Raw genomic sequence first — 140,974 nt, forward strand, 5'->3', positions numbered from 1 at the left:
CTCTGCAGTGTGTTTGTGCACCTGTCTCTTTAAATGGAAAGCAGCGGCTCTCTGAAGGGAGGGCAGGAGGAGTGATGTCATGGTCCAGCAGTTCTCTCACACAATGCAAATAGTTTAAATGCAGGCTTGTTTCAGGATAGAGATTTATTTCACAGTAGGGGTGAAATAACACTGAAGGAAGAGTTACCCTTCCTTCACAGTGTTGACCCTTCAGAGTGTTGATCACACGCTGTCAGGATGCTGACATGCAAGGTGTTTGATTGCATACTTGGAAAAACTTGGAGGTTTAGGAAATTGTTCAAGAGCACCATGAAGAAATCGTGAGTTGAATCTCTGTTGTGTGTTTGTTACAGATACATCTTGTTTGTATGAGGTTGTGGAGTATGTGGATGTGCGTCCCATTGCCTAACACACACACAAACTTGTCTCGCCTTAGTAACTCGGAAATGATCTATAATCTCTTACCTGATGCCTGCGTGTTGCCACTAAAAGGTGGCGATTGAATCGATAGATGGGTCCCTCCTCTCCCCTTAACTAGCGCGTTAACTCAAAAACAGGAAGTATTATTGTCTTGTAACTCCAATTTTGAAGTGCAGATAATCACTGCCTTTTTTACAGGGTACATGCCTAGGCTTTGGAAAAGCCTAGGTAACATGCGCCAGCATGCGTTTGGAGACTGAGGATCCAGTGTTAAATAGTTGGGCAAATCATTATTCTCTATGAACAAGATGCAATAAAAATCAGTTTCCGTGAACTTCTTATGCCAAGACATCATCTCTTTCTCATGAGAAATGTCATGTCCGCTGCAACACTCCCTACTGGTGGAAATAGGCTTCCATGCTGACACCTGCAGTATGTTGGTAGCTCACATTTTACTTGTTTTGTCCTTGTACATCGTGTCTTTGTGGTTTGTGTTGTTTTTTTTCCTTTTGCTTGTAGGCAGGCGGACGGGGCATCCAGTTGAGAGAATATTGTCAGGGGTCGTCACTACTGTACGACGGTGTTTTAGGGCCACATCGTTTTGTTTTTTTGTTTGTTTTTGTTTTTTGAGAATAAAGTAATCTTACATGATAAGTCATAATTTTACGAGAAAAAAAACTCAGAATATTATGACTTTATTCTTGAAGTCTAAAAAAAAAAATCCCTCAGTGTGGCCCTAAAAGGCCGTCGTACTCCTGTACCTCAGTCTTGAGCTTTTGTTAATGCTCATAAATGTCCCTTTCAGCATTGAAATATTTCCGGTCGCTTACTTCTGTGAAGCAAACCGAGCGTTGTGGGTAATGAATTTATGTAGATGGTTATGTGTGATCATTTGTCATGTTGATCTTGACTAATGTGACAAAATTTAGACTTTTACCTTATTCTTGGCTTTTAGTCCACCAGAGGGTGCTCTCACTGCCTGTTCATCAACATTGCAGGAAATGGAAATAACTTGAGTCCCTCAGTGAAGAACACCTCTGCAACTTGCACAACTGTGCCTCAGTTGGCTGCACATGTAAAGGTCACAGCAACGAGATGCAGTTGAACCGATGGGCGTGTTTACAGATTGTAGCCCAGCTGTGAGCAGGTTTACTGACTTGATCTTTAGACCAGAACAGGTTGCTCCTGCTAACGTGGTCTATCAACGAAGAGTTAAAATTTAACAGTATATTATTATCAGTATAATATTTTAACACCTTCAGTCCTTCTTAACAAAAGCTGCCTTTTGTGTGTTTTGGTCAGACAGGTCAACATTAGAATAACAAGGTGGGCTTTTCTTCCACTAAAAACATTGAAACTCTTAATTTTAGTTGCTTTTATTACGTTGCCTATTTCTCGCGGGCCGGTGGTGAACGTGTTAGATGTCAGCCAGAATTTACAGATCTGCATACGAAATTAGTCTGTTTAATACACAGATGCCCAAAATGTTGCATTTTAGAAACAGTGTTCCACAGTTAGGAGGGGAATGTGTGGTTTCTTTTTGGGAGGGTTGTTAAAGAAGGACGGAGAGGTGCGTAAACGCTACAATTGTTTATGCACTCAACAGGCTCTGCTCTGATTTTGTGAAGCAGACATTAGTCTGTATCTGGGTGTGATTGCTCGTCCTTTGGCGGCAGAGCCGGCACAGGATGTGGCACCCCCCCATTGGCGATGAACCCCTGTAAATATGTGTACAAAGTGACTGTGAATTTTGCATTGTATTAAAAAAAAATATTAAAAATACAATCACGCTGTTCTTAACGCCGTTTGACAGTTTACAGCAGAGAATCCAGTTTAATTATGGTATTAAGTGGTGAGTCCTAGTGCAGTTTCTGCCGTTTGTTAGTGATGCAGTAATTATGGGCTGTATGCAGTATGACGGGGGCTTAAAGTCACGTATCTGATTAAAGGTACGCTGTGTGTAGGCTTGTTTTATTTTTGTTTCTCCCCCTGTAACTTCCATCAAAGTGTTTAAAGTATGCTAAATGATGTTTTTTGCACTATGTAAATACATTACTTGTAAAAAAAAATAATAATAATAATTAAAAAAAAAAAAAATTTGGCACTAATGTGAACAAAAACTGGTTCAATGAAGTACTTTTCCAGCGTTTGTCTTTATATGAACATTTGTCTCCTTCACACTGTGCATCACTACCAACATTGTAAGAGGCTGTTTGTCATAATCTTATTTACCCTGTATGGACTGATGGAGTAACATTATTAAAATGTTTCCGTAAACCAGTCGACTCCGACTGTTTTGTGCGTATTTTACTCCAGAGGAAGCAACGAAGCTCTGCTGGCTCAAACTGTGTTCAGTGTCTCATACTGAGATCGGAGCCGATCCCACAGCTACAGAACCTTAAAATGTTTGTTGTTGGTTCGTTCCCCTGATTTTGAGGCTTGGAATAGGTGTCTTGATGGGGAAAATACATCTTTCAAGTAAATTTGTCAGCTTTTTGCTTCAGGATTTCTCAAAGTTGTTGGATTTTCAGATGGTTCCAAACTATATGTGTGTGCATATTAAAGTGGTGCTTAAAGGCTTCTTAAATTGTTACAGCTGGTAGCTTCTGTGCAAACGAAGGTTTGACAGTACACAGTGGGCTGACCCTCAGTAAAATGGGGAAAGTCTTCAGAGCAGATCTGATAAAGGATCACAGGTTTACATAAACCAGGAATATCTCCTGGAGACATTTATAAAAAAAAAAAAAAAAAAAAGCAAAACTATAGATTACAATATTATAAAGCAGGTTATTAGGAAAGTTTTTAGGAAATTCTTTGTGTTAAGTACAGATTTAGATGTTAAATTATTTGAATTTAGCTATTTCTAGATTGCAGGGATGCTGATCTGCTTTCTGCTGTAGAACCACACCACTCAGCAGTCAGGTCAAGTCTGGGAACATACGATGATGCCGCACAATGCCTTGGGTCCTGGATGGTAACCAATCAGGTAAATACCTGGTCCATCCCCACCTCAAATGCCAGTCAGATGAAAAGTAGTCATCCCCTCAGCCTTTTCCACCCTGAAGCACCTGCACGCTGACCCATGCAGAAAGACACATAACATGTCAAAAGTGTCACAGCTGACGTTCCCTCACAATTCAAGCGTTTCTCCTTATGCGAGTCTTCCTAAATCACTTCATTTGCAAAGTCACTCTAGCCGTAGTCAAAGACAATTCGTAAGAAAGACACCTACTTTTAAGTCAATGGTGAGTGTCCAAGTCTCACAACTGTACAATAAAGACAAGCAGCAGACCCAAAAGTTCCTGGTGCTGCTTGTCTATTGTACAGCTTGGACTTTTTGTTTTCCTGCAAAGATGTCAGCAAACACCTGTCTGTTGACCTCCAGAAGATCTTCCCAGGTGTCTCTTCATCACAAAGCGTGAGGACCCAGAGACACAACTGTCACATGAATGTTCAACACTTTCATCATATACAGACACTCTTCTCATGGCTGAGTCCAGGAAGTCATCAAAAGCCTGTCAATCCAAACACTGATCAGTGTGTTGCTGTTTTTTTTTTTCTTGTTTTTTTTTTTTTAAACAATATACTGAAAAAATGCTCATCTTTCTTTCTGCAATGAGAAAAAAAGTTTCTCTTTATTAAACCTCAGTTAAACAGTAACATTTAGTAAAAAATAAAAACATGTTTATTCTCTACAATTTTCTACATATTTTGCATTTGTCCTACAACTTAAATCTGCTAATGTGTTAAAGTTTAAAAAAACACATAGAAATCCTCAGCGTTTCTTATTTCTGATTTCATCAGTGAGCTATAAAAGTAAGTGTGTAGTTGATCTTTTTCTACACTGGGCATAATTCTTCTCTCTGGACATAATGCACAAGCCCTGCTTCAATACTCAGAATAAAGTCAAAATTCACGTTTTGGCTGCAGAGCTTCAAAAAGCAGCCATTTTGCTCCCTTGTGTGGGACTGTAAAGGCAGCGCAAGAAAGACAGAATTATCACATATGACGAAACAAGCACGTTATCAGCTTTACTCACGAAATTACATAGAAACTACTCAAATTAAAAACATATGCTCAATAGAGGGCGCTATTCTCTCTTTTAAAAAACAAAATTTCACATACGTAAAATCGTAACTACACAGAAAGTGCTGTAATTTTCTGTCCCATCTGTTGGGCCGACGGGACCTTTAGATGAGTGAAACAGAGCCCCAAATAGACGCTGTGAATGTGGAGCGAGCAGCTGGAGCCGCTGATACTCGGTGGGTTTCTAGTCGTCGCAGCCCAGGAGCTCCATGCGCAGGGTGATGCGTTCGTGCCACTCCCAGGGGACGACACGGACAAAGCGGGCGTAGAACGGCGGTTCAAACACGTTCTTCTTGTGAGTGTTGTTGTCACTGTTGCCTTGGAAGAGCTGCAAGTAAAATGTTAGTTATAAATTATAACTAACCGAGGAGAACAATTGTTTAAAAAAAAAAAAAGAGGCTAATGCTGTATCATCCCTGAGCTGCTACATACAGTAGTGTTCAGAATAATAGTAGTGCTATGTGACTAAAAAGATTAATCCAGGTTTTGAGTATATTTCTTATTGTTACATGGGAAACAAGGTACCAGTAGATTCAGTAGATTCTCACAAATCCAACAAGATCAAGCATTCATGATATGCACACTCTTAAGGCTATGAAATTGGGCTATTAGTAAAAAAAAAAAAGTAGTACAACCCCTGGCAAAAATTATGGAATCACTGGCCTCAGAGGATGTTCATTCAGTTGTTTAATTTTGTAGAAAAAAAAGCAGATCACAGACATGACACAAAACTAAAGTCATTTCAAATGGCAACTTTCTGGCTTTAAGAAACACTATAAGAAATCAAGAAAAAAAGATTGTGGCAGTCAGTAACGGTTACTTTTTTAGACCAAGCAGAGGAAAAAAATATGGAATCACTCAATTCTGAGGAAAAAATTATGGAATCACCCTGTAAATTTTCATCCCCCAAATTAACACCTGCATCAAATCAGATCTGCTCATTGACATTGACCCTATGTGTCTTTTTGCAAGGAATGTTTTTGCAGTTTTTGCTCTATCTTGAAAAATGATTTCATCATCCCCAAACATCCTTTCAATTGTCCAAAATATCAACATAAACTTGTGCATTTATTGATGATGTAATGACAGCCATCTCCCCAGTGCCTTTACCTGACATGCAGCCCCATATCATCAATGACTGTGGAAATTTACATGTTCTCTTCAGGCAGTCATCTTTATAAATCTCATTGGAAAGGCACCAAACAAAAGTTCCAACATCATCACCTTGCCCAATGCAGATTCGAGATTCATCACTGAATATGACTTTCATCCAGTCATCCACAGTCCACAATTGCTTTTCCTTAGCCCATTGTAACCTTGTTTTTTTCTGTTTAGGTGTTAACGATGCCTTTCGTTTAGCTTTTCTGTATGTAAATCCCATTTCCTTTAGGCGGTTTCTTACAGTTCGGTCACAGACGTTGACTCCAGTTTCCTCCCATTCGTTCCTCATTTGTTTTGTTGTACATTTTTCGATTTTTGAGACATATTGCTTTAAGTTTTCTGTCTTGATGCTTTGATGTCTTCCTTGGTCTACCAGTATGTTTGCCTTTAACAACCTTTCCAATGTTGTTTGTATTTGGTCCAGAGTTTAGACACAGCTGACTGTGAACAACCAACATCTTTTGCAACATTGCGTGATGATTTACTCTCTTTTAAGAGTTTGATAATCCTCTCCTTTGTTTCAATTGACATCTCTCATGTTGGAGCCATGATTCATGTCAGTCCACTTGGTGCAACAGCTCTCCAAGGTGTGTTCACTCCTTTTTAGATGCAGACTAACGAGCAGATCTGATATGATGCAGGTGTTAGTTTTGGGGATGAAAATTTACAGGGTGATTCCATAATTTTTTCCTCAGAATTGAGTGATTCCATATTTTTTTCCTCTGCTTGGTCTAAAAAAGTAACCGTTACTGACTGCCACAATCTTTTTTTCTTGATTTCTTATAGTGTTTCTTAAAGCCAGAAAGTTGCCATTTGAAATGACTTTAGTTTTGTGTCATGTCTGTGATCTGCTTTTTTTCTGCAAAATTAAACAACTGAATGAACGTCCTCCGAGGCCGGTGATTCCATAATTTTTGCCAGGGGTTGTAGTGTGGCATTCAGTCAGTGAGTTCATCACTTTTGTGGAACAAACAGGCGTGAATCAGGTGTCCCCTATTTAAGGATGAAACCAGCACCTGTTAAACATGCTTTTCTCTTTGAAAGCCTGAGGAAAATGGGACATTCAAGACATTGTTCAGAAGAACAGCGTAATTTGATTAAAAAGTTGATTGGAGAGGGGAAAACCTATACGCAGGTGCAAAAAAGTATAGGCTGTTCATCTACAATGATCTCCAATGCTTTAAAATGGACAAAAAAACAGAGACGCATGGAAGAAAATGGAAAACAACCATCAAAAAGGATAGAAGAACCAGAATGGCAAAGGCTCACCCATTGATCAGCTCCAGGATGATCAAAGACAGTCTGGAGTTACCTGTAAGTGCTGTGACAGTTAGAAGACGCCTGTGTGAAGCTAATTTTTTTTTTTTGCAAGAATCCCCCGCAAAGTCCCTCTGTTAAATAAAAGACGTGCAGAAGAGGTTACAATTTGCCAAAGAACACATCAACTGGCCTAAAGAGAAATGGAGGAATATTTTGTGGACTGATGAGAGTAAAATTGTTCTTTTTGGGTCCAAGGGCCGCAAACAGTTTGTGAGACGACCCCCAAACTCTAAATTCAAGCCACAGTTCACAGTGAAGACAGTGAAGCACGGTGGTGCAAGCATCATGATATGGGCATGTTTCTCCTACTATGGTGTTGGGCCTATATATCGCATACCAGGTATCATGGGTCAGTTTGGATATGTCAAAATACTTGAAGAGGTCATGTTGCCTTATGCTGAAGAGGACATGCCTTTGAAATGGGTGTTTCAACAAGACAATGACCCCAAGCACACTAGTAAACGAGCAAAATCTTGGTTCCAAACCAACAAAATTAATGCCTCCCAGATGTGAAGAAATCATGAAAAACTGTGGCTATACAACAAAATACTAGTGTAGTGATTCACTGGATTGCTAAAAAAGCAGTCTGAACATAATAGTTTTGAGTTTGTAGGCGTTCCCAAGCCAGCTGAGAGACGTAGTCCCTCCAGCGTGTCCTGGGTCTTCGCTGGGGCCTCCTCCCGATGGAACGTGCCCGGAACACCTCTCCAGCGAGGCGTCCAGGGGGCATCTGGAAAAGATGCCAGAGCCACCTCAACTGGCTCCTTTCGACGTGGAGGAGCAGCGGCTCGACTCAGAGCTCCTCCCGAGTGACCGAGCTCCTCACCCTATCTCTAAGGGAGCGCCCAGCCACCCTGCGGAGGAAACTCATCTCGGCCGCTTGTACTCGCGATCTCATTCTTTCGGTCATGAGCCAAATCTCATGACCATAGGTGAGGATCAGAACGTAGATCGATCAGTAAATCGAGAGCTTTGCCCCCCTACTCAGCTCTCGCTTCACCACGACAGTCCGATACAGCGTCTGCATCACTGCAGATGCTGCACCGATCCGTCTATCGATCTCACGCTCCATCCGTCCCTCACTCATGAACAAGACCCCGAGATACTTAAACTCCTCCACTTGAGGCAAGGACACTCCACCGACCTGAAGAGGGCAAAGCACCTTTTTCCGGTCGAGAACCATGGCCTCGGATTTGGAGGTGCTGATTTTCATCCCGGACGCTTTTTAGAGTGTGCATATCATGAAAGCTTGGTCTTATTGGATTTGTGAGAATCTACTGGTACCTTGTTTCTCATGTAACAATAAGAAATATACTCAAAACCTGGATTAATCTTTTTAGTCACATAGCACTACTATTATTCTGAACACTACTGTATGCATGTTATGTTACGCCAAAGCTTACATCTCTCTCTCTCTTCTTTACTGAAAAGCAATCTTGAGGAATGCTGGTTACACAATAAATTACTTCACCCTGTGTAACATAGAACCATACGGACCAAACAACTGCAAGATTTACACCTGCAGAACAGAAAATGTTTTATGGAAAATTTAAATAAAAAAAACCCTGCAGTGATTCTTACATTTACTTTAACTTTTATTTCATTCATTCATCTTCTACTGCTTAGTCCAATTAAGGGTCGCAGGGGCTGGAGCCTATCCCAGCAGTCAGAGCACGAGGTGGGGTACACCCAGGACAGGACGCCAGTCTGTCGCAGGGCCACAAACAGACAGACACACCCACACACACACCTACGGACAATTTTAAAGATTACAATCCACCTAACCCGCATGTCTTTGCATGTGGGAGGAAACCAGAGCACCTGGAGGAAACCCACGCAAACACGGGGAGAACATGCAAACTCCACACAGAAAGGCCACGGGAATTTAACCCACGACCTTCTCGCTGTAAGGCAACAGTGCTAATCACTAAGCCACCGTGCTGCCCGACTTTTGTTTGATTGGAGAAAATTCATTTTTTTTATAAAAATTCTACTCACAACACCCCATAATGACAACATGAAAATGTTTTGTTTGTTTATTTCTCAAATTTACTAAAAATAAAAAAACTAAGAAATCACATATACACTCAGCTGTAAATGGGTACCAGCTTTGGCTGGGAAACGTAACCTGTGTCAGACTGTCCCATCCAGAGTGAGTGGTACACTATCCTCTGCTACATGCTATGTATGATGTGTACATTTCTGCATTCATCTTTCCCTCAATCCTGACTAGTCTCCCAGTTCCTGCCACTGAAAAACATCCCCACAGCATGATAATGTCACCACGATGCTTCACTGTAGGGATGGTGCCTGGTTTCTTCCAATCACGATGCCTTCCATTCACGCCAAGGAGTTCAATCTTTGTCTCATTAGACCAGAGAATTTTGTTTCTCATGGTGTGAGAGTCCTTCAGATACCTTTAGACAAACTCCAGGTGGGCTGCCATGTGCCTTTTACAAAGGAGTGTCTTCCATCTGGCAACTCTACCATACAGGCCTTATTGGTGGATTGCTGCAGAGATGGTTGTCCTTCTGGAAGGTTCTCCTCTCTTCAGAGAGGAATGCTGGAGCTATGACAGAGTGACCATCGGTTTCTTGGTCACCTCCCTGATTAAGACCCTTCTTCTTCAAGTGCTCAGTTTCAATGGGCAGCCAGATCTAGGAAGAGTCCTGGTGGATCTGAACAATTTCCATTTACAGATGATGGAGGCCACTGTGCTCATTGGGACCTTCAAAGCAGCAGAAATGTTTCTGTATCTGTCCCCAGATATGTGCCTCAAGACAATCCTGTCTCGGAGGTCCTCAGACAGTTCCTTTGACTTCATGCTTGGTTTATGCTCTGCCATACCATGTCAACTGTGGGACCTTATATGTAGACAGGTGTGTACATTTACAAATCATGTCCAATCAACTGAATTTACCTCAGGTGGACTCCAATTAAGCTGTAGAAACATCTCAAGGATGATCAGTAGAAACAAGATGCACCTGAGCTCAGTTTTGAGCTTCATGGCAAAAGCTGTGAATTTCTTAGTTTTTATTCTTTATAAATTTGCAAAAATCTTTTCAGTGTCATTATGGGGTACTGTGTGTAGAATTTTGAGGAAAACATTCCATCCATTTTGGAATATACAAATGATATACATGTTATAATATACAATGATATACAATATGTAGCTACACAAATGAGTGCAGGAGTGAACAGCCAGATCACAACAAAATTCTAAAATTCTCTGATGACAATCATTTTGAGTTTACTGACAACAGGTGAGAGTCCATCCATATACTTGGATGAAATAGACTCCTTTTATTCATGGTGTGTGAGGCACCACTTAACTCTTAACGTAAAAACTAAAGAGATGGGCTTCAACCCAAAAGGACTGCTGTCCATGACCCGGTCATCATTGGAGGCAGTGAGATAGAATAGGTATCCATCCACCCATCCATTTTCTTCCGCTGTATCTGGAGTCGGGTCGCGGAGGCAGCAGCTCGAGCAAAGTCGCCCAGACCTCCCGATCCACACACACCTCCCCCAGCTCCTCCGGGGGAACCCCAAGGCGTTCCCAAGCCAGCTGAGAGACGTAGTCCCTCCAGCGTGTCCTGGGTCTTCCCCGGGGCCTCCTCCCAATGGGACGTGCTCGGAACACCTCTCCAGCGAGGCGTCCAGGGGGCATCCGGAAAAGATGCCTGAGCCACCTCAACTGACTCCTTTCGACATGGAGGAGCAGCAGCTCGACTCCGAGCTCCTCCCGAGTGACCGAGCTCCTCACCCTATCTCTAAGGGAGCGCCCAGCCACCCTGCGGAGGAAACTCATCTCGGCCGCTTGTACACGTGATCTCGTTCTTTCAGTCATGAGCCAAATCTCATGACCATAGGTGAGGATCGGAACGTAGATCGATCAGTAAATTGAGAGCTTTGCCCCCCTACTCAGCTCTCTCTTCACCACGACGGTCCGATACAGCGACCGCATCACTGCAGATGCTGCACCGAACCATCTATCGATCTCACGCTCCATCCGTCCCTCACTCGTGAACAAGACCCCGAGATACTTAAACTCCTTGTTGTGAAAGTGTAGTGACATGGACCCACAACAAGGGGCGCAAATGAACGGGCAATAGATGAGCCAAAAGGTAACAATTTAATGTTGTGAAATGTGCACAACGAACATACAGACAATCTCAGAATATAATTACAGTCAATCCACAAAGGTGACATGTGGGCAGGCTCGAGGATAGAAGACATCTGTCCTGAGAAGAGCCAGAACCACACGATTTCCGCCGCCACAGAACCTGGTGAATACTGGAGCCGCCAAGTCCCGAATTCCCAGGTGATCACCGTCCCCGACTGTCGGATCTGGTACTGCTGGCGAGAACAAAGACAGTCAAGTGTGGGTGTGTGTACACCCAGTAACAACAGCGGTGGGAATGCCACCTCCACCTCTCACTCAATAACTGCAGAGTACTGTAGATTCCTCAGGGGAAAAGAGTGCCTTCAACGCTCTCTCAGCTTTCACCGACGGAGGTACCAGTACTCCTGCAAACACTCACAATATACAAATATTGGAATCACAAATGGCTGAGGATATTACCTCCAATGAAGTATGATATCTCGGCAACGAGGTGGAGATGACGTCTGGTCTTTATGGAGTGAGAGGACGTTGAGTAGATGGGTGACAGCTGTCAAGAGGTAATGAGTGACAGCTGTCACCCCCGGCTGTGTCCATGGCGGCAGCGCCCTCTCGTGCCTGAAGCCCGCACTTCAGGCAGGGCGCCCTCTGATGGTGGGCCAGCAGTACCTCCTCTTCTGGCGGCCCACACACAACAGGACCCCCCCCCTCAACGGGTGCCTCCTGGCGCCCGACCCGGCTTGTTGGGGTGTCGACGGTAGAAGTCGGCCAGGAGGGCCGGATCCAGGATGAAGCTCCTCTTCACCCAGGAGCGTTCTTCGGGTCCATACCCCTCCCAGTCCACCAAGTACTGGAACCCCCGGCCCATCCGACGGACGTCCAGGAGCCGGCGCACCGTCCAAGCCGGCTCCCCGTCGATGATCCGAGCAGGAGGTGGTGCCGGTCCGGGAGCACAGAGGGGTGAGGTGTGGTGAGGTTAGATGCGTGACACGTGGAAAACCGGATGGATCCGCAGTGAAGCCGGGAGTTGGAGCTTCACTGCGGCAGGACTGAGGACTTTGAGGATCTTGAAGGGGCCAATGTACCTGTCCTGAAGTTTCGGGGAGTCCACCTGGAGGGGGATGTCCTTCGTGGAAAGCCACACCTCCTGCCCGGGCTGGTAAGCAGGGGCCGGGGATCGCCGGCGGTCTGCATGGGTCTTCGCCCTCGTCCGGGCCTTCAACAAGGCAGAACGGGCGGAGCGCCACACCCGACGGCACTTCCGCAGGTGGGCCTGGACCGAGGGCACACCGACCTCTCCCTCCACCACGGGAAACAATGGGGGCTGATACCCCAAACACACCTCAAATGGGGAGAGGCCGGTGGCAGAAGACACCTGGCTGTTATGCGCATACTCGATCCAGGCCAGATGGTTACTCCAGGCCGTCGGGTGCGCAGATGTGACGCAGCGGAGGGTCTGTTCCAGTTCCTGGTTGGCCCGCTCTGCCTGTCCGTTCGTCTGTGGATGGTACCCGGATGAGAGGCTCACGGTGGCCCCCAGTTCCCTGCAGAAGCTCCTCCAGACGTGTGAGGAGAACTGGGGACCACGATCAGAGACGATGTCGGAGGGTACCCCATGCAGACGGACGACGTGGTGGACCAGGAGGTCTGCTGTCTCCTGGGCTGTTGGGAGCTTCGGGAGGGCCACGAAGTGGGCCGCCTTGGAGAATCGGTCCACTATTGTGAAGATGGTGGTGTTGCCCTGGGACGGCGGGAGGCCCGTGACGAAATCCAGGCCGATGTGGGACCAGGGGCGATGAGGCACCGGCAGCGGCTGGAGGAGTCCTTGGGCCTTCTTATGTACTGCCTTGCCCCTGGCACAGGTGGTGCAGGCCTGGATATATTCCCGGACGTCGGCCTCCATAGACGCCCACCAGAAGCGCTGCCGGACAACTGCCACGGTCCTTCGCACCCCTGGATGACAGGAGAGCTTGGAACCATGACAGAAGTCCAAGACTGCAGCTCTGGCCTCTGGTGGGACGTACAGACGGTTCTTCGGACCGGTTCCGGGGTCCGGGCTCCGTGCCAGGGCCTCCCGGACGGTCTTCTCCACGTCGCAGGTGAGGGTGGCCACGATAGTGGACTCCGGAATGATGGGCACCGGTGGATCCGACAGCACCGTTTTGACTTCGTCTTCGTGTACCCGGGACAAGGCATCCGATCTCTGGTTCTTGGTCCCGGGGCGATAGGTGATCCGGAAGTCAAAACGTCCGAAGAACAGTGACCAGCGGGCTTGCCTGGGGTTCAGCCGCTTGGCGGTCCTGATATACTCCAGGTTCCGATGGTCAGTGAAAACCGTGAATGGCACAGACGCTCCCTCCAACAGGTGTCTCCACTCCTCAAGAGCCTCTTTCATCGCAAGGAGTTCTCGATTGCCGACGTCATAGTTCCGTTCAGCTGGGGTCAACCTGCGTGAAAAGTAGGCACACGGGTGAAGAACCTTATCGGTCTCTCCGCTCTGGGATAGCACGGCTCCTATCCCTGAGTCAGAGGCATCCACTTCAACCACGAACTGGCGGCTAGGGTCGGGCTGCACCAAAACTGGCGCAGTAGAGAACCGTCGTTTCAACTCCTTGAACGCGGCTTTGCACCGATCCGACCAGGTGAAGGGGACTTTTGGAGAGGTCAGGGCTGTCAGGGGGCTAACTACCTGACTGTAGCCCTTAATGAACCTCCTATAGAAATTAGCAAAGCCGAGGAACTGTTGCAGCTTCCTACGGCTTGTTGGTTGGCGCCAATCTGTCACCGCCGCAACGTTGGCCGGATCAGGGGCGACGGAGTTAGAGGAGATGATAAACCCCAGGAAGGACAAAGACGTGCGGTGAAACTCGCACTTCTCGCCCTTCACAAACAGTCGGTTCTCTAATAACCGCTGCAGGACCTGATGTACATGCTGGACATGGGTCTCAGGATCCGGAGAAAAGATGAGAATATCGTCCAGATATACGAAGACGAATCGGTGCAGGAAGTCCCGCAAGACGTCGTTAACTAAGGCTTGGAATGTCGCGGGGGCGTTGGTGAGGCCGAACGGCATGACCAGGTACTCAAAGTGACCTAACGGGGTGTTAAATGCCGTCTTCCATTCGTCTCCCTTCCGGATCCGAACCAGGTGATACGCATTTCTAAGATCCAGCTTAGTAAAGATTTTGGCTCCATGCAGGGGGGTGAACACGGAATCCAACAATGGCAACGGGTATCGGTTGCGAACCGTAATCTCATTCAGCCCCCTGTAATCAATGCATGAACGGAGTCCGCCATCTTTCTTGCCCACAAAAAAGAAACCTGCCCCCATCGGGGAGGTGGAGTTCCGGATCAGCCCGGCAGCTAATGAGTCCCGGATGTAGGTCTCCATTGATTCGCGCTCAGGTCGTGAGAGGTTGTACAGCCTGCTGGACGGGAACTCAGCGCCTGGATCTAAATCAATGGCACAATCGTACAGACGGTGCGGGGGAAGGGTGAGTGCCAGATCCTTGCTGAAGACGTCAGCAAGATCGTGGTACTCAACTGGCACTGCCGTCAGATTGGGAGGGACTTTGACCTCCTCCTTAGCCTGTAAACCGGGAGGAACCGAGGATCCTAAACACACCCGATGGCAGGTCTCGCTCCACTGAACTACCACCCCAGATGGCCAGTCAATCCGGGGATTGTGCTTCAACATCCATGGGAAGCCCAAAATCACACGGGAGGTAGAAGGAATTACAAAAAACTCAGTCTCCTCCCGATGGTTTCCAGACACCACCAGAGTTACTGGTTGTGTCTTGTGTGTGATTAAAGGGAGGAGGGTGCCATCTAGTGCCCGCACCTGCAATGGCAAAGGAAGCGCCACCAGAGGGAGCCCTACCTCCCTTGCCCATCTGCTGTCTAGCAGATTCCCTTCTGACCCCGTGTCCACCAGTGCTGGGGCTTGAAGGGTTAAATCCCCGCTCAGGATTGTAACTGGGAGTCGTGTGGCAATCTGTGTGTGTCTCACGTGAATGTTCTGACCCCCCCTTAGCCCAGTCTCTGAGGGCGGTTGTTGTTTTGCCGTTTGGGGCAGTTTTTCTGTGTGTGCTCCTTTGAGCTGCAGAGAAAACACTCCCCGCGGATCAGCCTCCTCATTTTGGCCCTGTGCGTTTCCCTAACAACGTCAGCAGGGGGAGCTGTTGCCCCACAGAGTGCTGCGGCTGTGGAGCGTGGGGAGGGCAGCCCCTTTTCGAACCCGGAAAGGGTTAGGGTTAGGGTTAGGGTTAGGGTCACGTCCTTCACCTCGCTCCCGACGGCGTTCCTCCAACCGATTGTCTAACCGTATAACGAGATCGATAAGCCCATCTAAATCCCGCGGTTCCTCCTTAGCTACCAGCTGCTCCTTCAGGACCAACGACAGTCCATTTATGAAGGCGGCGCGGAGCGCAACGTTATTCCAGCCGGACCTCGCAGCCGCGATGCGGAAGTTGACTGCATAAGCGGCTGCGGTCTCGCGTCCCTGTCTCATTGACAGCTGCACAGTTGAAGCGGTCTCTTCTCTGTTAGGGTGATCAAACACTGTTCTGAACTCCCCCACAAACCCAGTGTATGCTGATAACAACCGTGAGTTCTGTTCCCAGAGCGCCGTAGCCCAGGCGCGTGCCTTACCCCGAAGCAGAGCAATCACATAAGCTATTTTACTAGCATCTGATGCGTACATGACGGGACGTTGTGCGAAGACGAGCGAACACTGCATGAGAAAGTCCGCGCACGTCTCCACACAACCTCCGTATGGCTCAGGAGGGCTTATGTATGCTTCAGGGGATGGTGGGAGGGGTTGTTGAACCACCACTGGAACGTTCATATCCTGCACAGGGTCGGCAGGAGGAGGAGCTGCAGCAGCGCCCTGAGCGCTCGCCGCCATCTGTGTGGAGAGAGCCTCCACCCTGCGGTTCAGGAGGATGTTTTGCTCGGTCATCTGATCCAACCGAGCCGTAAAGGCGGTGAGAATGTGCTGCAGCTCACCAATCATGCCTCCTGCAGACGCCTGCGCTCCCTGCTCTCCCATTGGTCATTCAACAGCCGGGTGACGCCCCTCGGAGTCCATGACGCTGGCCGAGATATCCTGTTGTGAAAGTGTAGTGACACGGACCCACAACAGGGGGCGCAAATGAACGGCCAATAGATAAGCCAAAAGGTAACAATTGCACAACAAACATACAGACAATCTCAGAATATAATTACAGTCAATCCACAAAGGTGACGTGTGGGCAGGCTCGAGGATAGAAGACGTCTGTCCTGAGAAGAGCCGGAACCACACGATTTCCACCGCCACAGAACCTGGTGAATACAGGAGCCGCCAAGTCCCGAATTCCCAGGTGATCACCGTCCCCGACTGTCGGATCTGGTACTGCTGGCGAGAACAAAGACAGTCAAGTGTGAGTGTGTGTACACCCAGTAACAACAGCGGTGGGAATGCCACCTCCACCTCTCACTCAATAACTGCAGAGTACTGTAGATTCCTCAGGGGAAAAGAGTGCCTTCAACGCTCTCTCAGCTTTCACCGACGGAGGTACCAGTACTCCTGCAAACACACACAATATACAAATATTGCAATCACAAATGGCTGAGGATATTACCTCCAATGAAGTATGATATCTCGGCAACGAGGTGGAGATGACGTCTGGTCTTTATGGAGTGAGAGGACGTTGAGTAGATGGGTGACAGCTGTCAAGAGGTAATGAGTGACAGCTGTCACCCCCGGCTGTGTCCATGGCAGCAGCGCCCTCTCGTGCCTGAAGCCCGCACTTCAGGCAGGGCGCCCTCTGATGGTGGGCCAGCAGTACCTCCTCTTCTGGCGGCCCACACACAACACTCCTCCACTTGAGGCAAGGACACTCCACCGACCTGAAGAGGGCAAAGCACCTTTTTCCAGTCGAGAACCATGGCCTCGGATTTAGAGGTGCTGATTTTCATCCCGGACGATTCACACTCGGCTGTAAACTGCCCCAGTCCACGCTGAAGGTCCTGATTTGACGAAGCCAACAGAACCACATCGTCCACAAACAGCAGAGACGAGATTCTGTGGTTCCCAAACCAGACCCCCTCTACACCCTGGCTGCGCCTAGAAATTCTGTCCATAAAAATAATGAACAGAACCAGTGACACAAAGGGCAGCCCTGGCGGAGGCCAACGTGCACTGGAAACAGGTTTGACTTACTACCGGCAATGCGAACCAAGCTCCTGCTGCGGTCGTACAAGGACCGGATAGCCCTTAGCAAAGCACCCCGGACCCCGTACTCCCGGAGCACTCCACACAGGGTGCCCCGAGGGACACGGTCAAACGCTTTCTCCAGATCCATAAAACACATGTGGACTGGTTGGGTGAACTCCCATGAACCCTTGAGCACCCGATGGAGAGTGTAGAGCTGGTCCAGTGTGCCGCGACCAGGACAAAAACCACACTGCTCCTCCTGAATCCAAGGTTCGACCATCGGCCGAATTCTCCTCTCCAGTACTCTGGAATAGACCTTACCGGGGAGGCTAAGTAGTGTGATCCCCTATAGTTGGAACATACCCTCCGGTCCCCCTTCTTAAACAGAGTGACCACCACCCCAGTCTGCCAATCCAGAGGCACTGTCCACGATCGCCACGCGATGTTGCAGAGGCGTGTCAGCCAAGACAGTCCCACAACATCCAGAGACTTAAGGTACTCAGGACAGATTTCATCCACCCCAGGAGCCTTGCCACCGAGGAGCTTTCTAACCACCTCGGTGGTTCTAGGTGATGGGTCAGACTAAGGGCAGTTCAGAACCTCTATGACCAGTAAAAAAATCAAGGACCGAGACGTCGCCTGGTATGGCGGAGCCGGGGCCCCACCCTGGAGCCAGGCCTGGGGTTGGGGCTCGCGCGAGAGCGCCTGGTGGTCAGGCCTTAGCCCATTGGGCCCGGCCGGGCTCAGCCCGAAAGAGCAACGTGGGCCCGCCCTCCTGTGGGTTCACCACCTGCAGAGGGGGCCATGGGGGTCGGGTGCAGAGAGGATTGGGTGGCGGTCGAGGGCGGGTGGCCCGGCGGCCTGGTCCATGCTCACAGCCCCTGGCTGTTGGGACGTGGAATGTCACCTCGCTAGGGGGGAAGGAGCCTGAGCTTGTGCGGGAGGTTGAGAGATACCGACTAGAGATAGTCGGGCTCACCTCCACGCACAGCTTGGGCTCTGGTACCCAACTCCTGGATAGGGGCTGGGTGGTGGATAGAAGAGGTAGAGTCTTTCAAATATCTTGGTGTCTAGGTAGACTGTCTTCTCTAGTGGAGTGTGCATGTGGATTTCTTCTGCCACAAATGAGGCTTCATTTGTTTTAAGAAGACTCAGACTGTTTGGTGTGAGCTCAACAATAATGGCTTCTTTCTAAAGTGCTGTGCTGGAAAGCCTAATAAGATATGGCATGGTAGCCTGGTTTGGCTCTCTTACTGTCCAGAGCAAATCCAAAATTGAGAAACTAGTTTGATACAATTCGTTTCAAAAGTTCACACACATTCTCTGCTCACACACACACACACACACACACACACACACACACACACACACACACACACACACACACACACACACACACAGAAAGAAATATCTTGGGTTCATATCATCTTCAATGAAGTAGAAGTCTAAGTAAATGTCAGAAACAGCAAATCACACAACACAACAGCAAATAACACAACACAACAGCAAATCACACAGCACAACAGCAAATCACACAGCACAACAGCAAATCACACAACACAACAGCAAATAACACAACACAACAGCAAATCACACAGCACAACAGCAAATCACACAGCACAACAGCAAATCACACAACACAACAGCAAATCACACAGCACAACAGCAAATCATACAGCCCAACAGCAAATCACACAGCACAACAGCAAATCACACAACACAACAGCAAATCACACAGCACAACAGCAAATCACACAGCACAACAGCAAATCACACAGCACAACAAATCACACAACACAACAGCAAATCACACAACACAACAGCAAATCACACAGCACAACAGCAAATCACACAGCACAACAGCAAATCACACAACACAACAGCAAATAACACAACACAATAGCAAATCACACAGCACAACAGCAAATCACACAGCACAACAGCAAATCACACAAAACAACAGCAAATCACACAACACAACAGCAAATCACATTACACAACAGCAAATCACACAAAACAACAGCAAATCACACAACACAACAGCAAATCACATAACACAACAGCAAATCACACAACATAACAGCAAATCACACAAAACAGCAGCAAATCACACAAAACAACAGCAAATCACACAACATAACAGCAAATCACACAAAACAGCAAATCACACAAAACAACAGCAAATCACACAGCACAACAGCAAATCACACAACACAACAGCAAATCACACAACACAACAGCAAATCACAAAAACAGCAAATCACACAACACAACAGCAAATCACACAACACAACAGCAAATCACACAACATAACAGCAAATCACATAGGACAACAGCAAATCACACAACACAACAGCAAATCACACAACATAACAGCAAATCACACAACATAACAGCAAATCACACAAAACAACAGCAAATCACACAAAACAACAGCAAATCACACAACACAACAGCAAATCACACAACATAACAGCAAATCACACAACATAACAGCAAATCACACAACACAACAGCAAATCACACAACACAACAGCAAATCACACAAAACAACAGCAAATCAAATCACACAAAACAACAGCAAATCACATAACACAACAGCAAATCACACAAAACAACAGCAAATCACACAACACAACAGCAAATCACACAAAACAACAGCAAATCACATAACACAACAGCAAATCACACAAAACAACAGCAAATCACACAACACAACAGCAAATCACACAAAACAACAGCAAATCAAATCACACAACACAACAGCAAATCACACAAAACAACAGCAAATCAAATCACACAACACAACAGCAAATCACACAAAACAACAGCAAATCAAATCACACAACATAACAGCAAATCACATAGGACAACAGCAAATCACACAACACAACAGCAAATCACACAACATAACAGCAAATCACACAACATAACAGCAAATCACACAAAACAGCAAATCACACAAAACAACAGCAAATCACACAACACAACAGCAAATCACACAACATAACAGCAAATCACACAACACAACAGCAAATCACACAACACAACAGCAAATCACACAAAACAACAGCAAATCAAATCACACAAAACAACAGCAAATCACATAACACAACAGCAAATCACACAAAACAACAGCAAATCACACAACACAACAGCAAATCACACAAAACAACAGCAAATCACATAACACAACAGCAAATCACACAAAACAACAGCAAATCACACAACACAACAGCAAATCACACAAAACAACAGCAAATCAAATCACACAACACAACAGCAAATCACACAAAACAACAGCAAATCAAATCACACAACACAACAGCAAATCACACACGAATCGTCGCTGATTGGACAGTTGTGCTGTGTGATTTGCTGTTGTGTTGTGTGATTTGCTGTTGTGTTGTGTGATTTGCTGTTGTTTTGTGTGATTTGCTGTTGTTTTGTGTGATTTGCTGTTGTTTTGTGTGATTTGCTGTTATGTTGTGTGATTTGCTGTTATGTTGTGTGATTTGCTGTTGTGTTGTGTGATTTGCTGTTGTGTTTTCCACTTCAGTGCCACCGTAGTAACCCAAAAATGTATTTGTAATTTCCTGAGGCTCCAAAGGTCTGACCTTATCACTGCCAGAGCTCTCATCCTTCACCACACTCCATGACTGTCCATCGTTACTGAAAGCAACTTTAAAGACGGACACAAACTGCACCACTCCAAAGTCTTTGGCTCCTTGAGTGATGATTCCTGTGAGGAGCTTTGTCTTCTCCAGATCCACCTGGAGATGGAGCAAAGAGGACAGTACAGACTGTCGAGTATTTTCAGAAGGAGGATACAGAGAGTCTGAATGACACAGTGTGAAATCACCTCTATCTCACAATCTGACAGTTGCTCAGAGGCAGGAGGAGCTCAGTGAGGCTGAGCACCATGTTTCTCCAAAGAAGGAGGTGAAACTGAATTGTGAAAAGAATCTGGCACAAATACTTTTCCATGTGGCGAGACACTGCTTCTCACTCACTGCATGTGGGAAAGGAATCAAGCTAAACTTGATGTTTCTCAAGTCTGGTTCTCAGCAGTAATACAGACTCTGTATTATAGTTTATTCTAATGACTGCAGCAAGCAGATTCAGTTCGAAAATGTCACGTTTGATGCACCGTGTTTCGGCCAATCTCACTGGAATGTTTTGTCGCCTTCTCAATGAAAAGAGTGGAACATCTGTTTACCATCAGCCACCGGCATGTAATCGCAGTATCAGAATATTCGTGGAGTATAATACAGTCTGAATCAGCTATCAAGCCGTAATGATGATGTTGAGCAGGATGGATGTGGAGCCGGATGACAGATTGTCCTAAATTCATGTGCCACCTACTGAGGATTTTTAAACAATTTATTTATTTTGTTTTTAGTCATCAGGTATTGTGAATACTTTGCGTCTGTCTGTCTGTCTGTGCTCAGCATAACTCCAGTCCTATTACTGCCAGGGTCTTCAAATTCACTGGGAGCATTCTTGGGACACAGACCTTGGATAAGTTCAAAGATGGCTAACCTTGACCTATTTTAAGAGGTCAAAATTTCACATTCAGTTTCCTATTTTTATGCTCATATGGCCGAGGGTATTTTAGCATTGCATTATATTCTAAATCTCCAATTGAACCCACCAGAAGGATCCCAGAAGAGCTTAATTATGAGAACGGATGGACAAAACTAATTTTCTGTGCATTACCTCAAATTTGATGATGAACTAAGCTGAGTGAGTGCTATGATATTTTAACGCTTAGCCAATGTGTCTACATGATGCCTGCAGCTGGTAGTGAGCTACACAGTGTATCCGTAAATTATACCAACAGGATTAAAAGACAAATTCACATACCAAAGGTATGATCAGAAATCTGACTGGATTATTATGTAATAACTGCAGCAGGTGTGTAATTTGTATGTACTATGCATGACCACGAAAAAGGAGCCTAGCCACTGTGGCTTAAAGCAGCCAAATTCTTTCAACCACATGACATTTGTCTTAGCATTTAGGTATGTGGATAATAGGTAGTGCAAGCCAAACAAAAGGAATAAAAATATAACACAATGCTAAAATACCCTCAACCGTATGAGCATGCAATCAGTGAAAGAGTGTGTTTATAGAGTGTGTCCTTTAGACCCCTTAAAATAGGTCAAGGTTAGCCATCTTTGAACTTGCCCAAGGTCTGTGTCCCAAGAATATTTCCTTTGAATTTGAAGACCCTGGTCGTAATAGGACTGGACTTATGCTGATCACAGACAGACGGATGGAGGACACAAAGTCTTTGCAATACCCGATGGCCATATCTTGGCCTTGGGTTAAAAATCAGTCTGGAAAGTGTGTTTCATAAACAAAAGGTTATTAGTTTGTTTATTATTACTCATTCATAAACTGGGCCTTACAAAATTTATTTAACTGATCATCAGGATCTGGTTGAAGATGAGTGTGTGTGTAATTGTCAGGATCAAGATTCTACAATTACTGTAGAATCTTTGAAAAAAAAATCTACAGTCTTCATCTGGACTCTGAAATGGGCGATCTCGTGAATTTTCAAGAGAGTCAGACTCATAACTGGAGACAGTATGGAATTAAATCTGTGTCATCTGAGTTTGAATTTGAATTTTTAAGGTTGAATGTTTTGGCAGGGGGTTAGGGTTAGGGTTAGGGTTAGGGTTAAAAAAAAAATTCAACCGAGGCTGAATTTTTTTTAGGTTGAAATTTTTTTTGTTTTTAGGTTGAAGTTTTTAGGCTGACTACTTTGATGCTAAACAAATTCAACCTTAGAAATTAAATTTCAAACTCTGATTTTGATGCTAAAAAATTCAACCTTAAAAATTCAAATTCAAACTCAGATGACACAGATTTAATTCCATAAGACAGAGGCTGACATGTGAAAATTCACCTGAATTCATGTGTGAAAATTCACCCATACCCTTCTGTAACCCTGCTGCGGGTCAGGGTTCAGGTCATGTTAAGCACTCGTGGCTCACTCACCTGGATCCACTCTGAGCGGTTATTGCTGGTGGGAGACCAGGCGTTGGTCTTTCCCTGTTTGTCCAGTCGGGCAAACTGAGGGTGCCAGGTGAAGGTGTCGATGCCCCACGTACGAAAAGCGCTGGAAGCAGAAAGCTGGTCATCTGAGATAAGGCGAGACTTCATTCCCAGCGGCTCAGAACAACCTGTGGCGTTTGAATGAACTGTAAATAAAAAAGGACGAGGGGGGGTGGAAAGCCACAGAAAGAGAAAGAGCAAAGACCAGTGAATACCCCCAAAGAAGAGAAGAATCAAAGTCACCCATCAATTGGAGGAAAGTAAGAACAGCACAGAAATGCATACGAGGGCTGTCCGTAAAGTATAGGTCCTTTTTATTTTTTTCAAAAACTATATGGATTTCATTCATATGTTTTTACGTCAGACATGCTTGAACCCTCGTGCGCATGCATGAGTTTTTCCACGCCTGTCGGTGACGTCATTCGCCTGTGAGCACTCCTTGTGGGAGGAGTCGTCCAGCCCCTCGTCGGAATTCCTTTGTCTGAGAAGTTGCTGAGAGACTGGCGCTTTGTTTGATCAAAATTTTTTCTAAACCTGTGAGACACATCGAAGTGGACATGGTTCGAAAAATTAAGCTGGTTTTCAGTGAAAATTTTAACAGCTGATGAGAGATTTTGAGGTGATTCTGTCGCTTTAAGGACTTTTCACGGAGCGAGACGTCGCGCAGCGCTCTCAGGCAGCGTCATCAGCCTGTTTCAAGCTTAAAACCTCCACATTTCAGGCTCTGTTGATCCAGGACGTCGTGAGAGAACAGAGAAGTTTCAGAAGAAGTCGGTTTCAGCATTTTATCCGGATATTCCACTGTTAAAGGAGATTTTTTTAATGAAAGACGTGCAGGCGGATTGCAGCGTCGGCTCGCAGCCGCCGCGACGCTCCGTCACAGGAAAAACACCTCTGTTGGAAGCCTTAAGGACAAGTTGGAACATCTCCAGCTGATAAACAATTTCTCATATACTCACTCCACTGAAAGCCATCAAAAGCCAACTGGATTTTAACAAATGGTTATCAACACGGAGGTGTTTTTCCTGTGCCGCCGCGCTGCGTCGGCTGCGTCCCGACGCGCGGACCCGTCCGCACGTCTTTCATTAAAAAAATCTCCTTTAACAGTGGAATATCCGGATAAAATGCTGAAACCGACTTCTTCTGAAACGTCTCTGTTCTCTCACGACGTCCTGGATCAATAGAGCCTGAAATGTGGAGGTTTTAAGCTTGAAACAGGCTGACGACGCTGCCTGAGAGCGCTGCGCGACGTCTCGCACCGTGAAAAGTCCTTAAAGCGACAGAATCACCTCAAAATCTCTCATCAGCTGTTAAAATTTTCACTGAAAACCAGCTTAATTTTTTAAACCATGTCCACTTCGATGTGTCTCACAGGTTTAGAAAAAATTTTGATCAAACAAAGCGCCAGTCTCTCAGCAACTTCTCAGACAAAGGAATTCCGACGAGGGGCTGGACGACTCCTCCCACAAGGAGTGCTCACAGGCGAATGACGTCACTGACAGGCGTGGAAAAACTCACGCATGCGCACGAGGGTTCAAGCATGTCTGACGTAAAAACATATGAATGAAATCCATATAGTTTTTGAAAAAAATAAAAAGGAGCTATACTTTACGGACAGCCCTCGTATTTTAGAAGAATCATTAAATGATACAAGCACCAAAATGGTATGAGTTCTCCTCTGGTGTTCAACTGGGTTACCATTAAATTCAAGATGGCTGCCATTCTCGGTCAAATCATAATTAAAAATAACTTCGAGAATTTAATATAAAAATCCAATTACAACCACTTTGGAATGAAATGATTCATTTTTTAATCATAGGCATGGCATTTTTTTTATTCAGCCATTAATAAGTCCTTATACTTATTGAAGTACTGCTCTTGACATCTGAGTGGCAGAGGACTGTGCACACCACTGTTGATGTTTATATCACAGGTGGAAGGATTTTTAATTTAGGTGCCAAGATAAAGAAGGAACACAGAGAAATCATTGAACTGATTACAAAGCATTCAAAAGGAAAAGACAAGGTTTTCGCGATAGACAGAAGTAGAATGCAAGAAATAAAGTGTTATACTAGTTACTGCATGCTGTGTACACACAATGATTCTCTTTAAAAGTCCACCCCACCCAAAAAAAAAATCAATTAACACTGGCCTTAGTGGCCACCAGGACCCTGTGACGAGCAACAAGGCTTCAAGAATCACAGGTCAACAAAAATCCTACTTTGTATGTGCCTTCCTGAACGCATCCAGACATGTCCCACTGTGCCACCGTTCTTATGGTGCATCCAGAAAGTATTCAGAGTGCTGCACTTTTTCCACATTTTTTTTATGTTCCAGTCGTATTCAAAAATGGATTCTACACACAATACCCCATAATGACAATGTGAAAAAAAGTTGTTTTTTTTCTGAGATTTTTGCTAATTTATTTGAAATAAAGAAAAGAAATCATATGTACGTACGTATTCACAGCCTTTGTCTTGAAGCTCAAAACTGAGGTCAAGTGCATCCTGTTTCCACTGATCATCCTTGAGATGTTTCTACAGCTTAACTGGAGTCCACCTGGGGTACATTCAGTTGATTGGACATAATTTGGAAAGGCACACACCTGTCTACACATAAGGTCCCACAGTCAGTGCATGTCAGAGCACAAACCAAGCATGAAGTCAAAGGAATTGTCTGCAGACCTCCGAGACAGGATTGTCTTGAGGCACAAATCTGGGGAAGAGTACAGACATATTTCTGCTGCTTTGAAGGTCCCAATGAGCACAGTGGCCTCCATCATCCATAAATGGAAGAGCTTTGGATCCACCAGGACTCTTCCTAGATCTGGCCGCCCATCTAAACTGAGCGATCAGGGGAGAAGGGCTTTAGTCAGGGAGGTGACCAAGAACCAAGCCCGGCGCCAGAAAAAAAATATTAAGGGTGCGATGAGTTTATCACAGGGAGCGGGGTCACCCCCCCCCCCCCCCCCCCCCCCCGCACCGGAGGGTACCTGCCTCTGAGCGTGCATAATGAATTGGGTGCGCTCCTGGAAAGCTCATGTATTTAGGCTACACCGTTGTAAGAGACTGACTGAGTAAGAGTAAAGAGTGATGACAGTATTTTTTTAATTATTATTTGAACGTATAGACCCTCGGTCAAGTGATCTCCTGCATACCACAAAACCAAACCAACAACTGATCTGAGAAATGACACAAAACAGTAGATTAACCCCACATACAGCCGTCCATCACAAGCGCAAACACAGCGCAATTGGGCATGTGCACCACTCCATGGCACAGAGCCCAACTATGCATGCAGTCACAAAGTTCTTCTGAAAAACTGGAGCGATCTGAATTCGGTTGGATGAATACAGGTGTGTGTGTGGAGACAATTCACCTCGTTCACAACGTGACAGAACTTAACGATGCGCTGTTACGCGCAATAGCGCGCAACAACACGGAACACTATTCTTGACCATGCGTAATGGTTCCTGATAATTCTACAGCAACATATGCCATTAATCGTAACGTGTGGTAACAGGTTGCAGCAGTTCCTGAGGACACCTGACCTCTCTGCCCCGAATCATCACATTCGTGATCAGCGGCCAAGAATGTGTACTTCGTGGCATTCGAGACTTGTCGTCGTTATGTGTAAACGCAGCATTAACACCCTCCCCAAGTGAGTCGTGCTGCATGATCTGCCTTCTGCTGGGTGGACTTGACGAATCCCAGGAACTCCAGCTCTGACACTGCTTGAATAAATCGAGCATGCTTTAGTTCATCCACCTTGCCATAATCGCTGGACTCAGGATCCTTGCCCTCTGCCGCACTGACAAGCGCAACCCTCAACCTATCAAATCGCTTGAACACAGACACGCCATATCTGTTTGTTTTAAAATTAATTACTTTAGTTAATTAATTTGGTTTATTTGTTAAATACATGATATTATTGAATAACTAATATTTTGCTATATTTTCCAGTATTTCTTTTTCTTTCTTTTTTCTTTTTATTTTTTGATAACTCTCACATCCGAGGGGGCGGGGTTGATGACGTGAGGGGGCGTCGCCCCCAAACGCCCCCTCGTGGCGCCGGGTCTGCCAAGAACCCAATGGTCACTCTGTCAGAGTTCCAGCATTCCTCTGTGGAGAGAAGAGAACCTTCCAGAAGGACAACCATCTCTGTAGCAATCCACCAATCAGGCCTGTATGGTAGAGTGGACAGATGGAAGCCACTCCTCAGTAAAAGGCACATGGCAGCCCACCTGGAGTTTGCCAAAAGGCACCTGAAGGACTCTCAGACCACGAGAAACAAAACTCTCTGGTCTGATGAGACAAAGTGTCAGAAAAATAATAATAATAATATCAATAATAATAATAATAATAACCACCCCGACTCACAGCGGAGGAAGAGGAAGACAAACATCTTGCTTCAAGTTGAAGTCTTTATTACCGCAGGACTGTCATCACTGAAGAACATTTACAAAACCTCAGAATATATCCAGCCTTGGATCAGATGGGGGTGGGGTGGGGGTTTCCTAGCAACAATTTCCCCAGTCAAGTTTGAAACTGCCCCCCGACTGTAAGAATGTCAGTTATCTGGCTAAAACCTTGAGGAGAGACGGAGAGATGTCTGGCCTTATCTTATTCCCTGATGAGAGCTTCCTGGGTTTGATCCCCGGTCATGCTACATTTCTGTGTCCTTGGACACTTCAGCTGCATTGTCCCAGTGCACCCAGCTGTAAATGAGTACCAGCCTTGGCTGCGGAAAGTAACCTGTGTCAGACTGGCACCCCATCCAGAGTGAGTGGTACGCTCTCCTCTGCTTCATGCTATGAAAGCTGGAGATATGTACTGGTACCAGTGGTCCTCATTGACTATATAGGCCTTAGTTATTACTTACCTGGTCCTTTCTGTGTGGAGTTTGCATGTTCTTCCCGTGTTTGCTGGGTGCCCTCTGGGTGCTTCGGCTTCCTTCCACTTCCAAAGACATGCAAATTTTCCGGAACACATTTTCCAGTCTCACATGTGGAAAACTTGTATTTTTGTTGTGTGTATTATTGATTGTGTTCCACACTGTAAAAGATGTTTTTACCATTGAGCTCACAGCCGACCAGCTCCATGCGCAGGGTACACGCCCTATGGCAAATCACAGGAATGATGCGGATGTACTGGGCCACAATAGGTGGGTCAAAAAGGTTGGTCTTCGTACTGCCGTTATCACTGTTTCCTATGAAAACCTGGAGCGTGTAAACGTGTAAAATTAGAAGAAGAGGCTGCTGGTGGAACTTTATGGTAAGATGATCTAAACGTGAACATGTCACACTGAGTAAATGCAGTGACTAAGTAAGGTGTGATGTTTCTGACCTTGTCACGCCGCTGACCATCTGCTCTGTAGGTTGTGTACAGGTTCCCATCGAAGCTGCTCGCCACCTTGAATGCTTTGATATACTCAGCCGTTCCCATGCGACTGGCACCCTGAGTGATGATTCCTGTTAGACGCATCTTTGTCTGCATATTGATCTGGTGTAGAGAAGCAGTGTGAGAGTTGCTCAAGCCCTTACTGGTCAATCATGCGTTTGATTCTTCATGCGTTTAATTCTGTCACCTCAATCCAGGGGTTCCTGTCATGGACAGCTGACGTCCAGGCGTTCACAATGCCTTGGTTGTTGAGCCGAGCCAACTCGGGGCCCCAGCGCTGAAGACCCAGAATGCCATAGTGCACCGAAGAGGCTGAAATCTGGGATTCAACTATTTCACCGCCCTCCATCCCCAGCAAAGAAATGCAACCTGGGACACAGCATTTGGAATATTACATGTTTTCTTTACACTGTTCATTATTACATTTAATACAAGGTTTTCTTTTCTCCATTTTCATAAACACATTTCTGAAGCATTTTTATATGTTTTGAATGACTAGTAAGAACAGTTAAGATATAGAGTGTAAGTCATGTTTTTTTTTACTAGTGTGGGAGGTCCGGCGCCTTATACTCCAGTGAGACTTATATGCTAAAAAAATACATGTTCATTCACAATAATAATAATAATAATAATACAACCCCAATTCCAATGAAGTTGGGACGTTGTGTAAAATGTAAATAAAAACAGAATACCATGATTTGCAAATCCTCTTCAACCTATATTCAATTGAATACACCACAAAGACAAGATATTTAATGTTCAAACTGATAAACTTTATTGTTGTGCAAATATCTGCTCATTTTGAAATGGATGCCTGCAACACGTTTCAAAAAAGCTGGGACAGTGGTATGTTTACCACTGTGTTACATCACCTTTCCTTCTAACAACACTCAATAAACGTTTGGGAACTGAGGACACTAATTGTTGAAGTTTTGTAGGTGGAATTCTTTCGTACATCAAAGTCGTACATCAATTATGGAATTCTTTCCCATTCTTGCTTGATGTACGACTTCAGTTGTTCAACAGTCCGGGGTCTCCGTTGTCATATTTTGCGCTTCATAATGCGCTACACATTTTCAATGGGCAACAGGTCTGGACTGCAGGCAGGCCAGTCTAGTACCTGCACTCTTTTACTATGAAGCCATGCTGTTGTAACACGTGCAGAATGTGGTCTGGCATTGTCTTGCTGAAATAAGCAGGGACGTCCCTGAAAAAGACGTTGCTTGGATGGCAGCATGTGTTGCTCCAAAACCTGGATGTACCTTTCATCATTGATGGTGCCATCACAGAGGTGTAAGGTGCCCATGCTATGGGCACTAACACACCCACATACCATCACAGATGCTGGCTTTTGAACTTTGCACTGGTAACAATCTGGATGGTCTTTTTCATCTTTTGTCCAGAGGACACGACATCCATGATTTCCATAAACAATTTGACTCATCAGACCACAGCACAATTTTCTACTTTGCGTCTGTCCATTTCAAATGAGCTCGGGCCCAGAGAAGGTGGCAGTTTTTCTGGATGTTGTTGATGTATGGCTTTCACTTTGTAGAGTTTTAACTTGCACTTGTAGATGTAGCAACGAACTGTGTTAACTGACAATGGTTTTCTGAAGTGTTCCTGAGTTCACGCGGTAAGATCCTTTACACAATGATGTCAGTTTTTAATGCAATGCCGCCTGAGAGATCAAAGGTCACGGACATTTGATGTTGGTTTTCGGCCTTGCCGCTTACATGCAGAAAGTTCTCCAGATTCTCTGAATCTTCTGATTATACTGTAGACTGTAGATGATGGAATCCCTAAATTCCTTGCCATTGAACATTAAGCAACATTGTTCTTAAACTGTTGGACTATTTTTTCCTGCAGTTGTTCACAAAGTGGTGATCCTCGCCCCATCTTTGCTTGTGAATGGCTGAGCCCTTTGGGGATGTTCCTGTTAAACCCAATCATGACACTCACCTGTTTCCAATTAGGTGTTCTTTGAGCATTCATGAACTTTCGGTCTTTTGTTGCCCCGTCCCAACTTCTTTGAAACGTGTTGCAGGCATCCATTTCAAAATAAGCAAATATTTGCAGAAAATAAAGTTTATCAGTTTGAACATTAAATATCTTGTCTTTGTAGTGTATTCAATTGAATATAGGTTAAAGAGGATTTCAAAATCATTGTATTCTGTTTTTATTTACATTTTACACATCCCAACTTCACTGGAACTGGGGTTGAAATAATAATAATGGTGTGAATGTGTTTGTCTGTCTATATGTGGCTCTCCAACAGACTAGCTTCCTGTCCAGAGTGTACCCTGCCTCAGGCCCTATGACTGCTGGGCATAACTCTTAATTTGAGTAAGCAGATATAGAAAATGAATGGAATAATAATAATAATAATAAAACAACAATTTACATGGGGCTTTTCCAGGAATCAAAGCACTAAACAAAATAAACTCCACTAATAAAAGAATAAATACCAATTACTGTATAAAAAGTACTCTACAACAACAGACATGAATCCCAAATTAAAGAGCTAATAATACAGAAAAAAAGGTGCGACTTATACTCCTGAAAAAACAGCATACTTGAGTAAACTGTGCCTTTCTAAATGACCCAACTGGTGGCACCACCAGCATAGTGAATATGAGATAAGTATTAATGTACATAACCCCACACTGGTCCAATACAGATGAAAGGTAAATGAAACGATTTTGGTGAACATACGTAGCTGGCACTGTTTTCCGACATAGGGTGAGGGACATTGGCAGGTGTAGTCTCCATCAAGATCTTTGCATGTCCCTCCATTGTGACAAGGCTCCTCTGCACAGTCGTTGACATCTGCAAAAACAAGAAGACTACTTCCTAAAGCTGACACTGACCAGAGGTAAGAACAGACTGGCAGAGACTGAACCATAAAAAGGTAACATCCAGTAAACATGGTGCACACCTGTCAACAGAGAGACCTGAGGGGTCTGCAGGCACGTGACAAACCCACAATCACATCGCAGTGCTGCCAACATACACACACTAACAACCCTTTTCTCATTATTCTCACACACTGACAGAAATACCCTGAAGACGTCCAACACACTTGAGAACTAATAATTAGGTCACAGCAGGGGCAGAGGTCAAAGGTCCCAGATGATTATTGTAATTTGTGTGATGGATTGATGCATTTGAACAGATCCAGGATATTTAAATCATCAACAGCGGCCTCAGTGATCACAAGGACCCTGGGATTACCATTAATGATCCTCAAGCAACCTGACAGGCCTATTTGTCTTTACTTTATACTGTGGTTATAGAAAAACCCATCAGATCCAGGCTGAGGTTTCCCACGTGCCTTCTGGCAAACTGTAGGTGAAACATCACAGAGTTGTCTGAGTGTCTTGGTGGCTTCCCTCACCACTCTCCTTCTTGCACAGTCACTGTCTTGACAACTGCTTACTTGACAGATTTATTGTACAGTACCATATTGTTTTCATTTCTTTACTGGTTAATGTAAAAGAAGTCCAAGACATATTCAGTGACTTGAAAATGTTCATGTAACCATCCTCTGATTTGCCTCAAAAGAACTGACTGTAAAAGTGATGATTTGTATTAAAAACAATCCTTATATTAGAGACAGTGTATAAAACTGGCTGTGATTCCAATTACTTATTAAACCCCTTCAATTAAAGCTGAAAGTCGTCACTACAATCACATCTTCTTTGTTTCATTTCAACCTGAGGTGTAGAGGAAAAATGCCACTAAATTGTGCCACTGTCCAAATAGTTATGGACCTTGCTATAAGTTCTCTTTGTGTCTGTTTAGCAGAAATTAGCACCAAAACAACAAAATAAACTTAGAACACTTTGAAACGTCTATGAGGTGTTATGATTCATATCTGTGTCTGTTCTTGTCTTCTGTGTCTTTCTTGTGACTGCTCTTGGTTTGGGTTCTCAGTGTTGTCACTGTTCTGTCCTTCCTGTGCACTTCCTGTTTTATTCTGTGATCACTTGTTGCTAGTGTGTTTCTGTAGCTTTCTTCCTGTGTCTCTCCTCGGCTGTTTCCCCATTAGGGATTACCCTCACCAGTCTCCAATTTGTGTGATCACCTCCCTTTGTATTTAAACCTCTGTGTTCTTCTGCGAATGCTGTGCTTTTATCCTCTTCTTGCTGGTGTTTTCTAATGTTTCTTCATGCTTGAGTTCTTGCTGCTGACCCTTATTTCCCCTTGTGAGCTTTTAACTTTGCCAAGCATTATTTATTGGACACTGTTGTCAGTTATTCTAATCGCTCACTGGGTTTTGACCTTTAAGTTCTGTTTTTAGGGTCATACACCTGATAATCCCCTCACAGACACTGTTGTTTGTATGGTGAATTTTTGTGTACTGACCTCTGCACCACCCCTGGCTTTGACGAACTGTTTTTTTTTAACCCAATCCATTTCTATCTCTGTAACGGAGTCTTAAACCATCCTTCTACCCAGGACATGAGGGGCTTTTGACAGCATAATTCATACTATGTAAATGGCTACCATTTTGTTTGTACATACTGTATGTTGCTCTGTCCTTTGTTTTTGCAATTTAAAAACTAAAATTTTTCTTACTAGAAGATGCCTTCTTGAATAATCACATGATGGTAACTAATGTCCACAAGAGCAGTACCTTTGCACCATGACAGAGCATTGGCTGTTCAGCTTTAATTTTGCCCTTTAATTTTTACCCTTTATGTTTATATTGCCCATGACCTGATCCCAGATAAGCAGTTGAAAATGAGTGAGTGTTGTTGATATTGAAAACATTATATTCAAACATTATTCAGATTGAAGCTCAAACATAAAGCTGAGCTGCGACAGTTTGCGAATGGCATTTGCGAGTGAATTCACGTGATATTCACTGGGTGTTGCTATCCCTTCACTTGAATCGCAGGGTGTCGCTAGTGTCATGATCCCTCTGAATGGAGCCTCCACGACTCGTGTGAGAACTTTGTGAGTGTTTCACAATAGATGAAACTACATTGTGAGTGATTGGAGACAAAAATGCCGCTTTGACATTCCTCATGGGAGACACTGCCATGGGAGCATACCAGAGTAGCGGAGATGAACAGCGCTTTTGGAAGTGGATGAGTGAATTCGGCGGCTCCGGCTCTAATGCTGGGCTTCAGGATTCCCATTCACATGATCTGGACTTATGCATTTTATGTGGTGGTGTTTTAAATTCAGGAGCACAATGGAAGGTATATGCTGCCTCTGGGCTCCAACCCGCCATGCACACAGGAAGACGTCGCACATGATTCATGTCAAATCAACATGCAGATTCACCTCAGATCTTCTGTAGCGACCCCCAGTGGAAAAAACAAAAAACAAGGAAACACCCATGTGAGCTCTGTTCCACATGACGTGGAACAGAGCTAACATGGGTGACGTAACAGTCAGATCACCTGCTGCATGTTATGATGTGATGGTCCGTTTCAACCTGGGGGCAGCCTGTCCATCTGCGCGCCGTGCATGCGTGCTCGCTTGCTGCAGCCCGTCGCCACAGTGATACGTTTTATTTTTGTCCGCTTGATGACAGCAAACAGACAAAAGCATGTCACAGTGGACAGTTGTTAGTCCATGTCCATCCAAATGCAGTAGTGTCCAGCTGGGATGTCCAGAATGACAGAACTCCACGGCCGCTTCTTTTGGCGGCCACACCTCCTGTCAGTTTAGCGCACACACCAAAGCCACGCTCGTGGGACACTTAGACAAATTTCACTACGAGTACGACAGTGATTGTCTGCAGACTGTTGCTGTGCCAAGAGTGTGAATGGCTACACATTTTCTAAGTAAGTGAGCGGTGTTAGATGTTCATGCGTGTCACCTGGAATTTGACTGATACCTGCCGCGAGATGGTTTGATGGACTTGCACAGCGCACCCTCTGTCTTTCAGCCGCTGGTGTGCGCAAATAGTTGTAGCAACAGGTGTAAAAGGCGTTGGAAGCAGCTACGAAATTACACGGTTTGCATATGATTCCTGCTCCATGGGCACTTAATGCGCAATTTCACCAAATTCACATTATGTGTGAAGGGGCCCTAAGTATTGTGATCCCTTGAAAAGGCAACTACTGCATTTAAGAAATAACCTATTGCAGAAGAATCATAAATCATTCATGAACCATACAAATTGGAAACAGATATTGTTGGAGGAATTTGGAGAGATAGACTTATCTTCCATGTATTTTACAGGGTACATACGTTGGCCTTTCCAAAGTCTGAAATTATGACCCCCTTTAACCACATTTACATCATGTAGACCACATAAGGAGGCTCTCAGTATACATAAATAGGGTTAAGGTCACAGCAAAATTAAAAAAAATTGTTTTGTAGGTCCTTTAAAGCTGTATTTTGTACATATATCCTTCACAACTGTGTATCTGAATTTCTGCTGAAATCACTGTACCTCTGCTGGAACCTATTTGAAAACTGCTGCCTTTGGTTTCTACCTGTGTCACTAACCTGAGGACCCTGCTGGATTTCCAGTCCAAAGGTCTGACAATAACCCACGTGGGTCTGTTTAATTCCTGCACCTGATAACACTAAGAGGATTGGTCACAACTTTGAATCAACATCCTGTACGATAGTCACACCACTGGCACACACTACCAAAAGAGGCACTGCAGAGTGCAGCTCAGATCGACACGATGTATCTTAAGATTCATGTTTGCATTACCTGTCTGCCTGGTATTGCAGTAGATAACTGAATATTTACAGAGGAATACTACAAATGGTGACAGAAGCACCAAATTCAGCACAGATACTCCTTAAACATTAACTCTTTTGAAAAAACTGATTGGCCACTTGAATTTTCAATAGGCAGTCAGGTAGGGGTCAAAGAATAATTACACAGGGGTCAAAATTAAAAGATGCTCCAATCATATTGAAAATGACACCACATTATTTTCTTGATGACAAACATTGCAAAAAGGTATAGTTTGGACTATCTGTGACTGAATGTTATGGTGTAAAATCAGCAAGAATGTTGGAAACGGTTCATTTCAGTTTGCACAGGAGTTGTTTTACTTTAAGTTGCTTTACTTTTGGTAAGAACTGATGCAAATTCTAATACTATAGTTTTCAATATGATTGGAGCATCTTTTAATTTTGACCCTGTGCAATTCTTCATTTGATCCCTACCTGGCTGTTGTGTGGGCCGCCAGAAGAGGAGGTACTGCTGGCCCACCACCAGAGGGCGCCCTGCCTGAAGTGCGGGCTTCACGAGAGGGCGCTGCCGCCACAGACACAGCCGGGGGTGACAGCTGTCACTCATTATCTCATGACAGCTGTCACCCATCTACACTTCATCATACCACTCCATAAAAACCGGACATCATATCCACCTCGTTGCCGAGATATCATCGACCTGTGAAGGTAATATTCTCAGCCTTAAAACTAACTGTGTCTTAGTCTGAACTCGTTTTACAGCTGTTTTCCTGTGGAGTGCCTTATCTGGGAGATTGGCATAATCAGCAACGGCTTCGCTTCACACCCCAGCCAGATAAGTGTTTGAGACAGGAGCTGCACGAGTGTGTGTGAGAGGTGGAGGTGGACTCTCCACCATTGTTGCTACTGGGTGTGCACACACCCACATCTTATTGTTTCTGCTCCTCGCCAGCAGTACCAGATCCGACATTCGGAGACGGTGGCCACCTGGGGACTCTGGACTTGGCGGCTCCAGTATTCTCCAGGTTCGGTGGCGGAGGAAATCGTGTGGTTCCGGTTCTTCTCAGGACGGATGTCTTCTATCCTTGAGCCTGCCCACACGTCACCTTTGTGGATTGACTGTTTGCAAAATTCTGTATTCCTCTGTATTGTGGTTGTGCTCATTCACAACAGTAAAGTGTTCATATTCGACTCTTTCATTGTCCGTTCATTTATGCTCCCTGTTGTGGGTCCGTGTCACTACACTCTCCCAACAGGATATCTCGGCCAATGTCATGGATCCCGAGGGGTGTCACCCATCTGTTGGACAGCCAATGGAAGAGCAGGGTGCACAGGTGTCTGCAGGAGGCGTGATTGGTGAGTTGCAGCAAATCCTCACCGCCTTTACCGCTGGGTTGGATCTGATGACCGAGCAAAACGTCATCCTTAATCGCAGGATGGAGGCTCTCACCGCACAGGTGGAAGCGCGCGCACAGGGCGCTGCTGCAGCTCCTCCTCCTGCCGACCCAGTGCAGAATAAAGACGTTCCACTGGTCGTTCAACGACCCCCCCACCATCCCCTGAAGCATACATAAGTCCCCCAGAGCCGTACGGAGGTTGTGTGGAGACGTGCGCGGACTTCCTTATGCAGTGTTCGCTCATCTTTGCACAACGTCCCGTCATGTACGCGTCTGATGCCAGTAAGGTGGCTTATGTTATTAACTTGCTTCGTGGTGAGGCACGCGCTTGGGCTACAGCGCTTTGGGAGCAAAATTCACGGCTCCTTACCACTTATACTGGGTTTGTGAGGGAGTTCAGAACAGTTTTTGATCACCCTAACAGAGGAGAGACTGCTTCAACAGTGCTGCTGTCAATGAGACAGGGGCGCCGGAGCGCAGCCAAATATGCAGTCGACTTCCGCATCGCGGCTGCGAGGACCGGCTGGAATAACGTTGTGCTCCGCGCCGCCTTCATAAACGGACTGTCGTCGGTCCTGAAGGAGCACCTGGTAGCGAAGGAAGAACTGCGGGATTTAGATGGGCTTATTGATCTCGTTATACGGTTAGACAATCGGTTGGAGGATCGCCGTCGGGAGCGAGACGAAGGACGTGGCCGGGCACGCGCCGTCCCTCTCCCTTCCGGGTCCAAAAAGGTTCCGCCCTCCCCACGCTCCACAGCCTCAGCGCTCCGTGTGGCAACAGCTCCCCCTGCTGACGAAGCTATGGACACGAGCAGGGCCACATTTAACAGACAGAGGAGGCTGGCCCGTGGGGAGTGCTTTGTCTGCGGCTCGAGTGAGCACCAGCAGAGAGACTGCCCCAAGCGGTTTAAACACCAACGCCCGCCCCTAGAAACTGGGCTTAGGGTGGGCCAAGACATTCACGTGGGGGACACACATATTTCCACACGACTCCCAGTTACAATCCTGAGCGGGGATTTAACCCTTCAAGCCCCAGCACTGGTGGACACGGGGTCAGAAGGGAATCTGCTAGACAGCAGATGGGCTAGGGAGGTAGGGCTCCCTCTGGTGGCGCTCCCTTCGCCATTGCAGGTGCGGGCACTAGATGGCACCCTTCTCCCTTTAATCATGCACAAGACACAACCTGTAACTCTGGTGGTGTCTGGAAATCATCGGGAGGAGATCGAGTTTTTTGTGACTCCTTCTACCTCCCGAGTGATTTTGGGCTTCCTGTGGATGTTGAAACACAATCCCCGGATTGATTGGCCGTCTGGGGTGGTGGTTCAGTGAAGCGAAACCTGCCATCGGATGTGTTTAGGTTCCTCGGTTCCTCCCGGTTTACAGACTAAAGAGGAGGTCAAAGTCCCTCCCAATCTGACGGCGGTGCCGGTTGAGTACCACGATCTTGCTGACGTCTTCAGCAAGGATCTGGCACTCACCCTTCTCCCGCACCGTCCGTACGATTGTGCCATTGATTTGATTACAGGTGTGGAGTTCCCGTCCAGCAGGCTGTACAACCTCTCACGACCTGAGCGCGAATCAATGGAGACCTACATCCTGGACTCATTAGCTGCCGGGCTGATCCGGAATTCCACCTCCCCGATGGGTGCAGGTTTCTTTTTTGTGGGCAAGAAAGATGGCGGACTCCGTCCATGCATTGATTACAGGGGGCTGAATGAGATTACGGTTCGCAATCGATACCCGTTGCCCTTGTTAGATTCCGTGTTCACCCCCCTGCATGGAGCCAAAATCTTTACAAAGTTGGATCTTAGGAATGCGTATCACCTGGTTCGGGTCCGGAAGGGAGACGAGTGGAAGACGGCATTTAACACCCCATTAGGTCATTTTGAGTACCTGGTCATGCCGTTCGGCCTCACTAACGCCCCCGCGACGTTCCAAGCTTTGGTTAATGACGTCTTGCGGGACTTCCTGCACCGATTCGTCTGAGACTCATGTCCAGCATGTACGTCAGGTCCTGCAGCGGTTGTTGGAGAACCGGCTGTTTGTGAAGGGCGAGAAGTGCGAGTTCCACTGCACTTCTTTGTCCTTCCTGGGGTTTATCATCTCCTCCAACTCCGTCGCCCCTGATCCGGCCAAGGTTGCGGTGGTGAGAGATTGGCCCCAAACAACAAGCCGTAGGAAGCTACAACAGTTCCTCAGCTTTGCAAATTTCTACAGGAGGTTCATTAAGGGCTACAGTCAGGTAGTTAGCCCCCTGACAGCCCTGACCTCTCCAAAAGTCCCCTTCACCTGGTCGGATCGGTGCGAAGCCGCGTTCAAGGAGTTGAAACAACGGTTCTCGACTGCACCAGTTCTGGTGCAGCCCGACCCTAGCCGCCAGTTTGTGGTTGAAGTGGACGCCTCTGACTCAGGGATAGGAGCGGTGCTATCCCAGAGCGGAGAGACTGATAAGGTTCTTCACCCGTGTGCCTACTTTTATCGCAAGTTGACCCCGGCTGAACGGAACTATGACGTCGCCAACTGAGAACTCCTTGTGGTGAAAGAGACTCTTGAGGAGTGGAGACACCTGTTGGAGGGAGCGTCTGTGCCGTTCATGGTTTTCACTGACCATCAGAACCTGGAGTATATCAGGACCGCCAAGCAGCTGAACCCCAGGCAAGCCCGCTGGTCACTGTTCTTCGGACGTTTTCACTTCCGGATCACCTATCGCCCCGGGACCAAGAACCAGAGATCGGATGCCTTGTCCGGGGTACACGAAGACGAAGTCAAAACTGAGCTGTCGGATCCACCGGAGCCCATCATTCCGGAAACCACTATCGTGGCCACCCTCACCTGGGACGTGGAGAAGACCGTCCGGGAGGCCCTGGCACGGAGCCCGGATCCCGGAACTGGGCCGAAGAACCGACTTTACATCCCACCAGAGGCCAGAGCTGCAGTCTTGGATTTCTGTCACGGTTCCAAGCTCTCATGTCATCCAGGGGTGCGAAGGACCGTGGCAGTTGTCCGGCAGCGCTTCTGGTGGGCGTCTATGGAGGCCGACGTCCGGGAGTATATCCAGGCCTGCACCACGTGTGCCAGGGGCAAGGCAGACCACAAAAGGTCCCAAGGACGTCTCCAGCCGCTTCCTGTGCCTCATCACCCCTGGTCCCATATCGGCCTGGATTTCGTCACGGGCCTCCTGCCATCCCAGGGCAACACCACCATCCTCACGATAGTGGACCGACTCTCCAAGGCGGCCCACTTCATGGCCCTCCCGAAGCTCCCAACGGCCCAGGAGACAGCAGACCTCCTGGTCCACCACGACGTCCGTCTGCATGGGATACCAACTGACGTAGTCTCGGATCGTGGTCCCCAGTTTTCTTCTCAAGTCTGGAGGAGTTTCTGCAGAGAACTGGGGGCCACCGTGAGCCTCTCGTCCGGGTACCACCCACAGATGAACGGACAGGCAGAACGGGCCAACCAAGAGTTGGAACAGACCCTCCACTGTGTGACATCCACGCACCCGACGGCCTGGAGTAACCATCTGGCCTGGATCGAGTATGCACATAACAGCCAGGTGTCTTCTGCCACCGGCCTCTCCCCATTTGAGGTGTGTCTAGGGTACCAGCCCCCATTGTTTTCCGTGGTGGAGGGAGAGGTCGGTGTGCCCTCGGTTCAGGCCCACCTGCGGAGGTGCCGTCGGGTGTGGCGCACCACCCGTTCTGCCTTGTTGAAGGCCCGGACGAGGGCTAAGACCCATGCAGACCGCTGGCGGTCCCCGGCCCCTGCATACCAGCCCGGGCAGGAGGTGTGGTTATCAACGAAGGACATCCCCCTCCAAGTGGACTCCCCTAAGCTGAAGGACAGGTACATCGGAGCATTTAAAATCCTCAAGATCCTCAGCCCTGACACAGTGAAGCTCCAACTCCCAGCTTCACTGCGGATCCACCCTGTTTTCCATGTGTCCAGACTGAAACCACACCACACCTCACCCCTCTGTGCTCCCGGTCCGGCGCCGCCTCCTGCCCGGATCATCGACGGGGAGCCGGCTTGGACAGTGCGCCGGCTCCTGGACATCCGTCGAATGGGCAGGGGGTTCCAGTATTTGGTGGACTGGGAGGGGTATGGACCCAAAGAATGCTCCTGGGTAAAGAGGAGTTTCATCCTGGACCCGGCCCTCCTGGCCGATTTCTACCGCCAGGAGGCGCCCGTTGAGGGGGGGGGTCCTGTTGTGTGGGCCGCCAGAAGAGGAGGTACTGCTGGCCCACCACCAGAGGGCACCCTGCCTGAAGTGCGGGCTTCAGGCACGAGAGGGCGCTGCCGCCACGGACACAGCCAGGGGTGACAGCTGTCACTCATTATCTCATGACAGCTGTCACCCATCTACACTTCATCATACCACTCCATAAAAACCGGACATCATCTCCACCTCGTTGCCGAGATATCATCGACCTGTGAAGGTAATATTCTCAGCCTCAAAACTAACTGTGTCTTAGTCTGAACTCGTTTTACAGCTGTTTTCCTGTGGAGTGCCTTATCTGGGAGATTGGCATAATCAGCGACGGCTTCGCTTCACACCCCAGCCAGATAAGTGTTTGAGACAGGAGCTGCACGAGTGTGTGTGAGTGGTGGAGGTGGACTCTCCACCACTGTTGCTACTGGGTGTGCACACACCCACATCTTATTGTTTCTGCTCCTCGCCAGCAGTACCAGATCCGACATTCGGAGACGGTGGCCACCTGGGGACTCGGGACTTGGCGGCTCCAGTATTCTCCAGCTTCGGTGGCGGAGGAAATCGTGTGGTTCCGGTTCTTCTCAGGACGGACGTCTTCTATCCTCGAGCCTGCCCACACGTCACCTTTGTGGATTGACTGTATGCAAAATTCTGTATTCCTCTGTATTGTGGTTGTGCTCATTCACAACAGTAAAGTGTTCATATTCGACTCTTTCATTGTCCATTCATTTATGCCCCCTGTTGTGGGTACGTGTCACTACACTCTCCCAACACTGGCTGCCTATTGAAAATTCAAGTGACCAATCTTTTTTTTTTTTTTTTTTTTTAAAGGTCTAAGGAGTATTTTTGGTAAACGTGGTGCTTCTATCACCATTTATAGGACTGCTTCATTTATCTGCTGCACTATGGGTGGCTGCCATCCAGGACCCAAAGCTGCTCCTTAGTGTGTTGACTGCAGTGACACACGGCATCAGCACGTTCCCAGATCTGACCTGACATTGTCTGGTACATGTATCTCATGGTACTTGAAGAGAGACTGCAAACACTGCTGCAGCATGGGTCATGCCAAAATGACTCCATCCTGTTGACCTCAACTCTTCCCAACAGATGATTAGTTTTAACTATGAGTTTATGGCTGTGCACCAGCTGTACAGAAACGACAGGTTCCTCCCTGACCTCCACACCAGTCCACAACCTGACGTCAGACTGAGTCACATGGGAGTAGACCGTTAGACTGCACAGACACTACAATTGGCGGTCATACTGTGGGCTTTGTGAGGGTGAATTCTTCGCGTGCAACTGAACATCCTAAAATATGCAGTGAACAAGCTTTAGTTTAAAAACAATCCAACCAAATACTAAGTATAATGAATGAACTGATTGAAAAAAATCAATGTAGACTTTTGTTTTTAAACAAAATACCTTTTGTCCAGTTAGTAACATATGATTTACTGTCAGGTCGGACAGGCGGATTATGGTTTGTTATGTTGACAGCGTAATCCAGTAAATGCTGTTCTGCAGTCCAGTGGTCTGAGACTAAAACAGCTCCTGCAGAAGATTTCTCACCTTGTGAATAGGATTTATGCATAATCCAGCAGTACAAAAACAAGAGTGGCTGACTGTAAACCCAGATGCTTTGTAGGATGGATGGGCACAAGCACTCTGATACTTCAAGTCATGTGATTGTGTGCTTCAGTGAGCTTGAGAGTGACACCACTGGGAGCATATGCTCTAAAGAGTGATCCACCACCAATTATGGATCAGACAAAAGCTGTGGATTGATTCATTCATACAATGGCTCTGAAGGCAAATGAAGGTTCCACCAGGTCTTCCAATTCCAATCATTGTAGATTTCATGCCATTGCACAATGAATGAATGAATGAATTTATTCAGCACACACAGACCCAAAACAACAAGAAACATACAAAGAAAGAAAACAATCCAACAACGCACCCATGTGCCCAAAAGGGTGCAGGCAGAAGCAAAAGCTTGTAAACGCCCACTCCTTTAACCAAAAAATAAAAATTATATATATGTATAGCTGAGAGAGTCCTGGCAGACAGCTCGCATCCTCTGTCCTGTCAGTTTGAGCTCTTGAAGTCTGGGAGGCGCTACAGAGCTCCTCTGGCCAAAGGTTCTTTCAAAAAATCTTTTATACCAAATGCCGTCACCATAATGAACTCAAAAAAGTGACCACTCCACAAATTAAACCTGAACTGCTTTACTTCTGTTTTATTTGATTTTATTAGATCTTACTGTACGTTTTATTTATCTTACTAGGTCTTATTCTATTTCTTCTTTTACTTCCATGTATTTTATGTATCTTATCATTGTTTTATTTGTGTGTTTGTATGAATGTTGTTATGTGTCGACGCGGGTTGAGGAGCGGACCTGCGTCAGACAGAACCCAGCGCTAAAAATAACCAGAAAGCGGTTCCAAAACAAAACAATTTATTTTTTACCCTCTTTGGTGCATAACAATGTGTACAAACTAAACAGCGTCTTTCTGGTGGAGTGACTGTTGGCACGCTCTCCAGCGCCCGTAAGGATCTAAGCCCGGCGCTCCTGGACCCACTACCACCGCCAAACACTCCCCAGGTGGACACGACAAACCGACTCTCTGTGAAGCAAAGAAGAAGTGAGGCAAGTCAGCAGCTACAACAATATCTTTCAAAAGACACACGCTATCAGCAACACATTCAGGTCTATATCTTTTTTAACTTTATGCAAATGAGCAGCTTCTCACAACAGGTGGAGGATCACTTATCCGCACGCCACAGCAGTGAGAAGCGAGCTGCACAATTCTCATCTCAATTCAAGTATACTGTGTAACAAAACACCAAGTTACTATCAACAATTAGTCAAACACTTAATCACCTTTAATGTGTGCTGACAGCATGTGTCCTCACCCTTCCCTGCTTCACGGGCTCAATGTGTCAAACCCAGGCGCGGTCCTCAGCGTCTCACAAACGAACATCACAAGGTCGAGTTCCCGGCAGTTCTGCTTGAATCACACATGACTTAAATGCAGAACGCCATCCAATTATCCGCCCCAGCTGAAAGTCTCCAAGGTTGCATGTGAGCACCAGTCACAGGTGCTACACATGATGTTGACGAGGGCGAGGACTCTTCAGCCAGCACCTTCTTCCACAGACAAATCAGTTTCCATGCCACCTGAAGAGCAAAGAAAAGAAAAGAACACCAAAATATCCAGCCACACCCCCCAACACACAACAAATGTTTTATGACTGTTTTTTTTTTTGTCTTTTTTGTGCTGGTGAGCCAAAGACAATTTTCCACATCGGTGGACAATAAAGAATTATTCTATTCTATTCTATTCTATATAAAATTGTTGGGAAAGTGTAGGTACACGGACCCACAACAGGGGGCGCAAATGAACGGTCAATGGAGTAGGTCAAATAACAACACTTTACTGTTGTGAATGTGCACAACAAATACAACAGATTACAACAATGGTCAAAAGTCAATTCACAAAGATGTCGTGTGGGCAGGCTCGAAGATAGGGGACGTCTGTCCAAGGCAGAACCGGAACCACACGATTTCCTCCGCCACCAGACCCCGGGAATACTGGAGCCGCCAAGTCCCGAACTCCCAGGTGGCCACTGCCTCCGCGTGTCGGACCTGGTACTGCTGGCGAGGAACAACAAACAATTAAATGTGGGCGCGTTTGCACCCAGCAATCCACACGGCAGGAAAACTACCTCCACCTCTCGTTGGATAAGGAGTCCACACTAACAATGCACTAGTCACAAGAAATACTGTCAAAACAGTCAGCTGAGGTACGTTACCTTCCAGGTAGAACGATATCTCGGCAAAGAGGTGGAGACGTCGTCCTGCTGATATACTCCTGCCGATCAGATGATTGGTAACAGCTGTTGCAGGTGATGCGTGACAGCTGTCACCCTGGCTGCTCCTGTGAGGCGGCTGCGCCCTCTGGTGCCTGGAGCCCGCACTCCAGACAGGGCGCCCTCTGGTGGTGGGCCAGCAGTACCTCCTCTTCTGGCGGCCCACACAACAGGACCCCCCCCTCAACGGGTGCCTCCTGGCGCCCGACCAGGCTTGTCCGGGTGGCGGCGGTAGAAATCGTCCAGGAGGGCCGGGTCCAGGATGAAGCTCCTCTTCACCCAGGAGCGTTCTTCAGGTCCGTACCCCTCCCAGTCCACCAAATACTGGAAGCCCCGGCCCATCCTACGGACATCTAAGAGCTGGCGCACAGTCCAAGCCGGCTCGTCATCGATGATCCGGGCAGGAGGTGGTGCCGGACCGGGAGTACAGAGGGGTGAGGTGTGATGGGGCTTGATCCGGGAAACGTGGAAAACGGGATGGATCTGCAGTGAGGCCGGAAGCTGAAGCCTCACTGCGGCTGGACTGATGACCTTGATGATCTTGAACGGACCGATATACCGGTCCTGCAGTTTAGGGGAGTCCACTTGAAGGGGTATGTCCTTAGTAGACAACCACACTGCCTGCCCTGGCCGGTACGTAGGGGCCGGGGTCCGCCGACGGTCTGCATGGGCCTTCGTCCTCATCCGGGCCCTCAGCAAGGCAGAACGGGCGGCATGCCACACCCGACGGCACTTCTGTAGGTGGGCCTGGACCGAGGGCACACCGACCTCTCCCTCCACCACCGGAAACAAAGGAGGTTGGTACCCCAGACACACCTCGAAAGGGGAGAGGCCGGTGGCTGCCGACACCTGGCTGTTATGGGCATACTCGATCCAGGCCAGATGGGTACTCCAGGCCGCCGGGTGCGCGGCTGTCACGCAACGCAGGGCCTGCTCCACCTCCTGATTGGCCCGTTCTGCTTGCCCGTTGGTCTGGGGATGATACCCGGATGAGAGACTCACCGTGGCCCCCAGTTCCCGGCAGAAGCTCCTCCAGACTTGCGAGGAGAACTGAGGACCGCGATCGGAGACGATGTCTGTTGGGATCCCATGCAACCGGACGACGTGGTGGACCAGGAGGTCCGCTGTCTCCTGGGCCGTCGGGAGCTTCGGGAGGGCCACGAAGTGGGCCGCCTTGGAGAATCGGTCCACTATCGTGAGGATGGTGGTGTTGCCCTGGGACGGCGGGAGGCCCGTGACAAAATCCAGGCTGATGTGGGACCAGGGGCGATGGGGCACGGGCAGCGGCTGGAGCAGTCCCGAAGCCCTGCGATGGTCAGCCTTGCCCCTGGCGCAGGTGGTGCAGGCCTGGATATAATCCCGGACGTCGGCCTCTAGGGATGCCCACCAGAAGCGCTGCCGGACAACTGCCACGGTTCTTCGCACCCCTGGATGACAGGAGAGCTTAGAGCCGTGACAGAAGTCCAAGACTGCAGCCCTAGCTTCTGGTGGGACGTAGAGTCTGTTCTTCGGCCCAGTTCCGGGGTCCGGGCTTCGTGCCAGGGCCTCCCGGACGGTTCTCTCTACGTCCCAGGTGAGGGTGGCCACGATAGTGGACTCCGGGATGATGGGTTCCGGTGGATCCGACAACTCCGTTTTGACTTCATCTTCATGTACCCGGGACAAGGCATCCGATTTCTGGTTCTTGGTCCCGGGACGGTAGGTGATCCGGAAGTCAAAACGGCCGAAGAACAGTGACCAGCGGGCTTGCCTGGGGTTCAGCCGCTTGGCGGTCCTGATATACTCCAGGTTCCGGTGGTCAGTGAAAACCGTGAATGGCACGGACGTTCCCTCCAACAGATGTCTCCACTCTTCAAGGGCCTCTTTCACCGCAAGGAGTTCTCGATTGCCGACGTCATAGTTCCGTTCGGCCGTGGTCAACCTGCGGGAAAAATAGGCACACGGGTGAAGGACCTTATCGGTCTTCCCGCTCTGGGAAAGCACAGCTCCTATCCCTGAGTCCGAGGCGTCCACTTCAACCACTAACTGGCGACTAGGATCGGGCTGCACCAGAACGGGTGCAGACAAGAAGCGCCGTTTCAACTCCTTGAACGCGGCATCGCAACGATCCGACCAGGTGAAGGGGACTTTTGGTGAGGTCAGGGCTGTCAGGGGGCTAACTACCTGACTGTAGCCCTTAATGAACCTCCTGTAGAAATTTGCAAAGCCGAGGAACTGTTGCAGCTTCCTACGGCTAGTGGGATGGGGCCAGTCTCTCACCGCCGCAACCTTGGCCGGATCAGGAGCGACGGAGTTGGGGGAGATGATTAACCCCAGGAAGGACAAAGAAGTGCGGTGAAACTCGCACTTCTTGCCCTTCACAAACAGCCGGTTCTCCAACAACTGCTGCAGGACCTGACGTACATGCCGGACATGAGTCTCAGGATCCGGAGAAAAGATGAGTATATCGTCTAGATATACGAAGACGAATCGGTGCAGGAAATCCCGCAAGACATCATTAACCAATGCTTGGAACGTCGCGGGGGCGTTTGTGAGGCCGAACGGCATGACCAGGTACTCAAAGTGACCTAAGGGGGTGTTAAATGCCGTCTTCCACTCGTCTCCCTTCCGGATCCGAACCAGGTGATACGCATTTCTAAGATCTAGCTTCGTGAATATTTGGGCTCCATGCAGGGGCGTGAACACTGAATCCAACAAGGGCAATGGGTATCGGTTACGAACCGTGATTTCGTTCAGCCCCCTGTAATCAATGCATGGACGTAGTCCGCCATCCTTTTTTCCCACAAAAAAGAAACCTGCACCCATCGGGGAAGTGGAATTCCGGATCAACCCGGCAGCTAAAGAGTCCCGGATGTAGGTCTCCATTGATTCGCGCTCAGGTCGTGAGAGGTTGAACAACCTGCTGGACGGGAACTCAACGCCTGGAACCAAATCAATGACACAATCGTACGGACGGTGGGGGGGAAGGGTGAGCGCCAGATCCTTACTGAACACATCTACAAGGTCATGGTACTCCATCGGCACCGTCCCTAGATTGGGCGGGACTCTGACCTCCTCCTTAGCCTGGGAACCGGGAGGAACCGAGGAACCTAAACATACCCGATGGCAGGTCTCGCTCCACTGAACCACTACCCCGGACGGCCAATCGATCCGGGGATTGTGTTTTAACATCCAGGGGAACCCTAAAATCACACGGGAGGTAGCAGGAGTCACAAAAAACTCGATCTCCTCCCGGTGATTTCCCCACACCACCAGAGTTACAGGTGGTGTCTTATGTGTGATTGGAGGGAGTAGGGAGCCATCTAGTGCCCACACCTGCACAGGCGAGGTAAGCGCCACCAGAGGGAGCCCTATCTCCCTGGCCCATCTGCTGTCTAACAGATTCCCTTCAGAGCCCGTGTCCACCAGTGCTGGGGCCTTCAGGGTTAAATCCTCATAAAGGATTGTAACTGGGAGTCGTGTGGCAATGTGGGTGTGTCCCACGTGAATGTCTCGGCCCACCCCTAGCCCAGTCTCTAGGGGCGGGCGTTGGTGTTTAACCGCTCGGGGCAGTCTCTTACCTGATGCTCTATCGAGCCACAAACAAAACACGCTCCGCGGGCCAGCCTCCTCTGTCTATCTGGTGCCCTAAATGTGGCCCTGCTCGTGTCCATAGCTTCGTCAGCAGGGGGAGCTGTAACCACACGGAGCGTAGGGGCCGTGGAGCGTGGGGAGGGCGGGACGCGGTCGGAACCGGAAGGGAGAGGGACGGTGCGTGCCCGGCCACGGCCTTCGTCTCGTTCCCGACGGCGTTCTTCTAACCGATTGTCTAATCGTATAACTAGATCAATAAACCCATCTAAATCCCGCGGTTCGTCCTTAGCCACCAGGTGCTCCTTTAGGACCAACGACAGTCCGTTTACAAAGGCGGCGCGGAGGGCAGTGCTATTCCAGCCGGACCTCGCAGCCGCGATGCGGAAGTCGACTGCATAGGCAGCTGCGCTCCGGCACCCCTGTCTCATTGACAGCAGCACGGCTGAAGCGGTCTCTCCTCTATTTGGGTGATCGAACACTGTTCTGAACTCCCTCACAAACCCATCATATGTCTGAAGGAGCCGTGAATTCTGCTCCCAGAGTGCTGTAGCCCAAGCGCGTGCCTCACCGCGAAGCAGGTGAATTACATAAGCTATTTTGCTGGCGTCAGTCGCGTACATGACAGGACGTTGTGCGAAGACGAGCGAACACTGCATAAGGAAGTCCGCGCACGTCTCCACACAACCTCCGTACGGCTCTGGAGGGCTTATGTATGCTTCCGGGGAAGGTGGAAGGGGTCGTTGAACGACCTGTGGAACGTCACTGTTACGCACAGGGTCGACAGGAGGGAGAGCCGCAGCAGCGCCCTGAGGGCACGCTTCCACCTGCGCGGCGAGAGCCTCCACCCTGCGGTTAAGGAGGACGTTCTGCTCGGTCATTAAATCCAACCGAGCCGTGAAAGCGGTGAGGATCCGCTGCAACTCACCGATCATTCCTCCTGCGGACGCCTGTGCGCCCTGTTCTTCCATTGGCCGTTCAACAGCCGGTTGACGCCCCTCGGGATCCATGACGTTGGCCGAGATATCCTGTTGGGAAAGTGTAGGTACACGGACCCACAACAGGGGGCGCAAATGAACGGTCAATGGAGTAGGTCAAATAACAACACTTTACTGTTGTGAATGTGCACAACAAATACAACAGATTACAACAATGGTCAAAAGTCAATTCACAAAGATGTCGTGTGGGCAGGCTCGAAGATAGGGGACGTCTGTCCAAGGCAGAACCGGAACCACACGATTTCCTCCGCCACCAGACCCCGGGAATACTGGAGCCGCCAAGTCCCGAACTCCCAGGTGGCCACTGCCTCCGCGTGTCGGACCTGGTACTGCTGGCGAGGAACAACAAACAATTAAATGTGGGCGCGTTTGCACCCAGCAATCCACACGGCAGGAAAACTACCTCCACCTCTCGTTGGATAAGGAGTCCACACTAACAATGCACTAGTCACAAGAAATACTGTCAAAACAGTCAGCTGAGGTACGTTACCTTCCAGGTAGAACGATATCTCAGCAAAGAGGTGGAGACGTCGTCCTGCTGATATACTCCTGCCGATCAGATGATTGGTAACAGCTGTTGCAGGTGATGCGTGACAGCTGTCACCCTGGCTGCTCCTGTGAGGCGGCTGCGCCCTCTGGTGCCTGGAGCCCGCACTCCAGACAGGGCGCCCTCTGGTGGTGGGCCAGCAGTGCCTCCTCTTCTGGCGGCCCACACAACATAAAATTATACATATACCCATGATAACTAATACAAAGTATAAATTAATCCCTGAACTAAAATTTCAAAAACACAAACATGCAAACAGCAGTGCACCAAAAACAAAACAAAATCGATAAACCTAATTTAACATGCTATAACAAGTAATCAAATCATTTCTGTAGAGCCTTTTAAAGACAACCAAATTACCAAATGATTTTATGTTATCTGGGCAATTATTCCAAATATTAACACCTTTAACAGAAACACAATGACTTTTTACAGTAGTTTGAATCTTTGACTTCTGAAATAATAATGTTCCTCGCAAATTACAACTGGAGTCCCTCATTTTAAACAGGTCCTGGACATGTTGTGTTAAAAGTTTATTTTTTTACTTTAAACATAATTTGTATTATGATGTAATCAATCAAGTCCCCAAATATTAAAATATGCAAACAAACAATGGATTTGTTGGCTCACGATATGGTTTTTTACTAAATCATTCTTACAGCTTTCTTTTGAAGTAGAAATACAGGATTTGTATTAGTTCTGTAGGTGGTTCCCCAAATTTTAATACAGTAGGCCATATATGGAACAAGTAATGAGTGCTATAAGGTAACTAATGAGTGTTGGGGGAGGAAGTCTTGTGCTTTATACAAAATGGCAATGACGTTTGACATTTTAGATATAACATAATTTATATGTGTTTTCCAAGTTAGTTTATCATCAATAAAGACCCCAAGAAATTTTGTTTCATTTACAAGTTCAATTTCAATATCGTGTACTAGTAAATGTCTACAAAAATTCCTGGGCTTATTTCCAAATATGATACACTTTGTTTTACAAAAGTGAAGCAACAATTTATTTGAATCAAACCATTCTTTAAACTACTGTAGTTCCCTCTTCATCATGTCCACAACCTGTCCCAAATGATCCCCACTAGAACAGACAAACTTAGAAACTAAACATATGTCATTAATATATAAAAGAAACAACAAAAGGCCCAAGGACTGAGCCCTGGGGCACCCCACAAAGTGCATTTCAAAAATTCTGAATTTATCTCACCAATATGAACACATTGATGCCTACTGTACAAATAACTAGCTATCCAATTATGAAATAATCCTCTGATGCCATACCTCTATAATTGATCCAATAATAAGGTATGATCTGACAAAGCTTGAACTACTGTGAAGGACCATTTCTCTGCTGGTGTACAACAGGATTCCCATAAGTCAACTCAACACATGCAATATTGATTTGCATTTTCTTTGCATATGTAAGTCGTACAGCAACTAGTTACAAGAGATGGGGGAAGGATTATGAATCTGAAAGCTCAGGAAGCACATCCTTCCCGAGCAGTCAACAATAAATGAAATGGGATTCGCTATTGGGAACGCCTCCTTCTGAAGAAGAAAGCCACCAATGCACCCAGACACATTTCAAGGAGTTACAGATTTCTGTGGTTGGAGAAACTGTGCATGGTGCAACTTTTGTCTGTTGCATCACCAATTATACAGCTTCCCTATACACTGAACACTAAAATCAACAGTCCACCCCAGTTTGCTTTCAACTTGATTAAGATTCTGCAGCCATGCTGCTTACTGGGACAAATATAAAGAAAATAGATTACCCCTGCCCTGGCCTCACTGCACTAGTTTTCTGTCCGCTTTGGAATTTAACTCAAGTATCTCATTTGTTTTCAAAGCCTTTATAACTAGCTCAATCTTACATCTCAGACCTCCTACCCAACACTTTGGATAACAACTGTTTAAAATGTGCTATATATATAATTTTGACTTTGATTTTAGGTGAGCTGGCTTTGTGAGTGCTGAAGTTCTGTGTGCATTTTTTTGGTCTGAAATTATGCTTTAGACCTCGTTTTCTGTCATAATAGTTTTTAGGGTTGAATGTTCATCATTATTTGATCCTTCTGCATTTTTCTTTGCTAGGTTTAGGGTTATTTCTGAAGACTGTCATATTGAAAGTAACAAGCACTGTGCAAGAAGCCCATTTTTGTCCTTATGAAGTCAATAAAAGACAGAAGCATGGCGTAGAGATCAGCGTTTTCCACTTCCAAGGTTAATATCTGACTTATCGTGTATCCCAGTCCAGTAGAAGTTGGACAACCAATATGCAAATCTGGGTCTGATTCCCAGTCACACTACCTGTTTGTGTCCTTGCACAAGACACTTCATCCGCATTGTCTTAGTCCACCCAGCTGTAAATGGGTATTAGCCTTGGCTGGGGAAGGAACTGGCAAGGAACTGTGATAACTGGAAACAAGCCAGGGAAATCCCATCTGCTTCATGCTATGGTTTCAGTGATAAGCGTGAGGGCTGTGCAAAATCATACAGTCCATGATAATACTGGTATAATTTTTTTAAGTGTTATAAAAAGTGTCATATCGCAAAATAAACAGCTGGGTATCTGTTACAGATTAGGGGAGTAGCAAGATGACGCTGATGTGTTTGGCAAGTGGTCCACTTTACTTTTTACCAGTTGTTTTAGTGTGTTTTTCTTTGGTTGGCAATGTTTCTCCTCTAATGATTTATAATGTCAAGCACGCTTAAGCAGCATTCATAAGTCAAGTATGAATGAATGAATGAATGAATGAATGAATTTATTCAGCACGCACATAAACAAAACAAAATACCAACATAAACTCTTACTAACATACATAAAAAACAAACAAAAGAAAAATACAACAATAACTCAGTTTCTCAAATTAGGTGCAGCCGAAAGGGCATGGGCTGAAGCAAAAGCTTGTAAACGCCCACCCCGTATACCGTACACCCGTTACCATCCACAGTTAAATACACTCAAATAAGATAGAAATCAGAAAATAACATAACTAAACAGAATAGAACAATTTCATATTTACATTTTACATTTACATTTTATATCTACATTAGAATATAGTTAGGTACTAACAATTGCATCAATGGCATTCCATTATTTTCAATTCACTGCGCACCTGAATGAAATGAGGATTGCAAGACAACACAATACATGCTGGAAGGCTATAAAATCCAATCACTGTCCAGGCTGACTGGTTTTAAAGTGCAACAGATCCTCCACAGACGCGCAGCTGTTTGCACATGTATACAGCTTTGCTCCGCCCTCAGTCGACACTCATCCAAGCTGGATTTGAACCCAGCACAAATGGATTGGCAGCTTGCAATATTGTTTATCTGAGGGTACAGACACCCCCCCCCCCCCCCCCCCAAAAAAAAAAAAAAAGGAATCTGACAGTTGTACTGTAAGACAGCAATGTTCTGTTTCACACTATCAGCAGTGACCTTACTTTTGGACTTAATCACATCAGATCACTGTCCACTAAATTACCTGAAACTGTGCTAAACTGTAATTTTAGTAGTCATTGTTACAATGAATAGGCAAGTCTTGCCAAATAAATCTGTTACATTGCAGGATCAGATCCAATGAGTGGCTCGATGACCCCCCCAACAGCGGACTGGATGCCTGCATGGACTCTCATCAACTGTTGTTGTGTTCTGTATTGTAAACTTTTTTTTGGTAGAATGGACGAAGCAGAGGGTCACCCTTTTGAGTCTGGTCTGCTTGAGGTTTCTTCCTCAATATAATCAAAGGGAGTTTTTCCTTACCAATGTCACCTGTGTGGTTGCTCTAGGGGTTGGTAAGGTTAGACCTTACTTGTGTGACGTGCAGCTTGGGGCAGCTTTGTTGTGATTTGGTGCTATATAAAGTAAATAAATTGAAATTTAAATATTGCATTTATGTTCTAGCACACAAAATGACACAAACCACTCATGTCTGAAAATGAGAGCAGTGCATCAGCAAACACACACACACACACACACATATATATATATATATATATATATATATATATACACACACTCAACAAAAATATAAACGCAACACTTTTGGTTTTGCTCCCATTTTCTATGAGATGAACTCAAAGATCTAAAACTTTTTCCACATACACAATATCACCATTTCCCTCAAATATTGTTCACAAACCAGTCTAAATCTGTGATAGTGAGCACTTCTCCTTTGCTGAGATAATCCATCCCACCTCACAGGTGTGCCATACCAAGATCCTGATTAGACACCATGATTAGTGCACAGGTGTGCCTTAGACTGTCCACAATAAAAGGCCACTCTGAAAGGTGCAGTTTTGTTTTATTGGGGGGGGATACCAGTCAGTATCTGGTGTGACCACCATTTGCCTCATGCAGTGCAACACATTTCCTTCGCATAGAGTTGATCAGGTTGTCAATTGTGGCCTGTGGAATGTTGGTCCACTCCTCTTCAATGGCTGTGCGAAGTTGCTGGATATTGGCAGGAACTGGTACACGCTGTCGTATACGCCGGTCCAGAGCATCCCAAACATGCTCAATGGGTGACATGTCCGGTGAGTATGCCGGCCATGCAAGAACTGGGACATTTTTAGCTTCCAAGAATTGTGTACAGATCCTTGCATCATGGGGCCGTGCATTATCCTGCTGCAACATGAGGTGATGTTCTTGGATGTATGGCACAACAATGGGCCTCAGGATCTCATCACAGTATCTCTGTGCATTCAAAATGCCATCAATAAAATGCACCTGTGTTCTTTGTCCATAACAGACGCCTGCCCATACCATAACCCCACCGTCATCATGGGCCACTCGATCCACAACATTGACATCAGAAAACCGCTCACCCACACGACGCCACACACGCTGTCTGCCATCTGCCCTGAACAGTGTGAACCGGGATTCATCCGTGAAGAGAACACCTCTCCAACGTGCCAAACGCCAGCAAATGTGAGCATTTGCCCACTCAAGTCGGTTACGACGACAAACTGGAGTCAGGTCGAGACCCCGATGAGGACGACGAGCATGCAGATGAGCTTCCCTGAGACGGTTTCTGACAGTTTGTGCAGAAATTCTTTGGTTATGCAAACCAATTGTTTCAGCAGCTGTCCGAGTGGCTGGTCTCAGACGATCTTGGGAGGTGAACATGCTGGATGTGGAGGTCCTGGGCTGGTGTGGTTACACGTGGTCTGCGGTTGTGAGGCTGGTTGGATGTACTGCCAAATTCTCTGAAACGCCTCTGGAGACGGCTTATGGTAGAGAAATGAACATTCAATACACGAGCAACAGCTCTGGTTGACATTCCTGCTGTCAGCATGCCAATTGCACTCAATTCCCTCAAATCTTGCGACATCTGTGGCATTGTGCTGTGTGATAAAACTGCACCTTTCAGAGTGGCCTTTTATTGTGGGCAGTCTAAGGCACACCTGTGCACTAATCATGGTGTCTAATCAGCATCTTGATATGGCACACCTGTGAGGTGGGATGGATTATCTCAGCAAAGGAGACGTGCTCACTATCACAGATTTAGACAGGTTTGTGAACAATATTTGAGGGAAATGGTGATATTGTGCATGTGGAAAAAGTTTTAGATCTTTGAGTTCATCTCATACAAAATGGGAGCAAAACCAAAAGTGTTGCGTTTATATTTTTGTTGTGTATATATATACGAGGTCTATTAGAAAAGTATCCGACCTTATTAGTGTGATTACATCAGACATGCTTGAACCCTCATGGGCATGCGAGAGTTTTTTCACGCCTGTCGGTTACGTCATTCGCCTGTGGGCAGTCTTTGAGTGAGGAGTCGCCCACCCTCTTGTCGATTTTTTTCATTGTTTAGGAATGGCTCAGAGACTGCTGCTTTGTTTGATCAAATTTTTTTCAAAAACTGTAAGGCACAACTGAGTGGACACCATTCGTTAAATTCAGCTGGTTTTCGGTAAAAATTTTAACGGCTGATGAGAGATTTTGGTCTGGTAGTGTCGCCGTAAGGACAGCCCACGGCGCCTGACGGCGATCTGCGCTTTGAGGCGGCAGCGTCTCGCCGTTTCAAGTTGAAAATTTCCACATTTCAGGCTCTGTTGACCCAGTAAGTTGTCAGAAAACAGAGAACTTTCAGAAGAAGTCGGCATGAGGAGTTTATTCGGACATTCCATTGTTAACGGACATTTTGTAATGAAAGAACGTGCGGGCAGAGTCGCATGTCGGGCTGGACCCGACCGCGGGGGTCGCGATAGGAAAAACACCTCCGTTGGAAACCTTAACGGGCAAGTTGGAACATGCCCAAGCTGTTAAACAATTTCTCAGTTACTCACTTGTTGAAAGCCATCAAAAGCCGCCTGAATTTTACAAATGGTTTTCAACACAGAGGTGTTTTTCCTGTCGCGGCGTACACAGATTTGCCGAGTCGTCACGGAAACGACTCGGCGAATTTGCGCGCACATCTTTCATTACAAAATGTCCTTAAACAGTGTCCTCGTCTGTTCTCTCACGACGTCCTGGGTGAATTAAGCCTTAAATTAGGATGTTTTCAGGTCGAAACAGGCCGACGACGGCGCCTGGAAGTGCTGCACGACATCCCGCTGCGTGGGAAGTCCTTACAGCAACAGAAACACCCCATAATCTCTCATCAGCCGTTAAACTTTTCACCGAAAACCAACTTAATTTCTCGAATAGTGTCCACTCGGATATTCCTCACAGGTCCAAAAAAAATTTGATAAAGCAACGCGCGCCGTCTCGAGCAGCGTGTGAAACAAAGGAATTCAGCCGAGTGGGCAGGGGACCACATCTCACTCAAGGCCTGCCCACAGGGAAATGATGTCACCGACACGCGTGAAAAAACCCACGCATGCGCACGAGGGTTCAAGCATGATTGGTGTAATTGCACGTCATTCAAATCCATATAGTTAAAAAAAAATAAAAGGGTCAGTTTATTATCTAATAGACCTCGTATATATTTCTTTGAAAATTTTATGGATCTTTCACCCGCCCCTAATAAGCACGAGCAGGGATGGTAATCCCAGCTTCAGTGAGTATAAGTGCCGCCACATTTGTTCCATCCACCCACTTAACCATCAGATTGTAATTCATTCAAATCTTCAGGCAGGTAGATGAACTAATCAGCGAAATCACCTGTATAGGACTGACTCTCTATGACACAGAGAGGTCTATATTGGCTTACTGTATAACCATAGGAGCACTTTATTTCAGCTCTAGATCAGTTGTTGACCACAATTCAGAGTTCTTACTATCTGAAGGATTGTAATAATGAAATTCATTATGACTGAGTTGGCTGTATTTCCCATACGTTCACTAACAGAACTAAAACAAGCAACTAAACCAGGAATCCATCCTTAATTTAAGTGAACAGGAGAAACACCACAATCAAATTCTTCAGTTTAAATGGGTGAGAAGAAGGTCTACTCTTAGAGCCGTGTGTGGATGATGCCTGAATGCTAATACACTTGGAGTGGGATTTTACTAATTAGACAAACAGAATGACTACAAAACCCACTGAAAGAAGGCCTTTCATGAAGCTGCAGGGCTCGGCACTGCTGCCAACACCGTGACAGGATGGAAAAACCTCCAACACCTCTCAAACTCAAAGAACTGCCTCCTTACGCTACACTGTGCTATATGCCATCTTCCTGTAGCTCTCAATTATCAGCAACTTGTTCCACTGACAGAAAAAATGAAATAAAATAAACTGGTGATGCTGCTTTTCTTTGTCCCTGGTTTTATTGCTTCAATTTTAAAGTTTTCACTGCTGCTTTTTTTTTTAAATCTCTGCTTATGAAGTTCTGTTTGGTTGAAACTGTTGAGCTTGGTCTGGACACAAAAACATTAAAATTTAAAGTAGGTCTAGCTGAACATGAAGGGTTCTGTCTTGAAGGTGGGTGCATAAGACATGGTGGAGGTAGTCTGGAGACATGTCTAACTCATTATTGTAACCTCAAGGGCACATAAACTGAAAAAAAAAAAACAGTGGTGATCAGCATGTTATGAATCTAACATCAATTCAACCACAGTGTCATCTGTCATCCCCTGTAAAATAATATGTGCCACACTCACTGCTGTGGTATTAAGTGGCTGCTTTTCCCTCATATTATGTGCCAGGAGGTAGTTGAGAGTCTGACTCCCCCTGGAAGGCATGCCAGTCCACTGCTGGTTATTTCCCCAGTGCCTTGTCCAAGGACTCAGACACATACTGTGACCAGGAATCAAACCAAGGTCTACATATCGGTAGCCCAACTCCTATCCCAGATACCAGAGAATCAGCATTTGTGTATTTGATGTGATTTAGGAAATGTGGAAGATGAGTTACACTTTGGGCGGCACGGTGGATTAGTGGTTAGCACTGTTGCCTCACGGCGAGTAGGTCGTGGGTTCAATTCCCGGGGCCTTTCTGTGTGGAGTGTGCATGTTCTCCCCTTTCCTCTTTCCTCCGGGTGCTCCTGTTTCCTCCCACATCCAAAGACATGCGGGTTAGGTGGATTGGAATCTTTAACAAAATTGTCCTTAGGTGTGCGTGTGGGTGTGTCTGTGTTTGTTTGTCTGTTTGTGGCCCTGCGACAGACTGGCGTCCTGTCCTGGGTGTACCCCGCCTCACGCCCTATGACTGCTGGGATAGGCTCCAGCCCCCTGCGACCCTTGATTGGACTAAGCGGTAGAAGATGGATGGATGGATGGAGTTACACTGTTTTTCATTGTACATTGTATACTAGTCTAAGAAATGTTTTATTTGAAAAAGTACAAGCCAGGAATCGTGATTTGTTTTGGTTGTACACATTTAATATGCTAAGTTGGCTCTTTGAAGAAGAGGTATTTGCTTTGGGTAAATTTTTGGAGAAAGCGTGGCAGCTGCGGTGGAGACAGCTGTACCCTCATGTATGAAATAGTTATATGTATACATTGTCTGTCTGTCTGTCTGTCTGTCTGTCTGTCTGTCCTGTCCCTCTGAGTTCCCTAAAATGTTGTCGACATAACAGAACAGATTAAGTATCTTTTTTTCCATTTTGTATAAGATTCTTAGGGTGGATTTCTTCTTTATTTAGGGAGGGTGATGGTCTAGTGGTTAAGCGTTGGGCTTCACACAAGAGGATCCTTGGTTCAAAACCCAGCCTGACTGGAAAATCACTAAAGGCCCTTGGGCAAGGTCCTTAATCCCCTAGTTGCTCCCAGTGTGCAGTCATTGTGTGTGTGTGTCTGTGTGAATGGGTGAATGCAAGGCATCATTGTAAAGCGCATTGAGCTTCTGATGCAGATGGAAAAGCGCTATATAAATGCAGTCCATTTACCATTTATTACAACTTGTCACCCTTGGGTGATTTAGTAAATGTCTGAATGAACAGCTTTTGGATCTCTTATTTAAATTTTTCAAAATGACACATTACGTGGTACGTGTAAATAAAAGTATAGACAGACTATGAGCATAACATTTTCATACTGTACATGTTATATTTACCTTCAAAGAATCCTGTATTATGTAACAAAATAAACTAATACCAAAAAAAAAAAAAAAAAAATCATTTAACAGAGTGGTTAAAATTTTTAAGGTTTATGTAAAAAAAAAAAAATGTTGTGTGGGCTGCTGAAGAGGAGGTACTGCTGGCTCACCACCAGAGGGCGCCCTGCCTGAAGTGCGGGCTTCAGGCACGAGATGGCGCAGCCGCCTCACGGGAGCAGCTGGGAGTGACAGCTGTCACTCATCACCACCTCATCATCATCTTCTCCATAAAAGCCGGGCAGCGACTCCACCTCCCTGCCGAGATATCTTCTAGCCAAGAAGGTAATCAGCTCAGCCGTTTATGAGTCATACGCATACAGTTTTTGCTTCTGTACTTTTTGCAGTCATTCCTGTGACTGCTTGCAGCTGGAGGCTGGGTTTGTGGTACGTGGAGGGCTGACGTCTTCGCTCCCCACGCCAAACTTGATAAGTACTCACAAATACTGCACGTGCCGAGTTTCTGGATTGGAGGTGGAGGTTTTCCCTCCGTGTGAAACTACAGACTGTTTTGCTGACTGTTTGCTGGGTGTGTGGTCACACCCACCCTTGATTGTTTCTGCTTCCTGCCAGCAGTACCAGATCCGACAGCCGGAGACGGTGAACACCTGGGGACTCGGGACTTGGCGGCTCCAGTATTCTCCGGGTTCGGTGGCGGTGGAAATCGTGTGGGTGCCGGCTCCTCTCTGGACGGACGTCTTCTATCCTCGAGCCTGCCCACACGTCACCTTGTATATTTTGATTGTAACACAAATTCTATGTTTATCTGTATTCTCGTTGTGCACATTTCACAACAGTAAAGTGTTGTATTTTGGCTCATCTATTGTCCGTTCATTTACGCCCCCTGTTGTGGGTCCGTGTCCTTACACTTTCCCAACAAAAAACATAGAATTTTGTTACAGTTTGGTACTCGCTATTTTTAAGACCATGACAAGAGACGTGTTAACCTTTCAGAGGGTGTGGCATCATTAAACATGCACTGTGAGGTCTACTACAAACGTTTGGTTTCAAATATATGGAGACCAGGCTTCTTAGGGTATGAATGTAGATTATCATCAGTCTACATCTTTGTTTCAAACCATGTTTCAATCAATCAGTTTGCCATTCCAAAACATGCAGTGAAATGGAATGAAATATGTTGTTCAGGTCAGAGTGCTTTGTTAAATAGAATAAATATCCAATAGACAGAGTAAAATCCAAAAGCAACTGTTGGCATCCAAGAGCAGTAATGCACTTAACCCTCAAGCGCCCAAGCTATTTTAACGACTAATATGACCGAGCAGGTTTATTTATGACCCTGTTGACTTTATATTGGAATACTTCTACATAAATGATTGTTTTAGGGTTTTTCATATTTACTTCACTAATATATTTGTCCATCATCGTTTTCATCCTCACTCTGGGCATCAAGAATCAGTCTCAGTGCTTGTGAATCTGTAAATCTTTCTATTCTAGGTCTGTTGGCCGTGCTTCCTTGCAAAACAGTAAAATATAATGATTAGAGTTGGCAAATTACAATACCATCTGAAGTTATAATGTCGAAAATCTCATAGATTTTTCCGGGGGGGGGGGGGTCATAAGTAACCCTGCACAAATTTGGATTATACTTGCCACACGGATCGGCCGATCCTTTCAAAATTCTATGAACAAATGCAGGACAAACAGATTGACAAATTCATGGTAGGAAACGTTTTCCAATTAAAATTAGAAAAATGTGCACAAAAATATATGCCCTTGCTCATAAATTACCCCACTTGGTTCCTCAAGGGTTAATATTGCACTTTTACACTGACATTAGAGCATAAAAGGCAGATCCTCAGCAGTGTAAATGTGTGTGTGTACTCTTTCAAGTGTGAGAAAGAAAGCTGTAACAGGGCTGTTCCATAAGCCTTGCAGCCTTAAGCCCCGCTCCTGCACCTGCTGATATAAATATCCCCTGTGGGTGGCAACGCTGCTGTCTGTGTTGTGTTGTGGAGTCTTTACTACCCACTGCAGTGCCTTCTTGTCTGCAATATAACAGCTGCCATACACGCCGTAATGCAGGAGATCATGATGTTCTCCACCACACACACCTGTAGAATGCTGTGAGCACTAGGGTGCTGTTAAATTCCAGACCTCTGTAAAAACTGAGATATGCACCCTCATGAGTGTCTCTCTAGTTGTGTAGGTTGATGATTTGCTGGTAAGCTTTAATATCTTTTTGTGTGTAATACCCTGATAACTAACCTAACTGATGCACTGGTGATTGTTTACTGGTCAAATGTAGTGGTAATAAATTTGATGAATAAACACAGTGGTGCTTTTGCAACAGACACAACAGTATGAAAGACAATGCATTTTTATGTACTGTGAATGTGCACATGTAGTTGCAGGTGCACGAGGAAGGACATGCAGTCAGAACTTACTGATCTGGCAGTGCACGCCTTCAAATCCAGGCTGGCAGTTGCAGATGTACTCAGTGAATACATCTCCTCTTCTGGCTGGAGAAGTGACCTTGCAAGACCCATCATTCAGACAAGGATTAGGACTGCAAGGTCCTGAGGGAGGACATGGACCGAACAAAGACACAAATAAGTCTGCGTGCCTTATCAGCACAAGGTTAGGGTTTTGTCCCATAATGCAAAGCATTCTGAAGTACCTGTCTCTGTCAGGTTGCAGGTGTCTCCCCCAAAGCCATCTACACAGATACAGATGAAAGGATCGTCTCCTACACCTGTCACACATGTTCCTCCATTATGGCAATGGTTCACCTCACAGTATTCACCTGGAAAAAAAAAGAGAGAGTCAGGACAACTACTGAAGCATCTAAAGCAAACAGACATTCATTTCATCTTCTCCTCTAATCCATGAGTTACACCCCTTTGAAATTTTACTATACGTTCCAGATCATCTCCTGCAGATTTGCAGTCATCACTGAGGGGATGTCTCCTCGTTTAATTTCAGGTTTTGATTTAGTCTCTTAAGCCCTTGGGCCTATATCACCAAAATCACATACCCATACATTATGATTTATTTCTCAGCTTGTACAAGGTCAAAAAATACAAAACTTTGGATCAGCTAAAAGACGGGTCCTAGCGGATGTTGTGGATGCAAAAAAAATTGAAAGTAAATACTTGGTAGGAGTAAATGAGGCTTTTTGCCCAAAAAATTAATTCTGATTTATAATTTATTTGCTTGGCGTTTCAGCTGTGGTTAGTTAGTGGTTAGTTGATATGTGACTGAGTTGGATACTTTTGTAGAGGAGACTTCGCTTGACATTTTGATGTATAATTGCAGGATTGCAGGAGTTACTGAGGAGGATCAGTATAGAAATGGGAAAATTGAAAATATGGTTTGACAGAAACAAATTATCATTAAACTTAAGTAAAACAAAATACATGTTATTTGGCTATTGTAATACAGACATACAGGTTCAGTTACAAGTCGAGGGGGTAGATATTGAAAGGGTACATGAAAATAAGTTTCTGGGGGTGATAATAGATGATAAGATAAACTGGAAGACTCATATAAAACATATACAAAGTAAACTGTCAAGAAGCATTTCAGTTCTAAACAAAGCGAAACATATTCTGGACCACAACTCACTCCGCATTCTTTACTGCTCACTGGTTTTACCATATTTACAGTACTGTGCAGAGGTATGGGGTAATACTTATAAAGGTACAACACAATCACTATCAGTAATGCAGAAAAGAGCTATAAGAATTATTCATAATACTGGCTATAGAGATCATACAAATCCACTATTTTTACAATCCAAATTCTTAAAATTCACAGACTTGGTTCATTTTCAAACAGTACAAATTGTGTATAAAGCAATAAACAATTTACTTCCAGCAAATATTAAAAATATGTTTTTTAACAGATCAGGGGATTACAGTCTGAGGGGGAAATTTAATTTAAAGCATCAGTGGGCACGAACAACATTAAAAGGTTTCTGTATTTCTGTCTGTGGGGTGAGGATGTGGAACAGATTGGGAGTGGGGCTCAAGCAATGTCCAAGCATGAACCAGTTCAAACAGCGGTACAAAAATATGTTTTTTTCTGGGTATAGGGAGGAGGAAGGGTAATGAGGGTTAGGGTGTTTTTGTTTTTTGCTTCGGCTTGTAAATATATAGTATTTTGTATGTAAGTAGGTATGTGTAGGTGTATATTTATGTTTGTGTATATATGTATATGTGTATATATGTGTATGTATATGTGTATGTATGTTGATGTGTGTATGTATATATGTATGTGTATATATATGTATATATATATATATATTGATATCGGTTTAGGTGTGTAGGAATCTATGTGTATATGTAGCAATGGGTATTACTGGTTGTGGGGAAGAAGGGGTAGGGATAAATAAGCTGATGCTTCACCCTACCCCTTTTCGGACATGTTGGGTACACAGTAGGAACTTTTTTGTTGTTGTCTTTACTGATCTATCTTGTAATTGTTGTTGTATCAAATGTTCGAAATAAACAGTTTTCATTCATTTTCATTCATTCATTCATTCATTCATTCATATAATAAGTGTATGTTGGTTAGTTATGAGTGTTCAAATGTTCCAAAATGGGGCAAGTCCCCAAATTTGGGGACTCTTGGGTTTAAGAGGCTATTACTGGTGCTGGCATCTGAAATGTTGACAATATGCCTGTCACTCAGTGTTAATTCATTTAAGAGTTGTAGAGGTCGCACCCAGATCATCTCTAAAGTATATTTCTGGCTGATCTTACATTGTGCGAAAATGTCAGCTACAACACTTTGGTCATGTGTCGTGTTTCTCTAGCTTCCAGGTGTCTAAGTGTTGAAGGGCAAAAGGATGCCCATGCTTCACCTGGCTGTGGCAAATAGAGGTGGGGATGGACCCGTTGTGTGGCTAGGTGGTTGCCAGCACCCATGGTGGTTTCAGCAACACACAGCAACTGTGCATGCCCACAGACCTGATCTGATGATTTTGGTGTAGGATTAACTCCAATTGAAAGCGCCACGAAGGACCAATCAGGTCAGCTGCAACCGATCAGGTCAGCAGGTGGTTTTACTGATGAGCTTCTCTTCTCAATTTAAAGTTGTGATCATTTGTGAAATAAACTGCCAAAGTGAGTGGTTGCAAACGAAACATGTACAGTCTTGGCCCTTCATGCCCACCCCCGCTCTAACTCATACCCTAGCTTGTGTAATTGCCTTTGCCTTCCCACGTTTTTGCTCAGTGTCACCAAAGCAGCTCTATTATGGATCTGTTTGTTAATTTTATTCCTGATGCGCTTTGGGATGAAAATTCAGATTGAAATGGAGAATTGGGTCATTGGTGGCCTTGGACCAGGAGCCTTCTTGATGGCAGGGAAGCATGCCTTCAGTTTCACAAAACTTTCAAATCAGTGGAGGCATTTCATCAGCGGCAAAAGTGTCAACATGATAAAATACACACGTTTTGTCTGAATGTTTGTAGTAACACAAATTAACCACAGTACTACACTGGAGCTTGGTGCAGTGGTGAGGCCTGCTGAGTCATACCAACAAAGAAACCTCCAGTGCGAGTGGCAGCCCACAGATTTATGAGTAACACCACAGCTGTCATATATTCAAAATTTAACCTCAAAGTCAATTTTTCTTTGTGACTCATCTGGTGTGCTGTTAAAATTATTCCAACCATTTTTCCCCTCTCCTGTGAAGCAGTCTGAACCTCTGTTTTTAGATTATTGAAGACCTAACCATGTCAGAAAAGTACCATTACCAAGCTGGGAGTCTGCAAATACAACACTGTGTGGAAGCACAATTGTTTTAGCAGATTCTGTCTGTTTCACATGCAGACTTAACAGTTAAGGTGCCCTGACACTTGCTCAACTTTGATCCATGTGATGATCCCACCCGCTGTGTTCCCAGCTGGATGCAGCGCTTTGTTCCGTCGGCTGCCATGTGCCCCGTTACAAAATTATTATTTTGTACCGGATTAATCATTTTCTCTGGAAGTTGGCTGCTGAAAACGGCTCTAATCACTTCCTGAATCACAGAGGACCGCTCCAGCCAGAGCCGTTCGCGCACGTGCTGAACGAGCTGGAGAAAGCCTTTGGAGCAGTATACAAAGGTAATTGTCATGTTTACATTGTCATAGCTTGGTAAAACAGTTGCATGTTCTTTCCTTCTTGTGTGCAGCTGATCAATTTAACATATCGTTATAATTGTTCAGACGAGCTGCGCTCTGATGCGGTGCGCTGACGCAACCACTCACACTGTTCACTTCTTTACTTGACTTGACGAGCTGCACGTAGTGTTGGGGAGCAGATCGTGCCACGTTGCATGACATTTACGCGTGGAAGATTTTTTTTGAACATTTCAAAATTCTCTTTGCGCAGTTGCATGTGCCGGTGCCTCTCTCACGCTCAGTCTACACCCGTTAAAGACGAGTTTACTATCCTGCAAGACACAGGGCATGCAAGTGCATGCATCAAAGTCGTGCAAGTATCAGGGCACCTTTACTGTCGAACCTACTGAACTAGGCTTTGCTCATGACGTGACGGACATACTTCAGCATGAGAGTCAGTCCAGCTTATTTTGACAGCTACTTAACCTGACCACAGGGAACAAAAATCAGAAAAGCACTTATTAAAGTGGATACCTTGGGCAAGACCCTTGATTGTAATAATTATGGACAAACCCTTCGTCATCCACTCACTGGTTTTCCAAAGAACGTATCTGAAGCTCAAGTGGGGCAGCTCCAATGTTATTCATGCCAGTGCCAAACTCCAGTGCCACAAATATTACCTTGCCATCATCTAAGACATATTCAGTGACTTTCAAACATTCATGTATGCATCCAAGCAATTGTGTAAAGAAAACTAAAATATCAAAGCGATGATTTAGTCCTTATATTTACAAATATGTTAGCCTGATGGCCTCTGGCGGTATGTGTATAAAAATGGCTGTAAGTCCTAAATTGTCAATATTTTTGGTACATACCTTAAACCGAAGTTGAAACTCTACAGTAATGTACAAGGAAATGTTGAATGTTTCATTTGAACTCCATAGCGGTTGTGTACAGATGCAAAAATGTCAAAAACAGTCTCAATATCCAAATACTTATGAACCAGACTGTCAATATTGGTACTATATTATGGTGTTTCTGGGAATTTTTTTAACAGGTACATTAATATTTGTAATTCCGTGTGCATGTTACTGTGCAGATGATATGCGCCTAAAACACACCACCAGCTGGATGCCAACCAGGTAGACTCAAGAGAGACAGCGTGAAGGAGAGAGGAGCACACCGGCTTCAGATTTTTAGTTATGTTTTCCTTAATAATAAAGTCTTTTGTTGTCGGTCTTCATCTGCACCCTGACAGAACCTCATTACACGCACGCTTTGATTCGTCTAACACAACACAGCATGTCTAGCATCAGATTAAGAGATTGCAAGATTAGCTGGCTTACACTGACCCCTTTCAGGAATGATCAGTTGCACAACAATGACAGTGCATCAGCTCAAAATGGACTCAGAGCACGCACCGCACATACAACCCCTGGCAAAAATTATGGAATCATCGGCCTCAGAGGATGTTCATTCAGTTGTTTAATTTTGTAGAAAAAAAGCAGATCACAGACATGACACAAAACTAAAGTCATTTCAAATGGCAACTTTCTGACTTTAAGAAACACTATAAGAAATCAAGAAAAAAGATTGTGGCAGTCAGTAACGGTTACTTTTTAGACCAAGCAGAGGAAAAAAATATGGAATCACTCAATTCTGAGGAAAAAATTATGGAATCACCCTGTAAATTTTCATCCCCAAAACTAACACCTGCATCATGTCAGATCTGCTTGTTAGTCTGCATCTAAAAAGGAGTGAACACACCTTGGAGAGCTGTTGCACCAAGTGGACTGACATGAATCATGGCTCCAACACGAGAGATGTCAATTGAAACAAAGGAGAGGATTATCAAACTCTTAAAAGAGAGTAAATCATCATGCAATGTTGCAAAAGATGTTGGTTGTTCACAGTCAGCTGTGTCTAAACTTTGGACCAAATACAAACAACATGGGAAGGTTGTTAAAGGCAAACATACTGGTAGACCAAGGAAGACATCAAAGCGTCAAAACAGAAAACTTAAAGCAATATGTCTCAAAAATAGAAAAATGTACAACAAAACAAATGAGGAACGAATGGGAGGAGACTGGAGTCAACGTCTGTGACCGAACTGTAAGAAACCGCTTAAAGGAAATGGGATTTACATACAGAAAAGCTAAACGAAAGGCATCATTAACACCTAAACAGAAAAAAACAAGGTTACAATGGGCTAAGGAAAAGCAATTGTGGACTGTGGATGACTGGATGAAAGTCATATTCATTGATGAATCTCGAAACTGCATTGGGCAAGGTGATGATGCTGGAACTTTTGTTTGGTGCCTTTCCAATGAGATTTATAAAGATGACTGCCTGAAGAGAACATGTAAATTTCCACAGTCATTGATGATATGGGGCTGCATGTCAGGTAAAGGCACTGGGGAGATGGCTGTCATTACATTATCAATAAATGCACAAGTTTATGTTGATATTTTGGACAATTGAAAGGATGTTTGGGGATGATGAAATCATTTTTCAAGATGATAATGCATCTTGCCATAGAGCAAAAACTGCAAAAACATTCCTTGCAAAAAGACACATAGGGTCAATGTCATGGCATAGGGTCAATGTCAATGAACAGATCTGATTTGATGCAGGTGTTAATTTGGGGGATGAAAATTTACAGGGTGATTCCATAATTTTTTCCTCAGAATTGAGTGATTCCATATTTTTTTCCTCTGCTTGGTCTAAAAAAGTAACCGTTACTGACTGCCACAATCTTTTTTTCTTGATTTCTTATAGTGTTCTTAAAGCCAGAAAGTTGCCATTTGAAATGACTTTAGTTTTGTGTCATGTCTGTGATCTGCTTTTTTTTCTACAAAATTAAACAACTGAATGAACATCCTCTGAGGCCGGTGATTCCATAATTTTTGCCAGGGGTTGTATATATGGTCTATGACACCAGAATGAAGCTCCGCCCCCTGGAATAACAATCATTATTGGCAGCAGGACATGCTAAGTACAGTCAGTCGTTGCTCAGAGCTGCCAGCGGGCACATGTTGTCATGGCATAATTCTCCTTTCTAGATGCAGAACAGCAAAGTAGATCACTGCAAATGAAAGCAAGAACAGTAAAACATTTTATTTACTCCAAATGCAGGTAACGCATGGCTGAGCACCCCCTGCCTCAACCAGCACCCCATAGGTTACATGACTCCATTTATTTTGTGCCAGACCACATACTAAGTTTGGTTTTGATAGAAAGTGTTGCTGAGATATGACCTGAGAAGAGAGAGTGTGGGGCAACCAAAAAAACAAAACAAGAAAGTAGAGTACGATCTTTGTTTGCTCCTCTCCACAGTGTATCCCCACATGAGCTGCCTGCGCGTGTCAAAGACCCAGACTCATTGCTTGCACTAATCAAGAGGTGAGACATATGTATAAAAGCTGAATTAACATTATTTATGTTAAAATGTGTTAGTTATGTCAAAACATTTAAAAGCACACAAGATGTTTAAATGTTAAAAAAAATATGTTTAAAATATGACAAAAGGTAAAAATAGAAGAATAGAATAGAAAGTTTTTAAAGACACCTTTAAAATGTTTAAAAGGTGTGTAAAATGTGTCAAAGTTCTTTAAACATATAAACATATGTTTACAAAGGCTGTAAAATGTATAAATGCACAGACAGTTCCTTAAAAACTGATAAATATATTTAAAATGTGTTTAACATGTGTAAAAGAATAAAAAGAAACACATGAAGATATTGAAATTGTCTGTATGTGTGTTTGGTTGGGAGGCAGCTATTCATTTGGTTTCGATTGGGGCAGGGGCTCACTCTCCCACACTCCCTGGTCTACAGCAAACAGCCATGGATAGGGTTGTGAGTGTGGATCTGAAGATCAACTGTGCAAAGGAGTTTGACGGTCCTGCGCAGTGTCTTAGCTGATCCAAGGACTGCACTCTTCTGGACAGAGACCTCAGATGTTGTGTCTGGAATCTGCAGGCACCATTCTATCAGCATGGGGGCCACAGCCCTCAGACCACCCATTACCACTGAGACCACTGTGGCCTTTACCTTCCACTTCTTTTCTAGTTCTTCCTTCAGCCCCTGGTACATCTCTATCTTGTCCTGCTGTTTTTTTTTCCTGATGTTTTGCCACATCTACCACAACTCTCCTTTTATGCTCCTTGTCAACCACCGCTGCATGCGTGGAGCACCTGTTTGTCTGTCTGGAACTTAAAGTCCCACAGTACCTTAGCTCTGCTGTTCTCAAACACCTTTGGTGGTGTTGCCCACTTGGAGTTTAGCACATGCAGTTCATATCTGACACAGATCTTATTGTTCACCATCCCATGGCTAGTGCTACCTATGGGTCAATATAACCGAGTGTCCTACTTTTACGACCACAATGCAATGCTATTTGCACTGCAGTGCTATTTCATGCCAAGACTGTACAAGAGGGCACCAAATTTTCTTCAATATTCAAATTTTACTTGGGGGGGGGCAGCTTGTCCCAGCTTGCATTTTACACCCTGCTGCTATGTGCTGGATTGTCTCAGGGGCATCTTTGTACTTTGGGGGGGTCCTGTCTGGTACAGACCGTTGCCCAGTTCCGGATCATCTTTTTTAAAGTCCCGCTATACGGAGTCATAATGCAACTGAATGTCCTTTAACTGTGTATTGTTGTATTGGGTATTTGGGTGTTATTTAGCTGAAAAAGTCAGGATGGTGTCACCCTTCTACTTAAAGCGTAAAGCCACATTGGGCCTCATGTATCAACGTTGCGTACGGCGATATTTGAGCGTATATGGGGTGTACGCCAAAACGGCTGCGCTACTTGGCATTTATCAATGTGGTCGTTGGCGTACGCTGCGCTGAAAATATACACCAGTTCGAGAGGTGGCGTAAATTATACACCAAAATGAACCAGCGCTGGAATCCACATAAAATGAAGATGATCAACATGATAAACAGCGCCATTATACAAATCAATGCATATGTTACATAAATAACACTTTCCTGATTATACTACATAATAATCAATACAAATCCTGCCTTTGTGGGATTGTTATGGAGCACGATCTGTGGCCACAGCGTTACTGCAAAGAAAGCGCTGCTCGCTTTTTTCTCCAGACTTCGAGCCTGGAGCCAGAGCAGCGCTGAGCTTAACTTCATGTGGTGTGATCGCTTTAGACTATGAAATTGCTAATAACAACTGTAGTTTCGTCATTCCCTTAATTCGCCCGTGCTGCAACCAGGTTTTGTCGTCTCCATTTGGTTGTCACAATAAAATAAATACAGAAATACATTTAAAAAAATAAAGAAATCTGACAGATTAGGCGTGTCTTATTAATTGAGCGAGCAAATATCCACATGTCAAGAATTATTGACATGTGAAAAGAGAATACAGTGGTCCCTCGCTCTCGCGGAGTATTTAGTCCAATTTTGCATGCCTTTTTTTTTACAGTGTTCTGTGTTCTGCGTATCTGTTTATAAGAATCTTGTTGCCCAGAAGAGAAAAGAGCGCCAACAACTACTCATAACTGTGTTTGTCACACGGAACTAGACACCTGCAGCCAGGTGTGAGTGGGAAAAGGCGCAGCGCCAGGACGCAGAGGCCCGATCTGTGAAATACTGGTCAGTCACTATTAATAATTTCTTATGTGTCCGACCTTGTTCGTTGATCGTTAAAATTAATTCGTTAGTTCTAAATGCCATCATAATTATTTATAGGAAAACGTTCTATTTTTATTTCTCAAACAAATGTTTGGGCCTGAAAACAGTTTGGTATTATTTTCCTACTAAGGTTTGAAGTTTGAGAGTGTTTACACACGAGAGAAAAGTGAGAAAATGTTCATGCCTGATTGAGAAAGTGTATAAACTGTGTAGTGAGGGGTTTTACAGCTTTGAAACGTCTATAATAATTGTAAAAAATAACGCTGACTACGTCGCGGTTTCGAGTATTACAGGCTATTTTTTACAACGTAACTCCAGCGATTAATGAGGGACCACTGTAACACTTTATTGATTATATACTACAAAACAATTGATACGACAGCCGCTTTTGACGCTCTATTGGCACGCGTCGTGATTGGTGAAGTTCTTTTTCATTGCCGTCTCCCGGCTTCCATGTCGTAAAATGAGGGTGTGTCTGAAGCGGAGTCTGAATATTTATGGGCATGTTTATTATAATTACGATCGTTTCCACCCGCCGCATTTATCAAGATCACGTCAGGCGTACGCCAGAAATGGGTAGGTGCGCACTGCTTGATACATGTCACGGCGACTTTGGTGTATTTCAAGTTTACGCCGTAAATTTACGCCACAAGTGCGCAACATTGATACACGAGGCCCATTGTGTGTGGTGCAAATACTTGCCGGAAATGGATCACTTTTGCCCGGTTCTGGATCACGACACTCTGTGTCACTTTGGGGTCATTCCTGGTATCTGGCTGGAGCCCTTCTAATGTAGAATGATACACACTGTGCCCAAGAATGTGTTTTGGACACAAAATGATATAAATTATACTTATTAAATGAGAATTTACTTCATTTCGAAAGGCGCCGTTACACGTTTTACGAGCAAAAATGAAGTGTGGAGGTGAGATTTCTCCAGAATTAAAAAGTAAAAGCCCCCATATTCATGGCCATTCGTGATGTTGAGATGACCCCCAAAGTCCACATGGCTCACAACTACAGACACGAGGCTGCTGGTTCAGTGATCCGCATCCGGCACATTTTTGCGTCGGAGATAAATGCGTGCAGCAATTAAACAGCAAGACATAACACACTGACATTTTCTACCGACATGTCTCCGTGCCGGTGTGTCAGGTCAGTGTTTGCCTGGCTACCAACTTGGACGCCTGCTTTTAAGACACTTTGTGACCTACATCAGTTTCACTGAAGTGGTGCATAATGACCCCTTTAAAGGGTGAAGCCCTGATACACAGAAAAGTACAAAGCAGTGATTTGGATCCTGTGTGAAAGAACTGTTGAGACATAAACTGACATAATTATTGAAGACAAACATTAAAATCAACTTGGTAATATTTGTAGAAATTGCTGCTTATTTACGTCACTAAAGCTTGGAAACAAAGATGTAACACAAAGTTAATTTTTGTCATTACTGAGGCAATTTCAGTTGTATTATTTATGCTCATACTGCTTTTATAATAATAAAAAGATGAGAATCCATGTAGCTACAATGTTCCCATCAGGTGTAATTAAAAAAACTCAACAATACTAGTTAATATGTGTCAGAAGAATGACAAAATGACCTGATACAAGAACAGTGAAGCCTACGAAATGAAGTATCCTGAGTTTGAAGATATGAACTTACCTCTGACACAGCACAGGAAGAGCACAAAGCCTGTTAAAGACGCTGTTAGGACTTTTCCTGGACGTTTCATGTTTGTTATTCGGTCTGTCTGTCCAGAAAGACCACAGACTACATCAAAGACGCGCCGCTAAACCTCCGAGTCTCTAATGCTGCATTCGCGTGCTGCGGGAAATGTCATACTCGTGACGTTTTCCATGAGGGCGGAGCTCCCTGAGGTGCCCAAAACGACATGACTGCAGATATCTCTGTTGTTTTCTGTCTACAGCCAGACCACTGATCTGAATTTATCTGAGTTAATTCGGATCAGTGAGTCAGACTTTCTTCGGTCTGTTGTTATAAAGTCTGTATCACTCATTGCCCAAAGAAAGTGAAGGTACTGCCCGCCATGTTGCCACTCCCTTCATACCAGCTGAGCAAAGATTTAGAACTTCACTCACACATGAATTATGGTATCAATGATAAATTTATTTTATGTCTTATGTTAATTGTGATCCAACAATTAATACAAAAGTCAAAGCACTGTGACAGAATTTTCAGTGACATCTAGGAGTAAGAGTACTGTAATGTTCAAGAAAAGAATGTGGGTCTTCAGGCGGAAAACAAGCCGTGTTTATATTAGTGGTGCCATACTGCAACAATTTGTATTGATCTGATACCAAGTAATACAGGGCTTATACAGCCCAGAAATACAGGGCTTCTGATAAACCAGTTTCACTTTCACTTTTCGCTGCTGGGTAAATTCAAGGATCACAAACACCCCAAACACTGTCATCATATTTCAAAAGCAGTAAAACACAGTATAAGAAGTCATCTCGGTATTAAATACACCGCCATTTGCATGCTGAAAAGCTTCTGTTTTTTTCACACGCTTTGAACCCTGCAGCTTAAACTACCGAAATACGTCCATTAATGTATTGATTGGCAGAGTAAAAGACACATAGTAAATAGAAATTCTTACCTGTTAGTTTCAGTGGGATTCATCGGAATAAATAATCCACATAAAGCGTCCTTTTTTAAAATCCAAACCAGTGTGTAAACAGTGAAGAAAAGTCTGTGAGAGCTCCTCTCCCCCACCGAATCTTGGCAATTAAATTATACCATGAGCCACAAAAAATTAAAGAAAATAATGTTAAAATTAGTCTGTTTTGTTTTTGTGTCAAGCCGATGATAACACTCACTGTAATGTCCAAAGCAAACCTGAACTACACTACCTACAATGCTCCCTGCATCGACCAACCAATCACGTTTTGCGCTTAATGATGACATCATCAGTAAGCGACAGGTAGCTAGTCTGCCAAAAACACACAACAGATGGACTAAAATGTTTGATTTTAGGATTTACAGACATTTTTGACTGTTAAACTTTGCTCACTTTCCCAGCAAAAAAAAAAAAAAGTTATCAGAAGATAATTTGTCCAATGATGGTTTTAAATCTTACCTGAAAAGCTAATCTGCTAGCAAAAATATTAGCTTTGCTAATTATCTGTTATCGGATTAGGTGAACTGTGCCCACCACCACTGTGTAAAAGCTATCAAGAATAACGATATTGACCAACGTAATGCTGTGTAAACCCTGATCTTCAGTGGTGCAGTCATGAATAACAAAAACTAACTCTGTTAGTACAAAGCATACAATTTAATTTAAATCTCACGTGAAGTTAGGCAGATATGGGTTCTTAAAGAACAGAGCTCACACAGGAACTGGTTCAGAAAGAGCCCCAAACACAGAATACAGTAATGTTTTGTAGAAAGTCAGAGACTTCTCTCATTATAATGGGTGAACCTGCTGTCACAACCGATTTCTAATGGCTAGCAGTGACAGAGGGGCGTCCCTCCCAGGTCACGTGCTCAGCTCATGATTGTATAATGGTGTTTTGAGTTTGGCCATGTCACCAACTGGTTCAAATTGGGCCATGTGAGAGCGCTGTGAACCACTCCAGCCTTGCAGGTAATTGTAAGAAGATGACTATGCAGACATGCTGGCAATTATTAGAAGACAAATGTAGATAAAGGTAGTGGTTGAGACCTCAGCAGGAACGCAATGTTCCTTCACACGCGGATAAGAGATTTCAGCAAGAATGCAGTGACCCACTGCAAACCCACTGGCAATCATAAGAAGACAACCACAACAACTGGTATACCAAAATGTTTCATTTAAACATCCAAATGGAGGGGAAAAAATGCCCTCTTCTCAGTTATTAAGAGACCTCATGCACAATCATCTTAGTGCCGATTTTTTCCTCAGATTTTATGAAGAACTGAATATATTTGGCCATCCCTGAAACAATTGCGTACATTTACCTTACTCTTGTGATGTGCCTCGGGGTGACTCATATGGTGATTTGGCACCGTACAATTAAACTGAGTGGAATTAGTATTGTTATTATTCATTCATTTATTGTCTATATATCCACTTACTCCAATCAAGGGTCATGAGGAGGGGGGAGCTGGAGCCTGTGCCAGCAGTCATAGGGTGAGAAGCGGGGTACACCCTGGACAGAACACAGCCTATCACAGGGCCACATATAGACAGATAAAAACATTCACATCTACAGCCTATTTTAGAGACACCAATTCACCTAACCTGCATGTCTTTGGAAGGAAGACAAAGCCAGAGCACCCGGAGAGGCCCTTCTTGATGTGAGGCAGCCATGCTAACCACTAAGACACCGTGCTACCAATTATTATTATCATCATCATCCTGTTTCTGTAGACTAGAATACGAGAGCCTATAGCCTCGTAGAGCCTATATTGTCATCGTACATACATACAACTACATTTGTCCTCTGCGTTTAACCCAACCTAATTACAGTTAAGACACAATCCAACCACTAGGAGCAGTGGGCAGCCACAGTCCATCTGGACCATCTCCAAATGTACTGACTCTGCCTTGGTCAGGAGCAGACCCCAAATAAGCATGTTTTTGATTGTGGGAGGAGATTTGATTGTGGGAAGAACATGCAAATTCCACAAAGAGCGGGAAGCGATCCCACGACCTTCATATTGTGAGGCACCAGTGCTAACCACTAAGTCACCATGCCGCCAATCATCATCATCATTATCATTATCATCATCATCATCATTATTCTGTTTCTGTAGTTCTATGTTTTTGCTCTTACATCCATTATTTGCTCATTTAATTGTATTTAATATTTTAAATATTGTGCCTTGATTGCTTAATGGTGTTCACTGAAAAACTGTACCTCATTGTAGATCTGAAATTTTTTATAAAAAATATTCTTCTGTTAATATGTTTTACTGCAGTTGGCATCCAGCTTAATGCTGCCACCTTCTGCTCTGGAGTGGGAATCACACAGTAAATTTTCAATTTAGTTATTTTAACAATTTATTGAGAGGACACAGGCACTTCAGACACCATTCAGGTTTACTTTGAGGGCAGAGTCCTTCTGGTCCGCCCTTGATGCGCCTCTGACTTCAGTGAACATCTACTGATGTGCTCAAACTAACACAGCATTCAAATGATGCAACTCATTTCTTGCAGAAAATTGCAAGAAAGTGTGCGCTCTTGTCTAAATCTGATAAAAGTTCTTACTTTCATTGATATATTACCTTCTTTCATGATGTATAAAAAATATTTGAAGCTTATTATTTTTGGAAATTCTATTTTCAAATTTGGACTTTTACAAATTAATACAAATCACAAATAAAAAGAAACAATATGGGTGCTTTAGATTTTTGCACAGTGAAGTATGTTATGATTAATTTAGATCATTTTGAGACTTGTTTTCCCTTTTAAGATTGTTTTTTTATTTGCTTATTTTAACCATAACTGGCAATATTAAAGTTTTATGAATGGAATTTTGTAAATTACAACTCAAAAGGCTGCATTTTATAGACACCACCTGTATATATTTTCTTAAAGGTATTTATAAATAGGCAACAAATATAACATCTTTCTGTAACTTATCTTTCTGTAACTTATAACACAATACCAAGTGCATGAAATTAATGAAATTCAAACATGCCAAACATTTTTTTAACCTAACCTCACTAATGATTGAGTTTTAATATATTTTAATGTTTTTGTTGATGTTTTTTTTATACCTATTCAGTTATCTATGTGTAACTGTTGCTGTTTTCTTAATACAAGTGTTATAATGGCCTTCCAGTTTATAAATGTTTCCTACAAATAAGGGAAAAAAATCTGTAATGGAAGAAATGCTAAATGGCTAACATTCTTCTTTGATGCATGAGTATATCTAATTATATGCTCTAAAATAAACACGTTGTCGTAAAGCATTGAAAAAAAAAAAAAAAAAAAAGGCGTGGAAACTAGACTGTAATGACGTCATAGCCTGAAAACCAATGAGAAAACGGCTATGCATATTTGCGCTTCATCTAGGAAGTAGGTGTGGACGAGCTGCGCTGATTTTGGTGTAGGCGTTAGCTTGAAGTCTGATTAAATATCCCGCACATCAGACAGCAATGTTTCAGAAAAACACGAGATACAAATGAAATATCACGCGCTTAAAATCACACCGAGACGGTTTCAAGTGGAAAGGAGCGGACAGCGACATTTTAAGGTAAGTAACGGTGCGTGCGACTCGATAAACGCCCCATAACGGGTCTTCATGTAATTTTTTTTTTGGGGGGGTGGGGGGGCTAGAAAACAGTTCATTTATTTATTTTTCCTGTGAGATAAACGTATGTGAACTAGAAGCTATTTTTTTTATTTTATTTATTTTGTATTATTATTATTTTTTGTCTCCAGTGAGATGAACGTTTCCGTCAATGTTGTTGCCTTTTAAACCTGAATTCTGCTTAATAATGTGACCGTGTGTGTACCGTGAGGGGGTTTGTGTCCTCGGTAGGTTTGTGACCGGACATCGGGTCACAGGCAGTCGTGTCCGTACCGTTTCCGGCGTGCACGCGGGGTCCTTGTGTCCGGATCGTTGTTTACCTGCGTGTGTCAGAACTGATCCGCTGTGATCGATAGATTTATTTTCCTTGTCATTTATCATGTAGCATTCATCACGTACAACCCAAAGTTGCTGTTTATCATTTCAATAAAGTGTCCTCAAGAGTTAAAAAGTGGTAATATTAATGATGATGATGATAATGGCAAATGGACTGCATTTATATCACGCTTTTTTAATCTATATCAGAAGCTCAAATCGCTTTACAATGATGCCTCGCATTCACCCATTCACACTCACGCACTGCTGTCAGGGTGCTGCCATGCCAGGCACTCATTACACCCCCCCTAGGGGGGGGCAACTTGAGGGTTGAGGACCTTGCTCAGGGGTCCATAGTGATTGTCCGGCCAGACTGGGGTTGGAGCTGAGGATCCTCTGGCCTGAAGCCCACTGCTTAACCACACTAGACCATCACCTCTCCACACAAACATCACATCATAATAATAAAAAGACGAGAATCCATGTGAAATGAAAACTGGAGTGATAAATACCGTCTAGCATTTATCAGTAATAATACCCAGATGACGTTTATTGTTTACAGCAAGTAATTTTATTACTTCCGATTGATTCTGGACTCTTGACTTTTCATGTGTCCAGCGCACCATGCCTTCACCATCCTCGGAAACAGATGTTAATGCCACTCAACAAGTGCAGGTATTGTACACTACAAACAGAAAATATTAGGCTGTTGATATTGTTATGGTAACCGTAACTATGTTTTGGTAGGTTATTATTACAGCGGTGACATGACATCCTAACTCACCCTAATCTTAACCTTAATAGCTCAGATAACCCAAATCTTACAGAGACACATGAACCCAAAGAACAATTGAAACAAGAAATGTTGGTTGATATGAAGGGAGTTAAAAACAAGAGGTCTCAGTTGAAGAATCGAACCTGTGTTTACACATGACAGGTGAGGATACTTACCATGATGCTAATGAGGAGATAGCAACACACACTGAGCCTATCCCAGCAGTCATAGGGCGTGAGACAGGGTACACCCTGGACAGGATGCCAGTCTGTCGCAGGGCCACATATAGACTGACAAACGCATTCTCACACACACATACACACCTACAGTCAATTTAGAGTGTCCAGTTCACCTAAACTGCATGCGTGGAAGCCGGAGTACCTGGAGGGAACCCACGCAAACACGTGAAGAACTTGTAAACTCCACATAGAAAGGCCATAGGTGGGAAGCAATCCCATGACCTTGTTGCTGTGAGGCAACAGTGCTAACCACTAAGCCACCATGCTGCAGCAAATGGATATGTACAAAACAAAAACATAAATGCAGCAGATTAATTTTTGCTCCCACTTTTCTTGAGCTGAGGGGAAAAATGTGCAACATCTGTGCACGCAAAAGGTAAATTTTTCTGTTTGTGTTGGAGAGCACTTTCTTTGCCACAGTAATCTATCCACCTGGCTAGTGTGGCATATTCATAAGAAGATTAATATTGCACAGATGTGCCTTGGCCTGGTCACAGCAAAAGGCCACTACAAAATATGAGTTGATCTTGGAAAAAAAATGTCTTTTTAGGTGGATGTGGTGATCCTGGGCAAGTATAGTTACATGTCGTCGCAGTTGTGAGACCAGTTGGATGTATTGTCTACTTCGCTGAAATGACATTGGAGGTGTCTTATGACCATGAAATGCACATTCACTTCACAGGCAGCAGCTCTGGCAGACATTCCTGCAGTCAGTGTGGCCAATTCCCCACTCCCTCAGAACGTGTGACATCTGTGGCATTGTGTTGTGCAATAAAACCACACATTTAACAGTACAGTGGTCTTTTATTGTCCAAGGTACACATCTGTGCAGTGTTCATATTGTTTAATCAGTATCTTGATATTTCACACCTGGCAGCTGGGTGGGCAGCGGTGACGAACACAGATTTTAACAAATTTTTGACAATCATTTGATAGCAGTAAGCCTTTTGTGTGCGTAGAAGAAGTCTTAGAGCTTGAACTTGAACGGATGCTGCTGAAAAGCTCAATACATCTGTATTTCATTTTGCTGTCGTTCTTGATGTTTTTATAATTTGCTTAGTTTCTGTAATGTTAGCGTTTAATTTGATTTCGTTCGACCAGCTGAATGTTTTCATACAGTGCAGCAGAAGCCGGTTTGTGAGCGCTGCTGCTGCTGCCGCTGCCCCTGTGTTCACATACCGTCGGAAATTACAGGGGATTTTGGGCTCAGGCACCTTATATAGGCCAGAATTAATATTTTGTGTGGATACAATGAATTATTTGACCAAAAATAAAATGAAAACCACACGCGCCTGCTACAAGCAACTACTGAATTTGAATCAACAAAAAAAGTTGTGTAATTTCCGATGGTACTTGAATGCAGCGTCGGCAGCAGCCTTCGCCTCCTGCGTGCGCTTATTATTTTTATTAAATAGAACAATATGAGTGTAGGAATGACAATCCAGCCCTTCTGTACATGTGGTAACAGGTAGATGATCCAGATGATTATATAAGAGCTGTTCTGGAAAGCAGAATTCACATTGTGGATCATCTGCAGGTGGTAGAAATAACCGCGCATGGGGAGTCAATGCGCGGCATGTGAGGAGATGATCCATCTTTTGTTTCGGACGAGGAACCAGAGCAGGTGGATCCACCGACGTGCGCACTGATCTCCACAATGGGTTGGATCACGCGTTTCTGTTTGCAGTTTCTCCAGGACTCGGGTATTATGAGCTCCGCCCCAGCACCGAGTCATGGAACCCAGAGATGCAGACACACACTGTTCCAGCAGTGGCTCCAGGCGCATTTTATTTAAAGCGTGGAGATCAGCATTAGCTTCGGTTTCGTTTTGTTCCTCTTTTGTTACTTTTGCGCTCTTGATTCGCAGGCTATTCGGTGATAAAGCTCATTCATGGACCTTTTCTCAACGATTTGTGACTTTTTTACTTTTTCCCTTTGTTCAGGAATTGTAGTATGCCGTGTGACCTGGCTATTAGTTCATTGCCTGAAAAATTAGAATGAAAACAAATGTTGCCTTTATGTTTTTGTTGAGTATAGTATACTGCACTTAATCTTGAACTTTGCTACCTCTAGGGAATGGTAGCATCCCTGAACCTTTCTCAGTCTGTGTATAACAAATAGACGATGTGGCTGCTGAAATTGTTTAAACTGATCAGTAGTTCAAAGGTGTGTATTTTAGATGGTTGGTTTTACTTTATTTTTTAATGAATCAATACATTTTTTTCTTCAGGTTTGACTGAATCACTGTACCCTTCACCTCTCCATATTTCCAGACTTTTGGGGGAAGCATTTCTTCCAGGCTAACTTGAGCATACAGTGTAAGTTCCATATTGTTTCAGCTTTGCATTTTAATTCTTGGATGAAGCCACGTTTGATGGGTATTAAATGGAACAAACAGTTAGATACGCGATTGTTATTGGGACCTTGGAGGGCTGTTTCATCATAACAATAACTTACAAACCCTGATCATGGCTTCCCTTTTTAATGTTTTCCCTTTCAGTAATGTTTACATTTTGTCTTTGTTCTGTAAATTCACACTTCAGATGACTGTGTTAAATTGTGAAAATGTATGTGAGGTGTTCTCTAAATGCATCACTGTATCACCAGTGCATTGTATTAGAAGTGATTCATTCAGTCGAGAGTCACGTTATCTGCATTGTGTAATGTTGCATTTAAAGTCTTCACTGAACTTTGGACCTCTGTTGATTTCATATTTGCACTGTGATGTGTGTGAGAGAATAATAAACTACTGAATGTATTCTGTATCTGTTACAACTGTCTTGGTGCAGAATTTTGGGCATCAAAACACTCAGGGTACTCAGACATCAACAAACTTCTTATCTGTGCAATAGACCTTCTTGTCGTTACTCTTTATTAAAAGGTATGAAAACTGTCTGGTTAATATTTAGTTTGAATGCAGTTTAACCGTCTTTACCATGTATTTTCCAAATGAGTAGTGTTTTGTCAGGAAGGGCATCTGGCATAAAAAAATTGCAGTTCAGAAATCAAATTTCCATACCGGATCATTTGAGGCCTGGAATGGATAGATATGGCATCAAGGAGAACAATGTGGAAGTGCAGATAATAGTAGATTTTGCAAAAAGGAGGTAAATGGCTGTTGTGAATACCTACTTCGAGAAAAAGGAGGATCACAGGGTGACATATTAGAGTGGAGGATGGTGCACAGGTGGACTACATTCTTTGTAGGAGATGCAAACTAAAAGAAATTGGAGACTGTAAGATGGTGGCAGGAGAGAGTGTAGCTGGATAGCATCGGATGGTTCTATGTCAGATGACTTTAAAGGTGAAGAAGAGAGAGAGTGAGAGCTCAACAAAGGCTCAGATGTGGAAGCTGAAGGAGGAAGACTGTTGTGTGAATTTCAGGGATGCAGTGAGACTGGCACTGGATGGAGGTGAAGCGATTTTTGGAAAATTGAACAGGACTGCAGATGTGGTGAGGGAGACAGCTAGGAAGGTACCAAGTGTGACATTTGGACAGTGGAAGGAAGATGAGGACACTTGGTCGTGGAATAAAAATGTTTAGGGCCCCTTCACACATAACACGAAAGACGCAGAAACTGGAAGAAAATCTGCGAAGCACACATGAAATGGGGAACCTCGAAACATTCCACCTGCTGTTGTGAGGAATGTACTGTCCCACAGGCATGCACAATACACCGGCGACGATTTCATGCAAACACAGTCACATGTCACTCTCTGTTTCTGTGTTATGTGATAATTTTTTTAATTATTTTTTATGTAATTGGGTATGTTGTTAGTGTAGTACTTATTAATATACCTGTCCTGGGTGTGGGCTCTGTTTTTTTAATGTGACACATCGTGTGCACTGAGCCATCATTTGCAGCTGTCAGTGAGTCTCTGGCTGGTGATCAGCTGGGAGGCAGCTCGCTGTGCTATGTGCGCTCAGATGTGGCTGGCCAGTCCCCATCTGTACATACATGTCAGCAGTTCATGCAAATGCACACCCACCCCCACTCCCCCCCGGCACGCCACATGTGTTGCAGATGGGGGGGGGGGGGGGGGGCGTGTGAAACACGCATGCCTAGGGATGGGTATTGATAAGATTTTATTGATATCGATGCCATTATTGATTCCGCTTATCGATCCGATTCCTTATCGATACCTCTCGTGAATTTTCTGTGTACTAAAAGTAGGCATTACAGGTTTTCTATGTCGACAACATTTTAAATTGGTCACTGGATCCTTGATCTCTGGACATAAATAAAAATAAACAAACTCTGTAGTTTTTGTTAAAAGCATTTCCTTTCAGACATTTTGGCATGAATGTCTCTCCATACCTCTGAGCTGAGCTCAGCCGGCTGCTCCACGTCAGCGTAGGACGTCTCATTTTGGGAGGAAAAAAACGTTTTGATCGATTGCAGTTTGTTTGTATTACAACATTTGGAAAGAGGTGTGAATTGATTTAAATAGTGTTTCGCGTTGAATTTATTAATTCCGACTGGACTCTATCGTTCTAACTTGACTCGGCAGAGAGCCGCGCAGCGTTTGGAGCTGTGTGAACAGAACGGAGGACGATTCTCGTTTCTTTCTCCCAACAAGACAGGAGTCCCAGTTAGTGACTTTAATCCGCACAAAAGTGACTCACGATTGACATATTCATGGATGAAAGTGGTGAAAAGCAAAAAAAGCTGAAATCCAAAATGACCCCCCAGCACCACATGCACGAAAATGCTTGAATTCTAGAAGCTCTGAAATGCAATCTGGGGCTATTCCAGGCAATAAATTTCAGTGAGTGCAGCATCCATTTTAGTGAGGAAAAAAAACCCAACTTTCCTTATTAAAATTCATTCCAGTAGTATTCTGCTCTTACTAGGATGCAGCAGTTTTCTAGCTTGGCACATAGTTCTGGAGGAAATCACTGAAGATATTAACAAATTGAAACTATGGTTTGACCGAATCAAATTGTCATTAAACTTAAATAAAACATGGATGAAGTGGAGGTGTAAGACTCACTAGGTGTTCACAGGAAACATTTATTTCTATATGTATTTATTTATTTATGTTCACTGTTAGTTGGTTTTATCTTTTCTGTTGTTTTGTTTCATCAGGTTCTTTTTGTCTTTCTCTGAAATTGTATGCAGCATTATTTGTTATTACTATTGTTGTTGTTGTTATTGTTGCTATTATTTTAATATATGAATAAAAATACATTTTAAAAAGTTACAATTTGACTCTTTTACAACAATGAACGCTGAGCCATTAATTATACAGAAAACAAATGCACACAAACATGCTGAGATGCGAACTATCAACTGTTTCAGAAGACCATAACAGGTCGGTTTAACATAAAAAAGGTAAATATTACTCACAGACATATGTTCTTTAGCGTTGCAGGGTCTTTAATCAGTGTAGAGATATTATCATTTTCTTGACAAACACCCTCAAAAACAACAGCCACTCTGAAGGACCGATAAGGGAATCGTTAAGCAAAAAGGCTATTGATGTCAGTGGATCTAATCATTTCTTAACGATACCCGAAAGGATCTGGTTCCCGATACCCATCCCTACGCATGCCTTGTGTTGTGTGGGAGCAACACACGTGCAATACATGCATGGCACATGTGTTAAGGGGGGAGCCGACACTCTGGGGTGCCACATGTCTGTTGCTTTGCAGCGCCACACTTGTGACAGCACTTAGACAAATTTAACATCCAGCTTGAAGGTGGTCATCTGCTCACTATTTTTGTGCTGACAGTGCGAATGGCCACACGTTTCCTAAGTGCTCCGCGAACGGTATTGGTTGTTCGTGTGTGTCCCCTGGAATTTGGCCGACACCTGCCGCGAGAGGGATCAAATGGGCTCTCATGGGGCACTCTGTGTGTTTCGGGAGGCTGGTGTGCATGAATAGTTGTAGCGACAGGTGTACAAGGCGTTAGAGGCAGCTCCGATTTTTCATGAATGGCATGCAATTTCTCCTTCATGCGCTAGTTGGCTTCAATCGTGTTATGTGTGAAGGGGCCCTTAAGAAAGTATAAGGAGAAAGAGGTTGGTGAAAAAGAATTGGGATAGTCAGATGAAGAAAGTAGACCATACACAGTAGAGTACAAAGAGATCCAGCATAAGCTGAAAAGAGAAGTGGTAAAGGCTAAGGAAAAGGCATATTGAGAGCTGTACAAGAAGTTGTACTGATTGGCCAGACAGAGGTACAGAGCTGGAAATGATGTGCAGCAGGTTAGGGTGATAAAGATTGCAGATGGTAATGTGCTGACAAGTGAGAAGAGTGTGTTGAGAAGGTAGAGTATTTTGAAGAGCTGATGAATAAAGAAAATCAAAGAGAAAGAGAAGGCTGAATGATGTGGAGCGAGTAAATTGGGAAGTGCAAAGAATTAGAAAGGATGAAGTGAGGACAGCTATGAAAAGGATGAAGACTGGAAAGGCACTTGGTCCAGATGACATTACAGTGGAGGCATGGAAATGTCTTGGAGACATGGCAGTGGAATTTCTAACCAGATTGTTTAATAAAGGAAAGTGAGAGAATGCGTGAGGAGTGGAGATGAAGTGTGCTGGTTCCTATTTTTAAGAATAAGGGTGATGTGCAGAGCTCCAGTAACTACTGAGGCATAAAGTTGATCAGCCATGGCATGAATTTATGGGAAAGAGTAGTAGAAGCAAGGCTTAGAAAACAGGTGAAGATCCATGAGGAGCAATGTGGGAGTGACGTGGATGAACAGGAGGAATGAACATACCAGACTGATATCTCAGGTCAGACAGTTTGGAGACAAAGTCAGAGAGGTGAGATTGAGATGGTTTGGACTTGTGCAGAGGAGGGACACAAGGTATATAGGGAGAAGGATGTTGAGGATGGAGCCACCAGTCAGGAAGAGAAGAGGGAGGCCAAAGAGGAGGTTTATGGATCTGCTACGGGAGGACATGCAGGTGGTTTGTTTGACAGAGGAAGATACAGAGGACAGGGTGAGAAGGAAACGATTGATCTGTACTGGTGACCCCTAACAGGAGCGGCTGAAAGAAGATGATGATTTGAACATTCAAAAATAAGATATTTTGGTTATTTTGCCCTACACAAAAGTGATAATCATATTCCACTCTTTTGTTAACAGAATAATCATGACCACCCACGAGTCAGACGTGCACACCATCTCCCCAGAGCTGCCAGCAATGTTTGATGGTATGAAGCTGGCGGCGGTTGCCACAGTGCTCTATGTCATCGTGCGCTGCTTGAACCTTAAGAGCCCCACTGCACCACCGGACCTCACATACCAGGACTCACCTCTCAACAGCTTCCTTCTCAAGTCCTGTTCACAGCTGACTAAAGAGTGAGTTACTTAGGGAGCGTTCTCAGCCCTGCATCTGTCACTCTGGGTGTTACCATAGAAATGAGAGTGCTTCCTGGCCATCTGGTTTGGAGCTCACGCAGGACTGTCTGGCAACAGTCCCGCTTGCTCTCAGCATTTGTGAGCATGCTACATGTCTGTTACAGTGATTTGTGGCTTCATTGTCAGCTCTTGTATGATTTAAAGACCAGGCAATATTTTTGGGCTTGTGAGTCAGATATAGACCAAGTGTAATTAGCCGGAATCGTGAATGAGGCATATGTGGACTGTGTGTACCCAGCAGTAATAACATGCTGTTGAAATTCAGAAGGGAGGAAAAAAAAAAACATGAGCAGCAGCATTGACGGCTGCAGGCTCAACATAAGTCCAGCTCATTTTGAGTTTGCTTTGCAAGCCATAGAAACATGTTGCTTGATATGTTTGCACGCTCTGTTCCAGCCGAGGTCCGTGGATCAAACAGTTTCTTGAGGGAAAAAAACACTTGGTAAGGAATAATTTCAACTTGTTCATCAGCAGTTATTTTATAAATGCCGTAGGACTAATTGATTCGGTGACTCACTGAGTAACCAAATGTGCTAGAAGAGTTATCTTTCACGCTGTTGTCAGTAGTATTAAATATTTAGCAAAGTTGTGCATATGAAAAACAAACCTCTGGGCTTTTGTTCAGTGAACATACTTTGTGTTTCTGCTTTTTCAGCCAAACAAAAACTGACTGCAGATTAAGTTTTCTATTCTTTGTTAACTACACATCATCGCATATAGTCTGACAGTCTGAATGCCATGTCTCGCAGTAGGTAATTTCAATTTCAGTTTATTTTCATTTATGTAGTGCCAAATCACAACAGAGTTGCCTCAAGGCGCTTCACACAAGTAAGGTCTAACCTTACCAACCCCAGTGGTAAAGGAAAAACACCCTGTGAGGAAGAAACCTCAAGCAGACCAGACTCAAAGGGGTGACCCTCTGCTTGGGCCATGCTACAGACATAAATTACAGAACAATTCACAAAACGAATATACAGGAAATGCTGTAGGTGCATCGGACAGGGGGGTCTCCAGCACAAATACCACACCCATCTCTGGATGGAGCTGCACCTTAAATAGAGAAAAAAACAGAATCAGGTATCAGAAAGGAAAAGAAATAGAATATAATTTGCCAGCATTAAACAACAAGGAAAACAGGAAATACTAAGGTGATCGCCGGCCACATGCCCTAAGCTTCACTAAAAGACCCAGAATTTAGGTAAAGTTGAGGCCGCGGCCCGCTCCGTTTACTAATAAAATGAATTAAAAGAGTAAAAAGCGTAAAACTATACTATGTCAGTATGGTAGCCATACGAAAAGGAAAATAAGTGTGTCTTAAGTCTGGACTTGAAAATCTCCACAGAATCTGACTGTTTTATTGATGCAGGGAGATCATTCCACAGAACAGGGGCACGATAAGAGAAAGCTCTCTGACCTGCAGGCTTCTTATTCACCCGAGGGACACAAAGTAGTCCTGCACCCTGAGAACTCAAAGCCCGGGCCTGTACGTAGGGTTTAATTAGGTTAGCTAAGTAGGGAGGTGAAAAACTAGGTAAGATTTGGTGTTATAATATCAGATGCTGGTAAATGTTCATGGATGTCTGGATTTACTGTCACAGACGATGCTGTTATGAGCCTATGAACAAGGTACCTTTTTTCTATTTTTGCAGTTTGCTTGTCTGTGTTACCAAATTTAGTGCGACCATTTAGTAGATCTGCAAAGGGGGTGGGGGAGCACGCTTTAGCTCACCTGAACCTTATTCACCAAATGAGGTTTTGCTTATAAAGGAATTAGTCTTTTGAAGTCAAACTTTGGAGACAGGTTGCCAAATTAGAGAGAAATTCACCAAATTTGTCCAAGAATTTAGAATATGGGCCTGGGAGCCTATATACGGTGACAAAATAACATAGTTGATTTTTATATAGTGTGTAAAAGTGTCTTTTTTTTTTTTTATACTGCTCCCATAATTTTTGTTCAAGTTTCATAAAATCTGGTACATATGTCTGGATCGAGCTGCACAGGAGTTAGCACATGGATTTTTGATCTTTCTTTCTGTTGTGCTGCTGTTGGCTGTCAAAAATGAGAGGGTGTGACCTTATTCACTTAATATGGTTTAACTAATGAAAGAATTACCTTTTTGAAGTCAAACATAGGGGACATGATCAGTATATCATTCTACAAACTTGATATGTTATGTGACCTGATGGGGGCACTTAAACTACCACAGTAGACTTTTGGCAGTAACTACTGAACACTACATCTTAAAGTCGGGGTACTTGGCCATTTTAATTTATCCATACGCTTCACTAATACCTATTTTGCTCAGACACTGTAAGGGTGATGGCAGTTAAACTTGTCACATAGCTTCCCAAAGGCACCCGCTTCTCATGTTTTTTTTTTTTTTTTAGGATACACAGACAAGTAATCTGAAGGATATGTGTTATATATCCACTTTGTACATTTTAAGAGTTTACATTAATGTAGTTATTCTATCCAGAATAATTGTATTTGTAAAGCAAAACCATAAGTGAAACCTGCTTCCCATTTCAAGACCTCTGCCTCATCGCTGGACCACTGTATAGAGCAGAGGTGGGCAACGAGGGCCGAGACACTGCAGGTTTTCCTTGCAACCAATCACCTCAGCAGGTGGGTTGCTGATGAGCTTCTCCCTTGAACATAAACACCTGGTTGTCAATGAAATCACCTGCTGAAACACCTGAACATTAATGAAATCACCTGCTGAGGTGATTGGTAGCAAGGAAAACCTGCAGTGCTTCGGCCCTTCATGGCACATGATTGCCCACCCCTGGTATAGAGTTAAGGAATAATGATTTTTTTTTTTTTTTTTTTTTTCCTGGCAGTTTGGCAGCCAGGCCCTTTCTGTTGGGGGCAGAGTTGAGCTCAGCTCCTCTTAGATACATCGCTGCTGCAAAATACATAGCAGACATAGCAGCAAAAGAGATTATAAATGTTTTTCAAGTTATTAGCTATGTATTAAAAAAAAAAAAAAGTGTTAGCAGTCTAAAAGTTATCGGAACTAAATTTATCAGAAGATAATTGGTCCAATGATGGTTTTAAAACTTATCTGAAAATCTAAGCTGCTAACAAAAACATTATCTTGGATATTAATCTGTTATCGGATTAGCTGAACAGTGCCCACACTGCCTTTGGAGTTTGGCCATGCCCACTTTTCTAGCTGACACTGTGATGTCTTGTATCATCCAGGTGAGCTACAGTATCCATGGCACTATTTTGTTGTTGTGTAATTCTTCTAATATTGCAAGATAGGCTTTTTTTTTAATTAATAAATGGAATATTTAAAAAAAAATAACTGTTGGGGAAAGTGTAGTGACACGGACCCACAACGGGGCGCAAATGAACGGTCAATAGATGAGCCAAAAAGTAACAATTTAATGTTGTGAAGGTGCACAACGAATATACAGACAATCTCAGAATCTGATAACAGTCAATCCACAAAGGTGACGTGTGGGCAGGCTCGAGGATAGAAGACGTCTGTCCTGAGAAGAGCCGGAACCACACGATTTCCGCCGCCACCGAACCTGGTGAATACTGGAGCCGCCAAGTCCCGAATTCCCAGGTGATCACCGTCCCCGACTGTCGGATCTGGTACTGCTGGCGAAGAGCAAAGACAGTCAGGTGTGGGTGTGTGTACACCCCGTAACAACAATGGTGGGAATTCCACCTCCACCTCTAACACACACTCGTGCAGCGTCTGTGTAACCACTTATCTGGCGGAAAGCAGAGCGAAACAGTCGCGGCCCACGCCGGTCCTCTGGGGAGACAGCTGCAATGATGTAGCTATTGAAATCACTTATCAGAATATGCAGGCTGAGAAGGTTACCTCCATAGAAGTACGATATCTCGGCCACGAGGTGGAGATGACGTCCGGTCTTTATGGAGTGAGATGATGTACTGTAGATGGGTGACAACTGTCACCCCCGGCTGTGTCTGTGGCGGCAGCGCCCTCTCGTGCCTGAAGCCCGCACTTCAGGCAGGGCACCCTCTGGTGGTGGGCCAGCAGTACCTCCTCTTCTGGCGGCCCACACAACAATAACCCTCAGAAAAAATTATAAACTGTGGAGTCTGTTAGTCTGACAGAGTTTCCCTAAAGAACTTCTTTCCACAAAATGATGAATGGGAGAACAGATCACATCTGTGGCTCTGATCACAGCCCCAGCGGCGCTGCTCAGAGCCACGCCAAAAATGTTTATCAATATCAAAATATATGGAAATTTCAGATTATTTTGTCTGTTACAGCAGGATGAATATGTTAGTTTAAATGAGTCAACACCCCCGAGTCACACTAACTGCCAGAACGCTCTTAGCACGGGCCGAAGCGGAGGATTAGCAGCAATCTTCCATTACAGCTTATTAATTAATCAAAAACCCAGACAGAGCTTTAATTCATTTGAAAGCTTGACTCTTAGTCTTGTCCATCCAAATTGGAAGTCCCAAAAACCAGTTTTATTTGTTATTGTCTATCGTCCACCTGGTCATTACTGTGAGTTTCTCTGTGAATTTTCAGACCTTTTGTCTGACTTAGTGCTTGGCTCAGATAAGATAATTATAGTGGGCGATTTCAACATCCACACAGATGCTGAGAATGACAGCCTCAACACTGCATTTAATCTATTATTAGACTCAATTGGCTTTGCTCAAAATGTAAATGAGTCCACCCACCACTTTAATCATATTTTAGATCTTGTTCTGACTTATGGTATGGAAATTGAAGACTTAACAGTATTTCCTGAAAACTCCCTTCTGTCTGATCATTTCTTAATTTACTCTGATGGACTACCCAGCAGTGGGGAATAAGTTTCATTACACTAGAAGTCTTTCAGAAAGCGCTGTAACTAGGTTTAAGGATATGATTCCTTCTTTATGTTCTCTAATGCCATATACCAACACAGGGTAGAGTAGCTACCTAAGATAGAGTATCTCGTCAATAGTTTTACATCCTCATTGAAGACAACTTTGGATGCTGTAGCTCCTCTGAAAAAGAGAGCCTTAAATCAGAAGTGCCTGACTCCGTGGTATAACTCACAAACTCGCAGCTTAAAGCAGATAACCCGTAAGTTGGAGAGGAAATGGCGTCTCACTAATTTAGAAGATCTTCACTTAGCCTGGAAAAAGAGTCTGTTGCTCTATAAAAAAGCCCTCCGTAAAGTTAGGACATCTTACTACTCATCACTAATTGAAGAAAATAAGAACAACCCCAGGTTTCTTTTCAGCACTGTAGCCAGGCTGACAAAGAGTCAGAGCTCTATTGAGCCGAGTATTCCTTTAACTTTAACTAGTAATGACTTCATGACTTTCTTTGCTAATAAAATTTTAACTATTGGAGAAAAAATGACTCATAACCATCCCAAAGACATATCGTTATCTTTGGCTGCTTTCAGTGATGCCGGTATTTGGTTAGACTCTTTCTCTCCGATTGTTCTGTCTGAGTTATTTTCATTAGTTACTTCCTCCAAACCATCAACATGTCTATTAGACCCCATTCCTACCAGGCTGCTCAAGGAAGCCCTACCATTAATTAATGCTTTGATCTTAAATATGATCAATCTATCTTTATTAGTTGGCTATGTACCACAGGCTTTTAAGGTGGCAGTAATTAAACCATTACTTAAAAAGGCATCACTTGACCCAGCTATCTTAGCTAATTATAGGCCAATCTCCAACCTTCCCTCCACAGCATGTCTTTTTCCTGGTTCTCTCCCTCAGCCCCAACCAGTCCCAGCAGAAGACTGCCCCTCCTTGAGCCTGGTTCTGCTGGAGGTTTCTTCCTGTTAAAAGGGAGTTTTTCCTTCCCACTGTTGCCAAGTGCTTGCTCACAGGGGGTCGTTTTGACCGTTGGGTTTTTCCGTAATTATTGTATGGCCTTGCCTTGCAATATAAAGCGCCTTGGGGCAACTGTTTGTTGTGATTTGGCGCTATATAAATAAAATTGATTTGATTTATTGTTCCTTGGTGTACTTATAAAATAATTTAAAAAGCCCACCATGTGTACTTTATTATTGTGGTATTGACAGTGTTGCACAATCCACATTGTGGCGCACTGTCACACTGGAGATGTCTATGGCACCAGTGTACTGCCCACCTCTGTAATATTTACAGTGTTTAAAAGGATTTTCTCACCTACATTGATAGATGTGATAGAAGATGTGGATTAGCATACTCCTAACTAGAGATAGATGTGATACCTGTTATTTTTAACATCCAGATTATGCTTCTGTATTTTCATTTCATTGTTGTAATCTGTAAATGTAGCTGCTTAGGATAGCAGTGTTAGGATACTGGGCACCAAACCTGTTCAGTGCTGGAGAATGACTGCATTTTCTGCAAACCTTTTGAATAAACTTCGATGTTGTGTTTTCTAGGTATATCCCTCCCTTGTTGTGGGGTAAGAGCGGGCACCTCCAGACGGCTCTCTACGGGAAACTTGGCCGTGTCAGTGCACCACATCCTAATGGAATCAGGAAGTACTTGCCCATGCAGGATGGGGCGACTGCTACCTTTGATCTCTTTGAGCCACTGAGGCCTCATCGAACAGGAGGTGATGCATTTGCTCAAGTTCTAACATGTAAATGCAATTTTTGTCTATTTTTTATTTCAGTACCGTTTTTTTTTACCCGAGGCCAAAATATGGCCATCAGGTATTGCAAAGGCTTTGCGTCCATCTGTCTGTGCTCGGTGTAAGTCCAGTCCTATTACTGCCAGGGTCTTCAAATTCACAGGGACCATTCTTGGGACACCGATGTTGGATAAGTTCAAAAATGGCTAACCTTGACTGCTGTATCTGTTAATTTTGGCTCTCTGTTGGGACTGTTTACACAGAGACTGCTACCTGCTGCTTTGGACTTTGAACTAATAGTCTTTTTCAAGACTTTTTTACTTTTTTACCTTTTTATTTTATTTTTTTTTTTTTTTACTTTTTTACTTGACTCTACTGGTGGTCGGCTCTCACTGCGGTATTGTATCACTTCTTGTTCCGGAGCACAGCGGTGTTTTTCTGTATCTGTTAGCTGTTTGATCTGCGCAGTTAGATTGATCTAGTTATCTAGATTACGATTTGTTTCCCAGTGTAATCTTTACGTGCCTTAACTAAAGCACTCCTTCTGCTGAATCACCTCTAAATTATTTACACATTATTCGCTTTGCGTGTTTTTAGGAATCCGCTAGCTTAGCGTAGCTACTAGCTCTTAGCCGATTTAGCATGGCGGCTTCTCCTGTCTCTCCCGCACTTTTCTGCTCTGGGTGTGAAATGTTTAGTTATTCCTCGGCCTCCTTTAGCAGTAATGGTACTTGTAATAAGTGTAGCTTATTCGTAGCTTTGGAGGCCAGGCTGGGCGAATTGGAGACTCGGCTCCGCACCGTGGAAAATTCTACAGCTAGCAAGGCCCCTGTAGTCGGTGCGGACCAAGGTAGCTTAGCCGCCGTTAGTTCCCCCCTGGCAGATCCCGAGCAGCCGGGAAAGCAGGCCGACTGGGTGACTGTGAGGAGGAAGCGTAGCCCTAAACAGAAGCCCCGTGTACACCGCCAACCCGTTCACATCTTTAACCGTTTTTCCCCACTCGACGATACACCCGCCGAGGATCAAACTCTGGTTATTGGCGACTCTGTTTTGAGAAATGTGAAGTTAGCGACACCAGCAACCATAGTCAATTGTCTTCCGGGGGCCAGAGCAGGCGACATTGAAGGAAATTTGAAACTGCTGGCTAAGGCTAAGCGTAAATTTGGTAAGATTGTAATTCACGTCGGCAGTAATGACACCCGGTTACGCCAATCGGAGGTCACTAAAATTAACATTGAATCGGTGTGTAACTTTGCAAAAACAATGTCGGACTCTGTAGTTTTCTCTGGGCCCCTCCCCAATCAGACCGGGAGTGACATGTTTAGCCGCATGTTCTCCTTGAATTGCTGGCTGTCTGAGTGGTGTCCAAAAAATGAGGTGGGCTTCATAGATAATTGGCAAAGCTTCTGGGGAAAACCTGGTCTTGTTAGGAGAGACGGCAGCCATCCCACTTTGGATGGAGCAGCTCTCATTTCTAGAAATCTGGCCAATTTTCTTAAATCCTCCAAACCGTGACTATCCAGGGTTGGGACCAGGAAGCAGAGTTGTAGTCTTACACACCTCTCTGCAGCTTCTCTCCCCCTGCCATCCCCTCATTACCCCATCCCCGTAGAGACGGTGTCTGCTCCCAGACTACCAATAACCAGCAAAAATCTATTTAAGCATAAAAATTCAAAAAGAAAAAATAATATAGCACCTTCAACTGCACCACAGACTAAAACAGTTAAATGTGGTCTATTAAACATTAGGTCTCTCTCTTCTAAGTCCCTGTTGGTAAATGATATAATAATTGATCAACATATTGATTTATTCTGCCTAACAGAAACCTGGTTACTGCAGGATGAATATGTTAGTTTAAATGAGTCAACACCCCCGAGTCACACTAACTGTCAGAATGCTCGTAGCACGGGCCGGGGTGGAGGATTAGCAGCAATCTTCCATTCCAGCTTATTAATTAATCCAAAACCCAGACAGAGCTTTAATTCATTTGAAAGCTTGTCTCTTAGTCTTGTCCATCCAAATTGGAAGTCCCAAAAACCAGTTTTATTTGTTATTATCTATCGTCCACCTGGTCGTTACTGTGAGTTTCTCTGTGAATTTTCAGACCTTTTGTCTGACTTAGTGCTTAGCTCAGATAAGATAATTATAGTGGGCGATTTTAACATCCACACAGATGCTGAGAATGACAGCCTCAACACTGCATTTAATCTATTATTAGACTCTATTGGCTTTGCTCAAAAAGTAAATGAGTCCACCCACCACTTTAATCATATCTTAGATCTTGTTCTGACTTATGGTATGGAAATAGAAGACTTAACAGTATTCCCTGATAACTCCCTTCTGTCTGATCATTTCTTAATAACATTTACATTTACTCTGATGGACTACCCAGCAGTGGGGAATAAGTTTCATTACACTAGAAGTCTTTCAGAAAGCGCTGTAACTAGGTTTAAGGATATGATTCCTTCTTTATGTTCTCTAATGCCATATACCAACACAGTGCAGAGTAGCTACCTAAATTCTGTAAGGGAGATAGAGTATCTCGTCAATAGTTTTACATCCTCATTGAAGACAACTTTGGATGCTGTAGCTCCTCTGAAAAAGAGAGCTTTAAATCAGAAGTGTCTGACTCCGTGGTATAACTCACAAACTCGTAGCTTAAAGCAGATAACCCGTAAGTTGGAGAGGAAATGGCGTCTCACTAATTTAGAAGATCTTCACTTAGCCTGGAAAAAGAGTCTGTTGCTCTATAAAAAAGCCCTTCGTAAAGCTAGGACATCTTTCTACTCATCACTAATTGAAGAAAATAAGAACAACCCCAGGTTTCTTTTCAGCACTGTAGCCAGGCTGACAAAGAGTCAGAGCTCTATTGAGCTGAGTATTCCATTAACTTTAACTAGTAATGACTTCATGACTTTCTTTGCTAACAAAATTTTAATTATTAGAGAAAAAATTACTCATAACCATCCCAAAGACGTATCGTTATCTTTGGCTGCTTTCAGTGATGCCGGTATTTGGTTAGACTCTTTCTCTCCGATTGTTCTGTCTGAGTTATTCTCATTAGTTACTTCATCCAAACCATCAACATGTTTATTAGACCCCATTCCTACCAGGCTGCTCAAGGAAGCCCTACCATTATTTAATGCTTCGATCTTAAATATGATCAATCTATCTTTGTTAGTTGGCTATGTACCACAGGCTTTTAAGGTGGCAGTAATTAAACCATTACTTAAAAAGCCATCACTTGACCCAGCTATCTTAGCTAATTATAGGCCAATCTCCAACCTTCCTTTTCTCTCAAAAATTCTTGAAAGGGTAGTTGTAAAACAGCTAACTGATCATCTGCAGAGGAATGGTCTATTTGAAGAGTTTCAGTCAGGTTTTAGAATTCATCATAGTACAGAAACAGCATTAGTGAAGGTTACAAATGATCTTCTTATGGCCTCGGACAGTGGACTCATCTCTGTGCTTGTTCTGTTAGATCTCAGTGCTGCTTTTGATACTGTTGACCATAAAATTTTATTACAGAGATTAGAGCATGCCATAGGTATTAAAGGCACTGCGCTGCGGTGGTTTGAATCATATTTGTCTAATAGATTACAATTTGTTCATGTAAATGGGGAATCTTCTTCACAGACTAAAGTTAATTATGGAGTTCCACAAGGTTCTGTGCTAGGACCAATTTTATTCACTTTATACATGCTTCCCTTAGGCAGTATTATTAGACGGTATTGCTTAAATTTTCATTGTTACGCAGATGATACCCAGCTTTATCTATCCATGAAGCCAGAGGACACACACCAATTAGCTAAACTGCAGGATTGTCTTACAGACATAAAGACATGGATGACCTCTAATTTCCTGCTTTTAAACTCAGATAAAACTGAAGTTATTGTACTTGGCCCCACAAATCTTAGAAACATGGTGTCTAACCAGATCCTTACTCTGGATGGCATTACCCTGACCTCTAGTAATACTGTGAGAAATCTTGGAGTCATTTTTGATCAGGATATGTCATTCAAAGTGCATATTAAACAAATATGTAGGACTGCTTTTTTGCATTTACGCAATATCTCTAAAATCAGAAAGGTCTTGTCTCAGAGTGATGCTGAAAAACTAATTCATGCATTTATTTCCTCTAGGCTGGACTATTGTAATTCATTATTATCAGGTTGTCCTAAAAGTTCCCTAAAAAGCCTTCAGTTAATTCAAAATGCTGCAGCTAGAGTACTGACGGGGACTAGAAGGAGAGAGCATATCTCACCCATATTGGCCTCTCTTCATTGGCTTCCTGTTAATTCTAGAATAGAATTTAAAATTCTTCTTCTTACTTATAAGGTTTTGAATAATCAGGTCCCATCTTATCTTAGGGACCTCGTAGTACCATATTACCCCAATAGAGCGCTTCGCTCTCAGACTGCAGGCTTACTTGTAGTTCCTAGGGTTTGTAAGAGTAGAATGGGAGGCAGAGCCTTCAGCTTTCAGGCTCCTCTCCTGTGGAACCAGCTCCCAATTCAGATCAGGGAGACAGACACCCTCTCTACTTTTAAGATTAGGCTTAAAACTTTCCTTTTTGCTAAAGCTTATAGTTAGGGCTGGATCAGGTGACCCTGAACCATCCCTTAGTTATGCTGCTATAGACGTAGACTGCTGGGGGGTTCCCATGATGCACTGTTTCTTTTTCTTTTTGCTCTGTATGCACCACTCTGCATTTAATCATTAGTGATCGATCTCTGCTCCCCTCCACAGCATGTCTTTTTCCTGGTTCTCTCCCTCAGCCCCAACCAGTCCCAGCAGAAGACTGCCCCTCCCTGAGCCTGGTTCTGCTGGAGGTTTCTTCCTGTTAAAAGGGAGTTTTTCCTTCCCACTGTAGCCAAGTGCTTGCTCACAGGGGGTCGTTTTGACCGTTGGGGTTTTACATAATTATTGTATGGCCTTGCCTTACAATATGAAGCGCCTTGGGGCAACTGTTTGTTGTGATTTGGCGCTATATAAAAAAAATTGATTGATTGATTGATTGACTGATTTTAAGTGGTCAAACAGTCACATTTTGTTTTCTATTTTATGCTCATACAGTTGAGGGTATTTTTGCCTTGTGTTATATTTTATGTATTTTCAGCTCTTTAACTTGGAATTGCCGTGCATCATTGTAGTCTCCTTTTTATCCCCCCAGTATGAAATACAATCAAGTGATCAGCATGTCCATCTGTCCGTCCGCTTTCTCAAGAACCACTTGACCAGTTTCATTCACATTTAGCATAAGGGTGTACTTGGGTGATCATGACACCAGCCAGTTACAGTGACCTTTGGATCAATTTCAAGGTCACAGTGAGATATTTAAGATATTGTATTTGCAGCCCTTGTTAGCACAATATCTGAAGAACCACTTGACAGTTTCATTCATATTTAGCATAAAGGTGTACTTCGGTGATTGTTCGACACTTTCTATTACTGATTTGTGTGGACCAGGGGAATATGTCATCTCCTGATGACTCTTTTTATTATTTGCATTTATTCTTTTATTATTAGAATGTATTTTGTTTTCTGCCTTGATTCCTGGGAAAGCCCTATATACACTCAACAAAAATATAAACGCAACACTTTTGGTTTTGCTCCCATTTTGTATGAGATGAACTCAAAGATCCAAAACTTTTTCCACATACACAATATCACCATTTCCCTCAAATATTGTTCACAAACCAGTCTAAATCTGTGATAGTGAGCACTTCTCCTTTGCTGAGATAATCCATCTCACCTCGCAGGTGTGCCATACCAAGATGCTGATTAGACACCATGATTAGTGCACAGGTGTGCCTTAGACTGCTCACAATAAAAGGCCACTCTGAAAGGTGCAGTTTTGTTTTAATGGGGGGGGGGGGGGTACCAGTCAGTATCTGGTGTGACCACCATTTGCCTCATGCAGTGCAACACATCTCCTTCGTATAGAGTTGATCAGGTTGTCAATTGTGGCCTGTGGAATGTTGGTCCACTTCTCTTCAATGGCTGTGCGAAGTTGCTGGATATTGGCAGGAACTGGTACACGCTGTCGTATACGCCGGTCCAGAGCATCCCAAACATGCTCAATGGGTGACATGTCCGGTGAGTATGCCGGCCATGCAAGAACTGGGACATTTTCAGCTTCCAAGAATTGTGTACAGATCCTTGCGACATGGGGCCGTGCATTATCCTGCTGCAACATGAGGTGATGTTCTTGGATGTATGGCACAACAATGGGCCTCAGGATCTTGTCATGGTATCTCTGTGCATTCAAAATGCCATCAATAAAATGCACCTGTGTTCTTCGTCCATAACAGACACCTGCCCATACCATAACCCCACCGCCACCATGGGCCACTCGATCCACAACATTGACATCAGAAAACCGCTCACCCACACGACGCCACACACGCTGTCTGGCATCTGCCCTGAACAGTGTGAACCGGGATTCATCCGTGAAGAGAACACCTCTCCAACGTGCCAAACGCCAGTGAATGTGAGCATTTGCTCACTCAAGTCGGTTACGACGACGAACTGGAGTCAGGTCGAGACCCCGATGAGGACGATGAGCATGCAGATGAGCTTCCCTGAGACGGTTTCTGACAGTTTGTGCAGAAATTCTTTGGTTATGCAAACCGATTGTTTCAGCAGCTGTCTGAGTGGCTGGTCTCAGACGATCTTGGAGGTGAACATGCTGGATGTGGAGGTCCTGGGCTGGTGTGGTTACACGTGGTCTGCGGTTGTGAGGCTGGTTGGATGTACTGCCAAATTCTCTGAAACGCCTTTAGAGACGGCTTATGGTAGAGAAATGAACATTCAATACACGAGCAACAGCTGTGGTTGACATTCCTGCTGTCAGCATGCCAATTGCAAGCTCCCTCAAATCTTGCGACATCTGTGGCATTGTGCTGTGCGATAAAACTGCACCTTTCTGAGTGGCCATTTATTGTGGGCAGTCTAAGGCACACCTGTGCACTAATCATGGTGTCTAATCAGCATCTTGATATGGCACACCTGTGAGGTGGGATAGATTATCTCAGCAAAGGAGAAGTGCTCACTATCACAGATTTAGACTGGTTTGTGAACAATATTTGAGGGAAATGGTGATATTGTGTATGTGGAAAAAGTTTGATCTTTGAGTTCATCTCATACAAAATGAGAGCAAAACCAAAAGTGTTGCATTTATATTTTTGTTGAGTATAAATAGTTATTATTAATAACAAATGTGTGATATATTTACGTATCTTTTCCATGTATCAGTCGCACCAGAGAATACGTCACAGGACCTCCAAAACTAGTAAAGGAAAAAAAGAAAAGAAAAGCCCACGATTTATGTGCCAGAAAATACAGTAATTCATTGGTATGGTGATTGCAGGAATATTCAGCAGAGCTGTTGCCTGCCACCATTCATTTCACCATCACAAGCCACATTAATTGACATTTTTAAGAATATGGCAGTATCACAACCACAGCTGCCCCCCCATCATCTGTGTGAGTCATCTGTGTGTTCTTGCCCAGAAAAACACGCACATGGCCAAAATGTTGTACCTGATGTTCCCTCACATGCGACAAGTCATCTTTGACACAGTCATTCCAGTGCTACCCAGAGATCCCTGGGTCCAAGTGTCACAACCATTCAGTAAAACAAGAAGCACCCAGACACAAAAGACACGGATCTTCATTTTCCTGCTAACGTTTCTGTATTGTTAAAAGCCGCCAACTTGAGACCTCTGCTCATCACATGCCACATGTCAGTATGTTACAACAAAAGTCAAATTTGATTCAGCTTTTACTTGAGCTATATTTGACAAATGACTCAGTTCTTTATCCTGCATTGACTGCATAACTTTGTCTTGCCATTTGTTCTGTCTGTTCAGTGTGATGATTGAATGTTTAGGACTGTGCTTTATATTTCTGTCAGATTGTTTTATTTATTTATTTTTCTCCCCTTAGGTGACTTCACCATGGTAATTTGTCCTGGCATTGGTAACCATAGTGAGAAGCATTACATCAGAACCTTTGTGGATTACTCACAGAAGGATGGTTACCGCTGTGCTGTGCTGAACCACCTGGGTGCTCTTCCTGACATTGAGCTTACCTCCCCACGCATGTTTACTTATGGTAAGACCAGCGACCTCAAATGAGTTTTCATCTCCTATTGAAAGATGAACCTATTGTGACTTTAGAGACACTTGATTGACTATAATCTCATAGTTGCTGTTTTTCTAGGAAATACAGTGGATCTGAAAACACATGAGAATATTTAATACGATCATGAAATGCATCATCATCAGTATCTGCTGGTCAGGAAAGAACATTCAGTCCTACTAAGCTGTTATGTATTGATGACTATCATGTGCCATTTGTTCTTTCAGGGTGCACGTGGGAGTTTGCAGCTATGGTTGGCTACATTAAGCGAGCCTTACCTCAAACCCAGCTAATTGTGGTGGGCTTCAGTCTGGGTGGCAACATTGTATGCAAGTTTCTGGGAGAGAACAAGACAAACCAGGAGAGGGTGCTGTGCTGTGTGAGCATTTGTCAGGGATACAGTGCTCTTAGGTGGGTTGTCATGTCCTCTGTTCATGTGATAATGAAATAGTCAACATAACATCTTTTTAACCTCCACCATTTGCCAGCTTTGCACATCAAATAATGTTTTATACTTTGTTTAGTGCCCATTTCAGTGTGGATGGAGCTTAATGAAGACACAGATGGATACCACAATGTTATGAACCATAGACTGATATTAGCTGCTTCACCCACTTTTTTCGGGCAGATTGATTGTACAACATACATGTTGGACTGAAGGAAAAACCCGTGTACAACATACATCTGTGATACAAGGAAAAACAAAGATTTTGATGTACAAGGTTTAATTTATTTTGTGTTTTCTGAAATCAACACAATTAGATTAGAGATTACATAGAACTTTACTGATCTCTTGAGAAGACTCCATCAGGGAAATTGAGGTTCCAACAGCATTGTATAGCAGCACACAGGGTAAGAAGCACACAGAGTATCAAAAGTATGAGGTAAAAAAAAGTCTCCAAATATAAGTACACAATATAAATACCAGACATACTGATCAATACTGGTTTACTGGCTACTTCTGTTCCTCTCCTTCCCATGAGGAGTTGTACAGTCTGATGGCCTGAGGGGAAAAAGGAGTTTTTCAGTCTTAGTCCTGCACTTGGGAAGAAGCAGTCTGTGGTTGAAGAGGCTCCTCTGGTTGCTGATGACAGTGTGCAGAGGGTGACTGGCATCGTCCATAATGTCCAGCAGTTTGTCCAGTGTTCTCTGCCACCGTCACCAGAGAGTCCAGCTTCATGCCAACCACAGAGCCAGCTCACCTCATCAGTTTGTCCAGCCTGGATGTGTCCTCCTGGGATGTGCCCCCCCCCCCCCCCCCCCCCCACACACACACCATGTTATAAAAGAGGACGCTGGCTGCTACGGACTGGTAGAACATCCGCAGGAGTTTCCTGCAGGTGTTACACGACCGCAGCTTCCTCAGAAAGTACAGCCTGCTCTGTCCCTTCCTGTACAGATGGTTGGTGTGGGTTGTCCAGTCCATTTTGCTGTCCATCCACAGCCTCCACCTCAGCTCCCTCCATCAGAACTGGTTGCAGACTTGGTCTGGACTTCCCAAAGTCAATGACCAGCTCCTTTGTCTTTGAGGTGTTGAGCTGTAGATGATTTGTGTGGCACCAGGCAGCAAGTCCCTCACTAGGCTCCTGTACTCCTCCTCTGTCGTCCCTGATGCATCCAACAATGGCTGTGTCATCTGCGAACTTCTGGATTAGTGAGGTCCTCAGAACTGCCCCACCAGAGTCAGAATGTCAAAATTATACACAGCATCAAGAATACATACAGCACACCTAATACTTGACTGAATCAGAATCAGATTTATTGCCAAGTAAGTTCTCACATACAAGGAATTTGATCTGGTGTCATTGTTACATAAACAACAACAAAAACAAAAGGAAAAAAAATACTTATGTAAGAAGTATTGGTGCATAAACAACAGTAAAAGAAAAGGAAAAAATACTTCTGCGAGATGTAATGGAGTCAAATAGGCAAAACTATGTTCAGTGTTAAATAAATTTAGTAAAATGGGGCTGTGCAAAGGCATGCAGATTTACAGTACCTTTCAGTGCAGGGATGATCAGTCTGTGCTTTGTGGGAGTCGGGGGGGGGCAGGGTAAATGGGGGTCTCTGGCATTATTTATAAGTCTAGCTGGGGATGGAAAGAAGCTGTTTTTGTGTCTTGAGGTGTTAGTCCTGATGGACCTCAGCCGTCTGCCAGAGGGGACCTGGGTGACAAAAAGTTTGTGTCCTGGGTGAGAGGGATCTGCCACTATCTTCCTTGCTCGCCTCAGGGCCCTGGAGGTGTACAGGTCCTGTAGGGATGGCAGATTGCAGTCCATCACCTTCTCTACTGCGTGGATGATATGCTGCAGTCTGCACTTGTCCTTAGCAGTAGCAGCAGTGTATCAGACGTTGATGAAAGTGGAGATGATAGACTCAGTGATGGCAGTGTAGAAGTTCACCATCATTGTTTTTGGCAGGTTGAATGGCCCTTATCAAGTTTCACCACGACAAGATTCTTGTGGTAGCTCTCAACAAGCTATTGACAGAATTCTGGTTGGTTATTTGACCTCTCTTCTTGGCTAAATTGGTAGAGTTCAGGAAAACGTTGGTAATATCTGAAAAATATTTCAACAATTTATGATTAATTTAAAGAAATGCAGTGTGCAGTGGAGCAGTGCACCTGCCGGGAACTACACAGCAGAGATCTGGTACATTCAAAAACTGTATATTTGTAAAATAATACCTCTTACCTGTCTGCTGCTTTGTCATATATTGCCTTTTGGATTAATAAAATACATTTCTGATGAAAACTGATGTAATAAAAGAAAATGCAGCCATTGCCACTTTGAAAAAAAATTAAAATACTGTACCATTCATGAAGAAAATCATCTCTCCATGTTTTTCTTCATCAGACTAAATAAAAATAGTGTTTTCAGGTCAACAAAACTGAGTGACTGAAGAACAGCCTCTAACAGAGGCTACAGTCAGAGCATAGCGTCTTGTAGCAGGCAGAGAGAGGAGACAGATCATGTGATGTTCTCCAGTCTCTAGGATTGGCTGAGAGTCAAAGGTAGTCTAGAGGAGAGATCCATTTTACAGATGGGAATTTGTAGTTTTGGGAATTGGTCAAATGAACTCTCTGTGATTTTCTGTTGCTGATCTGTTAATAAAAAAGTGATGGAAATTCCAGTTAGATGCACCATTGACCCCACAGGGCTCATAGGGATGTCCCAATCTGATCAGATGCAGTCAACATCGGCCTGATCGAGGTATTTGATTGATTGGTATTTGTTTAATTAAACCTGTGCCATCAAATACATGCACGTTCACACTGATTTGCTTTAGAAGCTCTGTATCAGCAAATGGAACAAACACAGTGCCACAGTGTTTTTAAAACCATTTTAATATGTTTTAACTATGTAAGAAGTATTCATCCAGATGAACAGTGCACATCAGTGTCCCTCCACTTGATAAACGTGTAGCTAAAACGGACAGCGCTCAGTACCGCAAAGTCAAGAGTTTTCAAAAACATATTTAACATAGTTTCAAATACACACCAACTCTGTTTCTGATGAATGGCAAGTGTGATATGACTTACCTCCCAACCAGCCAAGTAGCAATTTCCAGGAAAAACAAAAAAAATCAACCACGCATGCACGTTTTCCTGGCCGTGATAATTTGTGCGCACATTTTAATGGAGTGATAATTCGTGTGCACGCTTTCCTTTAATTGAACCCTCGAATTAATAAAATGTGCGCACGTTTTCGTTTAATCGAGCCCTCGAATTATAATAAAATGTGTGCACGTTTTCCTTTCGTTCAAAATGATATGAACTAAATTGTCATCCTCACGATGGGGAGACGCTTCGCCCTCACCATCCTTTTTAATGTGCTTAAACTCCAGATGATGCCATGCTGGTTAGCCAGAGTTCTCTATATGTCCTTGTGAGCCCAAACCATGATGATATACCCTGACCACATCCATTTCTAATAAAACATGCGCACAATATAATAAAACATGCACACATTCTCTCCACATGCAAAACATTTTGCGATGACACTTCCAGTGCTCCGCAGTTTACATGTGTGCGTTTGAGGACAGGAGGTCCTCAAACTGGAGCTCCTGCACCTGCAGTTTATTTGCTGCAGCTCCTGCAGCAAATAATGAAACTCCCCGAATTGGGAACGTCTCATGAGGATGTTGTGAACCCAGGGATGGCGCCGCTGGCGACTATTTGTTCCACAACAAATAGAGCACAGCAACTCGCTCCGTATGTGAGAGTCATAAAACACTTGGAAGATGAAGACAACACACTGGAAATTTTTTTTCCTTATTGGTTCATTCTATTGGTGCTTATAGTTGATAAAACGCGGATAAAGTTACTTGCACCAGTGCTAGTGCAGTATAAAATTACGTGCACCACTCGAATAATATGTACACAAACTAGCACATGCAAGTACTATTTTGACCCCTGGATCTGTTTTGGTAAAGGAATATCCTTCTCCGCTCTACTCCACGATGAAGCTAAGAGTGCAAAGTGATGCAAAATGCAGAATTTGCACTGTGCACAATTTCTTCAATCACAGCCACATAAGCCTATATTCAGTTTCAATTTATTTCATTTATATAGCGCCAAATCACAACAAAGATGCCTCACAGCGCTTCACACAAGTACGGGTTAACCTTATCAACCCCTATAACTTCTTCTGGGTTGTCTTGGTGGCTTTCCTCGCTCTTCTCCTTCTTGCACAGTCACTTAGTTTTTGAGAACTGTCTACTCCATACAGATTTACCATAGAGTGACATACTGTTTGTATTTCTTCATAACTGATGTAAATAAAGTCCAAGACATAGTCAGTGGCAGCTTTGCCATCAGAGAGCCTCGTCCACAAACTACCACAAAAGACTCCAAGCTGTCATTGATGTTAAAGGGGGAAACACACTATATTAAAAACAGGGGTATGTAAACTTTTGAAGAGGGTCATTTGGGTAGTTTCTGTTGTCGTTATGATTTACAAATACTAAAACAGTTGTTTGACAGTAAATGACTTCACCCAACCATTAACCATGAGTGGAAAAAAAAAGTTTTGTATTATCATTCATATTCTCTGAAAATGGCCAAAAAACTCAAATATTCTGACAGGGTATGTAAACTTTTGAGCACAACTGTATTCTGGTTGTCCTCTCCAAATCTACATCGGTCACCATTTTGTGTTTTTGTGTCTCATTTCTTTTGTATGAACATTGTTGTTGCTATTCCAGTTTGAAGAACCTTCTAAAAGGCCATTATTTGTTGAATGTCTAAATTTAGCTAATTAATTAGCTACAATTAGCCTATGTTGAAGTACATATTAGTGACCGTTTCTTCACTCCTTCAGTATGGCTCAGTGGATTGTGTGGAACATTCTTCATTTGAAATTAGAATTTGAAATTGCAGTTTTCTTTCTATAGTACTTATCAGTGCAGCATGATACAATTCAGAGTTCTTTAACAATAATTGCATCCAAAAATTGCATTAATTAAATGCAATACAAATTAAACGAGCACAAACACAATACAAAAAAAAAATTACAAATTATAACGCAGTAAAATCCGAAATGTATGTACATCATGTAAAGTATAACATACTTACTTAACAACATACATTCCCAAAAGTTTGAGACCAAATCCTCCCCTGTGGATAACCTCCTGCAGAAGAATTGCATAAAAGCTCCTTCTAACCCACCACACAATTAGTTCCACAGGAAAGATGAAATGTAGAACAAAGGGCACAAAGCTTGATTTCTGAATGTGTTTCTGTCTTTAACTTTCAGGGCCCAGGAAACCTTCCTACAGTGGGACCATTTCAGACGCTTCTATAACTTCCTCATGGCTGACAACATGAAGAAAATCATCCTCTCACACAGGTTTCACCCTTGTTCCTGTTTATGCAGAGAAATATTTTGTGTTGTTTGGGTCAATTTGTTTCAGTATTTCCCCAGTCAGGGTTCTCTGTGGCTGGCACACAGAACTCTGTCTATGCCACTTTTGTTTCCAATCATTCAGTTCATATACACACACGTGTGTGTGTGTGTGTTATTTTTATATATATATATATATATATATATATATATATATATTCCTTGTTTTCATTCGGGGATGCCGCAGCAAATCTGAGGTGGATCTGCATGTTTATTTGGCACAAATCTTATGCCGGATACCCTTACTGACACAACTCCACATTACATGGGCTGCAAAAGATAACGTGATAATAATGCCACATTTTTTTTAAATTGATTGATTTATTTATTGATGTGTTAAATGCACGCCCTTTTGCCGACCTTTGGCCCACCCCATTTGGGACCTCAGGAAGCAATGCAGCAGTAATGGTGTGGATGGCAAGCAGAAACAAACCTCCTTGAGTAGAAATGCCTAATCAAGAATTTTTTTTTTGATTGATCAATATGTGATTAATTAAACTGAGGCATCAAATAAGCACGCACGTTGCCTCAATTTGGTTATAAGCACAGTGTCCGTGCTTTAAACAGTGCGTGTCAGTCTCATCCTGTTTCATAAGCATGGAGCAGTAGAAGTGCTCAATGCTGCCATGGTGAAAGTTTAAAATACGCATTGCTCCAAAGACACGCAAAGTCTGTTTCTGATGTGTGATATGACCGTCGTCCTGGCCATACATAAATTAGACTGCACTGACCAAAGTGTGATTAGAATAAGTGGTGCTTAAACCATCATTGTGCGTATGGGTGTAGTTTCATTCTGCACAGCTCTAAGCACATGTGGCTCTGCATGTTTCAGACACAGCCTGTTTGGAGGAAGTTCAGCGAAGATGATTGATGCAGATCTTAGCCGTTTGTACACTGCAACATCCCTCATGCAGATCGACGACAACATCATGAGGTACACGTGGCAACAAATAATGGATGCAAGAATCGTTCGTATACTGGTATTATTCTGGTGTACTGTATGTTGCAAAAGCTTCCTGTGTCATTTCACACAATGATACAGTTTTATGACATATCTTCTAAGTAGGGATGAGTATTGCTAAGATTTTATCAATATCAGTGCCATTATCAATTTTGCTTATCGATCTAATTCCCTTATCGATTCCCTTATCAATACCTCCTGTGAATTTTCTGTGTACTAAAAGGAGGCTTTACAGGTTTTCTATGTCAACAACATTTTATTGAGTCTTAAAGTAAATAAATGTGAAACTGGTCACTGGATCCTTGATAAATAAATAAATAAAACATAAATAAAAATAAACAATCTGTACTTTTTGTCAAAAGCATTTCCTTTCAGACATTTTTGCATGAATGTCTCTCCATACCTCTGAGCTGAACTCAACCGGCTGCTGCATGTCGGCGCAGGACGTCTCATTTTGGCAGGAAAAAAAAAAAGCATTTTGAATGATTGCAGCTTATCATTTGTATTACAACGTTTGGAAAGAGGTGTCATTTGATTTAAACGGCGATTCGCTTTGAAGTTGTTCATTCCGACCAGACTCTATCTTTCTAACTTGACTCGGCAGAGAGCTGCGCAGCATTTGGAGCTGTGTGAACAGAACAGAGGATGATTCTCATTTCTTTCTCGTAACAAGACATGAGTCCCAGTTAGTGACTTTAATCTGCACAGAAATGACTCACGATTAACATATTTTAATGGCTTTGAGAGGGATTAAGAAGATGATTTGCCACTTCTGAAAAGCAGCGAAGCAAAGAACCAATGAAGCAACAGGTCGGAGCACTGCTTCAAAGCAGAGCCGCGTTCCAGAAGCGGTTAGAGAAATTATCATTTTCCCAACAAACACCCTCAAAAACAACGTCCGCTCTGAAGGACCGATAAGGGAATCTTTAAGCAAAAAGGCTATTGATGTTGGTAGATTAAATCATTTCTTAACGATTCTCAAAAAGAACCAGCTCCCGATACCCAACCCCTACTTCTAAGTATCCTTGATGTTATCGGCCACGATGATTATGTTTATTTGTAAGTGATGCCTAAAAGTACCTGATATTCTTGTTTGCTTATGTTCTATTTGTCTCTTCGCGTTTTGACTTTGCTTTTTGAATTCCAACAGGAAATTCCACGGCCACAGCTCTCTCAAAGAGTATTACGAGAAGGAGAGCTGTGTCCATTATATTCACAATGTAAGAAGTAAACATTTCATGTTTTTTGATGTGATTGACTTATTCTTGAGTGGGCTAATTGTTTATATGGTAATATGTGTGTATTTTTGAATATTAATCTTCATTTCTAGGTAAATGTGCCTCTGCTGCTGGTGAATTCTGCAGATGATCCTCTGGTTCATGACTCACTGCTCACCATCCCGCGCACACTAGCAGGTAACAACATGTACCACCACGACACAAGTTTGAACAAAATAAAATGTTCCAGTAAATGCTTGATCATTTTAGGAGGCTTTTGAAAACCCTTTTTGTTTGAACAAAGATTCATTTAGACTCTACTCACTTCTCAGTGAATGTTGCAGTAGATGATGGTGTGGAACATCTAATTACAACCGAAAAGAACTCCTTCTGCATTTTGTTTTGGATGTTTGGTTGTACGTTAAAAAAAGTTTATGCCATAAGAAAACACTGTTCACAAGATTGTGGTGGTGTTTTTTTTTAATACCAGGGTTCTCTCATGATAAGACAGTTCAGAAAAAGCTTACTTTCCTGAAAAGTGAAACTAAAACATGATAAATTGTAAGGCATTGTTAAATCAACACATTAATACTACATGTTTATGATACAACTCTAACAGTATAATCTGATGCTTGTTTAATACTGAAATAAAAGATCTCTTATTACCTTATGTTAAAATTTAACTCTGTATAATTACCGTATTGACTTGAAGAGGAAAAACCATATATAAATCACACCAGACTGTTAAGTCGCACCGTTTTCTTTGTCATTCAAAATTCAAGATTCTTTATTGTCAACGCCCAGTTGTACAGTGTACATTAGCACAATGGAATTGGGGTTCTGTGCATTGTTTTAGTGTATTTTTATTACTGGCATTTCTTCTTTTATTATTGGAGTTTTTGTTTAGTGCTTTGATTCTTGGGAAAGTTCTATATGAATAGTCATTATAATTACTATTATTATTAACAAACTTGTGAATTTTATATATATATATATATATATATATATATATATATATATATATAGTCGCATCGGAATATAAGTCACACGGCCTCCCAAACTAGTAAAAACACACAACTTATACTCCGGAAAATACGGTAAATTGAATTGATTCTCTCAATACCGCAGATACCTCTACAGATTCCCAAAATGTCCAATGTTGCAATAAGATAAATAAATTCTTAAAAAAATCCCTGGCTCTGTCTCCATGTCAGGTCATCCACAAGGTATCTGTTGAAGGTCAAACTCAACTTTTTTTTGAAAGTTTATTTATAATCTGTTGATGTAACATGCCCTGTTTTGGAATGGCAACAACAAAACATTTTAAATTTCTTGGCTTTGTGTCTGTTCTCATCCCAAATTCCAATCGTTTCTGGGGCAGACACATTTTGTGAAAATCAGGTTTTGAGAAATCCTGCAAAAAAACAAAACAAAACTCAAAACAAATAAATCCTGGTGAAGAATGAATGAATGAATTTATTCAGTACACACAGTCCAAAAAAAAGAAGAAAAAACTTACAACGAAGAAAGAAAATGGATTAACAGTGCATCCATGTGCCTGAAAGGGTATAGGCAGAAGCAAACGTTATTAACGCCTACCCCTTTAACCAAAAATAAAATTATCCAGTCCAAAAGGAGTGGGGGGAAGTAAAAAAACCCATCTATTCCCACTCCCATTTTCAACCACGTCAAACTCTTCATCTTAAAGTACACAATCTGAATGATACCAAACAAATGTACACTTACAAAGTTACATTTACAGTTGGCAACACACAAAACTTATCAGACAGGAATGAAAATTTCCTGTCTGAAGATGCTGCAGTGAAAGAACCTGCAGGAGGACCTTGACCCAGAGGGTGCAGCTGTGTTGGCGCTGCTCTTCTTTTGACCCTGGCTTTGTGAACAAAGCAGGTGTGTCCTGTGCACACTGTGATGTCACAAGGCCTTCCTTTGACTGCTTTGTTGCTTGAATAAGAACAGGGTGTAACACAGAGGCCATGTGTTTGAAGAAGTATTTTTTATATATATATATATATACTTTATTAGTTACAAATCACTAAACTTTATTGTCTAATCTGTAGCTGTTCCTTCCCAGCTTTAGGTGAAATTATTAGTCTGTTTTATGTGCATTGTCCTGGCTCTGGCTGTGCACATCATTTAGTGATCAAAGATTTGTTCTCCCCTTTGTGGGCTACATTTTCCACTTGTGCTCTTTTGAAAAGGGGACGAAAGTGTTTCCTGTAAGGATGGCTGTGGCTGTGAACAGATGGGGTTTAAGTGAAAGTACATTTGAAGCTCTTACACATTTCCAGACACTGATGGAAGAGAGGACCAGCTGCTGCTTTGCTCTGAAATGTAGCGTGTTGACTCAGTGTGCAGCCTCCAGGAAAGGAGTGGACAGAGATACCATACATTCAGTGTGTCAGAGTTTATTTTAGATTAACATGTGAGGCAAGAACAGCTGACAGCTTACTGTCCACTCACTGATCACACATTTGGAGCACGGTGACAGACCGTCGTAAAAGCCACAGAGTGAACATTTCAATGGGATGATGATTATCAGAATGTACTTATATGCAGTAATTATGTGTGTGTGTGTGTGTGTGTGTGTGTGTGTGGGGGGGGGGGGGGCGGCAGCCTGTTGAGAGAGGAAAAAAAAGTCAGATGTTTTGTACCTCTGCCCTATTTCTATATCCACCCCAAAAATCACTTGTGTTCCATAATGCAGTAAAATGTTTCTGTTTGAAGAATTCTTCTAACATAACTTCCATTGTTGAGGTAATGACATTCAGACCCATTTTAATTTTTAATTTTAAAGAAGTGATTGGATTTGGAGCAGTGTCTCATTCAGTCACTTGCACATATCACACCAGACGCTGAGCAGCCATATCAACCGTGCTGTCTGTACCAGTCATAAAATGATTCCTGTTAGGTCCTTATCTGGACTTTTTTTTTTTTCTTTTTTTTTTTTGAGCTTTGGGATTGACACTGATGAGTGTACGTCACCCTGTTCTCTCTGTGCTCTCTCAGCAAAGAAGCCAAATGTGGTTTTTGCCCTGACACTGCATGGAGGCCACCTGGGCTTCTTCGAAGGGGCGGTGCTCTTCCCTCAGCCGCTCACCTGGATGGACAAAGTGATCGTGGGCTACGCCAACACCATGTGCCTGTGGGAGAAACACAAGCCGCCATGCCAAAGTGGCCAACTGAGCGAGAGCTCCTGTGCACAGGAAAAGGCATAAACTTTAACCTTGTGACCTCTGTCATGCACTATCACCCCCCCCCCCCTCCCAGCAGCAGTGAGAAGACACTTGACCTACACTTTAAATGGCTCTTGTCTAATCTGCCTTCAGCTCTGTTGCTGCTCAGAGCTAATGTGCACATCTGCCCTCGTGCCCCCTGGTCACATGTCCATACTGTCACCACGCTGTCATGTCACCGTCACCTTACAGTATGAGAAAGAACAAAAAAAAAAAACACCTGCCTTCATCATCCTTTCCACCTGCAAGAAGACTGACTCGAGATTAAAAAGTTTTTTTTTTTTTTTACAACACTTAAATATGCCAACAATTCATGACTAACGGAAGCTTTGACCAAATTTGACCAGAAATACTACATGGGTAAAGTACAGCTGCAACTGTGGTGTAAAGGTATCAAAAATACTTCAGCTTTTCCTTGTTTCTCTCTGTTTTTATTTTCTGCTGCTACATGTTGCTAACTGTGCCATTTGTAGAAAATGAGTGTTCGTACGTAAGGTTGTAGAATTGACCAATGTTAATCCCCAGTGACATGTCAGCAGGACAAAGGCACTGTCGTCTTTATTTTGTTTGCCAGCTCTCCTCTCTAAGCTTTTTCCTTTCGGCTGTCAGCGGCTCAGTGTCGCGGTGTTGTTACCTTCACCAAGGAGGTGAACATATTCATTGCTGTTTGTTAGCAGGATTACATGACAAATGCTGAATGAGTTTCTTGAAACTTAAAACCTTTGGAATAGAGCCAATGAATCCAGTTCAATTAAGAGGGCCGATCCAGGAATTTATTAGTATTTATTTTTATTAACATTGAAAGATAGGAGGAGTGAGCTTCCTCACTTATATTGGGTGAGTGAGTATAAGATGACAAATTGGGTTAGAAACCTGCCCAATTTGGACAGACTGGTGTCCTGTCCTGGGTGTACCCCACCTCGCACTCTATGACTGCTGGGATAGGCTCCAGCCCCCCGCGACCCTTAATTAGACTAAGCGGTTGGAGATGAGTATGAGTACCTGCCCAATTTGCTATATATACATATATGTGTTGTTCTTCCTCAGATTTCATTTTACCAGTCCTGTGATTAAAACTTGTACTTGAGACTTGGTGGAGGTATGTGCTCCGAGCACTACTTGTTTCCATTTCTAAGATTGAATGCAGTACCTGCTTTACACTGTGGGGGATTAATGTCCCCATGATACACCCACACCTCCGTCAACCCATTATTGGCCCAGTTTCTTTCACTGGAGCTGAAAATACTTTTGTCATGTGACATCCAGACTCACACATTCAACCAACTGCTTTTCTTCAAAAGCTTTTCCAACCAACTTTAGGTAACAAGAGTTAGCTGATAGCATTAGCTGGGCTCCAGAAGTCATATTTCTGTCACATGTATAGATGACATGTAGTACTAGCCTAGAGAAGTCCAACGTGCACACTGTGACTGGTTGACTTTGAATATGCGCCTCATGATGTGAAGAGACTTTCGCTCGGTTTTGTTTTTTTGAAGCATACTGGTGCCTTAAAGGGGTCATATTATGCATTTTTTAACCAGCTAATAGTGGTAAAAAAAAAAACAAACAAACCCTGAGGTCTCTTAAGAAACAACCTGTTTCTTCAAATATGATCTGTTGTTTGGTGATTTAAATGGAAAGGAGCAGCAGTAAAGTTTGCACTTTTCATATCATATTGCAGAGATTTCAGAGCTGCTCACTTTCTCACAGAGCAGCCAGGAATCAGATTTGGACCTCTGACACATAAAGGGAGCTTAAAACAAACCATTTATGGCCTAAACCATGTTTATAATGGAAGAATTTGTGAATACTCAGACAGAATTGTGGGACTCCAAATGCAGGCAGAATGACCTCAACTCTAATCTTGTGAAAAGAAATAATCGCACATATCAACCGCTGTAGTACACAGCGTCCGCGCTGTAGTTGGTGCCCACTTGTTTCACCTATAGGAAGGTTGGCACCACTGATGCCATGAGGCATAGCTTGCTGTTTTAACCAACACAGGTAGGTGTGTGTGTGTGTGGGTGTGTGTGTGTGGGTGGGTGGGTGGGGGGTTGAAGTAACTTGGCTGAGTCGACGACCTTGGTGTGACTTACATTCTCTGTTTATTAGGGATGAGACGACTAATGAAAAGCCTTTAGTCGAATAGTCTGGTACCAGTAGTCATCAAATAGTCAACAACTAATCTTGACAGTAAATAAATTCATAAGGTCTGTGTTTGTGGTCCTACTGGATCCAAGTAATTTATCGAAAGCCCTTAAGTGAAGGGGCCGCTGCCTGCTGGTTTGGGTGGGATGTGCTGATGCCTACGTGATTACTGTCCTCAGTGAAACAGTCGTTTCAACGGTACCCTGTCTCTGAAAATCTGAATAACCTGACTTGTAGTTGAGTAGAAGAAATTTGCTAGACTATTCGAGTACTAGCAAGTTATAGCCGACTGTTGCGACTAGTCGTCTCAGCCGTACTGTTGATCTTTCGGCACTTTGATTCTCCAAGTGAGCTCTTGCTGTCATTGGCTGGGTTTCCATTAAAGATTTGTGCAAAAATTAAGCGATATTTTCAGAAAACATTTGAGAAATGACAGCATTTCCTTTGAGTGATGTTATGAGACGACTAGATTTTGTCTTCTTGTGATAACTGCCATTCTAGTAATGCTCCAGCGATAACTGTCATTCCATTAGTCAGAACAACGGATGTGCAAGTCCTGATCAATGTTGACATAATGTTTTGTTTTTTCTTTCTCAAATCCAATATTACCATACTGTCTTTGTTTCTTATAAGGGTTAACAAGCTCATCGTCTCCATGTACTTTAGAATGTTACGTCGCTCTTTCTGTGCGTTATGTGGCCTTTAATTGTGGAAAACGTTTCCATTGCATTTTTGAGAAATAGGATGTTTTTGAATTGCATGAAAAACCACATGAGCATCACCACAGCAGCTGCTGTAGTCCACTGATCACGAAATGGTTTCCAGATCATTTTAACATCTTTCAGCTTAATTTCTCTGTTACAGCACTTTCCTGACATAGTGCTGTAGTTTGAACTTAGTTTTAATGTCACATTAAAATAATTGTATGTTTGAATCATTTCACTGTGAATTTACAGGAAGCTTGTCAGTGTGCAGCGTGACAGGAAAAAAAAAATTTAACAATAACAGTTGAGAAGGTTTCATGTCAGGCTCAGTATCAGAAGGATCAGGTTATTAAATGGCATGGATTGGAACGGGAGCCAAACAACAACAAAAATAACACGATTAACACATCCTCTTTTTAATATTAGCACTGGTTGTGGGAACTGGGAATCTGGATTTAAAAATCGCCAATAAAACATTGCAGGAATCTGTCTTTATGATGTCAAACTTTAAAGCTCCTGTAGGTAATTTTAGTGCCACCTGTGACTTTTTATTTATTTTTTGCCAATGTCACCTATACCTGGACTCTCTTTTTTTGGGGTGGGGGGCAGACAGACTTTCACACTGTTTGTAGCCAAGTGTTGTGAAGTTGTACTGCTGTGGAACACTGAGGAGAGACACTGGCGGTTTGGAAGGTTTGTAGCGATGCTGTGGAACATCACATGCTTTCACACCCGTGTCTGATGGTAATTACAGGAATTTATTTTTAATGGTATGATGACAAGATGTTGGAGAGGTGTACAAAAAAATACCCTCCAACTGCTACACACACACACTAGTAATCGCACACATCCAGTCAAATAAAAAAAAAAAACACCAATTTTTCAAGCTGCAATATGAACTCAGAAATGTTCCAGATTCTGCCCTTAAGTCGACTCTTCCTCGACCCAGCGCCCACCCTTCCGCACAATTTTATAAAAATCTCTTCCTGCTGACAAACAAATGTCCCTGAGCCTCTTCAGTGGAGGTAATGATTCCCGTCAAACCCAAGTCTGACACTCTGACTTGTGTAATATCATTCAGTGTGCAAACTCTGAGTCGTACTGATGTTGGGTTGGAAAGAATATGCAGTAAAATAACACCACTTCTGTCTGCAGCTCATATTTTCCAAAAAAAAAAAAGAAAAACCCAAGAAAAAAGTCAGCTTTGTGAGGTTTGTTCAGTTTTGTATACTCAAATGAATATTGATTATACCAGCACAAACTCAGTTTCTGCAGGAATACCACCACAGCCAAATGTGTTGTTCTCTCTCTCAATTTTGCACAGAAATCCAGGTTTGCATGTGTTATTTGATGATTGGTTTTGGGTGTGTGGGTTTTATTGGTCAGTTGTTGTTTATAACTGTGTGTTGTTTGTTTGTACAGATTGATCAGTGGGTTCATGATGAGTACATCCTCAGTGTGTACCATCACATCGCCACCTCTGATTGATAAAAAACAAACCATTTTGTCACTTTACCAATGGAAAAAAATATGTAAATGTGCATTCAAACGTTTGTGGGACCAGGGATGGTAAAAGGAATACAGTAACTTATATCATTTCAATGCTGTTGTCAAAATATTGTAGATCAAAGTAGTTTTTTTTTTGGGGGGGGGGGGGGGGGGGCGTGTGGAATATGAAATGTTTTACAGTGCTGATTGTGTGATTTCTCACCCCAGAGTTTTGCTCTTTTTTGCTGATTGTGTCTCAAAAAACATCATCTTTGTCCTCACGACATTCTGAGACACAGGATAAAAACTGTGTTGATTTGAGTTTTTTCTTTTTTGAGACAGTTTGTAAAGAGCCCACTGTGAGCGGACCATTATATGCCTTTAAGTTGTTTACAGTCATTTAATGCTGAAACATACGTAGAGGTCATGCAACATACTCGACCTTAACTTTAATAACTGAGTTTTTGTGAAAGAGACCAGTGGTGTGTGTGTGTGTGTGTGTGATTGCGTGAGAGATCTAAGATTGTTGGGAAATATGCTTCTTGTATTCCAAAAAATAAATTATTTTCTCACTAGTAAAACTGTTTTATTGTCCTTTTACTTGCTCAGGTTTTCACTCCCTCCTTTATATTCAGCCTTTGCTTCCTTCACACTGATACTGCAGCACTGAGGAAAAACTTGCATATTACAGAAAGATGCACAATACACTTAAGAAAAAAAAAGCTCATAGGTTAAGTTCTCACTGCCTAACCTGCAGCAAGCCTGTTTGTTTGTGCACGGGGGGGGCAGATAAAATGTCCAGGGATGTGTCTTAGGTCCAGTCATGCACTGGTGCAGCATCTATCACCCTACAGAACTCCCCCAGGTCCTGGATGACAACCACCCAGACAGACAATCTGTATTGATACACGTCTCCAATGTAACCATCCATCTGTTGAAGCTATGTGAGCATCCACTTGGCTTCCTCTGGCCTCTGGGGTCCTTAACACTGTTAGGGGCACCTACATACGAGATCATGACAAGACAGCTGGCACCAGGACCCTAAAGTCTTAGATCTTTGTTTTCCGCAAAGATCAGCATCCCTAAACACCTCTGTGCAACTGCTTGCCGGAAACCATCTGATTTGAGAGTGATAGCTAAACAGTTATGCACTGGATTTCAGTGCATTCATTAATTTTCTGCTGCTTATGCAGGTCAGGGTCATGGTGGCAGCAGACCAAGCAGCTCATCCCACACTTCGCTATCTTCAGTTAAATCTTCCCTGGGGATTCCAAGGCATTCCCAAGCCAGCTGGGAAATCTAGTCCCTCCAGCATGTCCTGGATCTTCCCTGGGGCCTCCTCCCAGTTGGATGTACCCGGAAGACCTCCCTAGGGAGATGACCAAAGGGCATTGTCAAGGATTTTATATAGTTCATGCGCTTATTATTATTTATTTTCTTTAGTTTATGCTTATATTATTATCATTTATTTTCTTATAGTTTATGCTTATTATTTTTCCTCTTTGTGAGAAGAGGAGGTTTTAGAAAGAAAGACTTGTTGACTGCATTCTTCATGATTGAGCAAACTATTTTTCATTTTGCCTTATCCTGCTTTGACGAGCCACAAGGCTCATGCTGCAGGAATGGAAGGTTTCAGCTGTTACCTCGCTTTGCTATCACCCTCTTGCAGACATGACTCATGTGTAACCTCTCCCGACTGTCGTCGTTTGTTTTTTCTCATGTTGAACTAAATAAAAGGCTGGGCCAGAGGAGGAGATTTTGGGAAAGCTTTGTAGCTGAGCACTTACAAGCTGCTTCATTGTTCTCCTCCTCTGCGCAGAGCAAAAAATATATATATTTGTCTCTCTCTGAGTGGTTTCTTTTCAGTGTTTGTGCCTTTCATTTCTTTAAAAACAGGGTGCAAACCCAACAGTTTTTTTCTTGGCGCCCAACGTGGGGCATCGACAGATCTTCTCGAGCGAACGGAGGGAGACACGCCGCAGACCGTGCACGTCCGATTCCACTAGAGGGATCGAAGGAAAGTCCTGAGGAGTGAATTCTCCGTTGGGCCGGTGACTATAGACGTCCACCTCTGCTCGCCGCAGTAGATTGACGACGCCTCCGAACCAAATGAGGGGCGCAACAAATTAACGTAAGTAATTACTGCCTGCCTGTGAGGAAAATATGTTGAGGGGTTAAGAGTCCCCATCCAGAATAAAGTGCGGGGGAGGGAGTTAGAGTCTCCGGTCCTGCCGGCACAGGTGGCGGAGGGGTTAGAGTCCCCATCCGGAATAAAGTGCGGGGGAGGGAGTTAGAGTCTCCGGTCCTGCCGGCACAGGTGGCGGAGGGGTTAGAGTCCCCATCCGGCTGAGAAATACAGGAGGAGTAAGAATAAATTTCAGGAGAGGCAGTTAGAGAGACGCGAATTAATTGATTATTTCAAAAGTGAAAGTAAGTGTGTTTGTGGTATGAATGAGAGAAAATTCTGTTTTTGTTGTTTTGTTGTAAGGAGTTGTGTTATTTATGTCTTGATATAAAATTATTTATTATTATTATTATTTTTTTATTTTATTTTTTTTAAGATGAGGGCTTGTCTGTAATTGCAATCATTGATGTAATCTGTAATTTATTTTGTATGTGTGTGAGAGTTGGAGCGGTTGTGGGAGTGTGTGTGTGTGTGACAGTGTCGGACAGTATGTGTGGTATTGTTTGACTGAGTATTCCTTAGTAATGATAAAAGAATGAGACTGTGAGTGACTGAAGCACGGACAGCTTGATATCCCATTTTATCAGGGGATAAAAGTGGAGCCGTTGTCTGCAAAGTAGGTCATTTTAAGTCCACATGCACCACACTCACATATTCCCGACGAGTCTGCAAAGAGGGGGATTCCTAGGAAGGTCCGCCCCACGGGGTAGAAGCTTGACCTGAACTTTGCAGTGTGAAGGGGAATAGGTGACCAACATGGGAAACACATGCACAGAAAATAAGCCCCTATTTCAGGGCGACGAAAAATACATGCACAAACGCAATCTGGAAAATCTGAAGTACATAACAAACCCATCCTACCCAAAAGCTTATTCAAAGCAGCCGCAATTGCAACGCATGGGTTAACGCATGTGTCAACAGGGGGGGTGGTATATATGGTAGGCCAATACTTTACTACCTATGGATTTAATTTATACTCAAAAAATTTTTGTAAAGCCTGTTACCTGATTGAAACACAACCCACGGGGAAATATAAGACCCCGGAGAGGGCAATTCCCAAAACCACAGTATCCTTTTCAAATTGTTCATATGGACTTTATTGAACTAAATCGATGTGGACCTTATCAGTACTGTCTAGTATTAATTGATGCCTTTTCAAAATTGGTAGAAATTGTTCCATCACAAAAAGCAGATGCTTTAACAGTAGCAAAAGCATTGTGTAAGACAACTGTTCCGTATTATGGAATACCAGAGACATTGTACAGTGATAATGGAACACATTTTGTAAATGAAGTTGTACAAAGAGTAGCAGAACACATGAAAATTAAGTTAAAACATCATTGTGCTTACCACCCACACAGTGCAGGATTAGTGGAAAGGACAAAGGGCACAATAAAAATAAGATTAAGGAAATGTATAGAAGAGACAAAACGAACCTGGATTGAATGTTTGGACCTAGTAAAATTGTATATGAGAATAACACCAACACCATCAGGTTTAACACCATTTGAGATACTTTATGGATGACCATATCGTCTACCAATTTTTGACATGGATACTAAAACAGCAGATGAGGAACAAACATTATCAGATTTTATGAAAAAGACATTAACACAGAAAGAGATAACTTAAACACATTTACTGCCGAATAATTTTGATCTTCCACAGGACGGCCTTCCAGTAGTCCAGCCAGGAGACTGGGTGTTCATCAGAGTGATTAAGAGGAAGAACTGGTCCAGTCCTCGTTGGGAAGGTCCATACCAAGTGCTGTTAACAACGCCAACTGCAGTAAAGATAGCGGAGAGATCAACGTGGATACATCTAAGTCACTGTAAGATACAGCGTGTGTTGGCTGCCTCCACAGTGTAAGGGGAAGTCTGGCTACAAAGGGAGTCTATTTAATTAGCAATAGATTGTCTCAACGCCAGTGAAGCAGGGAGATCCTTGCACTATTAGGTGAGGTTGGTTAACAACACTGTATCCTAGCAATCATGACTGAACTACAGCAGACCCCGGAGCGGCGTGCTCAGCGCCGCCGCTGCCGGACTGTTGGTAGGGCAGCCGGTTGCGTTGTGATCTTAGTGTGTTTTGTGCTCCTCGGATTCCTGGCCTGGTGGTTGACCCAAGAATTGCAGCTCACTGTGGACTGAGCCAGAGAACAACGCAAGCAACGTCAGAAGAGGTTTATTCATAATGTGAATGAGACAGATGGACACCCTCATATATACCATACTAATATGTGGTACAGATATGTTCATTTATTAGCTATGGAATTACGTTACTAATTGTTATGTTTGTTCACAAATGCCTATATCCTCAACACACCCAGCTCTGACGGCTAAACCGTACCCTGCTAGGGTGACAGAATGTCTTATCATACGGATGCATAATCAAACTGTATTTCGGGGGCAACAGTTCTCAGCAAATCTGATAAGACGTAATACCACTTGTCTCAGTGCAACCACTTTTATGATAGGGATTTCAACAGAAGATGTACAAGCGTGCCCAAGTGCTGCTCCATTGACTAGACTGAAGGGAAAAGCAAAAATATCATCACATGTTAAATTGTCATCACAACGGCCATTCCCGATTTGCTTTTACGGGACGGAATAAAACTGTAGGTAAAATTAAGAAACGTCTGTGTACCCAAACGTATGTTTTATCAAATAATTTAAGCCTAACCAAAACATATTATGAGAATGATACTTATTTTCATCGCATGGGGAACGGATGAATCATGTGCTTATGTTAGTAAGTTTTTGCTACCACCTATAAATGGTACTCCGGTGTATGATGACATCTATTGGCTTTGTGGTTCCAGACTGTACATGAGTCTCCCACCAAATTGGGGTGGTGTGTGTGCACCTACCCAGGTGGCTGACCATACATATGTGGTAGTGCCAAGGACCTCCACAGAGAAGAATGGCAGCACCAGACGGAGGAGATTGATATACCCAGATGTGTTACCGCATGATCACGTGTGGCTCGGATGTACCAAAGGACCAAAAATTGTGGTCTGTAGGAGATAAAATAGCACATTCATTGTTCCCCTGGATAGGAGTGGTAAAAAATTCATTAATGATTGAAACTCTGAATTATCGATTGGGTCTGTTCATGAATGTAACTGAGAAAATAGCAGCTCAAAACACTGAAATACGAGGGCTTTCAATAAAGTATAGGTCCTTTTTATTTTTTTCAAAAACTATATGGATTTCATTCATATGTTTTTATGTCAGACATGCTTGAACCCTCGTGCGCATGCGTGAGTTTTTCCACGCCTGTCGGTGACATCATTCGCCTGTGAGCACTCCTTGTGGGAGGAGTCGTCCAGCCCCTCGTCGGAATTCCTTTGTCTGAGAAGTTGCTGAGAGACTGGCGCTTTGTTTGATCAAAATTTTTTCTAAACCTGTGAGGCACATCGAAGTGGACATGGTTCAAAAAATTAAGCTGGTTTTCAGTGAAAATTTTAACGGCTGATGAGAGATTTTGAGGTGATACTGTCGCTTTAAGGACTTCCCACGGTGCGAGACGTGCAGCGCTCTCAGGCGCCGTCGTCAGCCTGTTTCAAGCTGAAAACCTCCACATTTCAGGCTCTATTGATCCAGGACGTCGTGAGAGAACAGAGAAGTTTCAGAAGAAGTCAGTTTCAGCATTTTATCCGGATATTCCACTGTTAAAGGAGATTTTTTTTAATGAAAGACGTGCGGACGGGTCCACGCGTCAGGACGCAGCTGGCGCGGTGCGGCGGCACAGGAAAAACACCTCCGTGTTGATAACCATTTGTAAAATCCAGGCGGCTTTTGATGGCTTTCAGTGGAGTGAGTATATGAGAAATTGTTTAACAGCTGGACATGTTCCAACTTGTCCTTAAGGCTTCCAACGGAGGTGTTTTTCCTGTGGCGGAGCAACGCAGCGGCTGCGAGCCGACGCTGCAATCCGCCCACACATCTTTCATTAAAAAAATCTCCTTTAACAGTGGAATATCCGGATAAAATGCTGAAACCGACTTCTTCTGAAACTTCTCTGTTCTCTCACGACGTCCTGGATCAATAGAGCCTGAAATGTGGAGGTTTTCAGCTTGAAACAACCTGACGACGGCACCTGGGACCGCTGCGTGACGTCCAGCTCTGTGGGAAGTCCTTAAAGCGACAGTATCACCTCAAAATCTCTCATCAGCCGTTAAATTTTAACCGAAAACCAGCTTAATTTTTCGAACTGTGTCCACTTCGATGTGTCTCACAGGTTTAGAAAAAATTTTGATCAAACAAAGCGCCAGTCTCTCAGCAACTTCTCAGACAAAGGAATTCCGACGAGGGGCTGGACAACTCCTCCCACAAGGAGTGCTCACAGGCAAATGACGTCACCGACAGGCGTGGAAAAACTCATGCATGTGCACGAGGGTTCAAGCATGTCTGACGTAAAAACATATGAATGAAATCCATATAGTTTTTGAAAAAAATAAAAAGGACCTATACTTTATTGACAGACCTCGTAGATGCTTTACGTACCATGGTGATGCAAAATCGCATGGTTTTAGACTTGCTTACTGGTTCACAGGGAGGAGTTTGTGTTCTGCTGAACACAACATGCTGTACTTTCATCCCAGACTCCATTCATTCAGTGGATGTGCAGGACGCATTGGAAGAGCTGAATAAACTTCGTGATGCAATGCATAAAGACACCCTAGCCGTGAACCGGTGAAATCCCTGGTCCTGGTTGACTTCAGGACCATGGTGGCAGTTACTATTGAAAATGGTGACACCAGTTATTATAGTCCTAATTCTGATTGGAGTTTGCATGTGTTGTGTGATCCCTTGTATCAAAACAATGGTTGGCAAAATGGTGTCAAATACATTTGTACAGTGTAATCTGGCTTTCCAACAAACTATGCCAAAATGTCAAACATTGAAACAGTCAGACCTTAGTGGAGAAAACTATAATGACTGTGTTGAGAATTATGATGATATTGAAAAGCTCACAACTCCAGTTCAAGCTTGAACTGTTGACATGATGCGTTAACACACTCTTAGCCTATGAAGCTTTAGCTGAAAATGTAATAACACAAGTGGTTAAAGTGGACAAATTTTCTATTGAAGTGTGTTTTGGACATGACAAACTTATGTAAATAAACGATAAACAGGGAGGATTATGTCAAGGATTATGTCATCACTGCTCCACGCCCCATTCCAGCTGGATTCGCCCCTGTTTTGGCGTTTGAGCACAAAGAATGGGTAACATTTATTTATGCAGAAAACATGACCAGATTTACAGGTAAAGTTTTATTGCGTTTTCACATCATGTGGTCCTCATAAAGAGAGTTTAGGTGCATTTGAGTGGAAAATAGTGTTAGTTGTTGACGTGTCGCGGAGGATCAGCTGTTTTTAATGAGCAGATACGGAGTGGCTCAGCTCAGAATTCTAAATAAAGGAGAAAAAAAGCATAAAAATGTCTTTGTAAAGCTCAGTGCAGGTGTGCTGTTGTCACCGCAGTTTAAGATGTGAGGACGAGTCGTAGCTGCTGCAGAAAACCACGGATGAAAAGCTCACAGCTCGCTTAAAGTGAGCAGTTCAGTCGAAACCCGACCTCCTGCCCATGAACCAAATTTAATGCTGCTATCGACCCACAGTGCAAAAATAATAGTAACGCACAGTGACTTGGAGAAGTAACTTTAATCTGATTACTGATTTGGAAAGATTAACGCGTTAAATTACTCGTTACTAAAAAAGTGGTTAGATTAGAGTAACGCGTTACCGGCATCACTGCTTTAGACTCTGTGCTGTAGGTCTTCCAGATATTGCACCTAGAGTTGAGTTGAAGCAGTAAGATATACCAAGACCATGGGAAAGTATGGTAAATACGAATGCCAAGAGCATGCTCTGCTAAAAACTGAGATACAATAGATGGAGTCTAGCAAGGGAAGCCACCACCGTGATAATGCTGAAGATGTTACAAACTACACTGGTTGTGACTGGAGAGACTGCAGGAAACATTTGCCCTCAGCTTCACCAGTCATAGCCACACGGTAGAACAGCACAAAGAAAGACCTTGTTAAAAGGTGTGAGTTTGGCTACGAACTTGGGCCTAGTAGATAGACCCCTGGGCATAGGGGAGTGGCACAATTTGTAGTCTAATTTAGGGTGCATTAGTAGAAAAGCATGAACTCTCCTGCCAATTAATGCCCAAATGTGCTTGGATCCATGCGTATGCACACTTTGATACATCTGACTTATTTTTGTGCGTACGACAGTTTTTGGGTTTTAGTGTACGTCAGGTTTCAGTAGGAAATCCACGCAAGTCTTTGTACATGAGGCACCGAGTCACTAAAAGTATGAATTTTAGTCTTCATCCAGAATTGCAAACCCAGACATTGATTCCTTGCTCAGGTTCTCAAATACTGCAAAGTATCTACTGATTAAGTTAAGATCTCAGCATCGTCTGCAAAGTCAAGGTCAGTAAACCTTTCCTCACCAACAAAAACGACCAAAGTCACTGGTTTCTACAACCCTACCCAACACTGGTCCATGTAAGCACTGAACAGTGTAAGAGTCGGAACACAGTAATATGTAAGCTAGTTTGGTCAGTTTTATTAACCACGTTTTTTGGATGACTACTGAAAAGTGACATGATTGTTTTGCTAAATTCTTGTGTAGCAATTTACAGTTTAAAAAATGACAATTTATAATGGAAAACATTGCAATGTAAACATGTTTTTCAATCTGAAACATAATCTGATATCACAGTTTCGTATTCACTATGTTTGCACTTAGTGTTGAAATATTAGACATAAGGCTGCTGTGAAAAAAACATTGCGGTCCATACAACTCTTTTTTCCATAAAATTCTAAAGATACAGGATCCATACTTGGCACCAGACTTTTAATTTGTTATGAATTTGATTCTGTTTTGAAATGCAACCAACACTAAATCATACTTGACCTGACCTCTTTCTAGTTGTGACCTATATCACATTGTGACCTATATATCACATTGTCAACTGTTGTTTTCTCTCTGCTCTTATAAGAACCTAACAGTCCACACAGACATGCCATGCTGGGAATAAAAAAAAAACTAAGTACTGGGCCACTATTCTATTTTCTACATGTCCATTTTGTTTTTGGCCCCTGTATGTTATTCATGTGAATGGAGGACTGTCTCACGTTTGGACAGCAGGCTTTCAGAGAGCAGTATCTTCAGAGCCAAAGAGCTGGCTGGTGATGGTCTGGTAGTCGGCAATCGAAGCTTTCCCATCAAAAGCTGGAGGCAGGATGTCCGCATCAAACTCCTTGAAGTAGTTCTCCAGATTGTCTCCATGAATGTAGACCTGAGGGACATTGTTGGACATCATCATGCTATAATTTGAGAAATGTTTGCTCTACAACTGCCGTGCTTGGGCTAAATTCCACCAAACTTCCAGTGTGCATGTAGGCTGACCCCAGAATTGCTCTCAAGAGGTTTGTTTTGGCAAAGGTCAATGTCATTGGGGTCTAAGGTCAAATTAAGGTTTTTTTGTCTGATGTCTATCAAACTTGGCAAAAAATGGAGGTGGGTTCTGGAATTAACTAGGAGAGGTCAAATTTGCCAATCATTGGGGTCCAGGTCAAAATTGAATCTTTTCACTTTGATTTGCACTGTTACCGTCTTCATGCCCATGGGTGCTATTAGCTCATTTAGGGAAAGTGATTAGAAGAACTTTTCACAAACTGATGATGACTTTAAATTGACAGTTTGATCTCCAGAATCACCCTTTCACCCCTCCATATATACCCTGTCCAGAAGCTTGCTCTTCATGAAGGGTTTCACAACGTTGTAGGTAGTGGTGAAGTACCAGGGCTGGTGGGTAACATGGACTGCCTTGAAACGGGCGGGGAAGGAATCCTGTGCACAAGCACATGGAAAGCATCATGAATCAAAGGGAAACACCAGGAATGTACAATCTACGCTCTATTTACATGGGGGGTCATATTTTCATTTGCAACAAAAATATATATTTAAACAACATTATTGATTTAGAATGCAAACGCATCATGAGCTCACCATGGAATTAATGTAAAGGCACAGGGCAACTTAAAAATACTCAGAGGAAAGAGTTTCTTGTTCTTACAGAACAGGCAAGAACATAGAAGTATGCAGTAGCATGGAGAGGATCCCTGTGCATGTAGACATGCACATGTTTACATCGCTAAAGGCAGAGTTTTTAAAATGACTGATTATACAGTCAGCTACTTCCCTTAGCCTAGCTGTCCTCCCCAGGCGCAGCTCTTCACTACAACGCATCTGGAAAGTATTCACAGCGCTTCACGTTTTCCACATTTTGTCATGTTACAGCTTTATTCCAAAATAGAGTAAATTCATTGTTTTCCCTCAACATTCTACTCACAACACCCGATCATGACAACATGAAAGAAGCTTTTTTGAATTTTTTGCAACTCCACCCCAGGAGCAATATGGGGATTAAGGATAATACCCAAAAGACTTTTAGTGTCTGAGGGGGAATTGAACCAAGGATCCTCTGGTTACAAGCCTGCCAGTGTAACCTCCAGGGAACCACCTCCTCAGGTTCTGTCTTCACAAATAGCTGGTTAAATTGGAAAAAGAAATTATTTGTCTTGTGTGACATGAAATAGGTTTTCTCAATTACAGGTTTACACTTTTCTTAGTGACACCCTGATGAAGACTGGTGAGCTGTACCACATCGGTATTTGGCCTTTGCTCATTTTATTAAAATGTTTTTTGACTTTTAACTTTTGAAATACTTTTAAATGCCTCAGATTTTTTTAAAGACTGCCATTTTTATTCACTTATCTTTTCATGAGGTGGACAGTTACTGTTTGGTGTACAACCCCTGGCAAAAATTATGGAATCACCGGCCTCGGAGGATGTTCATTCAGTTGTTTAATTTTGTAGAAAAAAAGCAGATCACAGACATGACACAAAACTAAAGTCATTTCAAATGGCAACTTTCTGGCTTTAAGAAACACTATAAGAAATCAAGAAAAAAGATTGTGGCAGTCAGTAACGGTTACTTTTTTAGACCAAGCAGAGGAAAAAAATATGGACTCACTCAATTCTGAGGAATAAATTATGGAATCACCCTGTAAATTTCCATCCCCAAAACTAACACCTGCATCAAATCACATCTGCTTGTTGACATTGACCCTATGTCATGAAATTGACCCTATGTGTCTTTTTGCAAGGAATGTTTTCACAGTTTTTGCTCTATGGCAAGATGCATTATCTTCTTGAAAAATGATTTCATCATCCTTAAACATCAGAAAAGTGTCCAAAATATCAACGTAAACTTGTGCATTTATTGATGATGTAATGACAGCCATCTCCCCAGTGCCTTTACCTGACATGCAGCCCCATATCATCAATGACTGTGGAAATTTACATGTTCTCTTCAGGCAGTCATCTTTATAAATCTCATTGGAACGGCACCAACAAAAGTTCCAGCATCATCACCTTACCCAATGCAGATTCGAGATTCATCACTGAATATGACTTTCATCCAGTCATCCACAGTCCACGATTGCTTTTCTTTAGCCCATTGTAACCTTGTTTTTTTCTGTTTAGGTGTTGATGGCTTTCGTTTAGCTTTTCTGTATGTAAATCCCATTTCCTTTAGGCTGTTTCTTACAGTTCGGTCACAGACGTTGACTCCAGTTTCCTCCCATTTGTTCCTCATTTGTTTTGTTGTGCATTTTCGATTTTTGAGACATATTGCTTTAAGTTTTCTGTCTTGACGCTTTGATGTCTTCCTTGGTCTACCAGTATGTTTGCCTTTAACAACCTTCCCATGTTGTTTGTATTTGGTCCAGAGTTTAGACACAGCTGACTGTGAACAACCAACATCTTTTGCAACACTGCGTGATGATTTACCCTCTTTTAAGAGTTTGATAATCCTCTCCTTTGTTTCAACTGACATCTCTCATGTTGGAGCCATGATTCATGTCAGTCCACTTGGTGCAACAGCTCTCCAAGGTTTGATCACTCCTTTTTAGATGCAGACTAAGAAGCAGATGTGATTTGATGCAGGTGTTAGTTTTGGGGATGAAAATTTACAGGGTGATTCCATAATTTATTCCTCAGAATTGAGTGAGTCCATATTTTTTTCCTCTGCTTGGTCTAAAAAAGTAGCCCTTACTGACTGCCACAATCTTTTTTTCTTGATTTCTTATAGTGTTTCTTAAAGCCAGAAAGTTGCCATTTGAAATTACTTTAGTTTTGTGTCATGTCTGTGATCTGCTTTTTTTCTACAAAATTAAACAACTGAATGAACATCCTCCGAGGCCGGTGATTCCATAATTTTTGCCAGGGGTTGTACTTTACAGATTTATTATCCTGAAAGAAAGAAGCAAGTAAGCAAACAAACAAACAAAAAACCTTCCTAGTCCAAAATTCTATAAATAAAATTTGAAAGTCTTTCATTGGGTGAAAATCTATTAAACATAATGTGACAGATGTCATTGATACTGCTAATCTGTTGCGCTTGCAGAGATCTCGTACTGTAGTCTGTGGACACTGCCTGTCCTGTGAAGTGAATATTAAATTATATCAAGACACAGAAACCTGTGTCCTGTAGTTTAGATAGTTCCAAAACGTAAAGTCTTTTATTGATACTGAGCCTATAATTTGGACTGCCCATTCAATTTAAGGAGTTAGAAGCTTCATTTAATGTTAAGATGTTTAGTAAATACCCTCCAAGCTCAAAGCAGACATTTCTTGAGGACTGACCTGCAGCATGTCCACCATCTTCTTCAGTTCCGCTGGTTTAATTCCAGAGGCATGCTGCATGGTAAAGCCTTTGAAATTCTCAATCAGGACAAAGCCATTGATCTGGGTCTCATCATTCTCAAGCAACTTCTCAAGGATCACACAGTATGCCCTTAAAATCTGTGATTCAAAGGAATTACTTTTAAAAAGAAGTTGTAGGTAGAACGGTTTCAGTTTTTGCAGGACTGCTCACTTCATTTAAGCTATACCTCATCAAAGGTGATCTCATCCAGGTCCCAGTTCTCAATGTTAAAGAGAAGAACAATGTGGCCGTATTTGTCTCTGGTGGGAAGAATGAGAGGGTAGCCCAACTCAATGGTGCTGCGGACCGCCTCAGGGGTCAGGTTCTCAAACAGCTCAGGATACTCCATCCTGAAGTGGATGTATCCTAAGAGAGTCCACAATTGAAAACCCATCACAATGGTAATATCAAATATAACTCAATGCTAAAATACACTCAGCTGTATGAGCATGTAGAATGAGACCCTTTGACCCCTTAGAATAGGTCAAGGTTACCCATCTTTGAACTTGTCCAAGGCTTGTGTCCCAAGAATGCTCCCTGTGAATTTGAAGACCCTGGCATTAATAGGACTGGAGTTATGTTGAGCACAGACAGACGGAGGGATGCAAAGTCTTTGCAATACCGATGGTCATATTTTGGCCTCAGGTAAACATAGGGTGAAGCTTGGTGACTTTTTGCAGTTCCTGCAGCTGCTATTGTAGTGTCAATATTGAAGTTATTATTCACAAATGTCAATAATCACAACTAGGAGTGAATTTTTTAGTAAAGTTACTAACTGGTGAGCAGCTCAACCTTAAGCACATTAACAGAATACATTATTTGTTTGCAATTGTAGTAAGGGTCAATCCAGACTGGAATATATGCCTACTAGTTTGGTTTGTGTGGGATTCCAGTTTGGCTGATAGTTGATTGAGAAAAAGTCTCATGATCCAAAGGTTTGGAGTTCAGGGTCTCACAAGACATGATAAAATATCGTCTTAGTAACAACTGGTGTTGCTGACGGGATCAGCAGTTATATGTACAGCTTCACGCTGGAGTGGCACAGAGAAGGATTTTCTTAAAAAGATGTGAAATTTCAGATTTATAAAATCACCCTTCTGTGATTTTATTCCTTATTGATTGATGTAAATGTAGTACAAAGCATATTCAGTGAGTAGAAAAAAAAATCATGCATCCATGACCTGACGTATCTGAAGAAAGGTGAGTTTAAAAGTTTTTTTAATAGAATCAACAATTACAAATCATACAATGTTCAGAATTGGTTCTGATATTTGGTTCATTGGTTTGGATTATGTTCTGATCAACTCAAGTCTGAAATAAAGTCTCATCTTCTTAAATTGTTTTCACACTGCAAATGTACTGTAGCATGGTTCAGTTTAATCTGGACTAAGACCACCTCTTTTGGTCGGGCCACATTTTGGTCCTCACTGTGTTCGTGGGAGCTTTCACACCTGCTGTTTTGGTTTAGATGAAACTGAAAAGATGAAACTGAAACGGTTTTGTGTGCATCAAAAATAATAACTTAATCTTTATATTTAAAATAAATTGCTCCCATCACAACTTTTTTGGAATGTGTTGCAGGCCTTAAATGTAGAAATGGATGTTTATTAATAAATGAAATTAAGTTGACCAGACAAAACAGGAAATATCTTGGTTTCAATGAAGCAGAAATCAAAGTAAATGTAAGGATCACTGCATTTTGTTTTTGTTGTTTGTTAGTTTTTATTTGCAGCTTACCTCTTGTGCCATCTTTGTCTGATTTGGGGTTGTGTGTTGCAAGGAAGCACAAGGCATAAGAGTGCCAAGCAGCTTACTTTGTAAACTGACTGCTCTCATAGACCAGTTCAGTCAGAATGAGTTCTATGACATTCCTGCACCAAGCTGTGGCTTCATAAGTAAACTTGCTGCTGTCCTATTTGGACACAAAGGACGCCTTTGTCCTGGGACATCCCAATTACTGAACACATGCTTCCCTGTTTGGACAGGATTATGCAAAACAGAAACACAAAGAGGTCTGAACCTCAATTACTCAACCTAATGGGAAAAAAAAGATCTGCAGAAGGTTCAACATGCTGTGCTGTCATACATGTACAGAAGAACCATCACGGACATCGCTGGTGTACAGTTAGACTGAAGACCACAGGGAGGGAAGCTCCTCACACTCACCCTTCATAAGGTCATGTGATCGAACAACATCAAACTTGCGTGCTCTGAGAAACCTCAGCAGCAGAGAGTCGGGTTTGTCCTCAAAGTACTCCAGCACCACTTTGGCCAGGTCGTCTCCCTCCGCTGCCCTCTCCTTCATCATAACCCGCAGGTCTTTCAGTGAGGACATCTTCTTCTCATCTGTCTCGTTCAGCTCATCTTTCGCCTGTACGGTCATGAAAACAGTTTATTTTTGCATGTATTACGCCATCGGGTCTGGTAGAACATCCTGTAGAATTGCAAGCTTGATTATTCTGAACATGTATTCAGCCATCAATAGATACCTACCAGGTCTGTCCGTGGGATTTTTAACCATGTTGAGGCAACGCTAAGATGAGGGTGCACATGTGACACACACCACAGGGGCACCTCACATTTACATTTTTATGAGAGAATTTTATCATTTCGTCCTTAGAAGCTAAGACACACAGAGGATCGTTCAACCTTAGGAGAGGACTGCGTGTCACTCAAACGATTTTACTTATTTTTTGAGGACTCAAAACCATTTCAGCGGTTCTCCACAATGCTGAATGGTTTTACTGTTTTCAGACACCAATGGAGGCCATTTCCTGCAACTTCATGAACCCATTTTAACCAAGTGGACCACTCAGATCATTTAATACAAAACACTATATAAAACTCCAAATTTTGTTCTCTGGAAGTGTCTCCAGAAGTGTCAAGGGTGGTGACATGGTGGCTTAATGGTTAGCACTGTTGCCTCACAGCAAGAAGGTTGGGGGTTTGCTTCCTAATTGGTACTTTCTGTGTGGAATTTGCATATTCTCTGCGTATTTGCACAGGTCCCCTCCGGGTGCTCTGGCTTCCTCCCACTTCCTCAGACCTGTAGGTTAGCCGAACTGATGACTCTAAATTGACTGTAGGTGTGCATGCGTGTATGTGTTGTCTGTCTCTTGCGCCTTACGACTGCTGGGATAGACTCCAGCTCCCCCCCCAACCAGATCCTTGTTAGAGTAAGCACGTATAGAAAATTAATGAATGAAAAAAGTGAAAAATAGTATTTCCTCTGGGTTGATTCCAGACATCTTTCTCCTGTTGCAGCTGTGCATGCCCATTCGCCCTATTGAGGTTTCAAATCCCGCAAAATCTTGTAAAACTTCAGAGAGTTCGCCGTGCTGCGAGATGTCAGTAACATTGAGAACTGCATTGAGACGCTCTGATCAGGCTGAACTTTAACCGCTGCACATGGACAACACCATTAACATCACAACATAAAACTCTTTGTATATTGTGCATAAAACTCTCATATGATCTGAGTTTTTAGATGTTATGTGAGAAGCTCATGTTGTTTCTCCGTTATTTTCAGTGGGAGTTGCTGTAAGGTGAGATTGCTTCCTGTTCATGTCGTTCTTGGCCTTTACAACAGCATTTGTCCTGTTTGTTCCAGAGCAATATATATAAAATGTCTGAAATTCGGTTTGCCTTTATTAAATTCCACGCATGTTAAACGTAGTAGACACAGATTATTTGGAATATTTGTTTTAGCAAATTTTCAGGGTCTCATGCAGCAGTCTCTTATTAAAGTGATGAGAAGCATAAAAAAAATTACATTTTAGTAGGATAATGTTCATTTGCAATTGTTGTCATGTGGATTCTCTATGTTGTTTTGACTACAGTGACTCTCTGGTGTGCAAGGGATTATGGAATACCTCAAGCACTGTTGAGTGCTTCTGCTTCAGTTGTCTCTCCACATCAGATGATTGTATATTTTGCCATATTTTGATGATTGTATACAATGAACTCCGGTTCAAGTGGCGACCTATTGTCTGCTCCTGATGTATACATGTAAGGGCCTTTTCATGTACCCATGTCCAGCAGTGGGTGTTAACACACCGAGGTGCAACGTGTATTCAATCCAGGCAAAGGTTTCAATTCAATTTCAATTTAATTAGCTTATAATGCACCAAATCACAACAAAAGCCGTCTCAAGGCGCCTCACATGGTGGAACAATTCAACATAAAATTTAAATAAATAATTAAAAATGAATTTAAAAAATTCAAATACATAATTAAAAACAGAAGTAAAAGAATAAAACAGATAAAAAATAAAAACTATTCATAAGAAAGAGAATAAAAATGGGTTTTCAGTCTTGACCTAAAAATGTCCACAGACTCCGACTGCCTCACGGTCGCAGGAAGACTGTTCCACAGGGTGGGTGCATGATGAGAAAAGGCTCTTTGACCTCCTGACTTTTTCTTCACCCTGGGAACACAGAGAAGTCCCGCATCCTGCAACCGCAAAGCCCAGGCCGGCACGTAAAGTTCCACCAGATCAGCCAGATAAGATGGCGCCAGTCCATGAACAACTTGTAAGTCAATAACAAAACCTTAAAATCTGCTCTCACAGAGACAGGGAGCCAGTGTAAAGATACCAAAATGGGTGTGATATGTTCAGACCTTCTGCTATGTCTCAAAACTTTTCAGGGCTTCAGGGCTCTTTCATGTCTCCCACATACTGCCTGAGTCTCACTGTCCTTCCTTTGTTCATGAAAACAAAATATTTCCTGCGCTGTTGTTTATCAACTTGTATAAATGCTGTACATCTGGAAAATAAAGCTATTCTATTCTCTTCTAACACACAAACCTCCACTGTGTGTTGACTGCTTTCTTCCTCCGCTGTGTTTAGCACACTGGAGGATGTGTAGGGGTTTCATGTTCAGCGGTGTGCCGTCACTAGGCAACGCCACACTTCCACACCGATGCATCAGACCGGAGCTTCCACCGCCGGCACTCCTGGCGTGAGCTGCCACATCGGTAACACTGATGTGATAACGCTACAGTGTCAGAAATAGCAGATCAACAGTGTGTCATGATATGGTCACATGGGTGAAACACCTCCATAGAGAAGGATCAGAAGGACTTGCATTGTGCATTTGTGGATTTAGAGAAAACTTATGACATGCTGTCAAGAGAAGAGTTGCAGTATTGAATGAGGAAGCCTGAAGTGTCAGTGAAAGGACAGTGTGACAGCCTTTAGATGTACAACAGGAATGACCAACAAGAATAAATGTGTTTTCACCAGAGCTCTGAAGAATTTCTAAAAAACACATTTCATATTTTTGGTTTAGAGCCACATTATTTCTCTGTAGTACTCTAGACATGCATTTGTAACATATTCAGAATGCCGAGATTGTTCTGAACATTTTGATGTGCAACACATGGGCATTATACTAAAATAAATAAAGTATCTTATAAGGGGAATTACAGAAAGTATGGTAAAATCAAGTAAATACTCTTGCACAACAGAGAGTTAATAGCCCGAATTCACTAAGATTTAAGATTATTATAAGATAATACACACGCTAATCAATTCTGTTCTTGGTGTAGTTCAATTGATGAATTATTACCTTGAGCACAGTGTGGCCGGGCAGTTTGAGGCACGGTCCAAATACTGGCCCGTGATCCTTCACGGTCAAATGCTCCAGTTTGGATCTCATGGCCTGCTCCTCCTCTGACACCACACGGAAAGTTCCAGTCTGCACAAAAGATGAGTCCAGACAACACTCATCCACACTGAAAAAAGTGAAACACAGTGCACTTCATTCAAAGTCTAATGGAAAATTGTGGTTTCCAGTTTAAATCTGCTGGAATCACTTTACAAAATCATAAATATACATTGTGAGAAACTAAAAAAATTAGCTGTAACAAATTACATCAATTTTGTTGATTAAAGGTGATCCAAAGTAGCATTTTTTTTTCAGTGCATCCACTGTGGGAAATCACGTACTATAAGAGCAAAGTCAAAACAGAAGCAGAATTATACAGGACCGTGTAAACGTTATAGACACCATACAGTTTGAATAAAAGTAGCATACTTTTGATAATGTTTTTGTTTTATTTATGGATATTATAATAATAATAATAATAATAATAATAATAATAATAAAAACACCCCCCCCCCCCCTCCAAGAGCTGATATTTTTGAGTCTGGTCCAAAGGAGGTATAAAGAGGGCAATCTTAAACATGAAATGACCTCACCGTCGCCATGGTCACAGCAGCGTCACTAAACACTGTGGAAAGATTTAGAACCAGTAAAGCATCACCATGTCAACACAACTAAGTTTATAAGTATTTCATCAAGTTACTGGCATTTACCTCATCTACATGCAGTGGAGACGTCCGATCTAAAGAGCTGCAGAAAAACAGTTAAAAATGCAATCAGCACTGCCAAAGGGCCAAACACAACGCTCTCACAATGCAACAAACATCTGCTAACAGCTAACAAATTGTCATGTGAAAACAGAATTTTAATGATACTTTAAAAAGACCTTTTCAAAAAGTCTAAGTCTGCTGCAGAGTGGTACCTTAAAATCCTAAAGCCTGATTTATCCTTCTGCAACTCCGTAACTCTATAACTCTGTGGCCATGCAATGACATTGACATGCATGTAACCCTTTTAATGTTCTCTGCCGTGTCTTTATGCAATTTGCTACAGGAACAGTAGCTTTTTCTGGATTAATTTGTCCCTCAATGAGCTCCACTTTTTATACATATGTAGCGGGATGAAGGTCCTGGGTCCTGATTGAAAAGACGTTCCCGCTAGCTTGGCTAATGGGGGAATTCCCCTTTGGCTGACCTGGTAGAGGAATGGTCTTTAGTGCGAACCGTCCAGGTTCGATCCCACCGCTGTCCTGGCCACAAAGGTCCTGCAGTCACACAATCATCAACCTCCAAACCAACATGTACAATTTTCTACCATGAATTTTGGGTCATTTGAGCATCTTTTTTTGACTCCTTGTTGAAAGGTTGGTCATATTTGCAGCTTTTTCTGCCAAATATATTTGATTCATGATCGAAATGTAATCAGTGGGTGCACTGCAAAAACTATTAAAATATGAAGGGAGAGGAAAGAGTGAAAACATAAAAGTGACAAATCACAGCCTTTGTGGTCTCAGTTGTTTAGCAGGTACAGGCTCAGGGGAGGGTTCACAGCTATGCAGAGGGCTCTGATCTAAGCAGTTTGGTTCATCACACCCAGGGATATGTGTAAAAATTAACACCATATGACAGTGCAGACAGCAAACAGCATTTTGTTAATAATCGCCAGCCTTAAATTATGCCTTGCGTTGTTTTGGCCCATGTCTGAACACAGTTTGGAAAAAAATAAATAAATAAACACCCGGGCTTTTAATCAAGGAAATATTGTACCCACTTTCCTTGAATTGGTGACTGTCAGGGCTGATCTTCATTTCATACCTCTGTTATTGGGCATGTCCAGACTGCTCTGTCTGGTACATGCATGGCGTTTTCATTGAAAATGCATGGCAATCAGACAGGACCTTTTGTCTGACGTGAGCAAAAATCCGTTATACAAAATTCATTATATACACCGTATATAATGGATTTTGTATAATGGATATTACATGGAAAACCATACATAAGCATAGGGACTTTTGCTTTTGTCTGGTGAGAGAGTGAATATGCAGTTTATACGATGATGATTTAGGCAAGTTTTACTGTATTTGCAAGTCTATATGCAATAGACTGGAAAGTTGTCCAGGGTGTACCCTAACGCTTGCCCAATGACCGTAAGCTGCTCTACCCCCCCCACCGTGACCCATATAAGCAGGTATAGAAAATGAATAAATGATACACAGTCCGGTGCAAAAGGTTTAAGCATTCTAGAATTTGGATATTGTGTTTAATTTTTCTCCTTCTTTTGGTGGTCCAAAGAAACCCCCTTTTTAAAGGTCTAAACATTTTAATCTTTAAACAAGGATGAAATGTGAGACTGTTTCCTGTTTCACCGAAGCAAATCAATATTTCAAATGTTTAGAAGAATTATTTTAAACATTTTTTACAATTGCCGGTGATTAGTTGTTAATAAGATGAATGTAAAAAGCATCATGTTATTCAATCTGATTTTTTCAGAAATGGAAGGAGACAGCTCTAATAAATGACATGTTTTTAAAAATAAAATAGTGCTCACACATTGTACTTCAAATTTATTTATCACTGGTACTCAGAAGCCTTTATTTTGAAATGTTTCTCACACAAAATTGCAAGATATGCCATAAAAAACAAAAAGCAACAACAAAGAAAATATTCTTTTTTTTTTTAAGCTGAAAAGAGGCAATATTTTGTACTGATTGAGCTTTATTATACAGTTACACATTTGGCAAAACAAATAATAAAATACACTAAATGTGAGTAAAGCATTTGCAGAGTGTAGATCTTTGACCTTTGGTGACCACAGTCCAACTATTTCTTATTCTCAGTTGAAAGGAAGCACTAAGGCTCACACAAGAAAGACAAATTTAGATTTTTCTTTTTCTCAGTGTTTGAGTACTTATGATTATAAGATTTTTACTGGCATGCTTTATCATGGTGAGCTATTACACTGCGTGGCTCCTGGATGCACACACTGCATTCCACACTGTAATAAATGAAATCTATCATCTGACAAAAGACGATAAAGTGCTGCTTGTCACACTGATTTCTCAGTTTATAAACGATAATGTTGTAATTATTAATCTTGCATTATTTGATCTGTTCCCAGATCATCTGAAAGCTGTTTATGAAATGATGAGTTTGCAGCCTTACCTCGTGCAGGGCACCTCCTGCCGTCTCCTCCGCCACACAGAAGTGACAGAGAGGATGGCAGGAGAAGGGGAGGGGCTTACTGAATGTGTCACTCAAATAAGGATCAAAGTGACCCAGTGGATTACAGTGAGCGGCTCATCGGCACAGTGAAAAGTGTGGTGAAAGGGGGTGGAGCCCGGCTGGAGGAGGCGTACTGGTCTGATACATTACTGGGGGAGAGGAGAGTGTCATAAATATAATTCAGTCTTATGATGTACTAAAATTTTATCAGGCATGTATAACAATTGAACTAATAATAATCAGAATTTAAACAAACAAACAAACATGTATTTATGTTCCATTTTCCAACCGTATACAAATTGACCCTCCAAATTGTAACTTGATCATCATTCATCTAAGTTTCTTTGGAGAAAAGCATCAGCTAAATCAGTGTAATGTAACTTCTTTATAGAACCTTTGATTTAGAGTTTTGTAGTATTTGTTATGGCCACCAGATGGCGGTGTTTTTTTTTTTTTTTTTTTTTTTTTTTTTTTTTTTTTTTTTGCAATAACTTTATCAGACAGGAAATTGCTTCAGTAGTAGGTCGGAAGCACACAGGTGTGATAACAGGTGAAGTTGCTCATAAACTTCAAGTTTCTATAATATTTATTACGGCCACTCTTCAGTTATCTTTATAATTTTATTGCTGATAAATTTTAGAATTAATTTAGATGAGATAAACTCATTATCTCAGGCAGTCTGAGTCTGTGGACATTTTTAAGTCAAGACTCAAAACCTATTTTTATTCTCTTTCTTATGGATAGTTTTTTATTTTTATTTGTTTTATTCTTTTACTTCTGTTTTTATTTATGTATTTGATTTTTTTATTCATTTTTAATTATTTATTCAATTTTATGTTGACTTGTTTTATGTAAGACGCCTTGAGACGGCTTTTGCTGTGATTTGGCGCATTATAAGCTAATTAAATTAAATTAACTCTCACAGGAATTATCGCAATTATCTAGGAACTGCTTTTTGCGCAGGAATTCATCAAGCACGTCGCCCGCGGGGGCGTACTAATACGCAATACCCAGAAACTGGCTAGAAGTTCGGCCAAAACGAGAGCATCCATTTTTAGCTTGCCATAAGCTAAGCTAGTGGTGCTCGTGAGCGTGTGGAGCACACTCTTGGTTGTCATGGTGACTGAAGCGGTTAATGAGCCGTAAAGGAGAAGCATCCATCCATTCCATGCTGCAGTTCCACGCTCTCGCACACATTGAGGCCTCCTTCAGCAGGAGCCAGCAGACTTAGCCGCATTGTTCCTCTGTCAGCGTCTCTCATTAGTAAATGCCACAAACAACCTTTTTATCGTGTCACAAAGAAAAGAAAGGGTTAACAAAGTCTGTGTGTGTATATCACATCAGATGGAACCGCTTCTGGTGGTGGCGAGTTCACTGATGTAAAGGAATGTTTCTCACCAACTCTGTGTAAGGCCAAGGTGACGCCTAAAGCCAAAGACTGACCAGCAGAGGGCAGCATTCTCCATCAACATGTTTCACTCCACCTTTTGAACATTTTATGTGCTTTTATTTTTAGTTTTATTTTCTGAAATCTGGGATCCCTGGGATACACGTCTGTGTGGGAGCCATCAAAACCCCATTTATATTATAATAGCCAAGTGGCCTCTGTCCTATCAACTTTCCGTTTTCACGCTGTTTATCCTTGACCCAAAACACATAAAGCATACCAAACAGCAAATGTCAGCTCTCCCCAGTTTGTCTGTGATGGAAGTTACAGACACACATACACAGAGGCCACTTGGCTTTTAATATATAGATAATAAATAAATAAATAAATAGCAAAGTCCACTTCCAACCTAAATTATTTTTGTATGTTAAAAACGTCCATTTAAATTTTTTTTTTGTACAATATTTTTAAATTTTTACTTCAGTAAACTTTAAAGTATTGTAGGTTCTAAGGTGCATCAGTTCCCATTCCCATGGACCAAAGTTGTAGGAACATTATTGGTTGCTAGTGAGAGTATTTATTATTTTGTGCTATATTATGTGTTCTTTTTCTGTTTGAAGAAGGTGCACAATGAAACATCAACTCTCACAGAATCAACACTCCCATCTGGTGAGTTTAAAAATGCTGCCACCACAATGTCCAAATTCTAAACTGGCATCAAATGAACACAATTAATAATTCAAAATCACTGAATATACTATTATCTGCCTTTTAGAAGAAAGAAAACTAGTTACGTAACTTTTGTGCTGCATACTTTTCCTTCATTTTGAGATTGAAATGTTTTAAAATGCAAACGGCAACACAGCCTCTCAAACCAGGTGATAAGTAAAGCAGAAGTCATGTACAGCAGGCCTTCTGATTGAATGAATGAATGCATTTTGTATCATTTAGTCTTTTGTCGTTGTACGTGCACACCGAGACATGCATCATTTAGTCCTGCAGTGAAGTGAAAGCTGTGGAACTCACTTTAGGGAAACGGCCTCAAGTTTCAGCCTCCTTCATCACATGACGTTGGGCGATAGTGCACAATGTCTGAAATGTGCCACAGATGAAGCAGAACTAACAGGGTGTTTTATTGTTGATAACTTAAACCATAT

General features: G+C 43.1%; 3 protein-coding genes across 6 annotated transcripts; 1 reads left to right on the forward strand and 2 right to left on the reverse strand.

Annotated features, from left to right (window-relative positions):
• Window positions 1–4,256: 4,256 nt before the first annotated feature.
• On the reverse strand, window positions 4,257–73,064 carry LOC117530772 (EGF-like repeat and discoidin I-like domain-containing protein 3). Its single transcript, XM_034193704.1, has 10 exons — window positions 72,921–73,064; window positions 62,171–62,296; window positions 61,938–62,069; window positions 31,484–31,597; window positions 28,956–29,137; window positions 28,715–28,870; window positions 28,443–28,587; window positions 23,313–23,515; window positions 20,924–21,079; window positions 4,257–4,834 (listed from the first exon to the last, which is right to left on the reverse strand). Exons 1-10 carry the CDS (start codon window positions 72,988–72,990, stop codon window positions 4,691–4,693), a joined length of 1,428 nt encoding a protein of 475 aa, XP_034049595.1. The 5' UTR covers window positions 72,991–73,064; the 3' UTR covers window positions 4,257–4,690.
• Window positions 73,065–77,301: 4,237 nt separating this feature from the next.
• On the forward strand, window positions 77,302–112,968 carry LOC117530781 (monoacylglycerol lipase ABHD2-like). 4 transcript variants are annotated; one of them, XM_034193727.1, is made up of 12 exons: window positions 77,303–77,464; window positions 78,455–78,511; window positions 81,081–81,168; window positions 85,951–86,166; window positions 92,608–92,783; window positions 100,752–100,919; window positions 101,174–101,357; window positions 106,703–106,795; window positions 107,682–107,783; window positions 108,961–109,030; window positions 109,141–109,225; window positions 112,058–112,968. In XM_034193727.1, exons 4-12 carry the CDS (start codon window positions 85,958–85,960, stop codon window positions 112,264–112,266), a joined length of 1,296 nt encoding a protein of 431 aa, XP_034049618.1. In that variant the 5' UTR covers window positions 77,303–77,464; window positions 78,455–78,511; window positions 81,081–81,168; window positions 85,951–85,957; the 3' UTR covers window positions 112,267–112,968. The 4 variants fall into 4 exon arrangements, with proteins under 4 accessions (XP_034049626.1, XP_034049618.1, XP_034049611.1 ...); XM_034193735.1 differs by lacking the exon at window positions 78,455–78,511 and having other exon boundaries at window positions 77,302–77,464; window positions 81,081–81,172; XM_034193720.1 differs by lacking the exon at window positions 78,455–78,511.
• A 12,935-nt stretch (window positions 112,969–125,903) lies between these two features.
• LOC117530808 (retinaldehyde-binding protein 1-like) lies at window positions 125,904–135,837 on the reverse strand. Its single transcript, XM_034193745.1, has 7 exons — window positions 135,806–135,837; window positions 135,174–135,302; window positions 131,770–131,974; window positions 129,791–129,969; window positions 129,543–129,701; window positions 126,573–126,683; window positions 125,904–126,129 (listed from the first exon to the last, which is right to left on the reverse strand). The coding sequence occupies exons 1-7, from the start codon at window positions 135,812–135,814 to the stop codon at window positions 125,983–125,985; spliced, it is 939 nt and encodes a 312-aa protein (XP_034049636.1). The 5' UTR covers window positions 135,815–135,837; the 3' UTR covers window positions 125,904–125,982.
• Between the last annotated feature and the right edge of the window lie 5,137 nt (window positions 135,838–140,974).

This window comes from Thalassophryne amazonica, chromosome 2 (assembly GCF_902500255.1).
Source record: "Thalassophryne amazonica chromosome 2, fThaAma1.1, whole genome shotgun sequence".
In the NCBI taxonomy this organism is placed as follows: domain Eukaryota; kingdom Metazoa; phylum Chordata; class Actinopteri; order Batrachoidiformes; family Batrachoididae; genus Thalassophryne; species Thalassophryne amazonica.

Bases quoted from the DNA above. Each gene is read 5' to 3' on its own strand.
- LOC117530772 (XM_034193704.1), bottom strand. From the start codon at position 72,990: ATGAAACGTCCAGGAAAAGTCCTAACAGCGTCTTTAACAGGCTTTGTG. The intron at 62,070-62,170 runs GTACTTCAGAAT...GTCCTCCCTCAG, and splicing joins CTGCAACCTGACAGAGACAG to GACCTTGCAGTCCTAATCCT. The intron at 29,138-31,483 runs GTATGTTCACCA...GCTGTGTCCCAG, and splicing joins CGGAAAACAGTGCCAGCTAC to GTTGCATTTCTTTGCTGGGG.
- LOC117530781 (XM_034193735.1), top strand. From the start codon at position 85,958: ATGACCACCCACGAGTCAGACGTGCACACCATCTCCCCAGAGCTGCCA. The intron at 107,784-108,960 runs GTACACGTGGCA...GAATTCCAACAG, and splicing joins ATCGACGACAACATCATGAG to GAAATTCCACGGCCACAGCT. The intron at 109,226-112,057 runs GTAACAACATGT...GTGCTCTCTCAG, and splicing joins CATCCCGCGCACACTAGCAG to CAAAGAAGCCAAATGTGGTT.
- LOC117530808 (XM_034193745.1), bottom strand. The intron at 129,702-129,790 runs GTATAGCTTAAA...TTTGAATCACAG, and splicing joins ATGAGATCACCTTTGATGAG to ATTTTAAGGGCATACTGTGT. The intron at 126,130-126,572 runs GTATATATGGAG...AATGTCCCTCAG, and splicing joins AGAGCAAGCTTCTGGACAGG to GTCTACATTCATGGAGACAA.